This window comes from Saccopteryx bilineata, chromosome X (assembly GCF_036850765.1).
Source record: "Saccopteryx bilineata isolate mSacBil1 chromosome X, mSacBil1_pri_phased_curated, whole genome shotgun sequence".
NCBI lineage: Eukaryota > Metazoa > Chordata > Mammalia > Chiroptera > Emballonuridae > Saccopteryx > Saccopteryx bilineata.
In genome coordinates this window covers 14,965,391-15,109,569 of record NC_089502.1, presented here as the reverse complement: position 1 = coordinate 15,109,569, position 144,179 = coordinate 14,965,391, and the positions used below count along the sequence as shown (strand labels likewise).

Here is a 144,179-nt window from a genome sequence, read left to right as displayed (position 1 = left end):
AAGTTGTGTGTGTGTATGTGTGTGTGATTAAGTGAGAGGAAGGGAGATAGAGAGACAGATTCCTGCTTGCACCCCGACCAGGATCCACCTGGCAACTCCCATCTGGGGCTGATGCTGGAATCAGCCTAACTATCCTCAGTAACTGAGGCTGATGTTCAGAACAACTGAGCCACCAGCTGCTGGAGAGGAAAAGAGAAAGAAGGGGAAGAGGGAAGGGAAGAGAAGCAGATGGTTGCTTCTCATGTGTGTCCTAAGTGGAGATTGAATCTGGGACTTCCGCATGCTGGGCCAATGCTTTATCCACTGAGCCAAAGTCCAGGGCCTGAACATATATTTTTTTAATTCTCTTGGGTATCTACCTAGAGATAAAATTACTAAATCACATATCATATCTGTATTTGACTTTGAGAGGTGCAGCCAAAATGTTTTCCACGTTGACTGCACCATTTTACATTCTTACCAACATTGTGTAAGGGTGTGACAATTGTTTTTTAGATTGACACTGTGGTAGGCAGTTAGAAAGACATGAGAAGAGCAAGGACTATAGGCTAGGCACAGAAAGTCATCCGGGGCAGAAGCCCCCAGGTGCCTAGCAACAGGCAAAACTGGGAAAACAAGGGCCTTGCCCCCAGAGTAACCTTTCCCCTTTCCTCCTTTAGCTAGTAGTCATGTGGTTTAGACCCCCCTGATTTTATATCACTGGTCATGGGATTCAGACCTTCCCCCCATAAATCACAATTCATGTGGTCTTAGACTCCCTTAGAAGAACAAACAAGAGAGCTGGAAAATAGAGCTTAAGCATTAACCCTTACAGATAACATCTAGGCCTCAGTTGTGTTTCAGCTCCAGGCTTAGAAAAGCAACAAAACCCAACAAAGGAAAACCACTGCTGACCTCAGGACCAGCTGTATTGACTAATGACCCCTGCCTTGACAATGACCAATCAGTGGAGAACAGGTCCTCAAAAGAACACATCTGGAGAACTAATGAATATTCTGTTAAAATCCTCCCTTGGTACCTCCCTTAAAATCCTCTCCTCTAACATCCCTTAGGACAGAGGATCCAGTGAGCTCTCTGTTCCAGGAGTACACCCGAATCTTTCCCTTTCCCCTCCTCTTTTTCCTCTTCTTCCCCCCCCATCCCCACGCATTTGCCTTGCTTGTCTCTTTCTCCTATGTTCAAGGGACTCCAGGAAACTTGCAACTAGGGGAGCAGCGGACAGTGGCAGCTCGTCCCGGGCTAACCCCGAACTAGTCTCCAAAGATCCCTTTTCTCTAACTTTCTTCATATATGGCCAATAAATTCTTCCATACTTGCTGCATTTTGTCTCTTGATTGAAGTCTTTCTTTCAAGAAGATAAGAATTGAGATCTTGTCAGTGCCCCTGTAAGAACACCAAAGGCACACACAACCAAAAAATAAATAAATTGGATTTATGGAAAGTAAAACTTTTGGGCCTCTAAATTCATTATCAAGAATGTGAATAGACAAGTTACATTTGTCTATTTATTACATAATTATTTACAAGAATTATGTAAATAATTCTTACAACTCAACATCAGAAAGTCGAATAGCCCAATTAAAAATTGGCAAAGGACTTAAAGAAACATTTCTCCAATGAAGTCACACAAAATGCCAACAAACACATGAAAAGTTGTCCTTAAGGAAATGCTAATCAAACCCACAATATGGTAACATTTCATGCACACTAGGGTGGATATAATTTAAAAAATAGAATATAAAATCTTGGTGAAGATATTTAGATATAAGAATCTTTGTACATTCCTGGTAGGAGTGTACAATGTTTCAGATACTGTGGAAAACAGTTTGGCAGATCCTAAAATAGGTAGGCATAGAATTCACCTATCATGCAGCAATTCCAGTCTAAGGTATATATCCAAGAGAAATGAAAACTTGTACACACAAAAACTTGTATATGGATGTTTGTAGCAGCAATATTCATAACAGTCAAAAGGTGGAATCAAACCCAAATGTCCCAATGGATGAAATAATACACAAAATATTTAATCATAAAATAGAGCATTACTCAGTCCTAAAAAGGAATGAAGTACTTACGCATGAGACAGACAGAAGCCAGCCACAAAAGGTCACATACTGTATGTTTTTAATTTAAAAAAAAAAATTTGAAATTTAGAAATTAAATTTAGTGGAGTGGCATTGGTCTGTAAGAACATATAAGTTTTAGGTAAACATTTCTATAGCATTTGAACTGTTGATTGCATTGTGTGCCCATCACCCAAAGTCAAATCATTTTCAATCACTGTATATTTGTCTTTATTTACTTCCCTCCCTCCACCCTTTGGTAACCATTTCACTTTTATCTATGTCCATGAGTTTTATTTTATATCCTGCTTATGTGTGAAATTATATAGTTCTTAGCTTTTCCTGATTTATTTATTTCACTTAGCATAATATTTTTAAGGTCTATCCACATTGTTGTAAATGGCAAAATTCATAATTTGTTATGGCTGAATGATATTCCATTGTATATATGTACCACGTCTTCTTTATCCAGTCTTCTATTGAGGGACACTTCAGTTGTTTCCGTGTCTTTCTCATCATGCATAATGCTGCAATGAACATGAGGATGCATGTGTCTTTGTGTACCAAAGTTTTTGAGCTTTTTAGGTAGATATCCAGTAGAGGGTTTGCTGGGTCATATGGTAGCTCTAGTCTTAATTTTTTGAGGAACTGCCATACTGTCCTTCATGATGGCTGTTTTTTTTTAAATAAGAAATATACAGAATAATCAAATGCATAGAAAGATGGCAGATTAGTGGTTCCCAGAGCATGGGCAGAAAGGAAAATGGGGAATAATTACTTATTGGGTACAATGTTCTGGGATGATGAAAGGATTTGAAATTTGGAAGGAGGTAGTATTTACATAGCATTGTGAATATACTAGTGCCAATGAGTTGAAAACTTTAAAGTGCTTAATTTTATGTGATGTGAATTTTACTTGAATAAAAGTATACAAGAATTATAACAAGGTTTAGAGAAATCTTTATATCTACCAATGTTTAGAAAGTAAACGTAATTAAATTTTCTACCAGGGAATCTCAGAGGTCGGTCATTCTTGCTGAACAACAGGGAAGAATAACAGAGTGAACTATTGGTAAATGCCCAAACCTGTTAGGATAAAGTAGAAGTTTGCAATTTTAGATTTTAATTCAATGATGATTGGCATACTATGAACTGAAAAGTTTTATTATTAGTATACTTAATTTTCATATTACATTGTTCTCTCTAGTTTCAAGTGGACAGAATTATCGCAGGAAATCCACTGGTGGGAATAATAAAAGGTCATGAAAATAATAAAAATAATACATATAAAGATTACATTATAGCATAAAACTTTTTTTCTGTCATAATGTCAAATGGCTCATAGATTTCATTTCAACTCCCATTTTTTGAGTGTTTATTTTGATGTTGCATGTTGTAGAAAGATGCCTGGCAGCCTCAACCCTCTAATGAAGAAAAGAATATATAAAATAAAACATAGACCATAAGAGATAAGAATAATTCCACCAGTCAGTCCTCCACAGGAGCCACCATGACTGAAGATTTGGGCAAATAGCTATTTTTTCCAGTGGTTGTTATCTGAAGGGTGAAAAGTTGGTTCTCTATTAATTTTTTAAAAAGAATATTTTTCTCTTTCTTTTTTTTGTGTGAGAGAGACAGAAAGAAAAAGAGAGAGGAAGGGAGAGAGACGAGGAACATCAATTTTTAGTGGTGGCACTTTAGTTATCCATTGATTGCTTTTCACACATGCCTTGATGGGAGGGTGCTCCAGCTGAGCCAGTGACCCCTTGCTCAAGCCAGTGACTTCTGCGCTCAAGCTGTTGACCATAGGATTGTGTCTATAATCCCATGCTCAAGCTAGCAAACTCACACTCAAACTGATGAGCCCGTGCTCAACCTGGGGACCTTGGGGTTTCAAACCTGGGACTTCAGTATCCCAGGTCAGCACTCTATCCCTTGTAACACCACCAGTCATGCTCTCTTCTTTTCTTTTCTTTTCTTTTCTTTTTTTAAAAGATTTTATTTATTGCTTTCAGAGAGAGAGAAAGGTGGTGGGGCAGGGAGGAACAGGAACCATTAACTTACAGTAGTTGCTTCTCTTATTTGCCTTGACTGGGCAAGCCCAGGGTTTGGAACTGGCAACCTCAGCATTCTAGGTCCACACTTTATCTACTGTGCCACCACAGGTCAAGTGGCTCCCTATTACTCTTGAAAACAGACATAAATCCCTCAGATCAGATAACATGCTTTCTTTTTCCTAGGATTTCACTCTAGCTCTACTACTGAGGTGATCTTAGCACTGGTATGGGGTCTTAAAAGTTCTTTAATTGCGGCCCTGGCCGGTTGGCTCAGTGGTAGAGCATCGGCCTGGCGTGCAGAGATCCGGGCTTCGATTCCCGGCCAGGGCACACAGGAGAAGCGCCCATCTGCTTCTCCACCCTTCCCCTTCTCCTTCCTCTCTCTCTCTTCCCCTCCCGCAGCCGAGGCTCCATTGGAGCAAAGATGGCCTGGGAGCTGGGGATGGCTCCTTGGCCTCTGCCCCAGGCGCTAGAGTGGCTCTGGTTGCGGCAGAGCGACGCCCCGGAGGGGCAGAGCATCGCCCCCTGGTGGGCAAAGCATCGCCCCTGGTGGGCGTGCCGGGTGGATCGCGATGGGGCGCATGCGGGAGTCTGTCTGACTGTCTCTCCCTGTTTCTAGCTTCAGAAAAATTAAAAAAAAAAAAAGGTCTTTAATTGCTTACAAGTTAACTGCCTATATGATTCTTGGGTCTGCTAAAAAAAGTGACCATTGGGCCTGTATCAGTCAGAAACACTAGATTACAAGCAATAGAAAACTAAAATCTCAGCCCTGGCCGGTTGGCTCAGCGGTAGAGCGTCGGCCTGGCGTGCGGGGGACCCAGGTTCGATTCCCGGCCAAGTGGCTCTGGTCGCGGCGGAGCGACACCTGGGAGGGGCAGAGTGTCGCCCCTGGTGGGCGTGCCGGGTGGATCCCAGTAGGGTGCATGCGGGAGTCTGTCTGGCTGTCTCTCCCCGTTTCCAGCTTCAGAAAAATACAGAAAAAAAAAAAAGAAAACTAAAATCTCATTGCCCTAATAAATTAAATTAGAACTGGACTCAGAAGCTGTTGGATTCAGAGGCTCAAAAATGGCAACAAAGTCAGATTTCTTTTTTGAGCCAGCAACCTTGGGCTCAAGCTGGTGAGCCTTGCTCAACCCAGATGAGATCATGCTCAAGCTGGTGACTTCGGAGTCTCGAACCTGAGTTCTCCGCATCCCAGTCTGACGCTCTATCCACTGTGCCACTGCCTGGTCAGGCTGCCTATACTTTCTTGACATGTGCTTTATTTTAACTTGGCTCTTCCTTAGGACTTATATATGGCTTCCCGCAGTTTCAGGGGCTTCTTGGTTCTTTGAACACATGCAGAGAAGAGGGTTGCCTCAGAAACTCTTTCAGAATATTAAAGAAAAACTTTTCCCAAATTCTCCAGGAAATTGTTATTCTCATTGGCACCGATTGTTTCATGATCATAGCCAACCAATGGCAGGTAACGGAAGTATGCGATTAATTTAGATTTGAGTTATGCTAATTTGCTGAGATTGTAAGTAATGACATATCCCCAGAGGAAGTCAGGACAGGGATATGACATTAAAGAACAGGAGGTGGCCACCAAGATAAAGAGGAGTAGCTACTGGGTAAGTTACTACAGGCTGTCTCACACAAGTTTAGATTTAACTGTTGGAAACAGCATCAAAGTCTCCACCCCACTAGATACAATCACCTTACCTGCTGAACAAGTCCTTTTGTAAGGAAGTACATGTGTAATATATTTTCCACTGTATCTATCTCCCCGTTTCCATCCAACTCAGAGTACCAACCTTGCCATGTTGTTACCCTCAGGTGCTGGCTGTTTCCTTGAACCTTTTACTCTGGATGTATCTTCTTTCTCTGCAGCGTCTCTACCGCCTGGACCCTACCAAACTTTGCTGCATTCACTGACACAAACGGTGACAGGCTGTCACTGGAGAAATCCTTGCTTTCATCCCTGAATTAAACAGAATGAGTTATCTTTTCTTTCTTCTCCTTTTGAAACTTTTTCTTCAACCCAACTTCAGAACCTGTGTCAGATAGTGGCTATATGACAGAAGCTGTCTGGTTCTCCTTTGAATATGAACAGGATGGCCCTTGATCCATTTCCAAGAAATGGTCCCCTTGCGCAGTTCTGTGGTCAACAAAGAGGATAGAATGGGAGGACGTGATTGTACACGTGGGGGGTTGAGGGAGTGTAGTGTTTGGAAGCCAGAAGCCCACACTGTTTTGTGGGGTTTGAAGGAAGTTTTGCCTTTCATTCTGCATTAGGCTCCACACAGAATTTTACAAATGGAAACTTATTTCAAGAATTGGCCGGTGTGGCCTGGCCTTCCTTTCCTCATGCACGCATCATCAGGGCCGATTGCGACGCAGCCTCCCAGGGCCTAAGTCGCCAGCTCGGGACCGCAGCCAACAGGGGCATGGGCAGCGGAGACATTTGCTTCACGGCTGCATCTCCTAACTCTGCATCTGGCTGGAGGAAGAGCGAGAACAGGAGGGAGATGGCTCCGCGGTGTCGTTCGCCCTGAGCTCTCCAAGGGTCCTGAATTTCTCTCCTGCTTGCCCGGCTGTTCTGTCTCCCTCATTGGGTATTTTTTTTCCTCCCAAGGCGCAGTAGCTCCTCCAGGTTCCCACCGCGTTTCCGCTCCCCACCCACGCCTGCGGGTCTCTACTTCCTCTGCGCAGGGGGCACCAGGGAGCTGAGGACTAAGGGAGTGAACTAGGGGCTTTTCGAGCATAGAGGGTGCCAGAGCAGGACCTGGGACAAAGGCTCGTGCTAAGACACCGAAGCAGGAAAAAATGTCCCTCCAAGAGATCCATTTGGTCTATTACGGGTGCAGGCCACCTCGTCCTGAGAGGAAGAGCGGCCAGGCCTGAGAGCGCCTCTTCGGGTCGGAGCCTGAGGATGTGCGGGGCAAAACGAACCGAGGCGCCCACTCATCCAAAGGAGACTTCAGTCCCAGTGACTGGATGCAGCCATGGGGCGGCTAGAAATTTCGGGCCTGAACGGGGAAGAGGGGCGCTCCTGGCCGGGTCCCCAATTCCCTCGCTCCTCCGTAGGGCGCTAAAACCGGAGTTCTATATACATTGGGGAGTGGGGGGGAGCAAGCCCCAGTTCTCCCGCCCGCGGGCGGCGCTCGGGCCTTGGGCACGTGGAAGAGCCTTAGGCCCGATACTTGGCTTTAGCGCAGAGCGAGCTCCAGGGTCATGACAAGTTCGAGGTTGTTAGGCTGCAAGCAGGGTAGCAAAAGCCGAGAAGGCCAAGCTGGGGAGGAGGATGCCAGGCGAGAAGGAGATCAGTTGTCAGTGGTTCCGTGTTCTTTTTAACAACGCGCCTTAGACCTGCAGGGGGAGCTTCCGAGCCCCGGACCCCGCTGGGGATATTACGCAGCCGCTGAGCTTTGACGCTGCCGGAGGCGCGTTCCCTACAACCTGACAATTCTATCCTTGCGAAAAATGGAGTCACTTCACATCTTTTCCGGCTGCCTTCGCCCCAGCTCAGCTGGCCAGATGCCGACTTGACACCCACCTCCTGGGGCCTGGGCTCTCCCGCCTTAGGACCATCCACTTTGGGAAACAGTAGGGGACACTGGAAGTCAGCGGGATCCTCCTAACCTTCCTCCTTTTCCCAACGCCCTGCCCCATCTCCCCCACTTCCCACTTTCGCTTCAGTGCTTTCCCACTTAGGCCCTCTCCTCAACCTTTAGGATCTGCTAAAAGTGGCTGGCCACAGATGAACCCGGGCAGCAGCACATGGCCGCTACAGGGACCACAGGGAGCGGAGCAACTACCTGGACCTCAGTGCCCGATGAGAACTTTCTGTGGCATTTTGGAATTCTGCCGAGGTTTACAAAAGGGAGGGAAAAATAAAAAAAGAAGGAAAGAAAGGAAAAGAAAAAGAAAAAAAAAAGGAGAATAAGGTGAAGTGAAGATTAGGTAGCATGACCTATATTTGCTTTAGCAGTAGTTCTGAGGCTGGAATCCAGTTCCCTGAAGTGGAATTTGAATTTTGACGTAATGTCTAGACTGGCAGATGTAAAACCTGAATGCCAGAGGGGTCATTGACTGAACAAATTAAAAAGAGAACAATGTGATCATGTGTCACTCTCTGACCTTGATGTTTATTAAGACTTCAGGGTTTGGGGGCCTTATGTGAAAAATAAACATTAATTTTCCTTCATAATCCCTTTCTATTCCCCTCCCCAAGACAGATTAATATAGTTTAAGGTGTCAGTTACAAGAAAGACAGTAAAGGGCTAAGATTTCCAGCTGTTTGAAATGGCCAATTTTATTTTAAGACTTTCCCGCCAAAAAATTTTTTTTGACCTGGGAAATGATTTAATGATGTAAAATATCAACTGAAACCAAAGGGCTACTGACCTTATTTTAGTTGGTTGAATGTTTTTGTTAACGGCTGGGTAGGAAGCAGGACCAATACCGGCCCTATAATGAATCTTTACTGTATGTGAAGTGTCTTTGGACATGATTTTGACTGCACATGTGTAAATATAAAGTAAATATAATGAGATTCACTTCATTCCATAAGTGAAGATCATAAGCAAAATTTTAGTTTAAAGTTTTTAAATTATTTTTTATTTTTCAATTACAGTTGACATACAGCGTTACATTAGTTTCAGATGTACAACCTAGTGATTAGACATTATATAACTTACTAAGTGATCATCCCTGTAAGTCGCGTACCCATCCGACACCATACAAAGTTATTAGAATATTACTATATTCCTTATGCTGTACTACTTACTTTACATCCCGATGACTATTCTGCAACAGCCAATTTGTACTGTTCAATCCCATCACACCCCTCACTCATTCCCCCAACTCCCTCCCATCTGGCAACCACCAAAATGCTCTCTGTATCCACAGAGTCTGTCTCTGTTCTGCTTGTTTATTTTGGTTTTTTTAGATTCAATTTTTGTGAGATATCTATTTATTGTCATTTTATTGTTCATATTTTTAATATTTGTTCTTTTATTGTGACAGAGACAGAGAGAGGGATAAATAGGGACAGACAGACAGAAAGGTAGAGAGATAAGGAACATCAATTCTCCGTTGTGGCACCTTAGTTGTTCATTGATTGCTTTCTCATATGTGCCTTGGGCTACAGCAGACCAAGTGACCCCTTGCTCAAGGCAGCGACCGTGGGCTTAAGCTGGTGAGCCTTGCTCAACCCAGATGAGCCCGCACTCAAGCTGGTGACCTCGAGGTTTCGAACCTGGGTCCTCTGCTTCCCAGTCCGAAGCTCTATCCACTGCGCCACCGCTTGGTCAGGCTAATCTTTGTTCTTAAAGAAGGCCCTTTAACATTTCATGTCATACTGGTTTGGGGGTGATGAACTCCTTCAGCTTTTTTCTTGTCTGGGAAGCTCTTTATCTGTCTTTCCATTCTATCAATAAATGATAGCTTTGTTGAGTAGAGGAATTTTGGTTGTTGGTCCTTGTTTTTGATGACTTTGAATATTTCTTGCCACTCCTTTCTGGCCAGAAAAGTTCCTGTTGAGAAATCAGCTGACAGTCTTATGGGAGCTCTCTTGTAGGTAACTAAACTTTTCTCTTGCTGCATTTAAAATTCTCTTGTTGTCTTTTGCATCTTAATTATAATGTGTCTTGGTGTGGGCCTTTTTGAATTCATCTCGTTTGGGACTCTGTGCTTTCTGGACTTGTATGTCTATTTTCTTCTTCAGGCAAGGATGTTTTCTGTCATTGTGTTTTCAAAGAGATTTTCTATTTCTTCCTTTCTCTCTTCTCCTTCTGGCACCCCCGTGATGTGAATGTTGGTATGCTTGAAGTTGTCTGAGAGACTCCTTACACTCTACTTTATTCTTTTGGATTTTTTAAAATTATTTATTTATTTATTTATTCATTTGAAAAGGAGAGAGAGAAAGAGAAGGGGGTCAATTCCCATATATGATATATGCCTTGACCAGGCAAGCCCAAGGTTTCAAACAGGTGACTTCAGCATTCCAGGTCGATGCTTTATCCACTGTGCTACCACAGGTCAGGCAGATTTTTTTTCCTTTTTGCTGTTCTGATTGGGTGTTTTTGCTTCCTTATATTCCAAAATGCTTATTTGATTCTCAGCTTTGTCTACTTTACTGTTGATTCTCTGTAAATTATTTATTTCAGTTAGTGTATACTTCATTTCTGACTGGTTCTTTTTTACGGTTTCTACCTCCTCACAAAGTTCTCTGAGTACCCTTATAACCATTGTTTTGAACTATATATCTGATAGTTCGCTTGTCTCCATTTTGGTTTAGTTCTTTTTTCTGGAGATTTCTCCTGTTCTTTCACTTGGGACATGTTTCTTTTTCTCCACATTTTAGCAGCTTTCCTATATTTTGTTCTACATATTAGGTAGACCTTCTGCATCTCCCAGACTTAGTTGAGTCGCCTTTATAGTAGATGTTCTGTGTATCCCAGTGGCACAGGTTTCCCAGTCACCCAAGCTGGCTGCTGCAGGTGTGCCCCTGTGTGAGCGGGGTGCACGGTCCTGTTGTAGTTGAGCCTTGATTGCTGTTGGCATCACTGGCAAGTATTGACCCTTAAGCTGATTGGTTGCGAGGATTGGCTGCAACTACAACCAAGGAGCTGCTGTGTAGGAGACTACCCTATGGAGCAGGACTTGCTTCAGTGGGACTTTGGTGCTTACTGAGGCTGCCTATTGAGTGTGTCAGTTGTGGAGTTGGTAGGGTTGTAATCTGGTGTGGTCTGAAGCTGTCGACCGAGTGCACTGCCTTTGGGGCCTCCCGGGAGTTGCAAGGTCAGCCACTGCCTGTGCAGTGCCAGAGTCACATGGCATGATTGTAAACCAAGGCTGGCTGCTGTTAGTGCCAGGCTTAGGGCCACTTAGCAAGAGGAACAGGGTATGAAAGGCCAAATGTTTTTTCTTTTCTTTTTTTTTTAATTTAATTAATTGTGTTAACATAGATCCTAGTGTTGCTCCGAATGCATCCCCCCTCCCCCGTATTCCCCTCAACATCTCCCTTGTCCCCCTCCCTACAGTGCTCTCCCCCCTTCCCTTCAGGTTTATCCCATCCTATCATCCCCTTTCCCTCTGTCCTCTTTTCCTCTGGCCCCTTTCATCTCTCCTCTGTCTCAATTCCATTCCTCAGTTCTCATTGTTCCTTGGATTCCTCAAATGAGTGAGGTCAGATGCTGCTTTTTAAAGAGGTTTTTTTACACCTGACCTGTGGTGCCGAAGTGGATGAAGCATCGACCTGGAACACTGAGGTCGCCAGTTTGAAACCCTGCATTTGTCTGGTCAAGGCACATAAGGGAGTTGAAGTTGATGCTTCCTGCTCCTCCCCCCTTTCTCTCTCTCACTCTCACTTTCTCTCTCTCTTTTCTAAAATTAATAGATAAATAAATTTTAAAAGCGAGATTTTTAGGAGATTTTTAAGAAATTCTGAAGCATGAAGCAGGAAAGGTCATTTGTATGAAAAAACCCACTGGGAACAGCTTGGGTGGGCTTGCAAGTTGGGTGTGGCAGGATCTCAAGGAATCACCAGAGCAAGAAGAACAGTGTGAGTCAGGTTGATGGAGGCTCAGATATGATGCCTGTCTGCCAGCTCTGTGTGTGGAGAGGAGGCGGGGGGCTGGGAGATTCTCAGGAAAGGAGCAATGGCCTCTCTCAGCACTTTTATCTGGCAGAAAGATTTCCCCCACCTCTTTCCCTGATGCCAGACAATCCAGTTCCTCCAAATATCTCCCCGGTGCCTTTTCAGCTGCTGCCCCAGTGCTGAAGCGTAGAGGGACTGAGTCCAAGGAAGTCCGTGCACGGGCCCTTTAAGAGAAGCTGCGTGGGACTCCTGCAGCTCTTTGTCTCCCTCAGTCACAATCCTGATTGGTTTTTACAGCCAGAAGTTATGGGTGCTTCTCTTGCTGGCTCTGGAACTCTGGGCTTGGGGGGCTTGTTGTGGGGTTGGGACCCCTCACTCCTAGCGGGAGCTGAGCTATTTCTCCCAGTTTTTTTTTTTTTTTTTGTATTTTTCTGAAGCTGGAAACGGGGAGAGACAGTCAGACAGACTCCCGCATGCGCCCGACCAGGATCCACCCGGCACGCCCACCAGGGGCTACGCTCTGCCCACCAGGGGGCGATGCTCTGCCCACCAGGGGGCGTCGCTCTGCCCCGACCAGAGCCACTCTAGCGCCTGGGGCAGAGGCCAAGGAGCCATCCCTAGCTCCTGGGCCATCTTTGCTCCAATGGAACCTCGGCTGCGGGAGGGGAAGAGAGAGACAGAGAGGAAGGAGGGGGGGCGTGGAGAAGCAAATGGGCACTTCTCCTATGTGCCCTGGCCGGGAATCGAACCCGGGTCCCCCACACGCCAGGCCGACGCTCTACCGCTGAGCCAACCGGCCAGGGCCTATTTCTCCCAGTTTTGAACTGCCCACACATGAGTGTAGGACCAGCTTGTTTTGAGCTCATACTACCAGTCTTCATGTGGCTTTTTTTTTTAAGTGAGAAGAAGGGAGATAGTGAGACAGACTCTCACATGCATCCTGATCGGGATCTACCTGGAAACCCCCATTTGGGGCCAAGGGTCAAATCAGCTGAGCTATTTTTAGCACTTGAGGCCTATGCTCAGACCAACTGAGATATCCTTAGTACCCAGGCTGATGCTTGAACCCAAGGAGCCACTGGCTGTGGGAGAGGAAGACCGAGAGAAGAGGGAGGGTGGGAAGAAGCAGATCATTGCTTCTCTTGAGTCCGCTGAGGGGGAATCCAACCTGGGACGTCCAAACACTGGGTTGATACTCCATCCACTGAGCCATGGGCCAGGGCCTTGATGTGGCTTCCTTAAATCCCTAGTCACAGGACGTCCATTCTGCTAGGTTTCGGGTGGTTCTGAATGATGGTTGTTTTGTAGTTTAGTTATAATATTGATGTGGTTATGGGAGGATTTAAGTATTGTGTTTACCTATGCTGCCATCTTGATTGGAATTCTTAAAATTTACATTTTAAATTAATAATATTAGAATCTCTCACGCAGTGGTTTCCAAAACAGTATCACACAACGATTTCCCTTATATTTGTGCAATATTATTTAAAATGTTAATGAAATAAATGATACAAATTAATGGAAATTTAAAGTTAAATTAGATTCTTATTCCTAAAGTAGTGCTGTCTTTTAGTTTACTTTCTGTATACTTATGACTAATCTATTCATTATTAAACATTTTTTTCACTTATGTACTTTGTTTTCCTGACTTTTAAAACTAATAATTTTTTCCTTAAAAGTTAAAAATGAAACTTCCTAATGACCCAGTGATTCCATTTTTAGAGATTTATCTGAAGAAGCCCAAAACACTAATTCAAAAGAATACATGTACTTCTATGTTCATTGCAGTGTTATTTATAATACTCAGTTACAGTAGCAATACAAGTGCCCATGAGTAGACAAGTGGATAAAAAAATAGTGGTACATATATAAAATGGAACATTACTCGGCCTTAAAAAAGAACGAATTCTTACCATTTGTGACAGTGTGGATGGATGTAGAGGGCATTATGCTCAGTGAAATAAGGCAGTCAGAGAAAGACAAATACCATAGGATTTCACTTATATGTGCAATCTAAAGAACAAAATAAATAAAGAAAACAAAAACAGACAGACACAGAGAGCAGACTGATGGTTGTCAGAGGGGAGGAAGCTTGGAGGACTGGGAGAAAGAGGTGATAAGATTAAGAAGTGCAGTTTGGTAGTCACAAAATAAATAGTCACAGGGATGTAAAGTACAGCATAGGGAATATTGTCAATAATATTTGTCAATAATATTCTAATAATTATGTATGATGCCAGTTGGGCACTAGAAATATCTGGGGGAACACTATATAAAGTAAATGATTTTCTAAACCACTATGATGTGTACATCAATACAAAATATACTACTCACAAAAATTAGGGAATATTTCAAAATGAATATGAAGCAATAGAAAAAGAAGCATTTGATATTTTTTTATTAAAGAAGAACATCAGAAAAGCAAACAAGTCAAAGAAAGTTGTTCAATTATGCAAATGAGTTGCAAACTCAATTATCGTGATTGAGTAGCAAGTGACATATTGGTGGGGTGAACAGAAGCATGTCAAACTGGACGGGAGGGCCACACATTGCCTGTTCAGTAGGGTGTATGGTCACCCAAGCCCACCAAAAACACTGACAGTGATGGGGCAGGACAGGATCAGACTGTCCAGCAGTTCTTGTGGGATCCTCCGCCACTCTTGCTCCAGGGCAGCCTTCAGCTCAAGAAGTGTTGTGGGAGGCATTGGATGGTTTGCCAGACATCTTCCCAGTGCATCCCAAGCATGTTCAATGGGATTCAGATCTGGAGAACGTGAAGGCCAGTCCACGCATTCGAATCCTGCCTCCTGAAGTATGTTGTTGATGAGTTACGCACGATGGGGCCTTGCATTATTGTCCATGAAAAGAAAGTTGTTTCCAACTGTTCCAGCATAAGGTACTATTCAGGGCATCATTCCGATATCTGACAGCAGTCAGTGATCCGTTTCTGATGATGTGGAGGTCGGTACGACCACCAAAGCTGATGCCAGTCTACACCATGATTCCACTACCATGAAGGAGTCCCTCACATAAAATGTGGGTTCTCCCGTGTTCCTCGTTTATGCCAGATCAGGACACAATGACTGTCAGGCTGCAGACTGAACCATGACTCATCAGAGGACAATTGACCACTCATCATGAGTCCAATGACGATGCTCATCAGCCCACCTTCTACAGGTTCTACAGTGTTCAGCAGATAACAGAATATATACCATTGGTCACCGGGCATGCAGTCCAACAGGATGGAGCTGATTTCATATGTCTAAGTGCATATTCGTCATCTAGTGGCAGTAAGAAACTGTCCCCGCAGCTCTGTTGCATTGTAGCACCTGTTTCTTATTGCCAATAATGTCAAGTAGCGGTCACCTCTTGCTGTTGTGGCAGATGGATGACTCTGCCCTCATCTTCTTCATACTGTGCTAGTCTGTTGAAAGCGGTTCCACAGTCTGTTAATCACACTTTGGAATGTTCTATTTGCTATTGCCACTGTCTGTGTTTGACCAGCTTCAAAATGTCCTATGGCCTGACCAGGTGGTGGCACAGCGAATAGAGTGTTGGACTGGGATGCAGATGACCCAGGTTTGAAACCTTGAGGTCGCCAGCTTGAGTGCAGACTCATCTGGTTTGAGCAAGGCTCACCAGCTTGAATCCAAGGTTGCTGGCTTGAGCAAGGGGTCACTAGGTCCGCTGTATCCCCCCAATCAAGGCACATATGAGAAAGCAATCAATGAAATAAGGTGCCACAACGAAGAATTGATGCTTCTCATCTCTCTCCCCTCCTGTCTGTCTGTCCCTCTCTCTATCTCTCTCTGTCTCTGTCACAAAAAAAAAGATGTCCTATGGCTCTCCAGGATTCATATTCAGGCAAATTGTGTTGTAGGGACATTGCAAGGGCTGGGAAATTGCAGGGTATGCACTTTCAAGATCAGGTAACATACAGATTCTCCAGTCTTTTGTATAGTGCATTTTCACCAATGAAATAAAAGTTGGTTTTGCATCTCATTTGCATAATTAAACAACTTTCTTTGACTTGTTTCCTGATGTTCTTGTTTAATAAAAAAATCAAATGCTCCTTTTTTTATTGCTTCATATTCATTTTGAAATATCCCCTAATTTTGTGAGCAGTGTAATATTCAAGTAAAAAACGTAGGCCTTGGATGGTTGGCTCAGTGGTAGAGCATTGGCCACATGTGTGGATGTCCCAGGTGTGATTCCTAGCTAGAGCACACAGGAGAAACAACCATCTGCTTCTCCACCTCTTCCCCTCCCTTCTCTTTCTCTCTCTCTCTCTCTCTCTCTCTCTCTCTCTCTCTCTCTTTCTCTCCTCCCATAGCCATGGCTGAATTGGTTTGAGTGTATTGACCCCAGATGCTGAGTATTGCTCCCTGGAGCCTCCATCTCAGGTACTAAAAATAGCTCGGTTGTGAGCATGGCCCCAGATGAGCAGAGCATTGGCCTCAGATGGGGGTTGCTGGGTGGATCCCGGTCAGGGTGCATGCAGGAGTCTGTCTCTCTATCTTCCTTCCTCTCATTTGGAAAAGAAGAAAATCAAATTAAAACAAAACAAGACAAAATAACAACAACAACAACAACTATATATATAACAAGTAGCATAGATCTGGTTTGGCAAGGATATGGTAATGTAAATAAGTTGATCTCATACACTAGGAAGCTAAGAGTTTTGACTTCTAAATGAACTAAAATTCGAACAAGTAAAAAAAAAAATCCTCATAAAATTTTATAAACATTCCAGAAGCAAGGTCCATTTTATCACATAAGAAGGGTGTAAGAATTATGTAAAGAAAGCTTTATAAGCCTGACCGGGTGGTGGTGCAGTGGATAGAACGTCGGACTGGGATGAGGAAGACCCAGGTTCGAGACCCCGAGGTCGCCAGCTTGAGCGAGGGCTCATCTGGTTTGAGCAAAAGCTCACCATCTTGAGCCCAAGGTCGCTGGTTCCAGCAAGGGGTTACTCAGTCTGCTGAAGGCCCGCGGTCAAGGCACGTATGAGAAGGCAATCAATGAACAATTAAGGTGTTGCAATGCGCAACGAAAAACTCATGATTGATGCTTCTCATCTCTCTTCGTTCCTGTCTGTCTGTTCCTGTCTATCCCTCTCTCTCTGACTCTCTCTCTCTGTCTCTGAAAAAAAAGAAAGCTTTATGAGAAGCAATCAATAAAAATCTTAAGTGAAGTATATATGAATTGATGCTTTTCATCTCTTTCCTCCACCCCTTCCTTCCTGCCTTTCTCTCTGAAAAAAAGTTTTATAAAATGTTTAGTTCAATATCTGGAATTTATTAAGCATTTCATAAGCATTCATTTATCTTTTTAATTCTGTTCACATGAAGTTAATTACAAATTTATTTTGATATAAAACCATTCTAAAAAGCCTTGCAAGGCTTGGGTGTTCCTTAGAGAGGCAGCTGTTTTGAATTCCTAGAGTTTGTCTCGAAGAAGATGATAAACCTGTTATTTAAAAATTTTATTTTATTTATTCATTTTAGAGAGGAGAGAGAGAGAGACAGAGAGAGATACAGGGGGGAGGAGCTGGAAGCATCAACTCCCATACGTGCCTTGACCAGGCAAGCCCAGGGCTTCGAATCGGCGACCTCAGCAGTTCCAGGTCGATGCTCTATCCACTGCACCACCACAGGTCAGGCTAAATCTGTTATTTTAATTGTGCAACAAGATGTTCTGTGAATCAGAAAAATTAAAGTCAGGTTATAAATTTGGGGTCGTTGGAGAAGATCACTATTTGAAAAAAAAAACTTTGGTTTTGGAAATTATTGGAAAAAAACTGGGGTAACTAACCCAGATTCTTAGAAGAGAGGATGCTTCAGCTCCTCAAATCTTTTAAAAGGAATGGGGAGATACTTATTAAACAGGTTAGTTATGAGACCTAAGTGAACTTATGTACGTTAAGAGCTTGTCATGATTGTGAGGTCAGTGGGCAATGGGGGAAGGTCACATGAAGAACCAGACCCGGGAACTTTGGCTAGAACTGCCCACACCCATGTGTGCCAAAAGAAACTTCCCGGGAGTCCTTTGGAAAAGAGCGACTGTCTGCCTTGCCAATGAAATTTTGCCAGGTCATATTAACTCGACCATCCTAAACGACCCTTTAAATTTCCCCCTCAAGGATTCCCCTATGCGACTTCTCTGGTCCCTGTCCCCCGGACCAGAGAACATTGTCCAAGTGATACATATTTATGATATATATCCAGCGCTGTCCAATAAAATAAATCTTTTAATGTGCCTATTATGTTATGATGTGCTATTTTTTTTCAGAGAGAAGAATATTTTCTTGGCTACCTAATTATTTAGAGATTATGCACTAACATACCAGTTGTCTTGAACAAAATATCTTCTCTGTATTAGTGATCCCACTATATCTCATTGGGTCTACTTTCCTGATTCCTTGCTGTGTGAATATTGTTCTTAATTTCCCACTGTCCTGTCTCTCTCCCTTAGATTACTTTTCCTCAGAATTATTCTTTCCAATTTGGAGTTTTGTACTCTTCTCTTGGATGCCTGTACTCTTGTTCTTGGGCTGTTCACATAGAAATCCTCCTCACCTACTGCCAACTTCTTCATTTATGAAACATTTATTGAGATTCCAGTATATTCTAGTCACTGGAACACACTCGGTGAAACAAAAATGATAATCTTACAGCAGAAAGAGCTCTGGGTCTTATGGGGAAGACATTATTGTACTATCCAATGATAAGTGCTATAATGTGGCAGCCCTTGGAACAATGGAAGCACAGAAATAGAAGCAACACTTGCTTATGAAACCTTCCAGGCAGATCCTATACCAAATGCAATGATAATCGGTTGTGTAATATAAGAAGCAGAGGATTTATGCCTGGAGACATCTCCCATTAAGGCAAGTGATTTTAGTTAGGTGAGTTACTCCCTCTGAGTGTCAGATTTCTCCCATGTAAAGCAAAAGTTTTGTACACATTATGGTTTCCAAAATGTGTTGCATAGAATATTACTAATGTGTAAATAAAGAACTGCATGGTCAAAGTCAAATGCGTTGGTATATTATTGTGTGAAACAAAATTAAACAGGCTTGTTTATTGTTGGATTTCTCAGTTTTAATTGGTTATTGTACATTTTAAAAGCTTAAGAAAGGAATATAATACAGTAATCCTTAACATATTTTACAACACAGAATCCCTCTGTATCAGTTAGGAATTGAATTTAACTGTTACATGACAATTTTAAGTAATATTTTAACATTTACCTTAAGGCTTGTGATTAATTGTAGGTTTATTTTTATGTAAGATGAAATAAGAGCCAAACTTGATTTTTTTGAATAAGTTTATACAATTTTAGCAGCATAATTTGTTGAAAATATATATTATCCTTGTTACTCTGTCAAAAATCAGTGGACCACGTATATATATATGAGTCAACTTCTGGGCCTTCAGGTCTATTCCATTGATCTGTGTGTTTGTCCTTCTGTACTGCCTTGATTACTATGTTTATCTTTACAATAAATTATCAAATCAGGTTGTATAAGTCCTTTAATTTTGTCAACATTTTTCAAAAATATTTTTGTGTATTTTAGGTTCTATGAATATCAGCTATGAATTTTAAAATCAGCACGTCAATTTTTACAAGAAAGCCTCCTAGAATTTTGGTTGATGTCGTGTTGAATCTGTTCATCAATTTGAAGAGAATTGACATCGTATTGACATTGAGTTTTCCAATTTAATATATCTTTCTAAGTCTTCTTTAGTTTTTCTTAGCAATCTTTTGTAGTTTTCAATGTACAGGTCTTGAACTTTTTCATCCAATTTATATCTAAGCATTTTATATTTCTGATACTATTTTAAATGTTTTAAAATTTTTCATGTCCAGTTATTTATTGCTAACATTTAACAATACAATTGATTCTTATATGTTAACATTATATCCTGAAATCTTGCTAAACTCATTTATCAGTTGTTATAAATCTTTTGTATGTTCTGGAAGATATTTTTGTTTGGACAACTTATCATCTATGCATAATGAGAATTTAATGCTTTCCTTTCCAGTTTAGAAGTATTTTTTCTTCCTTTATTGCATTGACTCTATTTTCAGTATAATATTGAATAGAACTTGTGAAGTGGATAGCTTTGCCTTGCTCCTGATGTTAGGGGGAAAGCACTTAGTCTCTCATCATCAAATGTGATGTGGGCTGGAGGTCTTTCATAATTACCATTCTCCAGATTGAGGAAGATTTCTTCTATTCTTGGTTTGCTGAGAGATTTTTATCTGACATTTTATGCTAAGATGTTGCATTTTGTCAAATGTTTCTCTGTGTCTAAAGAGGTGATTACTTTTTTCTTTATTCTTTTGCTAATGTGAATTACAGTGATTGATTTTTTTATTGTTAAACTTACTTTGTATTCCTAGAATACATATTGTTAGACTTGATTTGCTAAGAAATTTGCATCTAAGTTTTTGAGGTATATTGTTCTTTGTTTTCTTTCTTATGTTGTCTTTGATTTTGGTATCAGAGTAATGCCGGTCTCATAGATTGAGTTGGGACATCTTTTATTGTCATCTGTTTTTCTGGAAGAGTTATATAGAACTGTAATTATTTCTCACATAAATGGTAGGGAGAATCCTCTGGTGAAGACATCTTGGCCCAAAATTTACTTTGTGTGAAAGATTTTAAACTAAAAAAATAATTTTTGTAACAACTATTGGACTATTCAGATTATTATTTTTAATTCTTTTTAATTGAATTTATTGGAGTGACATTGGTTAATAAAATTATATAAGGTTCAGATGTACAATTCTATAATAATACATCGTCTGTATATTGCATTGTGTGCTCACCACTCCAAGTCAAAACTCATTCCATTACCATTTATCCCGCCATATCCTCTTCTTCATTCTCCACCCCCTTTCCCTCTGGTAATCTCCATACTGTTGCCTGTGTCTACGAGTTTTTTTTCTTAACCCTTTTTTCCTTTTTACCCAGCCCTATAACACCCCTCTCATCTGACAACTGTAATTTTCTTCTCTAACTATGAGTCTGTTTCAATCTTGTTTGTTAGTTTATTTTGTTCATTAGATTCTACATATTACTGCAATCATGTAGTACATGTCATTCTCTGAGTGGCTTATTTTGCTCAGCATAATGCTTTCCAGGTCCATCATTGCTGTCGCAAAAAGTAAAATTTCTTTTTTTGTGTGTGTATGGCTGAGTAGTATTCAATTCTGTAAATGTACCACTGCCTTTTTATCCACTCATCTACTAATGGATGCCTGGGCTGTTTCCAAATCTTGGCTTTTGTAAATAACACTGCAATAAACATAGGGGTGTATATATTCTTTCCAATTAGTGTTACAGGCTCTTTCAGATACACTCATTGTGGCTTTAATGTGCATTTCTATGATGATTAGTGACATTGAGCATTTTTTAAAATGTTTATTGAGGCCCTGGGTGGTTGACTCAGTGGTAGAATGTCGGCTCAGTGTGTGGATGTCCCGGGTTCTATTCCTGACCAGGGCACATAAGAGAAGCATCCATCTGCTTCTCCATCCTTCTCCCTCTCCTTTCTTTCTATCTCGATCTTCCCCTCCCACAGCCAAGGCTCCATTGGAGCAAAGTTGGGCGGGCGCTGAGGATAGCTCCATGACCTCTGCCTTAGGCACTAGAATGTCTCCAGTTGCCCCAGATGGGCAGAGCATCACCCCCTAGTGGGCTTGCTGGGTGGATCCCTGTTGGGCATATGAGGTGGTCTGTCTCTCTGCGTCCCCACTTCTCACTTCAGAAAATTAAGTTAAATTAAGTTAAATTAAATTAAATTAAATTAAATGTCTATTGGCCACATGCATGTCCTCTTTGGAGAACTGTGTATTCAGGTCTTTTGCCCGTTTTTTTTTTAACTGAAGTGCTTATTTCCCTTTCTCCTCCTCCTCCTCCTCCTCCTCTTCTTCCTCCTCCTCCTCCTCCTCCTCCTCCTCCTTCTTATTTTGGCATTGAGTTTTATAAGTTCTTTATAAATTTTGGCTATTAATCCTTTATCAGATATATTATTGACAAATATGTTCTCCCATTCAGTGGGTTTATTTTTTCATTTTGTTGATGGTTTCCTTTGCTGTGCAAAGAATTTTAGCTTGATGTAGTCACATTAGTTTATTTTTTCTTTTGTTTCTCTTGCTCAAGGAGAAATAACAAAGAAAATGTTACTGTGAGAAATTTCTGAGATTTTACTGCCTATGCCTTCTTGTAGGATTTTTCTGGTTTCTAGTCTAACATTTAAGTCTTATAGTCATTTTGAATTAATTCTGTGTATGGTGTATGAAGGTAGTCTAGTTTCATTTTTTGTATGTATCTGTTCAATTTTCCCAACAGCATTTATTGAAAAGATTGTCTTTACACTATTGAATGTTTTTGTCTTCTTTGTCAAATAATCGTAGGGTATAAAGGTATGGGTATATTTCTGGGTTCTGTATTCTGTTCCATTGAACAATACCTCTTTTGTAATGCCAGTACCATGTTGTTTTGATTACTATGGCCTTGTAGTATATTTTGATATCAAGTATCGTGATTCCTCCAAATTTATTCTTCTTTCTTAAGATCACTGTTAATTTTCAGGGTCTTTTGTGGTTCCATATAAATTTTTGAAATATTTGCTCTAGTTCTGTGGAATACACTATAAAAATCTTGATATGAATTGTTTTAAATCTATAGATTGCTTTGGGTAGCATGGATATATATATATTTTTTGTATTTTTTTCTAAAGTTGGAAATGGGGAGGCAGTCAGACAGATTCCCGCATGCGCCCAACCAGGATCTACCTGACATGCCCACCAGGGGGCGATACTCTGCCCATCTGGGGCGTTGCTCTGTTGCAACCAGAGCCATTCTAGCGCCTGAGGCAGAGGCCACAGAGCCATCCTCAGCGCCTGGGCGAACTTTGCTCCAATGGAGCCTTGGCTTCAGGAGGGGAAGAGAGAGACAAAGAGGAAGGAGAGGGTGAGGGGTGGAGAAGCAGATGGGCGCCTCTCCTGTGTGCCCTGGCTGGGAATCAAACCCAGGACTCCTGCACGCCAGGCCGATGCTCTACCACTGAGCCAACTGGCCAGGGCTAGCATGGATATTTTAATGATGTTAATTGCTCCTATCCCTGAACACGGGATATGCTTCCACTTTTTTGTATCTTCTTCATTTTCTTTCTTCAGTCTATAACATCCTTGCTTACATTTATTTTTAGTTTTTCTTTTTCTTTTGGAAGCAGTTGTAAATAGGATAGCTTTCTTAGTTTCCCTAACAGTTGATTATTGCTGTATTGATTTCTGAATATTTAGTATCCTGGCAATTTACTGAATTCATTTCTCAGGTCTAGTAGCTTTTTGGTAGAATCTTTTGGGTACTGTACATACTATATCATGTCATCTGCAATTAATTACAGCTTTACTTCTTTCTTTTCAATTTGGATGCCTTTATATTTTTTCTTGTCTGATTTCTGTGGCTAGGATTTCCAGTACTATATCGAACAAGAGTGGTGAAAGTAGATATCTCTGCCTTATTCCCAATCTTATGAGAAATGCTTGTAGTTTTTTCCCCATTGAGTATAATATTGGCTGTGGATTTCTCATATGTGGCCTTTATTAGGTCGACATATGTTCCTTCTATTCCTACTTTGCTGAGAATTTTTAACATAAGTGGGTGCTGCATTTTCTGCACTTATTGTTATGATCATGTAGCTTTTCTTCTTTTTTTTTTTTTGATGTGATATACCACATTTACTGTTTTGCAGATATTTAAGTCTTATAGTCATTTTGAATTAACCAACCTTGCATTCCTGGAATAAATCCAACTTTATCATAATGTATTATCTTGTTAATGTATTGCTAGATCCAGGTTGCTAAATTTTTGTTGAGGACTTTAGCTTTGATGCTTATCAGGGATATTGACCTATAATTTTCTTTGTAGTGTCTTGATCTGGTTTTGGAATTAAGATAATATTGGTCTCATAAAATGAGCTTGGGAGTTTTCCTTCATCTTGAATTTTTAGGAACAGTTTGAGAAGGATAGGAGATAGTTTTTGCCTGAAAAACTTTCTCTTTAAATTCTAAATGATAGTCTTTCTGGGTAATGTAGTCTTGGTTGAAGGTCCTTGGTTTTTATCACTTTGAAATTTTCATGCCAACCCCGTCTGGCCCGAAATGTTTTTGTTGAGATATTAGCTGACAGTCTTATGGGAACTTCCTTGTAGGTACTGTCTTTCTCTTGCACTTTTAAGATTCCCTTTTTCTTTAATCTTTGCCATTTCAATTATGATGTGTCTTGGTGTGGGCCTCTTTGGGTCCATCGTGTTTGGGTTTGGGACTCTGTGTGCTTCTTGGACTTGTCTTCTTTCTTCACCAAGTTACAAAACTTTTTGGTCATTATTTCTTCAAATAGTTTCTCAATCCCTTGTACTCTATCTCCTTCTGATATCACTATGATGAATATGTTTTTACACTTCCTGTTGTCATAAAGATCCCTTAAACTACTTTCATTTCTTTAAATTCTTTTTTCTTTTTTTATACCTTGTCTTTAAATCATTGATTTTATTCTCTGTTTCAACCAATCTACTGTTTATTATTTCCAGTGTATTCTTCATTTCAGATAGTGTATTTTTTATTTCAAATTGATAAATTTTTAAATTTTTATGGTTTCTATGTCCTTTTTCATGCTGTTGAGCATCCTTATAACCATTACTTTGAACTTTATATGTGGTAAATTGCTTACTTCCATTTTCTTTTAACTCTTTTTCTGGTTATTTCTCCTGTTATTTCATTGGGGCCTGTTTCTTTGTCTCCCCATTTTGTCTGCCTCTTTGTGTTTGTTTCTATGGATTAGATTGATCTGCTATAATTTCTAGTATCATGGGGTGGCTTTATGTAGTAGGTGTCCTGTGGGGTCCAGTGGTGCAGTATCCTTGATCAGCTCAGCTGTGTGCTCCAGAACTGTTGCTTGTGTGGGTTATTTTGGTTGTCCTATTGTGACTGAGACTTGATTGCTACTGATATGTTCATACATGGGATTAATCTTCAGGCTGACTGACAGTGAGGCTCAACCCTGACTGTAACATGTGAAGAATTTACCTCAGTGGGGTTTGGTGCCAGCTGAGATCTTCCTTTGGCTATGGCACTTGTGAAGCTCATGAGATCCTGCTTTGATGTTGCTTGAAGCTGGTCACTGGGTGTTTTGGTTCTGGGCTTTTTGGGAGGGTCTCTGGTGCAGGCCAATTTCGGATTGTATCTGTGACTGGCCCTGGACAACCTGTTTGGAACTACAAGTAACCCACAATTTGTGGTTGCCTCTGATGGGCCTGGGTGCACATACAAAAGACCAAACTGCACACCAAGGCTGGCTTTTACCAGCTCTGGGCCTAGGGGCTTCTCAGGAAAAGTCCTGAGATACTCCAAAATCCACTTCTGCCTGCCTCTGCCTACTGGCTACCTGTTAACCTCCGTCACTGAAACAGCCTCTGTCAGTATTATAGTTGCATGAGGTAGGTTCACAGTGAGTCACCAGGTAGGGGCAAGTGGTGTTAACCAGACTGATACAAGTTGAAACTTTGGATGGTGGGTCTTCTGGAAGCTTGGTGGGTGGTTCTAGTGTACCTCCTGTGAGGGGAAAGCACCAGTGAGTTTCATGAAAAAGTAGGGGAACACCTTCATTCCAAAACCACACAAGTTAATCACTGACACACACTGAATCTGCCTAAACCTCTACACATTGGCTAAGACAACTGACTTCTCATCAAGGTATTAGCTTTGCACTGTAGGGTGAGAGGTATTTCAGAGGCTGGGGTTATTGCTTTCCCCCAAGCTAATACCACATGAAAAGTAGTGCTCTATCAAATAAAGATGGTATCTTCAGCCTGACCAGGTGGTGCCAAAGTGGATAGAGCATCGGCCTGGGATGCTGAGGACCCAGGTTTGAAACACTGAGCTCACTGGCTTGAGTGTGGGCTCATCCAGACTGAGGGCAGACTCACCAGCTTAAGCATGGGGTTGGCAACTTGAGCGTGGATCGTAGACATGGCCTATGGTTGCTGGCTTGAGCCCAAAGGTTGCTGGCTTGAGCAAGGGGTCATTGGCTTGGCTGGAGCCCCTTGGTCAAGGCACATATGAGAAAACAATCAGTGAACAACTAAAGTGCCACAACTATGAGTTGATGCTTCTGATCTCTCTCCCTTCCTCTCTGTCTTTCCCTGTCTGTCTGTCTCTCTCTTTCACTAAGAAAAAAAAAAGATGGCATCTGCAGTATGGGAGCATGACTCAGCAAAGTGATCCTGGTTGCTCTTCCTTCAATTCTCTCCCCAGAGTCACAGATCTGAGACTTTCATCACACAACTCTAGTCAGCTCTGTTTTCCTTCTGCCAGTGCCCAGGATGAGTGGCTATGACAAAATTTTGTGCATTGGTCCTTTAAGAAGGTACCTATATTTTAATATATTTATTTGTTGTTTGTGTTTCTTCATGAGAGAAATGTCTGTTCAGGTCCTCTCCCCATTTTTTAATTGGATTGCTTGCTTATTTGTTGTTGAGCTTTGTGAGTTTTTTATATATTTTATACATTAACCCCTTGTCAGAGCTTTTGTTTGTGAATGTCAACTCCCATTTGGTTGGCTATCTTTTCGTTGTTGTTGGTCGTCATTTCTTTTGCTATGCAGAAGCTTTTTAATTTAATATAGTTTCACTCATTTATTTTTACTTTTACTTCTCTTGCCTATGGTGTCAAATTCATAAAATGTTCTTTACAGCTAAGGTCCATAAGTTTAGTACCTGTACTTTCTTCTATGTAATTTATTGTTTCAGCTGTTATATTGATGTCTTTGATCTATTTTGAATTAATTTTTGTGCATGAGGACAAACTGTAGTAAATAATCATTTTTTTTGCAATCCATGATGGCATTATAGTAGGTAGGTGGACATTCCATTTGCCTACTCCAGGACCAAACTGTAGTTCTAACTAAATTTAAGAACAATCATCCTGAAAAGCCAAATCAGGACTAAATAAAGAGGACTCTATAACCAAGGATTCACAGAAAAAAGCCACATCGAGATTGGTAGGAAGGGTAGAGATGCAAAAAGGGCTGGCCCCATTCCAGGGAGTGAGAGGCAGCTAAGGGTCCCAAAAGAAGTCTCAACTGTGGGGGAAATTGGTGCTGAAAGTGTGGGTCTTAAGTCCCAGGCTGGGTGCCCCAGTCTAGAGCACCAGAGCCTAGAAGAGTTGCCCACATCACATCATCTGGGGATGAAAAAATGTGAGGTTTCTGTCTGTGAGAGAGGGATGGGAGCTCTCAGAGATGCAGGCACCCTTCTAAAGGGCCAATGCAAAAAATCTCATTCAGAGCCACTTAAACTGCACTTCAGCAGAGGGAAGGCTGAGAGCATTAGAGTCACATGAGGAGAGTATAAAATTGGCAGCACTGTGAGACATGGTAGGGGACAACCTCTGGAACCCCTGTGCTGAAACATTTTCTAATACCACAGTCTCCATTTCTCTTGTGTTAAGCAATCGCCTCTGGGTAGTATCAGCCTGGGGGAAAGAAACTCCCCCTTCTCGGGAATCTCTGTTGTCATACTCTATGGACATTTGGCCCTGCTGACAAGTAAGCAGCCTTGGCCAGGAAGCAGGGGGTATGAGAGTGACTCAATTGTCTGGTGTTGAAGTCGGAGTGTTTCCCCACACTCTCCCAAGAATATGATTAGTACTTCCAACACATGGGAGATTCAGTAGAAACTGTCTGGACTATAGGCAGACCAAATCTCTAGGTTTCAGAGGCCATATCCATGAGACTTCTAGTAACCACTCCTTACTGAGGTCTGTGAAAAATTTCAGGGAAGACTGACACCTGGGGTCATGGGGTGGGAGCTACCCTCACCATCTTTCTTAATCCCTAAATGTCCCCAGGCTCTAGACTCTACCAGAGGTTTTTTCAGGGGCCAAGTCTAACAGCCAGCAGACAGGCAGCCAGAGGCAGCTCTGAAGGAGTTTTGGTCCTTCTGTTAATCTGCCCCCAGGCCTGAGGCTGGAAAAAGTGAGCCTAGGTGTGCAGCTTGGTCCTTCCATGTGCATCTAAGCCCAGCAAAGGCAGCCGTAAAAATCTCATTTGTTGCTCTGGCCAAATGGCTCAGTGGATAGAGCTTTGGCCCAGCATATGGACATTCTGGATTCGATTCCCAGTCAGAGTACACAAGAAAAGCAACCATCTGTTTCTCTCCCTTTTCCACTCCCCCTTCTCTCCCTCTTTGCTTTTGCAGCCAGTGACTTGAGTTTGAGTATTGGTCCCAGGCACTGAGAATAGCTTGGTTGGTCCAAACATGAGCCTCAAGTACTAAAAAGAGCTTGATTGATTTGAGAACCGGCCCCAGACAGGTGGGTGCTGGGAGGATCACTATAGGGGCATATGCAGAAAAGTCTGTCTCACTATCTCCCCTCCTCTCACTTAAAAAAAAATCTTATTTGTCTATAGCTTCAAAAAGGTTGCTGAGAGCAGTCACGGGCAGTATCTTACACTGGTCAGCACCAGGTTCCCTCCTAAGAGGCCCAGAACCAACACATCCAATGACCAGCTACAGACTACACGGCAGGATCAATAGGCCTTTCTAGTAGCATATCCAAGGGGAGAGCATGTCAGGCACCAAACCCAGCTGAGGCAAATGCCGCTTTCTCTGGTCAGCATCTGCACAGCAGCTTGCACGCATTGGAGGAGGTAGAGCTTCACAGTCATCTGGCCCAAGTCTCAGATATCCTGCCACACTGGGCTAAGTTCCACAGGGGGAACAGAGAGAGGCTTCAAGCACAGACATTCCAAGTGTGAGTTCCTTGGGGCCTATTGTTGGGGACCAGCTGAGGGGCTTAGCCACATTCTGTGGGGGCAAAATCAGCCCCAGTGGAAGACTCTTTCAATCTTCCTCTCTGACCAGGGGTTCCCTACCTGAAAGAACTGCTGCAGAGGGGATTGTTGGCCCCACCCAATCTGACCCTGCTGCTCACCTTGCTGGGGAGAAATAGAATTGGAATATCCTACAGTGGCTGAGGGATTAGGCTCCGGAGTAGGGGCCACTTTCCCCGTACTGAGCTCCTGACCAAGAGGCCCCTGAGGAAGGAGGTTCTACTAACATTATCCTCCCAACTTCAGCTGCTCTAACCCACTAAGCTTGCAATCTGTGGGATGGGTTGGTGGGCTGAGGCCAGTCTGCACCCACTCTACAGTCTTTCTACAGGAGACTCTGTGGGAAGACCAGGCAGCTGGAAGAGGAGGTAGAGCAGCAGAAAAGTGGAGGCAAATCTTAAGGAACTTGGTAACTTTTACAGAGCTGCTGTCAGCTCCGAGCAGGAAGAAGCTGATCCTTACACACAATAAACTGAGGAACAAAATAGAAACAGAGGCAGGGTTAAGGGAACAGATAGACAAGTGTCAGAGGGAAGTGGAAAAAGGAACAGGTACAAAGAAAGTGAAGTGATTAGCCAAATCATGTATACATAACACAGATACAGACAACAGGGCAGCAGTAGCCAGAGGGAAAGGGAGAATGGGGTTAGGGGGTGGGGGGGGGCAAAGGAGAAAAAATCAGTGTGGAAGGCGACTCTGCATGGGGTCTGAGGGGACATGATGTGGTGTGTAGATGATGTTATATATTGAGTGTGACACTTGAAACCATGTCAACACAATGAATTAAAAATAAAAATTAAAAAATAGAAAAATATTCTGATCAGAAAAATAGCTACAATAACTGATATGTTTTTAAAGGCTATGATAAAATGGTGCAGCTGTTGTGGAAAACACTTTGATATTTCCTTAAAATGTTACGTATGGAATTGCCATAAGATATAGCAATTCCACTCCTAGGTGTATACTGAAAGAATTAAAGCAAAGACTCAGATAGGTTCTCGTACACAATTGTTCATAGTAGCATTATTCACAATAGCAAAAAGGTGGAAAAAACCCAAATGTCTATCACCACCTGAATGGATAAACAAAAATAGTATAGACACACAATGGAATAATTATTATAAAAAGGAAGGAAATTCTGATCCAAGGCACAACATGGATGAATGTTGAAAAAATTATGTTAAATGAAATAAACCAGACACAAAAAGACAAATATTGTATGATTTTACTTATATGAGGTATCTGGACTAGTCAAATTTATTGAGACAGAAAGAATAGTGGTTATCAGGGGATGGAGGGAGATAAAGGGTGAGTGATTGTTTAATGGGTTTCGGTTTGGGATGGTGAAAAGTTCTGGATATAGATGTGACTTTTTTCCCTCTTGTTTTTAATGTTTTTCTCTCTGGTTCCTGGGTTTTCTTTTCCAACATAGATGACTTTATTTAATTTAAGTGAACTTTATTTATTTTTTATTTTTTAAAATTTATTCATTTTAAAGAGGAGAGAGAGAGAGAGAGAGAGAGAGAGAGAGAGAGGAGGAGCAGGGAGCATCAACTGCCTTATGTGCCTTGACCAGATAAGTGCAGGGTTTTGAACCGGTGACCTCAGTGTTCCCAGGTCAATGCTTTATCCACTGCGCCACCACAGGTCAGGCCAGTTTTGGATATAGATAGTGGTGATTGTTGTACAACACTGTGAATGTACTTGAATTGTACACTTGTAAATTTTTTATGTTATGCATATTTTATCACAATAAACAATAACAGCAACAAAAGGAGTAAAATTAGCACTTATCTTATAGACTGCTGGGCCTAAATGAGATAATTCATGTGAAGTGCTGAGCAGGATATTTTTGGGAATTATAGAGAATCCTCAATAAAGGAAGGACAAATGCTTTTTCTTATAATTATAACCATTTAAAGATGGAATGGCATGGCCTGACCTGTGGTGGCGCAGTAGATAAAGCGTCGACCTGGAAATGCTGAGGTCGCCGGTTCGAAACCCTGGGCTTGCCTGGTCAAGGCACATATAGGAATTGATGCTTCCAGCTCCTTCCATCTTCTCTCTCTCTGTCTCTCTCTCCTCTCTCTCCCCTCTCTAAAAATGAATAAATAAAATAAAAATAAAGATAGAATGGCCTGACCAGGCAATGGTGCAGTGAACAGAGTGTCGGACTGGGACGCAGAGGACCCAGGTTTGAAACCCTGAGGTTGCTGGCTTGAGCACGGGCTCATCTGGTTTTAGCAAGGCTCACCAGCTTGAGTCCAAGGTTGCTGGCTTGAGCAAGGTGTCACTTGATCTGCTGTAGCCCCATGGTCAAGGCACATATGAGAAAGCAGTCAATGAACATCTAAGGTGCCACAACAAAGAATTGATGCTTGTCATGACTCTCCCTTCCTGTCTGCCTATCCCTAATTGTTCCTCTCTCTGTCTCTATCACACACACACACACACACACACACACACACACACACACACACACACACACGGAATAGGCTTCCTTGGGGATAAGATGGTGAGTTCCTTGTTACTGGAAGTGTTTAATAGGAGGCAAATCAGATTTCTTAAGTTACAAGTTACATATGCAAATTTATCACCTAGGGATAGTGTTAAAAAGGCAGATTTCAATTTTAATAGGTCTTGTGTGAAGCCTGAAGTCTACATTTCAAACAAGCCCTATGATGCTGATGCTGCCAATTGACCACATTTGGTTAAGAGGGGGCTAGATGATTCTTGGGGAGGAGAGGTAAGGCATTGGAAGGTGTGTGATAAGCCATAAGGTGGCGTCATGAGTTAGATCTCTGCTGTCCAGTACAGCAGCCAACGTGCTACATGTGGCTGTTGAGCACCTGAAATGTGGCCCATATGAATTAAGGTGGGCTGTGAGTGTAATATACACAAAAATTTAGGATAAAAATACAATGCAAACATGTCTGTTGGGAAAACAGCTGTGTTACGCTTGCTAGCTTGCACTTTGTATGATTAGTGTGTGAGCACGTGGCAAAGCCACGTGTGTATGGTCTATATAAGGCTATGGGGCTTGTCCTCAGGGCAGATTTCAGATTGCCTGCCTGACTGTCACTGTGAGGGGCCGTTTTGCTGTTCATTTGCCTGCTGCAGTGAGAAGTTTTTCCCTGCCTGTTCGCTTGTCTGCCATTGTGAGACTTCATTAATCTGGCTGGAATGGCCCAATGCTTCCCAGTTCCACAGTTCCTCTACCGTCTGCCTGAATCCAATGTGGACCTGCCTGGCCTCGGCCACCGGCATTACAATGTCATAAAAAAATTTATATTGATTACATTTTGAAATTATATTATTTTGAGTCTATTGGGTTAACTAAAATACCGGTAAACTTTTTCAAATGGCTATGAATAGAAGGTAATCAGGTACTAGAGGGTGACAGAGGGTTAGAAGAGGATCTTCTTGTTTTGGTAAACTGGAAAGAACATGAAGCTAATAGGAAAGATAAATTAAGAGAGGGTCACTCTCCAGGATCATCCAGGGGAAGTGAGTGAGGGAGAGTGGTTTGCAAGGAGGCAGGAGATAGGCAAGGGTTAGTCAGCATTTAGTTCTATAAAACCATAGATACTGGAAGGACACAACATAGAAATATTAACAGTAGTACTGCCTAATGAGGATGATGTTTACATTTTTTTTTTCATTTTTCTGAAGCTGGAAACAGGGAGAGACAGTCAGACAGACTCCCGCATGCGCCCGACCGGGATCCACCCAGCACGCCCACCATGGGGCGACGCTCTGCCCACCAGGGGGCGATGCTCTGCCCATCCTGGGCGTCGCCATGTTGCAACCAGAGCTACTCTAGCGCCTGAGGCAGAGGCCACAGAGCCATCCCCAGCGCCCGGGCCATCTTTGCTCCAATGGAGCCTTGGCTGCGGGAGGGGAAGAGAGAGACAGAGAGGAAAGCGCGGTGGAGGGGTGGAGAAGCAAATGGGCGCTTCTCCTGTGTGCCCTGGCCGGGAATCGAACCCGGGTCCTCCGCACGATGTTTACATTTTTTACTTCTTTTGTATTTGTATCTTCTTGTGTCTGATTCCTTTATTTCTGTTTTTCATTCATAAGGATACATAACTTTTAAAATTGGGGAAATTTAGGAGGCCTGTAAGTTAGAGGTACTGAGGACACTGACTTCAGCACTTAAGGCCACCCTGCAGGAACATATGACTGGAACACAGCACATCACAACAATGATAGTGTAAGTATGTGTGTATGCATCAAAGAGGACTAGAAGGAGGCCCTCAACACTGTGAAGAGTAGTACTCCTTAAATGTTTGGATTTGAGGTAATTTTTACTTCTTTCCACTTTTGTGTATAGTAGTTCAAATGTTATAATGACTTTATTGCCTGACCTGTGGTGGCGCAGTGGATAAAGCGTCAACCTGGAAATACTGAGATTGCCGATTCAAAACCCTGGGCTTGCCTAGTCAAGGCACATATGGGAGTTGATGCTTCCTGCTCCTCCCCCCCCTTCTCTATAATAAATAAATAAAATCTTAAAAAAAATAATAATGACTTTATTTTTATAATTAGAAAAAAGCTATTTGTAATTTTGAAAAATATTAATAGATATAGTCTTAGCACAGAAAATAGTAGTCCCACATATTCTGCTGCTAGCCTGGAAGACAGAAGTGGCTATATTGTGAACTACCTATGGAGAAGGCCATATCGAAGGACACTGGGGACAGCCTCTGGCTAACAGCTAGCAGGAATCTGAAGGCTACAGCTGCAAGGAAGTGCATTCTGCAACAACCTGAGTGAGCTTGGAAGTGAATTCTTCCCTATTCAAGCTTCAAGATAAAGACACAGTCTGGCTGACACCTTGATGGTAGCCTTCTGAGACCCAGAGCCCAGGACCTATTAAGTCATGCCTGGACTCCTGAACTGCAGAAACTGGAAGGCAGTAAATGCGGGGTGTTCTGAGCTGCTAAATTAGTGGCAATGTTTTTTACATAGTAATAGAAAACAAACATGGCCTCCTACTAGCTGTGTATGAGAGTTTGAGATGATTTCTACCAAACGCCTTGTACTGTCAATCCTTTTAACTTTGGCCATGCTGGAGGGTATGTATTGTGGTTTTAAGTTGAATTTTCTAAATGATTAATACTGTGCACTTTTTCATATGCTTATCCATCATTTAGATAAACTCTTTTATGAAGCACCTTTCAACTATTTTTCCCATTTAAAAAATGGAGTTGCATGGACCTGGGTTTTAAAGAGCATTTTATGAATTTGACTCCAATGGCAAGAGAAGTGAAGGCAAAAATTAATGAATGGGACTACATCAGACTAAGAAGTTTTTGCTCAGCAAGGGAAACTGATAACAAAATAAACAGAAAGCCAACTAAATGGGAAATGATATTTTCAAACAACAGCTCAGATAAGGGCCTAATATCCAAAATATACAAAGAACTCATAAAACTCAACAACAAACAAACAAACAATCCAATAAAAAAATGGGAAGAGGATATGAATAGACACTTCTCCCAGGAAGAAATACAAATGGCCAACAGATATATGAAAAGATGCTCATCTTCTTTAGCTATTAGAGAAATGGAAATCAAAACGGCAATGAGATACCACCTCACACCTGTTCGATTAGCTGTTATTAGCAAGTCAGGTAATAGCAAATGTTGGAGAGGCTGTGGAGAAAAAGGAACCCTCATACACTGTTGGTGGGAATGTAAAGTAGTACAACCATTATGGAAGAAAGTATGGTGGTTCCTCAAAAAACTGAAAATAGAACTACCTTATGACCCAGCAATCCCTCTACTGGGCATATATCCCCAAAACTCAGAAACATTGATACGTAAAGACACATGCAGCCCCATGTTTATTACAGCATTGTTCACAGTGGCCAGGACATGGAAACAACCAAAAAGCCCATCAATAGATGACTGGATAAAGAAGATGTGGCACATATACACTATGGAATACTACTCAGCCATAAGAAATGATGACATCGGAACATTTACAGCAAAATGGTGGGATCTTGATAACATGATACGAAGCGAAATAAGTAAATCAGAAAAAAACAGGAACTGTATTATTCCATACGTAGGTGGGACATAATAGTGAAACTAAGAGACATTGATAAGAGTGTGGTGGTTACGGGGGGGAGGGGGGAATGGGAGGGGATAGGGGGTGGGAGGGGCACAAAGGAAACAAGATAGAAGGTGACAGAGGACAATCTGACTTTGGGTGGTGGGTATGCAACATAATTGAACGACAAGATAACCTGGACTTGTTATCTTTGAATATATGTATCCTGATTTATTGATGTCACCCCATTAAAAAAATAAAATTATAAAAAAAAAAAAAAAAGAATTCTGTGTATAAAGATTCAAAAAAAAAAATGGAGTTGCCTGTATTTTTTTTTCTTTTTTAAAAAAATTACTTTTAAAGGAGTGACATCAATAAATCAGGGTACATATGTTCAGAGAAAACATCTCTAGGTTATTTTGACATTTGATTATGCTGCATTCCCATCACCCAAAGGCCAATTGTCTTCTGTCACCTTCTAACTGGTTTTCTTTGTACCCTTCCCCTTCCTCAACCCCCTTCCTCTCTTCCCCCCACCCCGTAACCCCCACACTCTTGTCCATGTCTCTGAGTCTCATTTTTATGTCCCACCTATGTATAGAATCATATAGTTCTTAGTTTTTTCTGATTTACTTATTTCGCTCAGTATAATGTTATCAAGGTCCATCCATGTTGTTGTAAAGGATCTGATGTCATCATTTCTTATGGCTGAGTAGTATTCCATAGTATATATGTACCGAAGCTTTTTAATCCACTCGTCCTCTGACGGACACTTGGGTTGTTTCCAGATCTTCGCTATTGTGAACAATGCTGCCATAAACATGGGGGTGCATTTCTTCTTTTCAAACAGTGCTATGGTGTTCTTGGGGTATATTCCTAAAAGTGGGATAGCTGGGTCAAAAGGCAGTCCTATTTTTAATTTCTTGAGGAATCTCCATACTGTTTTCCACAGTAGCTGCACCAGTCTGCATTCCCACCAGCAGTGCAGGAGGGTTCCCTTTTCATCACATTCTCGCCAGCATTTATTCTGTGTTGTTTTGTTGATGAGCGCCATTCTGACTGATGTGAGGTGATATCTCATTGTGGTTTTAATCTGCATTTCTCTAATGATTAGTGATGTTGAGCATTTTTTCATATACCTATTGGCGATCTGTATGTCCTCTTTGGAGAAGTGTCTATTCATTTCTTTTTCCCATTTTTGGATTGGATTGTTTGTCTTCCTGGAATTGAATTTTACAATTTCTTTATAAATTTTGGTTATTAACCCCTTATCAGACGTATTGTCAAATATATTCTCCCATTGTGTAGTTTGTCTTTTTATTGTTTTTATTGTCTTTAGCTGTGCAGAAGCTTTTTAGTTTGATATAGTCCCATTTGTTTATCCTTTTATTTCACTTGCCTGTGGAGATAAATCAGTAAATATATCGCTGTGAGAGATGTCAGAGAGCTTACTTCCTATGTTTTCTTCTAAGATACTTATGGTTTCACAGCTTACATTTAAGTCTTTTATCCATTTTGAGTTTATTTTTGTGAATGGTGTAAGTTGGTGGTCTAGTTTCATTTTTTTGCAGGTAGCTGTCCAATTTTCCCAACACCATTTGTTGAAGAGGCTGTCTTTACTCCATTGTATGCTCTTACCTCCTTTGTCAAATATCAGTTGTCCATAAAAGTGTGGGTTTATTTCTGGGTTCTCAGTTCTGTTCCATTGATCTATATGCCTGTTCTTATGCCAGTACCAGGCTGTTTTGAGTACAATGGAGTTGCCTGTATTTTTATTGCTGAATTTAGGAGTTATTTATTTATACTGGATATCTGATTTTATAGTATATATACATGGATTAAAAATCTCTTCTCTCTTTATGGATGTTGCCTTTTTATTTATTTATTTTTAACCCTTAATAGTGTCTTTTATTTATTATTTAGTTTTTAAAAGATTTTATTTATTCATTTTAGAGAGGAGAGAGAGAAAGAGAGGAGGGGAAGGAGCAGGAACCATATGTGCCTTGACCAGGCAAGCCCGAGGCTTCGAACTGGCAACTTCAGCATTCCAGGTCGACGCCATTTTTTTTTGTGACAGAGACAGAGAAGGACAGATAGGGATAGACAGACAGGAAGAGAGAGAGATGAGAAGCATCAATTCTTCGTTGCAGCACCTTAGTTGTTCATTGATTGCTTTTTCATATGTGCTTTGACTGGGGGCCTACAACAGAGTGAGTAACCCCTTGCTCAAGCCAGCAACCTTGGACTCAAGCTGGTGAGCCTAGCTCAAACCAGATGAGCTCCTGCTCAAGCTGGCGACCTCAGGGTTTTGAACCTGGGTCTTCTACATCCCAGTTCGATGCACTATGCACTGCTCCACCACCTGATCAGGCTCCAGGTCGAAGCTTTATCTACTTTGCCACCACAGGCCAGGCCTTAAGAGTGTCTTTTAAGGAAAATTAAAATGGCCCTGGCTGGTTGGCTCAGCTGAGCATCAGCCCAGTGTGTGGAAGTCCTGGGTTCAATTCCCAGTCAGCAACCACCTGCTTCTCCACTCCTCCCCCTCCCCGTTCTCTTTCTTTCTCTTCTCCCCTCCTGAAGCCATGGCTCAAATGGTTCCAGAAATGTGGCCCCGAGTGCTGAAGATGGCTCTATGGCCTCACCTCAGGTGCTGAAATAGCTCAGTTGCCAAGCAATGGAGCAGCAGCCTCAGATGGGCAGAACATCCTCCTGTAGGGGGCTTGTCAGGTGGATCCTGGTTGGGGTGCATATGGGAGTTTATCTCTCTGCCTCCCAGCCTCCTGGCCTCTCATTTAATAATAATAATAATAATAATAATAATAATAATAGACAAAAATGTTCTCAATTTTATATTTTTTTATTTTTTTAATTTTATTTATTATTATTATTTTTTTTACAGAGACAGAGAGAGAGTCAGAGAGAGGGATAGACAGGGACAGACAGATAGGAAAGGAGAGAGATGAGAAGCATCAATCATCAGTTTTTCGTTGCACGTTGTGACACCTTAGTTGTTCATTGATTGCTTTCTCATATGTGCCTTGACCGTGGGCCTTCAGGAGAGCGAGTAACCCTTTGCTGGAGCCAGTGACCTTGGGTCCAAGCTGGTGAGCTTTTGCTCAAACCAGATGAGCCCGTGCTCAAGCTGGTAACCTCGGGGTCTCGAACCTGGGTCCTTCCTCATCCCAGTCCGACACTCTATCTACTGCGCCACCGCCTGATCAGGCAATTTTATATTCTTTTTTGTTTGTCGTCCCACCCCAGGTTTATTGAGATATAATTGACATGTGATAATGTGTTAATGGTGTGAACTTCACTTCACTTAATAAAGAAGATCTTCTGGCTCAAAATACAATACTCCTTTCATATTTTAATTCCAGGTGTTTCTCTAGGGAGAGTAGAAAAAGGAAAGCACATTTTGGCCCAACATAACTGAGGACTTTCCAAGAGAGTTATCCGTAAGTGAAATGAGCTGACTTGTGATGCATACTTACACTGGAAGAATTCTAGCAGAAACTATACAACTGTCTATAATAAATATTATATGGCCTTGGCCGGTTGGCTCAGTGATAGAGCATCAGCCTGGCATGTGGAAGACCCGGGTTCAATTCCCAGCCAGGGCACACAGGATAAACACTCATCTACTTCTCCACCCTTCCCCTCTCCTTTCTCTCTGTCTCTCTCTTCCCCTCCTCCAGCCAAGGATTCATTGAAGCAAAGTTGGACTGGGTGCTGAGGAAGGCTCCATGAGCTCCACCTCAGGTGCTAGAATGGCTCTGGTCACAACAAAGCAATGGCCCAGATGGGAAGAGCATCACCCCCTGGTGGGCATGCCGGGAGGATCCCTGGTGGGCATGCCGGGTGGATCCCTGGTGGGCATGAGGGACTCTGTTCCCCACTTCTCACTTCTGAAAAATAAAAAAAATAGAAAAGCAAAGCAAATGACAAGTCAAAGAAGGTTGTTCAATTATTCAAATGAGATTCAAAAGCAACTTTAATTTCATAAGTGAAAATGCACTATACAAAAGACTGAATGTACTATAGTATCTGCATGTTCCCTGATTCTCTAATTTTTATGAGCAGTGTATCTTTCCAACTTGAAGAGTCCAGGAATCTATCCTCTTGAATAGCTTATCTCTTGGAGAGATTAAAGTTCAAGTATAAAATGACAAAGTATAATCAAATACTGATCTATGCAGTAAAGACTACAATTGAAGATGATTAAAAAATGAACGGCTGAGTGACATCAGAGAAATGGCGCGGTGAGGAGCGCAACCAACAAATATCCCCAAATATTCAACAAGTTCATCAACCAGAGACAGAAAAATCTATCCTTGGAGCATCCGGGAGTTCCACACACTGAAGGTGAAGGTAGGATCTAGGGAAAAATTGGCTAAATATATAATAAACCCTGAAGGAAATAAGTCAGACAAAGGAACACTCTGCCTACCTCACTAACCTGAGCAAAGGCTGCTTTCACTGGGAACTGAGAGTCAGGGGGGCTAAGGGTGTGGAGGAAGCTAGGCTGTGGCACGGACATTATTTCAAGCCGAGGAGAGTGTGCCTGTGGTGAATCAGCCCACACGAGCAAATGCCCATGCGCTGCGAGCAAATGCCTGCACGGGCCTCGAGCAACAGCTACCAGCAGCGCACGGGGAGTGCGCCAAAGTGAACTTCCCTACGAAGGAGCTTCTGTAGGTGGGCGGGGCACCTCACCCAGCCATTCAAGCTAACAATCAAGAATCGGGGGAGGGTCGCGCAGGCAGCTTATAGTCCTTTCTGTAGCAGATCAGAGGCTCCAATTGCTGAAATTAGCTTAACCCACAGTCAGCTCACCTCCCAACTGACCTACGCGGCTCTAATTGACAAGATCTCTCTCAGTTCATCGATCTAAGACAAGAGGCGTGATGTATTTTAGTGCCTCTTGCTAAAGGGGTGGGGGCAACTTCTGATTGGCAGGGCTTTCATACTCAGGGACATACGCTAAAAAGAGGGACTTGGCAGATGTTAAGACCTCCTGTACTGCAGGCAGTGACTAGGGCATCTTCTTCCCAGCCAAAACAGGCTACAAAGTGCGGAAAGCCTGGGGAGAGTGGTCCCACAGAGGGCTAGGCATGCTGAAAAGGCCTGTAAGCTCATAGAAAGTCACCTTGAGAGCAATTGGCTCCCAGCCCCGCCTGATTACACTGGAAGCTCTGACTGCCAGAGCCTTACCCAGAGCCCTGCAGTGAGTGGGGATAGAGTGGGGATTTGCCAGCTCTTTGAGCCTCTTACTCCCCAAGCAGAGGCAGCGGCAGCCTCATAGCTGGATCATCAGGCTGCTAATTCAGGAAGGAGAGACTAGGAGAGAGGCTCCGGGAAAACGGACTCTCTCATTGTTGGAGCCTGCAACGCTAACAAGCCTTGACTACCAACGAGACTGAAGCCTAATATATGACATTGCTGTAGAGTCTCATCAACTGCAAATCTCTAACTAAGCATGCCACAGGGGCAGAGCCTGGGGTACAGAGTCACCGACCAGGAAGAGGGAGAGGAAAGAAAAAGGAAGAAGTTAAACTCTCAAAATCAAGAAAAATCCACAGACTTTATAACTTGTTCCACTATTTTTTTGTTTCTTTCATCTTCTTGCCTTTATTATTATTATTTCTATTTCCTCCACTTGGTCCTTTTATTCTCTGCCCATCTTATTCTGTCCTCTTCTTGAACTACACTACCCATGAGTGTTACATTTTATTTCTTTTCTTCTTCCTTACTCTCCATGAGGGTTACACTCCAAAAACATTACCTCTCTCTCTCCCTCTTTTTGTTTTTCTTTCTTCTTTTCCTTTCCTTTTTTTTTCTTATTTCTCCCTCTCTATTAGTTTCTTCTTTACTACTTTTACTTTTCCTCTCATTCAATCCTCAATCACGAACAAATTATTTAATTTGGGACTCAAGTTTTTTGGGTTTTTTTGTGGCATTTTGGGTGCCTTTTACTTTGCTTTTTAACTCATTAGCATTCATCCCAACCCAGGATCTCCATTCTATTTAGTTTCTGCTCCACTTAATACAATAGGTTTTTTTTCCCTTTTCCTGTTTCCCTCTTATCCCTCTCATTATATCTCTTAGTTAATCATCATTTACAAGCAAATCATTTTATACTTGACCCAAATTTTTTCCTTTTTTGCATTTTGTGGGTCCCAACTTCCTTTATGGCCCCTTGAACATTTTCCCCCAACTCTGGCCCTCCATTACAGCCACTTTTTGTTCCATTTAGCATACTATAATTCACAGTTCATCACGATATTTTCCTAAGGAAGAGGGAAGAGGAGGGGAAGAGAAGAAAGAAAAGGAGGGGGGAATAATAAATTAATATTGTTTTTTTCCAAAATTTTTTTCCATTTTTTTTTACTTTTTATTCTTTATTAATTCTCATTAGTGCTATCAACAGGACCACCCTCAGATGCCATTAAGAAAAAGGAAATCGAATATCATGCATACAAAACATAGAGAAGTAACACATATAGATGTAGAAAAATCTATGGAGAAAAAATTTAATATATTGGAAACCTTGGAGCTAAATGACAGAGAATTTAAAATAGAAATCCTAAAAATACTCAGAGATATACAAGAAAACACAGAAAGGCAATTTAGGGAGCTCAGAAAACAACTCAACGAACACAAAGATTATATTACCAAGGAAATTGAAACTATAAAAACAAATCAAACAGAGATGAAAAACTCAAATCATGAACTGAAAAATGAGGTAAAAAGCTTAGCTAATAGAACAGGCCAGACAGAAGGTAGGATTAGTGAAATAGAACACAAGCAACTTCAGGCACAACAGAGAGAAGAAGAGAGAGACTCAAAAATTTAAAAAAAATGAGAAAGCCCTACAGGAATTGTCTGACTCCATCAAAAAGAATAACATAAGAATAATAGGTATATCAGAGGGACAAGAGAGAGAAAATGGAATGGAGAATATATTCAAACAAATAATAGACAAGAATTTCCCAAGCATGTCAAAGAACTAAAACCTCAAATTCAAGAAGCAAACATAACACCAAGTTTTCTTAACCACAACAAACCTACTCCAAGGCATATCATAATGAAAATGGCACAAACCAACGACAAAGAAAAAATTCTCAAGGCAGCCAGGGAAAAGAAGAATACAACATATAAAGGAAGGCCTATTAGATTATCATCAGATATCTCAGCAGAAACTCTACAAGCCAGAAGAGAGTGGACCCCAATATTTAAAGCCCTGAAAGAGAGGAACTTTCAGCCAAGAATACTATACCCATCAAAGCTATCCTTCAAATACAAAGGAGAAATAAAAACGCTCACAAATACAGAAAAGATGAGGGAATTTATCATGAGAAAACCCCCACTCCAGGGAATACTAAACGGGGTTTTCCAACCAGATTCAAAGAACAAAACAAAACAAAACCACAAATAAAAGCTCCACCAAGAACACAATAAAACCAAATATAAACTGTGACAACAAAAGCAAAAAAAAGGGGAGAGGATGGAGATTAACGGTAGCAAAGGATGATGAAGTGCAAAAACACTCATAAGATAGGGTACTACAATAAATATGGTAGGTTCTCTTTTCATTACTTAATGGTAACCACCCTTGAAAAAACCACCACAGAAGCAAATGACTTAAAAAAGGTAGCAACAGCCTGACCAGGCAGTGGCGCAGTGGATAGAGCGTCAGACTGGGATGCGGAAGGACCCAGGTTCGAGACCCCGAGGTCTCTGGCTTGAGCGCAGGCTCATCTGGTTTGAGCAAAAATTCACCAGCTTGGACCCAAGGTCGCTGGCTCAAGCAAGGGGTTACTCAGTCTGCTGAAGGCCCATGGTCAAGGCACATATGAGCGAGCAATCAATGAACAAGTAAGGTGTCGCAATGCGAAATAAAAAACTAATGATTGATGCTTCTCATCTCTCCGTTCCTGTATGTTTGTCCCTGTCTATCCCTCACTCTGACTCTCTCTCTGTCTCTGTAAAAAAAATAAAATAAATAAAATAAATAAAAAAAAGGTAGCAACAGAGGAAAGAAGTATGGAATACAAACAATCAAACACAAATGATAAAAAAAAAAGAGAAGAATCAAACAAGATACAAAACTAACAGAAAGCAATTTATAAAATGGCAATAGGGAACCCACAAGTGTCAATAATTACACTTAATGTAAATGGATTAAACTCACCAATAAAAAGACACAGAGTAGCAGAATGGATTAAAAAAGAAAATCCAACTGTATGCTGCCTACAAGAAACACATCTAAGCAACAAGGATAAAAACAAATTCAAAGTGAAAGGCTGGAAAACAATACTCCAAGCAAATAATATCCAAAAAAAATCAGGTGTAGCAATACTCATATCTAATAATAGTGACTACAAGACAGAAAAAGTACTCAGAGACAAAAATGGTCATTTCATAATGATTAAGGGGACACTGAATCAAGAAGACGTAACAATCCTTAATATATATGCACCAAACCAAGGAGCACCAAAATATATAAGACAGCTACTTATTGACCTAAAAACAAAAACTGACAAAAATACAATCTTACTTGGAGACCTCAATACACTGCTGACGGCTCTAGATCCGTCATGCAAACAGAGAATCAATAAAGATACATTGGCCTTAAACAAAACACTAGAGCACCTGGATATGATAGACATCTATAGGACACTTCTTCCCAAAGTGACAGAGTATACATTTTTCTCTAGTGTACATGGAACATTCTCAAGAATTGACCATATGTTGGGCCACAAAAATAACATCAGCAAATTCAGAAAAATTGAAATTGTACCAAGAATATTTTCTGATCATAAAGCCTTGAAACTAGAATTCATCTACAAAAAAGAGGGAAAAAACCCACAAAAATGTGGAAACTTAACAACATACTTTTAAAAAATGAATGGGCCAAAGAAGAAATAAACACAGAGATCAAAAGATATATACAGACAAATGAAAATGACAATACAACATATCAGAATCTCTGGGATGCAGCAAAAGCAGTAATATGAGGGAAATTCGTATCATTTCAGGCCTATATGAACAAACAAGAGAGAGCCCAAGTGAACCACTTAACTTCACACCTTAAGGAGCTAGAAAAAGAAGAAAAAAGACAACCCAAAACCAGCCAAAGAAAGGAAATAATAAAAATCAGAGCAGAAATAAATGAAATAGGAACAGAAAAACTATAGAAAAAATTAATAAAACAAGGAGCTGGTTCTTTGAAAAGATCAACAAAATTGACAAACCCTTGGCAAGACTGACCAAGGAAAAAAGAGAAAGGACTCATATAAACAAATCCAAAATGAAAGAGGAGAAATCACCACAGACATCATAGATATACAAAGAATTATTGTAGAATACTACATAAAACTATATGCCACCAAATTCAACAACCTAGAAGAAATGGATAAATTCCTAGAACAATACAACCTTCCTAGACTGAGTCATGAAGAACCAGAAAGCTTAAACAGACCAATTAGCAGGGAGGAAATAGAAAAAACTATTAAAAACCTCCCCCAAAAGAAAAGTCCAGGCCCAGACGGTTATACTAGTGAATTCTATCAAACATTCAAAGAAGACTTGGTTCCTATTCTACTCAAAGTCTTCCAAAAAATTGAAGAAGAAGCAATACTTCCAAACACATTTTAGGAGTCCAACATAATCCTCATACTGAAATCTGGCAAGGACGGCACAGAAAAAGAAAACTACAGACCAATATCCCTAATGAATACAGATGCTAAAATACTAAACCAAATACTGGCACATCGAATACAAGAACATATTAAAAAAATAATACATCATGATCAAGTGGGATACATCCCAGAATCTCAAGGATAGTTCAACATATGTAAAACGGTTAACGTAATACACCATATCAACAAAATAAAGAACAAAAACCACATGATCTTATCAATGGATGCAAAAAAGGCATTCAATAAAATACAACACAACTTTATGTTTAAAACACTCAACAAAATGGGTATAGAAGGAAAATATCTCAACATGATAAAGGCCATATATGATAAACCATCAGCCAGCATCATATTAAATGGCATAAAACTGAGGACTTTCTACCTTAAATCAGGAACAAGACAGGGTTGTCCACTCTCTCCACTCTTATTTAACGTGGTGCTAGAAGTTCTGGCCAGAGCAATCAGACAAGACAAAGAAATAAAAGGCATCCATATCAGAAAAGAAGAAGTAAAGGTATCACTTTTTTCAGATGATATGATCCTATACATCGAAAACCCCATAGACTCCACAAAAAGATTACTAGAAACAATGAACCAATACAGTAAGGTCGCAGGATACAAAATTAACATACAGAAGTCCATAGCCTTTCTATATGCTAACAATGAAATATTAGAAAATGAACTCAAAAAAATAATCCCCTTCACGATTGCAACAAAAAAAATAAAATACCTAGGAATAAACATAATAAAGAATGTAAAGGACCTATATAATGAAAACTACAAAGCATTGTTAAAGGAAATGAAAAAAGATACAATGAGATTGAAAAATATTCTTTGTTTGTGGATAGGAAGAGTAAATATAATTCAATCAAAATGGCCATATTACCCAAAGCAATTTATAAATTTAATGCAATTCCCATCAAAATTCCTATGACATTTTTTAAAGAAATGGAACAAAAAAAAATCATCAGATTTATATGGAACTATAAAAACCCTCGAATTGTCAAAGCAATCCTAAGGAAAAAGAATGAAGCTGGGGGCATTACAATATCTGACTTCAAACTATATTATAGGGCCACGACAATCAAAACAGCATGGTATTGGCAGAAAAATAGACACTCAGACCAATGAACAGAATAGAAAGTCCAGAAATTAAACCACATATATATGGTCAAATAATTTTCGATACGGGGGCCAACAACACACAATGGAGAAAAGATAGCCTCTTCAACAAATGGTGCTGGGAGAACTGGAAAACCACATGAAAAAGAATGAACCTTGACTACAGTTTTTCCCCTTGTACTAAAATTAATTCAAAATGGATCAAAGACCTAAATATAAGACCTGAAACAATAAAGTACATAGAAGGAGACATAGGTACTAAACTCATGGACCTGGGTTTTAAAGAGCATTTTATGAATTTGACTCCAAAGACAAGAGAAGTGAAGGCAAAGATAAATGAATGGGACTACATCAGACTAAAAAGTGTTTGCTCAGCAAGAGAAACTGAGAACAAAATAAACAGAAAGCCAACTAAATGGGAAATGATATTTTCATACAACAGCTCAGATAAGGGCCTAATATCCAAAATATACAAAGAACTCATAAAACTCAACAACAAACAAACAAACAATCCAATAAAACAATGCAAAGGGGACATGAACAGACACTTCTCCCAGGAAGAAATACAAATGGCCAACAGATATATGAAAAGATGGTCATCTTCATTACTTATTAGAGAAATGCAAATCAAAACTACAATGAGATACCACCTCACACCTGTTAGATTAGCTATTATCAACAAAACAGGTAATAGCAAATGCTGGAGAGGCTGTGGAGAAATAGGAACCCTCATTCACTGTTGGTGGGAATGTAAAGTAGTACAACCATTATGGAAGAAAGTATGGTGGTTCCTCAAAAAACTGAAAATAGAACTACCTAAAGACCCAGCATTCCCTCTACTGGGTATATACCCCCAAAACTCAGAAACATTGATACGTAAAGACACATGCAGCCCCATGTTTATCGCAGCATTGTTCACAGTGGCCAGGACATGGAAACAACCAAAAAGTCCGTCAATAGACGACTGGATAAAGAAGATGTGGCACATATACACTATGGAATACTACTCAGTCATAAGAAATGATGACATCGGATCATTTACAGCAAAATGGTGGGATCTTGATAACATTATACGAAGTGAAATAAGTAAATCAGAAAAAACCAAGAACTGCATTATTCCATATGTAGGTGGGACATAAAAGTGAGACTAAGACACATTGATAAGAGTGTGGTGGTTATGAGGGGGAGGGAGAGGAAAAGGGGGAGGGGCACGAAGAAAACTAGATAGAAGGTGACGGAGGACAATCTGACTTTGGGTGATGGGTATGCAACATAATTGAATGACAAGATAACCTGGACATGTTTTCTTTGAATATATGTACCCTGATTTATTGATGTCACCCCATTAACATTAATAAAAATTTATTTATATAAAAAAAGAGTGAGTTTTTGACGAATGTAACAGAAGGAATTTGGTCATTTTAAAAAAATAAAACATTTTTCAGACTTAAATTTAAAAAAAAAATGAACGGCCAACTTTGATAATGAGTACTAGAGTTTTTAATGTTGTAGTTATAGGAAAATGTTGAGACAAAAGGTAAGCAATCTGCAAATGTGTTAATTAAAAGTATGTATGTGTTTATAATGCCTCTACAAATACTGTTTTAAAATTCATCTATTCTAGATCTTTAAAATAAGTAATTTGAAAACAAAGTTTCTTTTAAAAAATTTATTTCGGTGATCAGTGGGATTAGCTTGTGGTGGCAGTGGCTGAAAAGGCAAAAGTACAATTTTGTAGAAAAGCTGGTACTGATTTGCTCACAGAGAGTGCTATAATTCTAAAGGGTTCAGAGACGTGTATGTGATGGACAGCTCAAGCCACATATGGACATATAATTTGTGTGACTGGAAAGAGTATAGTCCTTCTAAATAAAGACTCTAGCTACAAGCTTCTTTGGCCGTTGGGAGTGCTTTGTTGAGATGTAAATAGGAGGGAACTCATATTTTAAAATACATGCACATGTTTCTTATATTTTCTCTTTTTAAAATTTATTTATTGATTTTAGAGAGAGAGGAAGAGAAAGAGATTGAGAGAGAGAGAGAAACATCAATCTTTTTCTGTATGTTCTCTAACAAGGAACAGACTCTGTAACCTTGATATATGAGGATGATGCTCTACCCCTGGTTGGCAAACTGCAGCTCGCAAGCCACCTGCGGCTCTGTGGCCCCTTGAATGTGTCTCTTCCACAAAATACCACACGCCGGCGCTACCTCTATAAGGAATGCACCTACCTATATAGTCTAAGTTTAAAAATTTGGCTCCCAAAGGAAATTTCAATTGTTGTACTGGTGATATTTGGCTCTGTTGGCTAAGGAGTTTGCCGATCACTGCCAACCGAGCAATCCAGCCAGGGCTATTATCTCTTTTTAATAAGTAAGTTTCTGACGGTAACAAAGGAATTAAAACTTAAAGCAGTATTGCATAGTGGTTAAGACCCTACCAGGTATCCCCAAACTACGGCCCGCGGGCTGCAATGCGGCCCCCTTAGGCCATTTATCCAGCCCCCACTGCACTTCTGGAAGGGGCACCTCTTTCATTGGTGGTTAGTGAGAGGACCACTGTATTTGGCAGCCCTCCAATGGTCTGAGGGACAGTGAACTGGCCCCCTGTGTAAAAAGTTTGGAGATCCCTGCTAGGCTCTGAATTAGGATTGGAATTTGTATCCCACCTCTGCCATTTACCAAAGTTAGTTTCTTAATTTCTTAGAAACATCAGTTTTCTTATCTTTCAAAAAAGGAAAATAATAGTGTCCCAGTAGAGCCCAAGCTCCATGTAGATCAGGTGTCCCTGATACAACTTCCCCGTGCAGTGGGACACTTCTGCTTATCAGCAGGCCTGGCAGCCTCTTCGAGACTGCTCTTGAGGTGGATAAGAGGATGCTACTGATAAGTGCCAACACTAAATGCCACCGGAGGAAAGACACGACCGACACACAAATTAGTTGCAAGAATCACACAGGCAGTTTATTACTCACAAATCCTTTTGGCGTGCCTGGGTACAGCTTAAGGGGGCCCCATCGTTGTGCTCCTCTCCGCTGTCTTTAGTCAGAGCTCAGAGCAGATCGAGACAGTCCACATCAAAAAAGTCTGGGCAACTACTGCAGCAGGGGGGCCCTCAGCTTTAGTACCTTTTCTGGCCAACGTCTTCTAATAGGTGTCAAGCTATAGGATTATCACCTCAAACCACCTTTTTGGGAGTGCCTCACATGGAATCCCCTCTATGCAATCTACTGAAATGTTTACATCAAACCACTTTTTAAGATGTTCTCATTTACATTAACTTACAAAGTTAATGTAAATAATACCAAGCCACTTCTTATCTAGGTATAACTTCACACACAGACACTAACTGGGCTCTGCTCGAAAGTCAGAGTCTATATCACATTTACACTCACTATATTAATTCCTATCCAAATGGCATAACTTTATTTAATTTTAATAATTATTTTAATTCCTTTTATATATCTTCTATATTTTTGTTTTCTACATTTCTATATATTTAATTACTATAACATTATATTACTACAAAAAATAGTTCCTGTCTCATAGTGTAGCAGTCCCCACATGAATCTCTTGGTATCATCCTCAGCAAGTGTTCCCTAAGGTCAACTACCATGTGTGTTAAGAAAAATTTTAATGGAGGAACAAAGGTATTCTGAACATGTATTCATTCAACAAATAACCATTGAGGGCCAGGTGCCTTGCTCTGACTAAACTGCTGTACTGAACACATAAACCCTATTATTGCATAATCCCACGTGATTACAGAATCTTTGTGAGATAGGTTTAACATTCAGTTAAGCCTATTGGGTAAACCGAATCATTATCATTCAGGGTGCTTTTCTTCTGCTCCACCCCATAGGGGCTGGCGCCAGAAGCCTGTCACCAGGCTCTCTCATCATTTTCTGGCTGATTGTGAGTTGCGAATTCACATTCCCCCATTTGTATTTCTACTGTTTAGATTTTTAAACTTTTTTTGGTCCCTTCTTCTGTTTCCAACTTGCTCTCTCTCAACCGCGTGCTTTTAGTACAAGGCCTGAGTCAAATTCTTAGGTCCCTAACGCCTGGGCCAAACTGAGATTTGTTTCCTTGACAGAGGCGGATCTAAGGGCGGAAGCACCAGGCTCGCCCTGGGCTGGGACTTCTGAAGGGCCCCGCAAAACCCCAACTTGACACTTTTTTTCTAATAACACCAAGTTTGGCTTCATATGTGCAATTTTAACATGAATAGTACATGATATTTTTTATTTATTTAAAAATATGGTTAACATGTATTTTTATTTTCCCTCTCTTTTTTATGAGGTGCCCAAGATTTTCTTCTGCGCCGGGGCTTCAATCAACCTTAATCCCCCTCTGTTCCTTGATCTTTGTTTCTGAGCTACGAAACACAGGTCATCCCTTTTCTCTGCTTTTCCCACTTTTGTTTTAAGCCCTCTGCCCCGCCCCCTCACGTTCCCTCCTATTTCTTTTTCTGCGCAGGCGCCCCGCCCTTTCACATCTCTTCCCCGCCCTCCCCTGCCAGGGCCTAGTTGGCGCGAGATGGGCGCGGCTGCGACTCTGAACGAGAGTTCTGCTCTCACTCAGAGCCGTGTTAGCTGCGGAAGCTGCCGAATTTTCCTGCCCTGGCTTCCTCTCCGGACACCGCCCGAAAGTCAGGTTGCCCCATGGAGCTTTTAGGCCTGCATCCTGCCCCCCTACCCCGTTAGGACCCCTGTTTCGCGTCTTATTTCGCGCCTTCTTCTTAAGGTTTGTAGGAGGTGCAGTTGGAATGCCTGAGCCACGGTTGCCAGGGCGACAGCTTGGTTACTTCCGTTGGTTCCAGTGCTTCCGGGTTGGCGTTGCGGTGGCGTTTCCGACTGTGGGAGCCCCAGCTTCCCAGTCGTCTGATGAGCCCGAGCAGGTGAGGGGGAGCTCCTGGATTTCCAGGCTGGGGAGCGGGGCTGGGCTGCGCCAGGCCGCGCGGGACCGGGCTGGCCTGGTTCCCGGACTGGGAGGGGCTTAACGGTCCTTTGGTCTCTCTCTCCCCTCAGCCGAGTCCTTTCCTTCTATTTCACTCTTCTGGCATCGTTGGTTTTACTTCTTCGATTGAACCCTGCTTCCTCGACCCCCCTGGGAGGCCGCCTCCTTCAGGCGCCTCCCTTCTCTCCACGAACTCGCTCTGACAGCTGAGGAACTGGCAAGATCCTGCTACCCAGAGGGTGAATGGGTATCTTTCCCGGAATAATCCTAATTTTTCTAAGGGTGAAGTTTGCAACGGCGGCCGTGATTGTAAGCGGAGTAAGCAAACACCTCCATTGTGTTAGTGTGAGAGGTGCTGTTGAAATACGCTCCCCTTCAGTTTCTACCCCCTCCCCTCCTTGAGGTCAAGGCATTGAAGGCATCTATTAAAATGCAGTTCAGATAACTAATTGTGATGACAGCCTTTATCAACACGAATTCGTTTCTCAGGCAGGTAACAGCAGGGACGTGTGTAGTTCTCCGTCAGCGTCTCCTTGTTGTTTTTCAGGCTAGGGATGCTTCGAGTCACCATAAACTCCTCCCTCTCCTTCGTTCCCTGCATCATCAAGTTCCTTTGTGTCTCCATTTTAGGTGTTTGCCTCAAACCTCACTGCTAACAAACAGCTTGTCTGCTTACACCATCTTAAGCTAGTTTTCCTGCCTCCCGTTTGTAATCACTGCTTGCTGCAGCTCTGGTAGCCTAAATAAAATGTGCATTTCCTCAAATCACTTCCCGGCTCAAAATCTTACAGTATCCCTTACACCCCACCCCACCACACCCCACACCACACACACACACACATACACACACACACACGATATGTTCCTTATACTATATTGCTTCAATGAGATAAGGGAATTTTTTGTCCCGTACTGACGCCTGCCTCCAGATGCTCTGCTTTTCCCCACATTTGGGCCACTGTTCATCCTGCTCCCCCCAACCCCGCCTGCCTCCTTACCCACACATATCCAGATTTGTACCGGCCTTGTGTCGAGGCCCATTTTAGATTCTCACATCCACAAGCCTTGCCTTTCCAATCATTCAGACCCTTGCTGATTGTCTCCTTTGTCATACTTGTCTTTCTCTTATTGTTTGTATTATATGTTTTAGCACTTATGGTATTTTTTCTTTAATGAACTACTCTGATTTCTATCGGATTATTAGTTTTTGAAAGGTAGGCCCCATATTTTATAGAACTTTTATCCCCACCTCAGTGTCCTTGATTACAGAAAATATAGGTTGAATGTGAAATATTGTCATGCTGTTAGAACATTTATTCAGTTTTTATTTGATTTTCTTTTATTTTAACATGACATTTAGATCATAGCACATTGCAGGTTTGGGCATTTAATATCCTCTCAATAAAGATTTGCTTGGCTCTCCATTATTACCTCCCGAATCTGAAAATCTCTAGTGCCTACTCTTTCTTAAAGGAGAAAGCAAGAAAGGCACCCAGATTTTTTCTGATCAGATCTTTAGAGTATTGCAGGGTTATGTAACTTGCACTTTAAGATATTTCCCTCACTCCTTAGGCTATCAAATTTTTCTCAGTCAGACTTCAGAATGGATGTCTGCATTTTGAAGACATTTTTCATTGGTTTCTTTATATAATAAAAATATTTAAGGTATTTTATTTCTGTTTTAACTAAGATATGACTTCTCTCCTTTTATGCATATCTGGGGATAGCCACCACAATCAAAGTCATTGTTAGGTGCTTGGAGTATTTTACACAAGTAATCGTCTGCAACAAAAGCAAGAGAAGAGAATTAATAGGCAAAGAATCTCTGGGAATGAGCAAAGTGTAATGTACTGAGTGTGTAGTATTGGTTAGGTCCATCAACTTTCATGATTTCTCCTATAATATACATATAGGCTGCATACACAGACAAAGGCCATCACTAGAACCAACCATGTCCTTAGTGGACATGTACCTAACCCTGTGCAAGCTATTGCAGGAGTTATACAAAAGTGCTGTGAGATATGGTTTCAGCCTTTAGGGATCGTAACTAGTTAAGAGAGAGAATAACATAGGCAACGAGAAGATAAACCTCACCCTAATCATTATTTGTCTGCCTGAGGTTAAAATATAGAAGAGATAAGTGAAGTTTCAGAAAATATTACAGAACTGCAGAATAGGTGTAACATAGCATGCATGCTTGTGAATAGCTTTAAGTAAAAGATTTGGAGGTTTTAGCTGGCATTTTAATGATTCAGTAGTGTGATGTGGCCCCCATAAAAGTGACTGCAATTTTCAGCTGTAATAGTTGAAGTATAATACTGATGAAAATTTGTGTAGTTATGTAGCTTGAGAGAGATAAGGTGTAGGAGAACATGATATCTATCTTTAAATATTCAAAGAAATTTCCCAGGGAAAAAGTAAATTTGTTCAATATTACCTCTAAAAAACAGGTGAAAACTATAGGAAGGCAGACTTTTGGCTCAGGAGGAGGAAGGAATGTTTAAAATAAGACCTAATTAAAGATAATACAGGACTATTCATAGTGAGATACTTTTCTAAACTTGGAGGGAAAAGGATTTTACTATCAAATGGGAGTGGGAAGGTAGCAGTGGTAGCAATGTTAACCTAGCCAGTGGTTCCCAGACTTTTGGATTTCATGGACCAATAAAATTTAAATGAAAATGTATGAGAGGAGGCACCAATTAGGGTTGCCAGTCTTACTTTCTTAAGACACTAAGCAAAATCAACTACCAACTGTTGTTATCATTTCATACAAGAAAGGTGGTTTTAAAGAATGTTCCAGTGGTTGGAAGGCTATGATTTTCTAATAATCCTTTAAATTAAATATATTTGGCTGCAAAAAAGGCATTAGATATTCTTATTTTGTTCATTTCACCTCAGAATTGTAAAAGCTTCGTTAAGGCACCACTGGACAACTGACCTAGGATTCAGTGACTGGTCTTTCTGCTCCCTGCTATGGCTCTGCCCCTGCCTCTGATTCCTTATTGTTCCCTGAACCCTGATCTTACCTTCCTTATTAAAAGGCTGGATAGAAGGTAGTCAAATGCTGATAGAGGCTTTCTCTTGTAATGAAAAGAGTTAAAGAGGTAAAGAGAAAGCTTTGGGAATAACCGTAGCAGTCATTTGAAATCTCTGACTGTTTTAGGGTATCTATAAATTGGTCAATGGAGAGGGCATTCCGCCTCCAATCTCAGAGAGGGGATCTGTCGTGGCCCTTGCTCTTCTGTGCCTGCCCTCTCACATGTCACGTTTTGCTATCAGTTGTACTATTAAAGTGTGAGTATAGCTGAAAATGTTGATAAGATAACGTTTAGTACTCAAGACTCATTTTAAGCTGCAGCTGTGTGCAGTACCTAATTCCTACTTTGCTTTTTAGAATTCTTTTCAACAACTTTCCTCCCAAAGAGTTATCTACTTGAGACTGTATTTTAGATAAACTGGCTGATCATACTGTTTTGAAAGGAAATTTCCATAATTATTTTTGTGACCTCTGACTACAGTCTACAGTTTACTATCCTTTATGGAAAACTGTTCTTCTCTGCTTAGTTACAGAGAGTTCCTTATCTTAAAACAAAGCAAAACCTTGGCTCCCCTAAAAAGAGACTGTGACTCAGTGGTGCTAACCCCAAATTGAGCAGTGGCGGAAGTGGACGGCAAGTAATATCTGTGAAAATATATATTGGAGTATTTAACTCTTCAAAGCGTAATAATGATAATAGCTACTAGTTGTTGAACTAGCTGCCAAGTACTTTTCTAGGTGTTTTACATTTTATTTAATTTTCACAACAATCCTATAATTTTTTGTTTGTTTGTTTTTTTGTATTTTTCTGAAGCTGGAAACTGGGAGAGACAGTCAGACAGACTCCCGCATTCGCCCGACCGGGATCCACCCGGCACACCCACCAGGGGCGGTGCTCTGCCCACCAGGGGGCGATGCTCTGCCCCTTCGGGGCGTCGCTCTGCCGTGACCAGAGCCACTCTAGCGCCTGGGGCAGAGGCCAAGAAGCCATCCTCAGCGCCTGGGCCATCCCTGCTCCAATGGAGCCCTGGCTGCGGGAGGGGAAGAGAGAGACAGAGAGGAAGGAGGGGGGTGGGGTGGAGAAGCAAATGGGCGCTTCTCCTATGTGCCCTGGCCGGGAATCGAACCCGGGTCCCCCGCACGCCAGGCCGACGCTCTACCGCTCAGCCAACCGGCCAGGGCCACAATCCTATAATTTAGTATTTATTATTATGCCCGTTTTATAATCCAGAAAACCCAGGCATAGAGCAGTTAAGTAATTTGCCCAAGATCACAGAACTAGTAAGTGATAGTGCCAAGTTCCGAACCTAGGAAGTCTGACTTCAGAGTCTTCATTCCTTACCACAGAGTCCTGGATGTTGCTTTTGAAATTTAATAATATACATTCTGTGAAGCTCTGAAAAAAAGGAATATTTAAAAGGTATCTGAGATTCCATCTGCATTACTTGGAAACTTGCAAATTCTCAGCCCAGACTCAGACCACCAATCAGAAACCCTGGGAGAAAAGGCCCAACAATTTGTCTTTTAATCCATTTTTAGATGATTCAGGTGTACATTAACATTTCAAAACCACTGATCCTAACGGCAGAAATGTGGGGGGGGGGGGAATCAAGAGAGATAGCTGAGAGTGGCGGGATAGCTGAGAGTGGCGGGGATAAAAGATGAAAATATTGAAGATGTCAGCTCTGTTGGGGGCGAGATGAGAAAGGAGAAAATGGAGATGAAGAGTAGAATGCATTGTTAAAGAACGTGAACTTCAGCCTGACCAGGCAGTGGCGCAGTGGATAGAGCATTGGACTGGGACGCACAGGACCCATTTCAAAACCCTGAGGTCACTGGCTTGAGGGTGGGCTCATCTTGTTTGAGTAAGGCTCACCAGTTTGAGTCCAAAGTCACTGGCTTGAGCAAGGGGTCTCTTGGTCTGCTAGAGCCCCCGGTCAAAGCAATCACTGAACAACTAAGGTGCTGCAACAGAGAATTGATGCTTCTCATCTGTCTCCCTTCCTGTCTGTCGGTCCCTCTCTCTGTCTCTCTTTGTCATAAAAAAAAATCAAAAAACAAAACAAAAACCCTGAACTTCAAAGAAAGACGATATTTGTATACATGTGCTTTAAAAGGCCAGGGAAAAGGAGATTCTCTGGATGTGTGGATGTTAAATGGCACAAGAAGAGGGATAGCATGTTGATGTCACTCCCCTGGGAACAAGGAAAGTGAAAAGGTGCTTAATTCTGGCCTAGTGGGGGGAAGTTGTGGATTGCTAGATCTAGATGAACTGAAACTCTGAAGTTTAGTGTCAAAATGAGAGGGCAGTGGTATCAGCCTGTGTTCTGCACCTGAGTCAGTGTGACTGAGTACCTCGAACTGCTTTTAGGAGATGCCTCAGCCTGTTATTTGAGCTCCAGGTTCCTTCACCACTCATTGTTTAGTTGATGTCCAACTTGGGTGTGCTGGATGGCCTGAAATGTCTTTGTTGGGTGGGAATGGGGCTAATAAAGAACTAAAGTGATTGATACTTGAGTGAGTTGCACACCTGCCCCTACAGCATGGCATTAAAGAACCCATTCATGATCATCTATAGCATAAAGCAGGATCCCCCATTTTCTGTCATTCCACTTGGTAGGGTTTTTCTTCTATGTGTGTTTTATTTGCCAATTTTGTTGATTCAAGTTATGTGACCAGACACTAACAAATGCTTCTCACTCTTGTGCCTTGTTCTGCTTTGTGTTTATTTTTAGCACCAGAAGAGTGCCACTGTAAGCCATGAGATGTCTGGTCTGAATTGGAAACCCTTTGTATATGGCGGCCTCGCCTCTATTGTTGCTGAGTTTGGTAAGAATGGGAACACTGCCAAATCCGCTTCGTACGGTACAGATGGCAGCTTGTGGTGGACGCTAGAGAAAAAGTAAAAAGAAAGGCCCTATTTGTTTTAAAAACTATTCTCTCAAAGCTATCAAGTAACCTTTTCTGAGAAAGTACTACTAATGGTATGGAAAGTGAGGTTAAGAAAAGTCAAACTTAGGAAACTTTTTTAGTAATTTAATGATTTGTTAATTTGCTAGGTTTAAATAATATGCGTGAAAATACAGAGGTAGTTAGATAGGATGGGGTTTTCCGCTTTTTCCTGTACTAATGGTCTTTCCTTTATGACAAATTGTTTTGTAACTTTCTTAGTATAAGTATCCAAAATTGTTTTCAAACCTCTGTCCCATTTTAGAAGAAAATTGATTAATAAGATCAAAACAGAGTCTTCTCTATTTGATTTTAATTGTAACAATTTTTAGATTGTGTTTTTTCGTCTTCCAAAGTTCTCTTCCTAACTAAGTAGGTCACTCCAATCCAGTAATTGTTGTTGACTTTCTTGGCATATGATTTGTTGTTATGATATGAAAGTCATCGGTGACCAGAGATATATAACCACCTTGTTAGTTTCAGATCTGGAAATATTCCTTGAAACATATTTTGTTAATGTAATGACCACTTCTGTGTGTTAATAAGAGAAAGAAGTTTTGTTGAAGAAAAATTCTCCCCAAACACTGTGCTGGTATTAGTCCTGAATTAACCTAAGAAACTAGGATGAGTAGACTAAATAAGACTGCCATTACCATTCATAATACTAGGAAACTGTCCATTTCTTGTAAACAGATAAAGGAAGAAAATGCACAGCCTTGTCATAATATATGAGAGTGTCTGGATCAGCAATCTCATGTTTTCCTTCCTTCTTTGTGAAAATTCAGGGAGATTTTAAGAGAGAGAAGTGGGGAGACTTGAGCTGGGCAGAAAGAAGAGATGGAGATAAATGCCAGGTGTATGTTACAGATGAAATTAAAACAACATTTAAGGCCCGGGCCAGTTGCTCAGTGGATAGAACATCAGCCCAATGTATGGACTTCCCAGGTTCTATTCCCGGTCAGGACACACAGGAGAAGCAACCATCTGCTTTTCTCCCCCTTCTTTCCCTATTCTCCTCCTGCAGCCAGTGGCTTGATTGGTTTGAGTGTGGCCCTGGGTGCTGAGGATAGCTAGGTTGTTCTGAGTGCATCAACCTTAGGCACTAAAAATAGCTTAGTAATGGAGCATCGGCCCCAAATGGGGTTGTTGGGTGGCTCCCAGTTAGGGTGTGTGTGGGATTCTGCCTCACTGTCACCTCTCCTCTCACCTAAAAAAAACATTTATAGTATATAAAGACCATCTTAAAGTACTTTATGATATCACAGTTTCAATAATACTCTGGGTCAAATCCTGCTGTCCAGCTAGGATACAGCAATTTGGCTTTAACACATAAAATCTTGTCTTCTGACAGTGGTATTCTAGTGTTCTTCCATGTTATAAAAAGGACGGTTTTTTTTTTTTTTTTTTTGTATTTTTCCAAAGCTAGAAACGGGGAGAGACAGACTCCCGCATGCGCCTGACCGGGATCCACCCGGCACGCCCACCAGGGGGCGACACTCTGCCCCTCTGGGGCGTCACTCTGCTGCGACCAGAGCCACTCTAGCGCCTGGGGCAGAGGCCAAGGAGCCATCCCCAGCACCTGGACCATCTTTGCTCCAATGGAGCCTCGGCTGCGGGGAGCGGAAGAGAGAGACAAAGAGGAAGGAGAGGGGGAGGGGTGGAGAAGCAGATGGGCGCTTCTCCTGTGTGCCCTGGCTGGGAATCGAACCTGGGACTTCTGCACACCAGGCCGACGCTCTACCACTGAGCCAACCGGCCAGGGCCAAAAAGGACGTTGTTTAATGTTTTAAAAATTGTCATTGGCATACTTCAGTCAACATTTAACTAGGACTCATTGAAAAAACTTATAAATGAGTGTGTTCCTTCATAGGAACTTTTCCTGTGGATCTAACCAAAACACGACTGCAAGTGCAAGGCCAGAGCATTGATGCCCGCTTCAAAGAGATAAAATACCGAGGGATGTTCCATGCCCTGTTCCGAATCTGTAGAGAAGAAGGTGTACTGGCTCTGTATTCAGGGTAATACTTCATTCTTTCTTCATATTGTGAGTAGAAATCCTTTTTAAGGAAACCACTCCTGTGTTTCAGCTGTCTCATAGTTTATGCCATTCATATTTACTGTTTCAACTTGTTTTATTTTTATTTATTTATTCATTTTAGAAGAGAGAGAGAGAGAGAGAGAGAGAGAGAGAGAGAGAAGGGGGGAGGAACAGGAAGCTTCAACTCCCATATGTGACTTGACCGGGCAAGCCCAGGGTTTTGAACCAGCAACCTCAGTATTCCAGGTCGAGGCTTTATCCACTGCGCCACCACAGGTCACTGTTTCAACTTGTAATTGGATATTGATGTGCTCATTTATACAGGCGCTCCCTGGGTTAGGAATGAGAGAGGTTCTGTAGGTTTGTTTTTCAGTTGAATTTGTATGTACGTTGGGACAGGTCCATTTACCTATTAAATGCAACTTAGATGTTTCTCTTAACATACTATTTATTTTTACCTTTCTGTGCATATAAATGCTTAAACATTTTCAAACCTACAGAACCTATCTTGTTCATAACCTGGGGACTGCCGGTATTTCACTTGCTTAAAGCCTTGAGTTTTGGGTTTGTGGGCAGGTGTTAGTGACGGTAAAATGGATGTTCCATTGCGGCACTGGCTTTTTCCTGTTTTTACAAGAATCATGGATAGACACTGTGAGCAGCAGCACCAGTTAACTGTATATTGATTTTTCTGTGATATTCTTCCTGAGTTGCCAAATGCTGACTTCTTTTAACATTTTTCCTCCTTAAACACTATTCTTGCAGTTTAAACAGAAAATGCAGCATGGAAGAAGGATGGAGACACATCTTTTTGGTCCTCTTCTGTTTAGCCATAAATTTGTGGTTTATTGGCTATTTTGTTATATATTTGTTAGTTTCCTAGGCCACTCCTGCTTCTAGGATACCAGTTTATAGCTCAGACAATGGACACCAATTTTATTATTAATCTATGTTAGGCTGAATTTCAAAGACAATTTTCTTGGGGAAAAATCAAGTGATACATCCGTGTTCTTTCATCATCATGGATAATCACAGGATTATTTTTCTCTGGTAGCAAGCAATAAAGTCAGAAATATGCATAGTCATCATTCTTTTATCCTAACTGGCTGAGCTTCTGCTGTCTTTCTCTTTATAACTACTAAACTATAGTTCTGGAATTTGGAAGAATCCTGAAGGATGTTTGAGTGAGAATGCCTACAGTTTATAAGCAAAACTTAAATAGAATGAAATTTTGGCTGTGATACCTTGTCTTAAAAGGATAGAAGATGTATCTGCAACTGCTAGGAAGTAAGGTTGATTTTTACAAAATAAATCTGTGAGGTGGGTCATTAATGGATGTGTACTTTTTCTACATTGCTGGATTCAATTTCCTAATATTTTGTTAAGGATTTTTCCAGGTAAGTTCATGAGAGAGATTGGCCTATACTTTTTTTTCTTGTACTGTTTTGAACTGGTTTTGGGATCAGGGTCATACTAACCTCATAAAATGAGTTGGGAAGTATTCCCTCTTCTATTTTCTGGAAGCGATTATGTGAGGTTGGTGGTAGTTCTTTCTTTACAAATTTTGTAGAATTCTCCAGTGAAATTATTTGGATCTGAAGATTTTCTTTTTGGAAACTTTTAAATTATGAATTAAAATGTTTAATGGTTATGAGACTATTCATATTTTCTATTTCTTCTCGATTGAGTTTTGGTAGTTTGTGTGTTTTAAAGAAGCAGTTCGTTTCTTCTAAGTTGTTGAATTTAAGAGCATTAAGTACTTGCAGTGTTTTTCAACCATCAGTCTGTAGACCAGTCCACCAGAAATTTCTGCAGGTCTGTGAAAGAGTCAACCACTTTGGTGTATGAAGATTATAGGCTCAGTGAACTTAGTTGAATTCTCTTATGCTCAGGGTCATTTTCTGCCTTAGTGGTCCCCAAAATAATTCTACTATTTTCACTGGTCTCATGTGTAAAAAGGTTGAAAACTCATAGTATTTTTTTGTTATCCTTCTAATGGCTGCAGAATTTGTAGTGATTTATTCCCTTTCTCATTCCTGATAGTGGTTGGTGACTTACATTTTCTCTTTTGCTAGAGGTTAATCAAGTTCAGTGATTTCCAAAACGAGCTGACTTTCTGTTTCATTGATTTTTTTTCTCTATTTTCCTGTTTCAATTTTATTAATTTGAGCTCTTTATTTTTTTTCTTCTTTTTGCTTGGGTATATTTTTCTATTTTTCTGGTTTCTTTAGGTAGGAACCAGACACTCCCTCTTTTTGAAGCATTTTATCTTTTAAATTTCTCTCTCAGCACTGCTTTGGCTGCACTCCACACATTTTAATAGGTTAAAATTTTCATTTCCATTCAGTTCTATGTATTTTAAAATTTTCCTTTGGGAATTTCTATGATACATGGATTTTTAAAAGTGTGTTAATTTCTATATGTTTAAGGATTTTCCTTCTTGATTTCTAGTTTAATTTCATTATGGTCAGAGAACATACTCTATACGGTTTCAATTGTGAAAAATTTGTTGAGGTTTATTTTATGACCCAAATATGCTCTCTTGGTGAATGTTCCCTGGGACTTGAAAAAAAAAATGTGTATTTTGCTGTTGTTGGTTGGATTGAGTTAGGTAATGGAAATGAGTAGGCTATCTAGATATATATAATGTGCAAGAGCACATATGTATAATTGACTTTATTCTTTTTTTTTTTGTTGGCAGAATTGCTCCTGCTTTACTAAGACAGGCATCATATGGCACCATTAAAATCGGTATTTACCAAAGCCTGAAGAGATTATTTGTAGAACGTTTAGAAGGTCAGTATAGATTCCTTATTCTCTTTTGGGGTAATACTCAGAGGGATTTTTGAGAGCGTGCTTAGTGAGAAGTGTTCTCTATGGCATATGTGAGAATGGGTGACAGTCATTGCACGGACAAAGTGAGCTTGTACTGACTGGGGATTAATTCTTGCAGAGGTGATAATGTGTTAGGGGGATCTACTCTTCAACTTTGTCCCTTTCCTATCCAAAAAAAAAAAGGGGGGGGATTCTGGTCATCACAGAGGGAACATGAAATAAGCTTGTCCAGAAAGAGCATTGTCCTCATTAACAAGAGGACTTAACAACAAGGACTTCTCTAGCTGCAGATGTTGACAAGCTTTTGTTAGGTGGACTAATTTTAGGCTATTATATTCTAGATTCTGATGTACCTAGGGCCCCTTTAGTACTGTCATGTCTTTTATTTGCTGCTGCAACATTGCAGGCTGATGCTGTGCGAAAGGGTGTTTTTATCACAGACCTGGGGCTGGTGCATGCTTGGGGATAGCTGGAGAGCTTTCTGGTTAACAGTGTCTTTTGAATCATTTTACTACATCAACTATTTCTGGAGCTTCTTTGAAGGGTTCTCTTCCTAAAGTAATTTCCTTACACTGATTCTTCACTACGGTTCCCCTAGTTTCTATTTGTGGGCTTCTCGTTGTGAAGAGGCATGGTGAAGACTGAATTTTAACTTTTGAACAGTATGCTCTGGGGGTTGGTTGTTTTGGTTCGTTTTCGGTAGCTGAAGGATTTAGTTGCAAATGACTAGTTTTTCACATTTGACTACAGAGACCTTCTGTAAATAGAGGCTAGTAGATATTAAGGACAGTCAAAATTAATATTCAGATAATTTTTTCTATTAGACAAAGATTTTATCTTTTAACATTCACTCCTGAGCCTTTAAGAGTGATGATTCTCCAGAAAAAGTCTTAAAAAATAATTCTCTTTAGATGTATAAAATGATTGATGGGTAAAATAACCACATTTGAATTTTTGTGTGGTACTATCACTTACATGTAAGAATAGGAGATGTTCCAGTGTCATTTAGAAATAGTTTTTTTAAAATAATGTTTTATGTATTATTTTTTTGTATTATAATTTTTATATGTTTCAGTACTGATTTGGGATATAGAAGTATTTATTTTCATAAGCTTTGTGGTTTACTTTTACAGTCAGTTCTCTGACTAGCCTTCCCTTCCTCTGATAGCTCAGTACGCTGTTATCAGACACTGGTACCTAATACAAGCAGACTCTTTCTTTCTTCCTCCCTCCCTCCCTTCGTTTCTTCCTTTCTTTTTCTGTTTTTTTCTTCTTTTTACAGATGAAACTCTTCTGATTAACATGATCTGTGGGGTAGTGTCAGGAGTGATATCTTCCACTATAGCCAACCCCACCGATGTGCTGAAGGTAAGAGGTCTGGTGGCACTGGGTGTGCGCAGTGTGATGTGAAAAGAGCGTGAGTTGTGAGTCAGATTTGGGTTTCGATTTCTCACTCTGTCACTTGACAGGTGTAAAATTTTGGGCAGATCACTTAATTGCTTTGAATATCAGTTTCCTCATTTGTAAAATGAAGATAATTCAGTACTTAATCACAATAGGTTGTTAAGGATTATAGATAATATATGTAAATTGCCAATCATGGTACTTGGTAGGTAGCAGATACTCAATAAATAGTAGTCAATTGATAAGATATGCATTATACTATTAGTCTTCAACTCAAATATGCAAATCTCTATTTAAGGAAATCAATTTTAAGATCTCCTACTTTCATTTGTACTCTTTTCCAAAAGTGATCCGAGAGTGAACTTGTATATTTCATAGTCCTTTCCCCACTTTACGAAAGAAAGCCCCCCCCCCACCAGAGCTCAGTGTGGTGTAGTGACCTGTGATGTAGCTGGGATGCCAAATAGGGGGGAGACCAAAGTGCAGAGTTTTCAGAGGCTCTTCTAATAGTAATTAATCGAGGTACCTTAAGTTTATAATGTTCTGTCTTATACTGTCTTGCCCATATTTCTAATAAGAATGAGATTTGGCTTTAAAATAGCATGTATATTTTACCTTGCATTGGGATCTTCTGAGTTCAGAACCAGGCCTGACCAGGTGGTAGTGCAGTGGATAGAGCATCAGAATGGGATGCTGAGGACCCAGGTTCAAAGCCCAGAGGTCACTGGCTTGAGGGCAGGCTCATCTGGTTTGAGCATGGGCTCACCAGCTTGAGCACAGGGTTGCCGGCTTGAGCAAGGTGTCACTTCCTCTTTGGGAGCCCCTGGTCAAGACACATATGAGAAAGGAATCAATGAGCAACTAAGATTCCACAATGAAGAATTGATGTTTCTCATCTCTCTCCCTGTCTGTCCCTATCCTATCTCTCACTAAAAAACCCCAAAAAACAACAACAAAAAAAAACCCAGAATATAGGTTAGTGGTGCTGAGTTTTAAAAATATAATTGGATTTCTTTCAGATTTTATCAAAACACAGAATGAAACATTTATTTTAATATCAATCTTCATTGTCTTTTACCTCATTAAATGGCAAATGTTTCCTATGAACTTATTTAAACATGATTAATTATATTATGATTAATTAAAAGCACTAAATATATGATAAAATGTGTGAGAGGATCCCAAACCACAATCTTGGACTGTGACAATACCAATATATGATTTATAATCACAGTTGGGCTGTTCCATCCTTTTACTTACCCTTGGACGACTCTTTTTCTGATTTACTATATACATATTGCTTCCTCGCTTTTGTACCTGTATTTCTCTTTCTGTCCCAATGCCTTTCCTTTCTTCCCTTTCCTCATAAATTTATCCTTCAAAACTGCTCAGGAACAGGGTCAGGACTAAGATGAGGGAAGTGAGGTATTGTCCTTTGATGCAAAATGTGAGGAAGCATCAAAAAGTCGGTGAAACACCTGACCTGTGGCGGCACAGTGGATAGAATGTTGCCCTAGGATGCTGAGGTTGCTGGTTTGAAACCCTGAGCTTGCCTGGTCAGGGCGCAGCAAGCAACACATGAGTGATGAGCAACTTAAAACAACTAGGAGCTCTCCCCCTGTATACTTTTCGCTCTCCCCCTGTATAAAATAAACAAATAAAATCTTTTTAAAAACCCAGTAATTAAGAGAAATAAGATTTCTATGCAAGATTTGAAAAAAAAATAAGATGAATGCCAAAAATTAATGATGAACAAAGTATCAGTATTTTGTATAATTCAGCTTACTTGCCTCATTCTAATCTACTGTGCTGGATCCTGTCTTCAGTTATAGTTTTGATATTTGGTTATTTGGTTCATCTCGTATTTTTATGCATTAATTTTGATTTTTAGAACTATTTCATTAAGATATCTATTTGGGTCACTGAGGTGTGTGTGTGTGTGTGTGTGTGTGTGTGTGTTGCTCTCCTCCTTTTTGTGTCTGAGGGAAGTGTCACACTTGCTGCTCAGTGACACTTAGTACTGGCCGTGCTCAGGAACCACCTTAAAGTTTGTCTTTGTGATAATAATTTCTATTATTTAATTTGGCTTAGGCTTTTATTTCAACTCTTAGTAGTAGCAGTTGGCTTTCTGTGTAAAAGCATGTTGCTATTATGTGACGTTTATTACAGTCTAGAATTTTGCTTCATGAAAATCAGGGCTACACTTGGGCCACCAGCGTTTAGTGATTGCCTGCTTGCTATGATTCTGTATGTTGGTGGGAGGTTGTACCAAATTTTTCACATTCTTCAATATCAAATATTATTCTACAATGAAATTTTATGGTTGCTTAGTATTCCATTACAAGGATGCATCATAAATTTATGCAGCCAATCCTTTGTGGTTTTTGGACAGGTAGGCTGTTTTAATTTTTCACTAAACTAATCATGTTTTAGATGAATTGTTTTCTACCTCCACTGAGTACTTGTTCTTTCTTTGCCCAAGTTTTTTTTCAACTCCCGAAATGATGGGCTTAGGTAAGAAGAATGTGAGGCTGATAAAAAACATCTCTATAAGACATACTTTGGCACAAATGATATTCTACTATATATAGTTTGTCATTAACTTCATAATAATACCAGGCTGGTTTTTCTTTAATTTCCAAATGTTGTTTTCTTAATTTTAAATAAGTGAAACAACTGATTTCGGTTCTCTAAGAACAAAATGTTCACCTCATCTTATTTTAGATTCGAATGCAGGCTCAGGGAAGCTTGTTCCAGGGCAGCATGATTGGCAGCTTCATCGACATATACCAACAAGAAGGTACCAAAGGTCTGTGGAGGGTGAGTACTCTTCCTAATACTGTTCTATGCTCAGTCCCTAGAATTTGCAAAGAATATTTTCTCTATCAAGTCATAAAATTGTGAGTTGTCATCTTATACTGTGTAAGATTCTTAGTAACCCCCAAAAGTAAGGTAAGAAGCTCCTCATCACCTCTAAAATGACCAGAACCTATTAGTCATCTTTATTTCTGCTTAAAGTTTGGGGGTGTCGATGTTACATTATTTGAGATAGCCATTTTAGTGTGTTTAAATTTTCAGTGAATTAGTTCTTCAGTATACATTTTTGCCAATTTTGTATATACACAGCAATATCTGTTTATGGTAGTCTCTGTAGTGCATAAAGTTGTTACCTAAAATAAGTTTTTAAAACCTTTTTAAAGATTAAAGATGCATTATAAAATACTGAGAAAGCCTGACCAGGTGGTGGCGCAGTGGATAGAGTGTCAGACTGGGATGCAGAAGGACCCAGGTTCGAGACCCCGAGGTCACCAGCTTGAGTGCGGGCTCATCTGGCTTGAGCAAAAAAGCTCACCAGCTTGGACCCAAGGTCTCTGGCTCCAGCAAGGGGTTACTCGGTCTGCTGAAGGCCCACGGTCAAGGCACATATGAGAAAGCAATCAATGAACAACTAAGAAGTCACAACGCACAACGAGAAACTAATGATTGATGCTTCTCATCTCTCTCTCCGTTCCTGTCTGTCTGTCCCTGTCTATCTCTGCCTCTGTAAAAAAAAAAAAAAAAAAAAAAAAAAATACTGAGAAATATGTACATGAGAAAAAATTCATTAAGTCCCTCTAGCTAGAGATAATCACTGTTAACATTTTGTAGTATTATCTTTCAGTTTTCAAGCTACACTTTGTTGTTGTTCCTATAATGCTTTATTCAATTTTAATAACTTAAGATTATAATGTTAGTTAAGACCAGTAATAGAATATGCAGAGAGAGTACAATAGGAAATCTATTAATGGACTCTAAAAAAAGAGCTTTGCTTTTTTCTTCCTTTATAATTTTCACTATTTTTTTTGAGACAGAGAGATGAGAACCATCAACTCATAGTTGTAGCACTTTAGTTGTTCATTGATTGCTTCTCATGTGTGCCTTGACCAGGAGCTTTCAGCTGAACCAGTGACTCCTTGCTCAAGCCAGTGACCTTGGGCTTCAAGCCAGTGACCATGGGATCATGTCTATGATTCCATGCTCAAGCTGAGAACCCTGCACTCAAGCTGATGACCCCACACTCAAGTTGGTGAGACTCTGCTCAAGCCAGATGAGCCCAAGCTCAAGCCAGCAACCTCGGGGTTTTGAACCTGGGACCTTAGTGTCCCAGGTCGATGCTCTATCCACTGCACCACCACTGGTCAGGCTCAGCAATATTCTTATAAAAATATAAAACATACATAAAAGTTGAAAGAATAGAATAATGAACACCTACATACCTGGATTAAATGACTATTAAACTTTGGCCATATTTGCTTTATTTATGTGTGAATACACACACACATTCTTTGTTTGTTTTTGCTAAACTATTTGAAAGGAGCCTGACCTGTGGTGATGCAGTGGATCAAGCCTAGACCTGGAATGGCTGAGGTCACTGGTTCGAAACCGCAGGCTTGCCCAGTCAAGGCACATATGAGAAGCAACTACTACCAGTTGATGCTTCCCACTCCTCCCTGCCACTTCCTTTCTCTAAAATCAGTAAATAAAATCTTTTATAAAAATCTTAAAAAAAAACTATTTGAAAGGAAGTAGGAGACATCGTGGTATTCCTAGAAATGCCTCCTTATGTACCTCCTGAGAATAAGGACATTCTCTTACATAACTCCGGTACCCTTTCTCACACCTACGGAAATTCACAGGAGGTCCCCAACACCTCACATCGAGCTTACTTCAAATTTCCTTTATTGCTGAGACCAGACCAGCTTTCTTCTAGAATGTGTCCTCATATTTGCCCTGTATTTTCCTGTAAACGGGAAATTAGGCCCATTGGATTGATTAGATTCATATTAAACGCTTTTGGTAAGAGCATTTCATAGATTACACTGTGTATTTCATATTGCATCACACCAACAGGCAGCTAATTATTAGGTTATCCCACAGTTAGTGATGCCGAGTGTGATTAGTTGGTTAGATGATGTTTACTAGATCTCACCATCATAAAAGATAAGTTGTTTCCCCCTTTGCAATTAGCAGGTCATCTGTAGGGGTATATTTTATTTATTTATTTATTTATTTATTTATTTATTTATATTGATTTTAATTGTGTTTACATAGAGTCTTGTGTTGCCCTGAATGCATCCCCCCTCCCCCGTATTCCCCTCAACATCCCCTTTACCCCCCTCCCAATAGCACCCTCCCCCCTTCCCTTCAGGTTTATTTCATCCTATCATCCCCTTTCCCTCTGTCCCTTTGATCTCTCCTCTGTCTCAATTCCATTCCTCAGTTCACATTGTTCATTGCATTCCTCAAATGAGTGAGGTCACATGATATTTTTTCTGTCTCTGCCTGGCTTATTTCACTTAACATAATAGTCTCCAGGTCCATCCATGTTGCAAAAGGTAAGATTTCCTTCTTTTTTATGGCCCCATAATATTTCATTGTAGGGTTATATTTTAGCATCATACATGTATTGTGTTATCAGTAACCTTTCATCTAATGATCTTGGCATCCATTAATGATCCTTAAGTTTTTTTTTATAAATAATAGTAGGATGCAGTTTCTTGATTAGTTTACTCTAAGGCCAGAAAATGGCGCTAGCTAGAATTTTTTCACAAGCTAAGGCTAAAGGAAAGACAGCAATAAATAGAATTGGAGATTTTGTCAGGGAACCATGGCAACTTTATTGTTAGTTAAAAATTTTAGTTGTGGTAAAATACACGTGACATAAAATTTAACATCTTAACCATTTCAAGTTCAGTTGTGTTAAGCACATTTACATTGTTGTATAACCAGCCTCCAGAATTCTTTTCATCTACAAAACTGGCACTCCGTGCCTATTCAGCAACTCCCTATCCCCCCCGGCCTTATACTTTCTGTCTATGAATTTGTACTGGGTGTCTCATATGAGTAGAATCATACTTTTGTCATTTTGTGACTGGATTATTTTACTTAGCATGATTCCCTTCAGGTTCATTCATGTTGTCACATATGTCAGAATTTCTTTACTTTTTAAGGTTGAATAATATTCTGTTGTATGTATATACCACATTTTATTTATCGGTTCATCTGTTAACAGACATTTAAGTTGTTTCTATATCTTGGCTCTTGTGACTAATGCTCCTATGAACATGGGTGTGTGAAAACTCTGATTTCAATTATTATTTTTTTGACAGAGACAGAGAGAGAGACAGAGAGAGGGACAGATAGGGACAGACAGACAGAAAGGGAGAGAGATGAGAAGCATCAATTTTTTGTTGCAGTACCTTAGTTGTTCATTGATTGCTTTCTCATATGTGCCATGACTGTGGGGCTACAGCAGACTGAGTGACCCCTTGCTCAAGCCAGCAACTTTGTGCTCAAGCTGGTGAGCCTTGCTCAAACCAGATGAGCCCGCTCTCAAGCTGGCGACCTCGGGGTTTCAAACCTGGGTCCTCTGCATCCCAGTCCTATGCATTATCCACTGCGCCACCACCTGGTCAGGCCAGTTCTTTTATGTATATACCCAAAAGTGGGATTGCTGGATTGTATAGTAATTCCATGTTTAATTTTTTGAGAAACTGAACATAGCAACTTTTATGATCTACGCTACTTACATCATCCAGGCATGTAAGGTAAAAAAGTGAAGTATATTGTGTTATGTATTCTTTTGACACAGAAGTGTTATTTGTATATTAAAATACAGAATTATTTTTTCATTTCAACAAGGAAATATGTTTGAATTTTTCTTCAAACATATAGTCCTCTTTGTTTATGTTTTATTTTTCTGCTTTGATTATTAAATGGGAATTGGAAATATTTTGCTTTCTTTCTAACTCCATTGGGAGAAATAACAGCATGAGGACAATGATGAAGTGTAATTGGCACTAAGGTCAGACTTGGAGAGATAAGAGAGTGGTGGGGACTTTGGCAACTGGAGAGCACCTGTCCTGCTCATTGTTGCCATGTGTGATACAAGTTCAGTATGGCCAAATATTCTGGGCTGTCAAGAGAACCTGGAATCTGCATTTCTATGTGAAGTATTCTGGTTTTTTATATGTTGACAGCTTATTCAGCCTTCTGGAATCACTGTTTGGTCAAACAAAACATGTCTGCGATCTGAATTCAGCCTGTGGGATCCAGTTTGGGCCGTTCTGTTCACCAAAGTAGTCTTCCGTAAAGGTCATCGTCTAAGAGTTGAACAGATGGAAGGGTCAGAGAGGAAGGCACTGTTGGGCCAGCCAGCCTGATCAACAGAATAAAACATCTGGTGACAGCACAGCTGCACTGCCTCAACTATATATTTGAGTTCGAGATTTTTAGATAGATTGAATACTTTAATATAACAGGTCTCACAGAAAGCAGTTGTCTCTACAGCATGTTATGATTTTAAACAACATTTAAACACAATTTATTTGTAAAACTAAAACATTTATTGTGATTTAAAAAAAATATTAAACGACATACAAATAAAAATTAGCTGGTCTGTTATCCTAATCCCAGATGAAGAAAAATATTCTGGTGTATCTCCCTCTAATCCTTTACAAAAATTTTGCATATGTATGTACCTTTTCCCTAAGTTAGAATAATAATATGTAATTTTTTGTCTTGCCTTCTTTTTTATTGTGTGTGTATGACAGAGAGAGGGACAGATAGGGACAGATAACTAGGAAGGGAGAGAGATGAGAAGCATCAGTTCTTCGTTGCAACACTTTAGTTGTTCATTGATTGGTTTCTCATATGAGCCTTGACTGGGGGCTACAGCAGAGTGACTGACCCCTTGCTCAAACCAGCAACCTTGGGCTTCAAGCCAGTGACCTTTGGGCTCAAGCCAGCAACCATGGGGTCATGTCTGTGATATCACGTTCAAGCCAACGACCCCGCAGTCAAGCTGGGGAGCCCATGCTCAAGCTGGTGACTTCAGTGTTTGAAACCTGGGTCGTGAGTGTCCCAGTCTGATGCTCTAGCCACCGTACCACCACCTGGTCAGGCTGTCTTGCCTTCTTTAAGGCTATATCATAGGTGTCTTCTTTTATCAATATTCTTTAAGAAATGACTTTTTATGCTCTAGCAATCCTGCATTAAAATGTGAGCTGTGATAGGAGTATTATGCTAGTGAGTAAAATGCTGGTAGAGTTACCCCAGGAAGACTTGTAAGGAAGTACCCCTTTTGCCCGAGCCTTCTCCCTAGCAGCATCATAGCTGTTGCCCTAGTATATTCTCTCTGGGTACCCTAAAATTCTGTGAAATAAACTTTGAAGCTCTTCTCTCCCCACTGACTCTTGTATCATAGTTTATTTTTTATAACATCTTTGAGACCATTCACATACTATTAAATTCACCATTTTAAAGTGTACAGTATAATGGATTTTAGTAATTCACAGACTTGTTCCAGTATTAGGCAGTGATTTAGTGATTTGACAGAGTGACCTTTGGACTTCAGACTTGGAATTTTCTGTCACTTTTTAACTTACAACTGATTTTGTTCACTTTTAGATATATGTCACACTCCCTGTGTATTTTCTTGATTTCTAACATCACTTATGTTTTGTAGGGTGTCGTTCCAACTGCTCAGAGAGCTGCTATTGTTGTGGGAGTAGAGCTACCTGTCTATGATATTACGAAGAAACACTTAATATTGTCAGGGGTGATGGGAGACACAATTTTAACTCACTTTGTGTAAGTATGATAGATTGTGTTCGTGCCGTATTTCCAGTATTTTGAACATGCAAAAGCATCTTTCATTGAAATTCTCATGTAGAATTGATAGCTTTATTCTACATCCCTGATGTGATGAGCCCTTTGGTACTTGGGGGAAGTATCAGATATAGCAGCCTCTCAGATATCTTTAGGGCTTGCATTTGTTCGTACACAGCCTCGATATCTAATAAGCTCATCTGTTATTTACTTTAGTTTATTTTGGATCAGAAAGCAAACTTTTCTCAATGAGAATCATAAAACAGTAAAATTTTATAGGGCCTATCAACTGAAGCCATAGTTTTAGGCTGAAAACTGTGGCTAGTCTCATCCAACATTTTCTTCATCTTGAAACTTTCATATTTTACTACTCCAATGCATTTGGCATATGATCCTGTGTTTCAAAAATTTTACATAATAATACATGATGTGCAACAATTTCTGCTTAGGGGTCTTGCTAGACTTATAAATCGTTCCCCTTTAAGAATAAAAAAGTTGTCTAAGTTTCACATTGAAAAGTGACGGGGACAACTTTTAAATGATGTCTCTTTAGAAAATATTTTCTTTCTCTTTGAATAATGAAAGGGCAAATGCCAGTTTTTATCTGATGAGTCTGACTCATTGTATATTTAAGTTTGGCCTAAGTTCTGTTTGGTGGGCAGAGACAGAACTGGGGCAGTCTTATCTTCTTTCATTTTTAGTTCTAGCTTTACGTGCGGCTTGGCTGGGGCTCTGGCTTCTAATCCAGTTGATGTGGTTCGAACTCGCATGATGAACCAAAGGGCAATCGTGGGCCACGTGGACCTCTACAAGGGTACTTTGGATGGCATCTTAAAGGTACGCACACTGTGGGCTTGGATTCCATTTGTAATTGTTTTTGATATCTCAGACCTTCTTTCAAGACTTATTCTTAGTTGTTACATATAATTCTGAAGATGGAAGAATCATTATGTATATTTTTATAGCTCCCAGAGTAATTTCCATGTAGAAAAGCCGTGTCCTTGGCAATCTGCTAACGCACAGTGGGCCTTAATATTATTATTCTGATTTAAATGCTGTGACCACAGGAGACTTTTATCAGTGGCACCGTATAGAATTGAGATGAAGAACTTTCATATCCCTCATTTGTCTACTTCGAACAAGACAGTGACCATGTGATAGAAAATGTGGGATACACTTTTATTCAGCATTGTGCTGTTGCTGACACTTTTGCTTTGAAAGTTTTTGCTTTTTTATGCTTGTAGAAAAGCCAAGTATCATAAATGAGTTAAATATTACATAATTACTGGTGATAGTGCTTCTACAAAAAACAAGTTTGAGGTTAAAATACGGTATTGCCATATGGTTTCTCTGTACGTCAGTTTAGTTGAACAACTATTAAGATATCAGGCACATTTTAGTAGGCACAGAGAAATTATAGCGTACTTCAGGTATACAAAAAGATAATCAACACAGCTTGGTAAGTGATACACTCAGGAATCTATGGGAGGAAATTTCAGTCCATTTGGAAGTTTGGGAAAGGCTCCCTATAGATGGTGGCATCGTGAATAATAACTCATATATGTTGAGTGCTTTACTATGTATCAGGAACTGTCATAACGAGATCTTACATATTATTTTAGAGGTGACCATGTGGTGACATTCAGTGACAGAGGCATCATGGGAATAGGAACAGATTTTGTGAGAGACATTACAATTTTGGACACTCAGTTTGAAGTTCATGAAGAACACACAGTGGATATATTTGGATGTCTTAGTCTTCACTCAGAGGAGAGTCCAGGAGTGTAGCTAAGAGCGAAGAGCCTTGGGAATCAGTAGCATACAGGTGTTACATAGCTGTGGAGGAGGAGACCAGAGAGAGCAGGTAGAGTAGTTCACAACTGTTTTGCCTTTCTAGCACACTGCAGTGTTATAAAATTCTTTCAAGTGATAGTGGTTCCCAGAGGCAGTGATTCTCGGACTTGGGGGAGTAGAGTTTGGAAAAGGCCCCCTTGCTATTTCTCACATGCTCATCCTTCTGCTTGACAGTCACTGATGTAAAGAGAAAAGAACTCTGAGGAAATACCAATTGTTAAGGGTTTGGCAAATGAGGAACCCAGGAAAGAAGCCAAAAGATAACAGTTCCAAAGATAGAAGACAATACTGTAAGGGAAGCTAAGACATAATGAATTTCAAAAAGGTATGAGTAACTATTTAATGTCAGATAGAATAGCTAGACCCAGTATAAGGACTGCAAAGTGTCTGTTGGATTTAATATTTTCTAGAAGAGGTTTGTTGGATTGGTGTTTGCAAAAGCCAGGTTGCAGTATTTTGAGGAGTGTGTTTAATCATTCAGTCATTCAGTACAAAAATATTTTAAGTGTCTGATGTGCCAGGTACTGTTCTAGGTTGGTAAACAAAAAAGTCCCGTCTTTCAAGACACTGTAATTCTAACAGGAAGAGTATTCTAATTGGAAGAGTCAGATAAACACATGGGAAATGAGGATAAGTAGACAAGTGTAAAATACTCTTTCAGGAAGGTTTGCTAGAGGAGAGAGAATATACCGTATTTCCCCATGTATAAGATGCACTTTTTTTTCGAAAAACTTGGGGTCTAAAAACTGGGAGCGTCTTATACAGTGGTTGTAGATATTTTTACTTGCATTTCCCGCTTTTTCGCGCTTGTTTTTGCACTCATTGTTGAAGACAGTGATTTGTCATCAGACATAGATGAAGACAAGCTAATGGATGGGAATTTTAACAGTGATGAGGAGTTGTATGAATTCTATGATGAATAAAACTTGAGTTCAATAAATTTATGTAATACATTTTTTTTCACATTTTGGGCCCCAAAATGAAGGTGCTTGTTATACATGGGGAAATATGGTAGTAATAGCTAGCATTTATTGAATGCTGCTTATTAAGTGCCACCCATTACATCATTGAACTCACAGCAACCCTATGGAGTACTATATGTTATCTTTCCCATATGTTATAAATGAGGAATTTCAGGTTCAGAGTAGCTAAGTATCCAAGTTTACACACCTATGAAGTCAGCTCTGAGATTTCAACCAGGGTCTGTTAGATGCCAATTTGTACTTGTAACCACTTTTCTGTGTTGTATTGGCAGAAACTTATTTTCATGTTGGCAGTAACTTTTAAGTACTTATATTTACTTACTTATTCACTTATTTGCAATTAAAGTTTTGGGGTTTATTTTGTTAAGTAAGAGGAGGGGAGATAGACAGATTCCCACATGAGCCCTGACTGGCATCCACCTTCTAACCCCCATCTGGGGCCAAGGCTCAGACCAACTGAGCTCTCCCTCAGTGCCCGGGGCCAACATTCAAACCAATGGAGCCACTGGCTGCAAGAGGGGAAGAGAGAGGGGAGTGGGAGAGAAGAGAAGCAGATGGTCACTTCTTATGTGTGCCTTTACCAGGGATTGAACCTGGGGCATCGTACGCCAGGCCAACACTCTTATCTGTTGACCCAACTGGCCAGGACCTTAAAGTTCTTTTAAATGATTTCACTCTATATTGTCATATATAACAGCATCTTACTTTATTATTTTATCTCAGAGTCCCAGAACACTTTGGTGAGTGGAATTATGCATTCATCTCTGACATAGAAATGAGCAACTGCATCCTGTCACCTCCGGCTTAAAACCATTGAATGGATTCTCATGGACTCAGTGCTCTGTGTGAATTGACCCCTTTTTCCTTTCACAGCCTTGTCTTTGCTCCCTTTATTCTGCATGCATATGTACTGAACAGTTTCTGGCGCTACACTTCCTTTCGTTCCCAAGTTTCCCCATGCCATGTGCTGTGTTGATGCCCTGGCTCCGCCTCAGATCCTTTCACTGGGCGACTCCTACTCATTCTTTATATCTTGTTAGTTTCTCATAAAGGCCTTTTCTGGCTGTTAAACTAGGTTATGTGTACACAGTTTTGTGTGCTTGCTCTATCATAGTATTTATTGTATTTAAAATATCTTTATTGAGAACTAATTCAAATGTCATAAAATTAACCTATTCAAAGTGGCTTTTGGTATATTCACAGATATGTGCAACCGTCATCACTACGACGGTCAATGTAATAACATTTTCATTACATCAGAAAGAAACGCCATGCCCTTCAGCTACCTCACCTGTGTATCCCCAGCCCCAAGAAAGCACTAATCTACTTTCTATCACTGCATACTTGCCTATTCTGGATATCTCATATAAATGGAATCATAGAATACGGGACCTTTTCGACCTACTGGTTCCTTTCATTTACCATAATGTTTCAAGGTTCTTCCATGTTGTAGCATGTATCAGCACTTTGCCCTTTTTATGACTGGATAATATTCCATTGTGTGGCTCTATCATATTTATTCACATTTGTTTCATTTTCTTGAATTATTTTTAATGTCTGTCTGCTTACCCCAGTAGACTATAAGTTCCTTGAAGACAGGAGAATGTGCATCTTGTTTATCACTTTATCCACAAAAATTATTTGTTGAATGAATGCATAACTTCATGAAGTAGCCTGTTGTCTCTGTTTATCATCAGAAGTTCTTGTTTATTTTCATATAACTGCCTCAAGCCAGAAAGTGTGCCTCCTAGTTCTAACATTCTCAAGAAGTTATTCAATGATTTGGAGATTTATAAGGATTCAGATGGCTCATGGGAGTGTTACAGACCCTCACTGTGTTTGTGTGTTCATTTACTCAAAAAATATAAATATTTATTTAGATACTTATTGGAAATTTTACTGTGCCAGACAGTGTTAGGTGGTGGGGATGTAATGGTGAATGAGACAAACAGTCTCTTCTTTCCTGAACATTATATTCTAACTGAAGGAGACATGATAAACAAACACTCTGGTAATAAGCAGTATAATTTCAGGGAGAAGTAAAGGCTATGAAGAAACTAACAGCATAATGAGATGGTGACTCAGTGATGGTGGTGGAAAACTACTTCAGGTAGCGTAGCCGGGAAAAGGCTGTGAGTAGGGGCAGTTAAGCAGAGGTCTGAATGATGAGAAGAAGGTGGTCACATGAAGATCTGAGAGACAAGTATTTCATAAAGAAGGAACAAGTACAAAGGCCCTGCTTTGGGAATGAGACAGACATTTTCAGGGGTTAAAAAGAAGGCTGATGTTGCTGAATGTAGTAAATGAAGGAGAAAGTAGTAGGAAATGAAATGGGAGAGAGAGACAGGGACTAGATCACGTAGGGTCCTATAGGTCATTACAGAAAACTCAGAGTTAGAATGACTTCCACTGGGAAGTTATTGGAAGGCTTTAAACAGGAGAGTGACACTGCTTAATTTACAAATTGAAAAGGTTGTTCTGGATTGTAGGTGGAGTTTGTAGACCAGTTAGAAGGCTCATTGTTGTAATCCAGGGGAGAGGTGATAGGTTAGATTGGATTTCTAAGGTCCTTGTAATTTTAGTGATTATTGATTCTAGGTTATCTGTATCTGGCCTTTATTTTTTATAATGTTCACAATTGTTCAATATCAGTTTTGGTCTAAGACCTTTGGCAATAGCTGATGATCCATTGAGGAAAACATATTACCACTATGTTTTCATAAATAATGTGCTTAATGTCTTACTGTTTGCTCCAAAAATGGTTAGTAAGGATAATTATCTTGAGTGTTTATATTTTTTAATTCACATATAGTTGGTATACAATATTAGTTTCCAGTATACAAAATAGTGATTTGACATTTATATACCATACAATATGATCACCACTATACAACACAGCATTTCTGCTTTTGAGTATCCAAAGAAATTGAGTGTTCTTAATGTACAGGATGGGATAAATCTGGAATTTCATATTGTCTAATGCAGAAATATGCCTTTTTTTGAATTTTTTAAAATCAATTTTTATTTATTGTGTTGACATAGATTCAAGTGTTTCACCGAATACAACACTGTCCCCCCATTCCCCATGTCCCTATCCGTACCCCCTTTGCCCCCCGCCCTCTGGGACCTGCTGTCCTGCTATCTGTATCTCTGTGTTATGTATATATAATTTCACTAATTCCTTCACCTTCTCTGATCCCATCCCCTCATCCCCTTTCCCTCTGACTGCTGTCCCTCTGCTCCCTGTGACTCCGCCTCTCCCTCTATTCTGTTTCTCAGTTCACTGTGTTCATTAGATTCCACATATAGAAAAAGAGGAAGCCACAATAAACCTGGATTGTTGTGACCTTACTGAAGTTTGGGCTGCAAGTATACATTACAGAAAAGTATTCTTTAGAACTTTTAAATAGAATACACCTGAAAAGCAAAAAAAAAAAAAAAAAAAAAAGATTCCACATATAAGTGAGATCATATGATATTTGTCTTTATTTGCTTGGCTTATTTCACTTAGCATAATAGTCTCCAGGTCCATCCATGCCATCACAAAAGGTAAGATTTCCATTTTTTCACAGCTGCGTAGTATTCCATTGTGTATATGTACCACAGCTTTTTAATCCACTCATTCACTGACGGACACTTGGGCCATTTCCAGGTCTTGACTATTGTAAACAATGCTGCAATAAACATGAGGGTGCATTTCTTCTTTTGAATCAGTGATTTGGTATTCTTAGGATATATTCCTAAAAGTGGGATAGCTGGGGAAAAGGCAGTTCCATTTTTAATTTTTTGAGGAATCTCCATACAGTTCTCCACAGTGGCTGCACCAGTCTGCATTCCCACCAGCAGTGCAGTAGGGTTCCCTTTTCTCCACATCCTCTCACACTGATTTGTTAATGAGCGCCATTCTGACAGGTGTGAGGTAGTATCTCATTGTGTTTTAATTTGCATTTCTCTAATGATTAGTGATGTTGAACATTTTCTCATTTGCCTCTTGGCCATCTGTATGTCCTCTTCGGATAAGTGTCTGTTCAGTTCTTTTGCCCATTTTTTAATTGGATTGTTTACCTTTTTGCTGTTGAGTCTTAAAAGTTCTTTATAAATTTTGGTTATTAACGCCTTAACAGACGTATTGGCGAATATATTCTTCCATTGTGTGGGTTGTCTTTTTGTTTTTTTAATGGTGTCTTTTGCTGTGCAAAAGCTTTTTAGTTTGATGTAGTCCCATTTGTTCATCCTGTCCTTTATTTCACTTGCCTGTGGAGATAAATCAGCAAAAATATTGCTACGAGAGATGTCAGAGAGTTTACTGCCTATGTTTTCTTCCAAGATATATATGGTTTTTTTACTTATATTTAAATCTTTTATCCATTTTGAGTTTATCTTTGTGAATGGTGTAAGTTGGTGGTCTAGTTTCATCTTTTTGCATGTACTTGTCCAATTTTCCCAACACCATTTGCTTTTGTTGTTCTTTTTTTTATTTTTTTACAGAGACAGAGAGTCAGAGAGACTCTCTGACAGACGGGAACAGAGAGAGATGAGAAGCATCAATCATTAGTTTTTTTCATTGCAACACCTTAGTTGTTCATTGATTGCTTTCTCATATGTGCCTTGACCGGAGTGGGGGTGGGGGGCTACAGCCGACCAAGTGACCTCTTGCTCGAGCCAGCGACCTTGGGTCCAAGCTGATGAGCTTTGCTTAAACCAGATGAGCCTGCATTCAAGCTGGTGACCTTGGGGTCTTGAACCTGGGTCCTCCACATCCCAATCCGACAATCTGTCCACTGCGCCACTGCCTGGTCAGGCCCAACACCATTTGTTAAAGAGACTGTCTTTACTCCACTCTATGCTCTCTCCTCCTTTGTCAAATACCAATTGACCATGAAGGCATGGATTTATTTCTGGGTTCTCTGTTCTGTTCTATTGATCTGCATGCCTGTTCTTAAGCCAGTACCAAGCTGTTTTGAGTACAGTGACCTTGTAGTATAACTTGATATCAGGAAGTGTGATACCTCCCACTTTATTCTTCTTTTTCAAGATTACTGAAGTTATTCATGTTCTTTTTTGGTTCCATATAAATTTTTGGAATATTTGTTCTATATGTTTGAAGTATGTCATTGGTATTTTAATAGGAATTGCATTGAATTTATAGATTGCTTTGGGTAATATAGACATTTTAATGATGTTTATTCTTTCTATCCATGAATATGGTTTATGCTTCCACTTGTTTGTATCCTCCTTGATTTCTTTTATCAATGCTTTATAATTCTCGAAGTAAAGGTTTTTTTTACCTCTTTGGTTAAATTTACTCCTAGGTACTTTATTTTTTTTGTTGCAGTAGTGAAGGGGATTGTTTCCTTAATTTCTTTTTCAGACAGTTTATTGTCAGTGTATAAAAATGCCATTGATTTCTGAATATTAATTTTACATCCTGCCACCTTGCCAAATTCATTTATCAGGTCTAATAGTTTCTTGACTAAGACTTTAGGGTTTTCTATGTACAGTATCATGTCATCGGCAAATAATGATAGTTTTACTTCTTCTTTTCCAATTTGGATGCCTTTTATTTCTTCTTCTTGTCTGATTGCTATGGTTAGGACTTCCAGAACTATATTGAATAAGAGTGGTGAAAGGGGGCACCCCTGCCTTGTTCCTGATCTTAAGGGGATTGCTTTTATTTTTGCCTATTGAGTATGACGTTGAACATGGGTTTATCATAGACAGCCTTTATCATGTTGAGGTATGTTCCATGTATTCCTACTTTGCTGAGAGTTTTGATCATAAATGGATGCTGAATTTTATCAAATGCTTTTTTGCATCTATTGATATTATCATGTGATTTTTATTTTTTCTTTTGTTTATATGATGCATCACGTTGACCGATTTGCAAATATTATGCCAGCTTGGCATCCCCTGAATAAATCCCACTTGATCATGATGTATAAATTTTTTCATGTCTTGCTTGATCCAGTTTTCTAATATTTGTTGAGAATTTTAGCATCTAAGTTCATCAGGGATATTGGCCTATAGTTTTCTATCTTTGTAGTGTCTTTATCTGGTTTTGGAATCAGTATTATGCTTGCCTCATAAAAGGAGCTTTTAGGTCTTCCCTCTTCTTGAATTTTTTAAAATAGCTTGAGAAGGTAGGTGTTAGTTCTTCTTTGAATATTTGGTATAATTTGTATAATTTGCTATGAAGCCATCCAGTTCAGGATTTTTTTTTTGTTGAGAGTTTTGAATAACTATTTCTGTTTCATTTGTTGTAATTGGTCTGTTTAAGTTTTCTGATTCTTCCAGATTAAGTCTTGGAATATTGTTATATTTCTAGGAATTTATCCATTTCTTCTAGGTTGTCCAATTTTTTGGCATATAGATCTTCATAGTATTTAATTACCGACCTTTGTATTTCTGTGGTGTTGGTTGTTTCTTCTCTTTTTTTATTTCAAATTTTATTTATTTGTGTCCTCTCTTTTTTTTTCTTGATCAGTCTGGTTAAAGATTTGTCAGTCTTGTTTACTTTTTTAGTGAAGTAGCTCTTGGTTTCATTGATCATTTGTTTTTTTTTTAGCCTCTGTGTCATTGATTTTCACTCTGATGATTATTATTTCTTCCCCTCTACTTCCTCTAGCCTGTACTTGTTCGTTTTCTATTTCTTTTAGCTGCAGGGTTAAGTTGTCTATTTGAGCTTTTTATTGCTTCATAAGGCATGCCTGTAATGCTATAAACTTCCCTCTCAGTACTGTTTTTGCTGTGTTCCATAGATTTTGAGTTGTTGTATGTTTATTTACATTTGTTTCAAGGAAATTTTTGGTTTCTTCATTGGTTTCGTTGTTAACCCATTCGTTATTGAACAACATGCTATTTAGCCTCCAAGTCTTTGAATGTTTTTCAGTTTTTCTCTTGTAGTTGATGTCTAGTTTCATGCTATTGTGATCAGGGAAGATGCTTGATATGATTTCAATCCTCTTAAATTTATTGAAACTTGTTTTGTGTCGTAACATGTGATTTATCCTAGAAAATGTACCATGAGGACTTGAAAAAAATCTGTATTCTGCTACTTTGTTGTGAAAGATTCTGAAGATATCAGTGAAATCTAATGTGTCATCAAAGGCCGCTGTTTCTTTGTTAATTTTCTCTCTGGAGGATCTATCCATTGATGTTAGTGTGGTATTAAGATCCCCTACTATTACAGTATTTTTGTCGATCTTGCTGTTTTATGTGCATCAAAATCTACTTTATATATTTAGGTGCTCCAATATTAGGTGCATAAATATTTACAGTGGTTATATCCTCCTGTTGTATTGTTCCCTTTATCATTATGTAGTGAACTTCTTTATCACTTACTGTATGTAGCCTTTGCTATAGAGTCTGTTTTGTCAGAAATAAATATTGCTAGCCCAGCTTCTTTTTCATTTCTATTAGTGTGAAATACTTTTTTGCATCCCTTCACTGTCAGTCTGTGTGTATCTTTTGTTCTGAGGTGAGTCTCTTGTAAACAGTGTATGTATAGGTCCTATTTTCTAATCCATGCATCTAGTCTATGTCTTTTGATTTGAGCATTTAATCCATTTACATTTAAGGTTATTGAAATGTACTTATTTATTGCCATTTTTTTCTTTAAATCTATAATTCTCTTTTTTTAGATTTTAGTTGCCTTTGCTCTTTTTACAACAGGCCCCTTAACATTTCTCATATTAATAGTACTGGTTTGGTTGAAATGAAATCCTTGAGTTACTTGGGTTTTTTTTGTTTTTGTTTTTGTCTGGGAAGCTTTTTATTTCTTCTCCATTTTAATTGTTAGCCTTGCTGGATAAAGAAGTCTTGGTTGTAGGTTCTTGTTTTACATCACTTTGAATATTTCTTGCCAGTCCCTTCAGGCCTCAAGTGTTTCTATTGAGAAGTGGGATGTCATTTTTATGAGGGCTCTTCTGTAGGTTATTAACTGCTTTTCTCTTGCAGCTTTTAGTATTCTTTCTTTGTCTCTTAACTTTGGCATTTTAATTATAATGTGTCTTGGCTTATGCCTCCTTAGGTTCCTCTTTAATGAGACGCTCTGTGCTTCTTGAGCTTGTGTGACTTTTTCCTTTATCAATTTAGGGAAGTTCTCAGCTATGAGTTTTTTCAAGCAGGTTCTCTATCCCTTGTTCATTCTCTTCTCCTTCAGGAACCCCTATGATGCTGATGTTGTTTCTCTTCATGTTGTCACAGAGCTGTCTTAGAATTTCCTCCATCTTTTTGCACCTTGTTTTGCTGTTTTCCTTCCATGCTTTTGTCTATCTTGTCCTCTAAATTTCTTATTCAATTCTGCTTCATCCAGCCTGCTATTGATTTCTTCTAGTGCACTCTTCATTTCTGATATTGTATTTGTCATTTCTGATTGGTTATTTTTAATGATTTCAATGTCCTTTTTGATTTTTGCTATCTCTATATTTAGGTGTTCATTATGTTGATGCATTGTTGGTCTAAGATTCTTGAGCATGCTAAAAACCATTAATTTCAGTTTTGCATCTGGTAGTTTGGTTACTTCCATCTCATTCAGTTCTTTTTCTGAGAATTTCTCTTGTTGATTCATCTGGGTCACATTTCTCTGTCTGTCCACTTTGTCTGTGAATTAGGTAGTGCTGTATAACTGAAATTTTTGTGCTGTCTTTTTGAAGAAGATGGTCTCGGTGTAACTGACCTCCAGGCGACCTGTTTTCCTTGTTCTAGGAGTGCTTCTTGAATGTACTGTTTTCTCTCTTGTATGTGAGTATTAAATGCAGTTTGTCTTTTAATGGGTACAGTTTTTCCTTCAGGCTGGCTGGGTCTAAGGGTCAACCTTGATCATGTGTATTACACACTGTGTAATGTGTGTCCTGTTGGGCATATTTATTCTCCACAGTGTCTGATGTCTGCTTGACTCCACCTTTAGGTGTGTTGCCTGTGTAGGTAGCTGCATCTAAGGTTGATGCTGTCTGCCACCCACTACCAGTTGTGTTGGCTCTAGATCTTCTTGGGTTGGCATCACCTGTTGTGTGTAGCCTGCTGTTGGCTATCAGTCTGCAGCTACTGCAATTTTTGCTGTTTTTGTCTGTATTTCCTGTGCCTGGATAGTGTGGGAGGGGCCAACCTGTGTATAAGGATTTCCTTCCTCCTGCTTAGAGATGACAGCAACTCCGTAAATGCCCCAAACTCTATAAGATTTGTCTCCCACTTTTCAACTGGTCCTCCTCCTCTTGCGGCTACCTGGTCTTCCCACAGTTTTCTGTAGTAAGACTGTAGTGTGGGCTCAGATTAGCCTCACCCAACCAATCCCTCTACAGGTTGCATGCTTGGTGGTTTTGGGCAGCTGAGGTTGTGAATAAAACGTTAGTGAAATGTTTTATTCACCTAAGTCAGGGTTCTCTTGGTCAGGAGCTTAGTATGGGGAATATGTGGCCCCTACTCCAGACCTTAATCTCTCAGCCACTGCTAGATACTCAAATTTTATTTCTCCCCAACCAGATGGGCAACAGATTCAAACTGAGTGAGGCCAACAGTCCCCTCTGCAGAAGTTCTTTCAGCTGGTGAGATGGTGGTCTCAGGGAGGAAGACTGAGAGAGTCCCTGGGGCTGACTGTGCCCTTCCCAAAGGTGGCTAAGTCCTTTGACCAGATGCATCAATAGACTCACAGGAAACCACACGTTAAATGTCCATGCTTCAAAGCTTTCTGCCTTCCCCCTGTGGAATCTAGCCCTGCAGGGCAGGATATCCAGCACGCAGGCCAGCTGACTTTGAAACTCCACCCTATCCAATGCACATGAGCCTTTGTGCTGGTTCTGATCACAGAGAATGGAACTCGCCTCTCTGGGCCAGGTGTGAGGAGCTGTTCCTTAGGATACCACACTAGCAAGGGTTGTTAGGTCCTGAACCAATGCTTTCCACAGCTGGCCCCTGGATGTGCCAGCCCTGGGCATCCCTGGCAGGAACCCAGTGCAGATTAGTGGGAAACACTGTCTGTGACTGGCCCTCAGCAACCTTTTTGGAGCTACAAGCAATCCAGAGTTTCTACCTGCCTCTGTTTGGCCTGGTGTGCATGTAAATACCAAGCTTGGGAGAAGATCTGCTTAATAGGCTAAGTTTCCTTGAGTCCTACCTCCTGCAGCCTCTGTCTGTTGGCTGCTTTTTGGGCTCAGCTGCTGAAAAAACCTCTGTTAGAGTCTAGTACCTGCAGCAATTCAGGGATTAGGAAGGGTGGTGGGTGTGGCTCTGCCCCTTGGCCTCTGATGTCAGTGCAAAGCTTTTTCACAGACCTCAGTAGGGCATGGCCCCAGAAGCCTGGTGGGTGTGGCCTCTGAGACCCAGAGATGTGACCTGTCCGCTCTCTGGACAGTTTCTACTGAGTCTCCCGTGAGGTGGAAGCACCAGTCTTCTAGTCGGTAGTTGTGGGGGAACGCTCTGGTCTCAACACCAGAAAACTGAGTCACTGACATGCCCCCTGCTTTCTGGCCTCTCAGAACGACCCATTGCCATGACTGTGGTAGGAGAGACTCCCGAGTGCGGAGCCGTTGCTTTTTCCCAGGCTGATGCCACACAAAGAGGATGCTGTGCCCAAGATAGATGGCTACTGCTGTATTGGAAAATGACTCAGCACAGGGTTTCTGGTGGCTGTCCGCCTCAGAGTCTTTCCCTAGGCCTCCAAATTTACACTTTCCTCACACAACTTCAGTCCTCTCAGCTGTCCCTCCACCAGAGCCCTGGGTAAGTGACTATGAACGAGAATTTTTGCATGGACACTTTAAGACATGGTCTGCCTCTCTGAAAGCTCAGTCTCTTTTTTGAGACAGAAATCCTGCTATTTCCACCACCAAATGCTGTCTGGATGCCTCTTCTAGGCTTTGGGGCTCTAGTCTGGGACTCTGGGCCTGGGGCTGAGCATCCACACCTGTCAGTGTGACCTTCCCCACAGTGAGAGTCACATCAGACCCTCAGTTGCCCCTCACTCCTGAGAGTGGGGCAGCCCTTTCCACGTCTCCACCCTTCCTACCAGTCTTGGTGTGGCTTCTTCTGTGATCCTTGGTTATAGAATTCTCTTCCTTTAGTCCATAGTTTGTTTTTCAAGATGATTGTTCTTAAGTTGTAATCCAATCTGGTCCTGGGAGGTGGCAGTTGGAACAACTGCCTACTCAATTGCCAACTTGGAATCTCATGAAGATTGTTTTGTTTTGTTTTTGTCATTTTTGACAATTATATTTTGATGTGCCTTGGAATAGGTCTCTTTGGGTTGATGTAACTTGGTGTTCTGATTGCTTCTTGGATTGGAGGGTTTCTTTCCATATGCATGGGAAGTTCTCATCAATTATTTGTTTGAACAGGTTCTCCATTCTCTCTTTCCTCTCTTCTTCTCATATACCCATTTTTCTTATATTGCTCTTTCAATGGAGTAAGACAATTCTTGTAGAGCACTGTCATTTTTTTTTTTTCATTTATGAGTCTTTATTTGTAGCATTTCTAGTTGCCTGTCTTCGATGTCACTGATTCTTTCCTCTATCTGGCTTGTTCTATTAGTTAAACTTGCTCTTTCAGTTTTCAATTGTGTATTGAATTCTTTATCTTTGTTTTTAAAATTTCAGTCTCCTTGGTGAAGTATTCATTTTAACTCCAGGATTTTCATGTGATGGAGAATTTTTTTTTTTTTTGAAAATGTTTCATTTTCTTTCTGACTACGTCTCTGTCTTTTGTAGCCATGGTATTTGATTTCTTCTTCCTTGGTGGCATATGAGAGTGGTATTGTTAAGAACTCTAACAAAAAATAACTAAGAAAATGAAAAATAAATGTTGAAAAATACAATAAAAATATAAAATTTAAAAAATAATGGCAAGTACAAAAGAAAAACCACAGAAAATAAAGATTGAAACCCCCAAAAATCAATAACAAAACTCCCACAAAAAAAGAATAAAAAATATAAAAATTATAGAAAATGTAGTTCATAAGAGAAAAAGAGAAGAAAAGGAAAAAAAAGAAAAAAAAGGAAAAATAAATTTCAATTTTCAGCGGTTACTATTTTCTTCCAGTAGATGTTGCTGTATTACAAGTTTTAGCTCTGTGAAATTCCTGGTCTGTACTCCACTTAGATGTTGCTGTGGCAATGATGTAGGAGGGACTACAGTTGTGTTCGTGGGAGGGGCATGATGTGAGGGGTTTACAGCTTTAGCAGTGGTGATCTCAGGCCTCCGTTTGCTCCCCTCCATGTCTTTTTTTTTTTTTGTACTTTTCTGAAACTGGAAACAGGGAGAGACAGTCAGACTCCCGCATGCACCCGACCGGGATCCACCCAGCACGCCCACCAGGGGCGATGCTCTGCCCCTCCAGGGTGTCGCTCTGCCATGACCAGAGCCACTCTAGCACCTGGGGCAGAGGCCAAGGATCCATCCCCAGTGCCCGGGCCATCTTTGCTCCAATGGAGCCTTGGCTGTGGGAGGGGAAGAGAGAGACAGAGAGGAAAGAGGAGGTGGGGGTGGAGAAGCAAATGGGCACTTCTCCTATGTGCCCTGGCCGGGAATCGAACTCGGGTCCCCCGCACGCCAGGCTGATGCTCTACCGCTGAGCCAACCAGCCAGGGCCATACCCTCCATGTCTTAACAAACCAGGGGCCAGATGTGGAGCACCTCTGTTCTTCAAAGGAGAGTGTGGCTCTGGAAAGTTAGCTGTGGGGTCTGTCTCTGCCACTCTCCATACCCACGTGGTGAGGGAGATGGGATCTGGGAGGCTGGGGTTCGCCCTTTGGTTGTCTCTATCTCTGCACCTGGTGTGGTGTGCAGGCAGACCGCGGGAACACTGGCTGTGAAACTTCATTCTGCCACTGCTTTGGTTTAGTATCTCTCCCTCTGCCCCTTAATTTCTTCGCTCCTCCCTGCAAAAGTAGGCCAAGGCACTCTGGGCTTCCCTCTCCGTATCCCAGCAGACCAAACCCAGATAGCCTGAGCTTCCCTCCTCTCTGGAGCCTACCACAAGTGCATTGTATCTTCCATTCCCCTTTTCAATCCTCCCCACCTTTAGTCCATTCAGTGCGCAGATCTTTCAGGCATGCCTATTAGCCCAGTTGGGGTTCCTTCTATGCATTATAGGTGTTCAATTTGTTAAAATTTCAAGGGGATAGATCAGGAGTAACTCTCATGCTGTCATTACTCTTACATTATTCTCTACTAGTATTGCTGTTATTTCAGCATCAAGAATATTGCCTGAATGGTTGGCTCAGTGGCTAGAGTGTCAGCTTGGTGTGAAGATGTACTGGCTTTGATTTTTAGTCAGGATACACATGAGAAGTGACCATCTGCTTCTTTTCCCCTCCCTCTCACTTTTTTCCTCTCAGCCATTGGCACAATTGATTTGAGCATCAGCCCCGGGCACTGAGGATAGCTCAGTTGGTCTGAGCCTTGGCCCCAGATAGGGGTTTCTAGGTGGATCCTGGTTGGGGTGCATGCAGGAGTCTGTCTATGTACCCTCTTCTCAAATAAAAAAAGAATACCTTGCATATAGTAGGTACTTAGTAAATATTTGTTGAATGAATGAATTTAGACTACATATGAATTCAAATGTATTTCTTTAGGAAAAAAGTTCCATTATGGAGCCATGAGTTATTGAAAAAGGGGTTGGAAAGTGAGTGCTAAAATACAAGTAATTGTCAGTTGTAAAGAGTAAGGGGAATTCACTATATACCATATTTTTTGCTCCATAAAATGCACTTTCCCCCCCAAAAGTGGAGAGGAAAATGCCCGTGCATCTTATGTGGTGAAAAATATGGTATTTTATTAAATATTTTAACACACCATTTGGTTCAGATTATTTTTTTTCTTATTTTCCTCCTTAAAATCTTAGGTGTGTCTTATGGTCAGGAGCGTCTTATGGAGCGAAAAATACAGTATATATTTTTATTATCTTTCAGATGTGGAAACATGAGGGCTTTTTTGCACTCTATAAAGGATTTTGGCCCAACTGGCTTCGACTTGGACCCTGGAACATCATTGTATCCTTTTAGAACATGAGAATGAAAGCAAATGCTTCAAGTGTGCAGGTAATTCTAGACTATGGGAAGGAAAATTTGATTCTTGAAGCTTTTAGGCAAGTGAGAAACTCAGGCATTCTAATGATGACCATTGAGGATGGAATTAAGAAATAACTTTCAGTTGAAGTCTAATACAAACTGAAAGGACTAGAAAAGAAATTCAAGGTTTCCTTTTAAAAACAAACAAAACACACAACATAAAGCACTAAAGCACTAACAATAACAGCCAAATCTGGAAGGGGGTTATGAAGTTTCTGAAAACCCTGCTGGGAGCTGCCCACAGAAAAGTCCATGTGGAGTCAGTCTATGTTTCCCGTCACCTAACTGTAGGACCAAAAGAGCAGGGGAAATAATAAGACAGAAAACACTGAAGGCGTGAAGAAATCAAGAGCCAAGTAGGGCTATTTCCTCAGCAGTAAGTTTCCTTCCTTTAGCTGTGTCTGAATGTCTGTTACATGCAGAGCCATGAGTTGGGTCCTGTATGGGGGTGTGTGTATATAGTGGTGAGCCTGTGGGGTTGAAAAGTAATTTCCTGCTCTTGTGGAATCTATAGGTTGAGGGAGGTAGTATCTTTCTCCCTCTTTGGGATTGCTCTGGTCACCTAATATTTGTAACAATTATTGTAGCACTGAATTATATGTTGTCATTGATGTTCTTGGGTTATATTTGTGTGGGTGTATGTGTATGTATGTGTGTGTGTGAGAGACAAGAGAGAGAGAGAGAGAGAGAGAGAGAGAGAGAAAGAGAGTTGTTTGCCCCTGAAGTTTGTAAGTATGTTGAGTTTTAATCTGCTTATATTGCTAAATGCCAGTGTTGGTAATGGGCACATGTTGGGCACTCAGTGAATGCTTGATTTACCAGGCATTGTTTTTAAAAATACTTTTAAGCAAGTACAACGTAGAATAGCATAAGCTAAGTACCTTAATTTAAGAATGCAGTGCATGATTTTAGAATTTGGTGTGGCTTTCATTGTTAACTAAGTGATCTTCCATGACTTACTCTTCAGTTTTTTATCACATACGAGCAGCTTAAGCGGCTTCAGATCTAAGGACTCAACTATATGTGAGCCAAGTCCTGCCAACCTTTCTACTCCTTTCTTCTTTTCTTTGTGTAAATGTACTTTGAAAAACTTGTGTTTACTGAACCATTGGTCTCCCAAGAGCCTCCTGATGGAAGAACAATAGTATGGTTCAAAATTGTTCATTTGTTTATGTTACTATGTTAACGTCCCTGTGAGGAAGTGTTAACATTGAGATCCTGGCCCCAGATTGGTATCTTCTATGAAGATGGATACTGATGGGTGACATTCAAAATGGCCTTCTTTTCAAATGTGGGTTAAATATAGTTGGTTTGCCCCAGACTTGGTCTAGAGCAGAAGGCATAGGCCAGGGCAGTTACTGCTATGTATGTTACAGACCTCGGTTCTCATTAAAGTATTTATTGCAAGAGTCACTTTGGCTTTGTGTTCATTTACTATTTTCTCCTTTGTCAACTCTTTATAAGTTACATTCTCCAGAAAGTGATATAAAGAAGGAGACTATGAAATTGAGTCTGGACTCTTTCAGTACATTTATGGGAACAGATTAGGTGCATTGTGCTTTCCCACTGTCATTCATTGTCATAATGCCACTTATTGTAAACATCAGACAAGTGGTCCTTTTCGAAGCTTGAAAGAAAAACAACCAAGAAAAGTAGCTCATTTGGAAATTTCTGCAGCTAAAATGCTATGAGGCTAAAGATAGAACCCAGTTGTCTTACAAGGAACAAGTTCTGCCCACTTTCTTGTACTAGAACAGTGCCTAGCACATTGCAGTCACTCAAATACTTGTGGAATGAATACCTTAGTTCTTAACCATTATCTATTCATTATTTGTTCAAAAAACATTATGTGTCTATTATGTCCTAGATGCTGAGAATATAAAAATAAGTTAAGGTGATCTTGTTTATAAGCCCACATTAGAGTAGCAGAAACAATGAAACAGGTAATTATACAGTCTGTCCATAAAGTCATGATGCATTTTGACCGGTCACAGGAAAGCAACGAAAGAGGATAGAAATGTGAAATCTGCACCAAATAAAAAGATAACCCTCCCAGTTTCTGTAGGATGATGTGGCAGCATGTGCGCATGCGCAGATGATGACCTAACACCCTGTATACAGTGGAGCAGCCCACGGCCATGCCAGTTGAGATGTGGACAGTACAGAGGAAAGTTCAGTGTGTTCTGTGGCTCGCTAAATTCAAATCCGTGACCAAAGTACAACGTGACTATCAGTGCGTTTATAACGAAGCGCCACCACATAGGAATAACATTACTCGGTGGGATAAGCAGTTGAAGGAAACTGGCAGTTTGGTGGAGAAACCCCGTTCTGGTAGGCCATCAGTCAGTGACGAGTCTGTAGAGGCTATACAGGATAGGTATGAAACTGGGAGAGTTTTTTCCTTTTATTTGCTAAGGACTCTGAGAAAGGTGAGCAAGGTGCCACAGAAACACAGAGGAGGGGACAACCAATTATTTAGGGGATAGCCAAAGACTTCATAGTGAAGTTGACATTTGTGCTAAAAAAGCAGATGCTACCATGTGAATGAGGCAGCAAAGGACATTACAGACAGGGTAATGGGGAAAATGCAGTGTGGCTGAGATGTAGGGCAGAAGTTTTCAAATACTACATGAAGTAGAGTCACCTGGCAATCTTGTGGAAATGTTTGGTCCTGTATTCCATCATCTGGGAGCCTGCCACTACTGGGGAAAAGTCATTTTGTTTTTGTCACAGTCACTCAATGCAGATGGTTCTTAGATTATACTTTGAGGATCGCTTATAAAAAATATGGGCTAGAAAAAAGAAAATAACAGTGTGGCCAAAGGGTCAAATTATGGAGGGTTTCTATATGCCCGAAGAAAGAGTTTGACTTTTGTCCTGGAGTGATGGGGCAGATACAGGAAGTATTTTTTTTGTGTATGTGACAGAGACAGAGAGAAGGACAGATAGAGGTAGACAGACAGGAAGGGAGAGAGATGAGAAGCATCAACTCTTTGTTGTAGCACCTTAGTTGTTCATTGATTACTTTCTCATATGCGCCTTGACCGGGGGCTATAGCAGAGCAAGTGACTCCTTGCTCAAGTCAGCGACCTTGGGCTCAAGCTGGTAAGCTTTGCTCAAACCAGATGAGCCCGCGCTCAAGCCAGTGACCTCAGGGTTTCGAACCTGGGTCCTCCGGGTCCCAGTCCGACACTCTATCCCAGGTGTGGCCAACAGTTTTTGTCCCCGGGCAAGATTAGAAAGAAAACTATTTTCACAGGCCGGATGAAATATTAAAATTAAAAATTGTTAAATACAAAAATGATTTGTTTTAAGTAAACAAAATTTTATTATGTAATTTGTTTATGAATAAATGTGAGTGAAAAAATTTAATATACAATATTATTTTAATAAAAATATTTTTAATAAAAATATAATTACATACCATATAAATATCCAAACTGTATTGCAATCAATCAAAACAATAATTAGCCCTGGCCAGTTGGCTCAGTGGTAGAGAGTTGGCCTGGCGTGCGGGGGACCCAGGTTTGATTCCCGGCCAGGGCACATAGGAGAAGCGCCCATTTGCTTCTCCACCCCCCCTCCTTCCTCTCTGTCTCTCTCTTCCCCTCCCACAGCCAAGGCTCCATTGGAGCAAAGATGGCCCGGGCACTGGGGATGGCTCCTTGGCCTCTGCCCCAGGCGCTAGAGTGGCTCTGGTTCCGGAGGGGCAGAGCATCGCCCCCTGGTGGGCAGAGCGTCGCCCCTGGTGGGCGTGCCGGGTGGATCCCCGTCGGGCGCATGCGGGAGTCTGTCTGACTGTCTCTCCCTGTTTCCAGTTTCAGAAAAATACAAAACAACAACAACAACAACAAAACAATAATTAATAGAATGAGCTTGAAGAGGTTATATCACAAATAAAACAATTATTTCATTTTACAAACAGCCTGGACACGTTTTTAATTATCAATTGCAGCTATTGTCTATACTATAGTGCCACTTGATCCAGCAGATTTGACCACAAAAATAACAAATTGTTTGACCTTGGGTCAAACTCCACCTAAAAGAATGTGGGTTTCACATTCTCACTAAACGTCAAAGTCAACCTTTTTATACCTACAGCCCACTTTTGTATCTCTGTTAGTAGTAAAACTTTCTAACTGCCTACCGGTTCCACAGCAATGGTGATTTATAAAGTAGGGAAGTAACTTTACTTTATAAAATTTATAAAGCAGAGTTACAGCAAGTTAAAGCATATAATAATAATTACTTACCAAGTACTTTATGTCGGATTTTCACAATCTTTATAAAACAACGTACTATAGTTAAATCTCTTTTTATTTATACTTTGGTTGCTCCACTACTGCCCACCATGAAAGCTGGAACGCCCACTAGTGGGCGGTAGGGACCAGGTTGACCACTACTGTGTCAAACAGTTCATATCGAGTACAGACAAGTACAAAAGTTGTAAATCTTTATAATGGAATTTTTTCTTCTTTTTTTTCTTTTTCTTTTTTTTTTTTCTGAAGCTGGAAACGGGGAGAGACAGTCAGACAGACTCCCGCATGCGCCCCACCGGGATCCACCCGGCATGCCCACCAGGGGCGATGCTCTGCCCACCAGGGGGTGATGCTCTGCCCCTCCGGGGCGTCACTCTGTCACGACCAGAGCCACTCTAGCGCCTGGGGCAGAGGCCAAGGAGCCATCCCCAGCGCCCGGGCCATTCTTGCTCCAATGGAGCCCCGGCTGCGGGAGGGGAAGAGAGAGACAGAGAGGAAGGAGGGGGGTGGGGTAGAGAAGCAAATGGGCGCTTCTCCTATGTGCCCTGGCCAGGAATCGAGCCCGGGTCCCCCGCACGCCAGGCCGACGCTCCACTGCTGAGCCAACCGGCCAGGGCTGGAATTTTTAAAAAAAAATAAAGAAGTTTCGCACGAATCCATTCAACCAATTATTGGAAGTTAACCCTACATTAGTCACAGGTGGAATTCTTTTCCGCATATCACTACTTCTTAAATATCTCAATTTCTAATAATTAAAGATGCTTCCGCTTCTGTGTAGCTGAGATTTTAAAGTAGGGGAGAATATTAAAAATTTAATCGCGGGCCACATAAACTCATTACACGGGCTGGATCTGGCCCACGGGCTGTATGTTGGCCATGCCTGCTCAGGCGACATAGGATGTTTAAAATAGGGAAATAATAAGCCCTGACCAGGTAGCTCAGTTGGTTAGAGCATTGTTCTGATATGCAAAGGTTGTGGTACAATCCTTGGTCAATCCCCAGGGCACATACAAGAACAGATCAATGTTTCTGTCTCTATCTCTCTATCATTTTCTCTTTCTCTCAAATCAATTTAAAAATTTAAAAATAGGGAAATAATATAACCAGCCTTTTTTTTTTTTTTTTTTTTTTTTAAGGAAGATAACACTAGTGTGGAGGGTAGCCTGGAGGGGAACAACCCTAAACAGTTTAAGACACATTGAAATCTACTTCCCTTTATGTACAGGTAGACAAAAGAGGGTCCAAATAAACTAAGAAAATGTATCCTAAGTCACATAGCCATGTTGTGGCAAGTGTGAGACCAGCACATAGTTACTGGATTTCTTTCATTCTACCACCCCACAGTGCCTTCAGAACTGTCTAAAGTAGTACCTTTTGAAAATTAATTTTAGTTGACTTTATTTTTTTAGAGATGTTTTAGGTTCACAACAAAATTTTTGGAAGGTAAAGAGATTTCTCATATACTCTCTATGCCCACATGTACACAGCCCCCTGTTCCACACACACAGCAGAATTCTTCACCAGAGTGATTAGCTTGTTATAATCAATAAATACTGTATTTCCCCATGTATAAAATGCACCCCTTTCTGAAAAATTTGGGGTATAAAATCTGGGTGTGTCTTATACAGCCGTTTCATGTTTTTCACTTGTATTTCCCACTTCTTTAGTGCTTGTTTGTGTACTCATTGTTGTAGATTTTTTTACTTGCATTTCCTGCTTTTTCACACTTGACTTTGCGCTCATTGTTTTGCACTTGTTACCGGTATATTACAGTAGGTTACCTTTTGCCATGTTCTGCCCAGAAATGGCTCAGAAAAGATTTTTGTACAGTGCTGAATTCAAGTTAAAAGTGATCCAGTTTGCAAAAGTGAATGGAAATCGTGCTCCTGAACATAAGTTTGGTCCTCCTCTAACTGAGAAATCAATTCAAGACTGGTTATGGGAGGAAGAAACCCTAATGAAAACACCACTGCAGAAGAAGGCTATGAGAGGCAAGTCAGCAAAACAGCCTGACTTAGAGAGGGAACTAAAGATATGGACTGAAGAGCAAAGGGCAATTGGAATTCCTGTGTCCACAAAGCTGGTTCAGCATAGGGCAAGAAGAATTGCTGATGAAAAAGAAGTTACTGATTTCAAAGGAGGACACAATTGGTGCTTCAGGTTCATGAAACAGAATGGACTAAGCATGCATAGATGCACCAGACTTGCCCAAAAGATGCCTGAAAGCTATGAGCAGAAGGTCCTTGAATTTCATCATTCTGTCATTCAATATCGAAAGACACATCAGTTTGAGTTGGAACAGATTACTAGTATGAATGAAGTCCCCCTTCAATTTGGTGTCCCAAGTAACAGAACTGTTGATAAGAAGGGGGTGAAAACTGTAACTGTGAAGACAAGTGGACATGAAAAGAGCTATTATACAGTTGTTCTAGCTTGTTGTGCTGATGAAACCAAGCTGCCTCCTATGCTGATTTTCAAATGTGAAACAATGCCAAAAGAAGACATTTCTTGAGGAGTGATTGTCCAAGGTCATGACAAAGTTTGGATGGATTAGGATGAGATGAAGATCTGGTTTGAGAAACTTTGGAGAAAGAGACTACATGGGCCTTTACACAAACCTGCCCTATTGGTGCTTGATCAGTTCAGGGCACACATAACAAAAAACACAAAAGAAGATTGCCGCAGAGCAAAAAACAAAAATTGTTGTCATACCTGGAGACTTGACATCCCAGCTGCAACCACTTGATTTCAGTAGTAACAAACCCTTCAAAGCTGCCATGAGAGACAAATGGTACCAATGGATGAAGTCTTCTGGGGACAGTTTGACACCAGTAGGAAAAGTGAAGAAACTAACTGTAGGAGAACTTTGTACCTGGGTGAAAAGATCCTGGATAATATCAAGATTGAGATTGTTCTCAAGTCATTTAAGAAGTGTGGCATTTCAAATGCCATAGATGGCCTGACCAGGTGGTGGTACAGTGAATAGAGCATTGGACTGGGAAGCAGAGGACCCAGGTTCAAAACCCCAAGGTCACAAGCTTGATTGTGGGTTCATCTGGTTTGAGCAAAGCTCACCAGCTTGAGCCCAAAGTCATTGGCTTGAGCAAGGGGTAACTTGGTCTGCTGTAGCCCTCTAGTCAAGGCACATATAAGAAAGCAATCAATGAGCAACCAAGTGCCACAATGAAGAATTGATGCTTCTCATCTCTCTCCCTTCCTGTCTGTCTGTCCCTATCTATCCCTCTCTCCCTCTCTGTCCAAAAAAAAAAAAAAAAAAAAAAGAAAGAAAAGAAAGAAAGAAGAAAGAAATAGAGGGAGGGAGGGAGGGAGGGAGGGAGGGAGGGAGGGAGGGAGGGAGGGAGGAAGGAAGGAAGGAAGGAAGGAAGGAAGGAAGGAAGGAAGGAAGGAAGGAAAATGCCATACATGGAACTGAGAATGAGGCTATATATGAAGACAGTGATTAATTCTCAGACATAGATGAGGACAAACTAATGGATGAGGGTTTTGACAGTGATGAGGAGTTATATAATTTTAAAAAATATTTTATTTATTGTGTTTACATGGATTCAAGTGTCCCAGTGAATATAACTTCCTAAACCCCAACTCCTGTGTCTCCATTTACACCCCCCCCTTTTCCCTGTCCTCTCAACAGCCTTCCCCCATTCCCTCTAGGATTTGTTGTCCTGCTATCTATATCTCTGTGTTATGTATATATAATTTCACAAATTACTTTACCTTCTCTGATTCCATCCCCTCATCCCCTTTCCCTCTGACATCTGTCCCTCTGCTCCCTGTGACCCTGCCTCTGCTTCTATTCCATTTCTCAGTTCACTTTGTTCATTAGATTCCACATATAAATGAGATCATACAATATTTGTCTTTCTCTGCCTCACTTATTTCACTTAGCATAATAGTCTCCAGGTCCATCCATCCATGCTGTTGCAGAAGGTAAAATTTTCATCTTTTTCACGGCCGCATAGTATTTCATTGTGTATATGTACCATGTAATTTTAATCTCCTAATCCACTGATGGACACTTAGGCTATTTGCAGATCTTGGCTATTGTAAACAATGCTGCAATAAACATGGAGATGCATATCTTCTTTTGAACCAGTGATTTAGATGTTAATATAAATTTCGGTGTTAAATATTTAGGTGGTGTTAGGATATATTTCTAAAAGTGGGATAGCTGTGTCAAAAGGCAGTTCCATTTTTAATTTTGGGGGGAAACCCCATACACTTCTCTACAGTGGCTGCACCAGACTGCATTCCCACTAGCAGTGCAAGAGGGTTCCCTTTTCTCCACACTTTTGCCAGCACTTATTGTGTGTTGATTTGTTAATGAGCGCCATTCTGACAGGTGTGAGGTGGTATCTCATTGTGGTTTTAATTTGTATTTCTCTAATTAATGATGTTGAACATTTTTTCATATGCCTATTGTCCATCTGTATGCTGCCTCTTTGGAGAAGTGTTTATTCGCATTTTTAAATTGGATTGTTTACCTTCCTGATGTTGAGTTTTTCAAGTTCTTTATAAATTTTTGTTATTAACCCCTTATCAGACCTATTGGCAAATATGTTCTCCCATTGTGTGGGCTGTCTTTTTATTTTGTTCATATTGTCCTTTGCTGTGCAAAAGCTTTTTAGCATGATATAGTCCCATTTGTTCATCCTGTCCTTTATTTCACTTGCCTGTGGAGATAAATCAGCAAAGATATTGCTAGGAGAGAAGTTGGGAAGTTTACTTCATATGTTTCCTTCCAAGGTGTTTATGGTTTCATGACTTACATTTTCTTTTATCCATTTTGAGTTTATTTTTGTGTACAGTGTAAGTTGGTGGTCTAGTTTTATTTATTTTTTGTATGTACTTGTCCAATTTTTCCAACACCATTTGTTAAACAGACTTTACTCCATTGTATGCTCTTACCTCCTTTGTCAAATATCAATAGGCTATAAAGGTGTGGTTTTATTTCTCTGTTTTCTGTTCTGTTCCATTGATCTGTATGCCTGTTCTTATGCCAGTACCAAGCTGTTTTGAGTATGGTGGCCTTGTAGTATAACTTGATATACGGAAGTGTGATACCTCCCATTATTCTTCTTTTTCAGGATTGCTGAAGCTATTCATGGTTTTTTTTGTTTTTTTTTGGTTCCATATAAATTTTTGGAATATTTGTTCTATATGTTTGAAATATGTCATTGGTATTTTAATAGGAATTGTATTGAATTTATAGATTGCTTTGGGTAATATAGACATTTTAATGATGTTTATTCTTTCTATCCATGAACACGGTATATGCTTCCACTTGTTTGTATCTTCTTTGATTTCTTTTATCAATGTTTTATAATTATCTGAGTAGAAGTTTTTACCTCCTTGGTTATATTTGCTCCTAGGTTCTTTATTTTCTTTGTTGCAATTATGAAGTGGATTGTTTCCTTAATTTCTTTTTCAGACAGTTTATTGTCAGTGTATAAAAATGCCACTGATTTCTTTTTTTTTCCTTTTTTTAAGATTTTATTTATTCAATTTAGAGAGGAAAGAGAGAGAGAGAGAAAGGAGAGAGAAGGGGAAGGAGCAGGAAACATTAACTCCTATATATGCCTTGACCAGGCAAGACTAGGGTTTCAAACTAGTGACCTCAGTTTTATCCAATTCCATATTTAATTTTTTGAGGTCACTTCATGCTGCTGTATCAGTGGCTGATACAGTAGCTGTATCAATCTTCATTCCAACCAACAGTGCACAAGGGTTCCCTTTTCTCCCTATTCTTACCAACACTTGTTTGTGAATTCACTGATGATAACTATTCTGATAGATGTGAGGTAATAACTCATTGTGGGATTTATTTACTTATTTATTTTAATTTATTGTGTTTCAATAGATTCTGGTTTCATCCTGAATGCATCCCCCATCCCCTGTATTTCCCTCAACATCTCCCTTGCCCCCTCCCAATTGCACCCTCCCCCCTTCTCTTCAGAATTATCCCATCCTATCATCCCCATTCCCTCTGTCCTCTTTTCCTCTGGTCCCTTTGATACTTCCTGTGTCGCAATTCTGTTCCTCAGCTCACATTGTTCATTGGATTTCTCCAATGAGTGAGGTCATATGATATTTTTCTCTTTATGCCTGGCTTATTTCATTTAGCATAATAGTTTCCAGATCCATCCATTGTTGTTGCAAAAGATAATATTTCCTTCCTTTTCATGGCCATGTAGTATTCCATTGTATATATACACATTTTAATCCACTCGTCTACTGATGGACACATGGGCTGTTTCCAGGTCTTGGCTATTGTGAACAGTGCTGCCATAAACATGGGGGTGAATTTCTTCTTTTGAATCAGTGATACAGTATTCTTGCGATATATTCCTAAAAGTGGGATGGCTGGGTCAAAAGGCAGTTCTACTTCAACAATCTGCATTCCTACCAGGAATGCAGAAGGGTTTTCTTTTCTCCACATCCTCGCCAGCACTTATTATGTGTTGTTTTGTTAATGAGCGCCATTCTGACTGGTGAGAAGTGTTATCTCATTGTGGTTTTAATTTGCATTTCTCTAATGATTAGTGATGTTCAAAATTTTTTTTTTCCTTCCTATTGGCCATCTTTATGTCCTCATTGGAGAAGTGTCTATTCATTTCTTTTGCCCATTTTTTGATTGGATTGTATCTTCCTGGTGTTGAGTTTTACAAGTTCTTTATGAATTTGGTTATTAACCCCTTAACAGACGTATTGTCGAATATGTTCTCCCATTGTGTGGATTGTCTTTTTATTTTGTTCATATTGTCTTTAGCAGTGCAAAACCTTTTTAGTTTGATAGAGTCCCATTTGTTTATCCTGTCTTTTATTTCACTTGCCCATGGAGATATATCAGTAAATATATTGCTGCAAGAGATGTTGGAGAGCTTACTGACTATGTTTTCATCCAAAATGTTCATGGTTTTATGACTTACATTCAAGTCTTTTATCCATTTTTAGTTTATTTTTGTGAATGGTTTCAGTTGGTGGTCTAGTTTCATTTTTATGCAGGTAGCTGTTCAATTTTTTGAACACCATTTGTTAAAGAGGCTGTCTTTACTCCATTGTATGCTCTTACCTCCTTTGTCAAATATCAATTGTCCATAAGGGTGTGGGTTTATTTCTGGGTTCTCTGTTCTGTTCCATTGATCTATATGCCTGTTCTTATGCCAGTATCAAGCTATTTGAGTACAATGGCCTTGTAGTATAACTTGATATCAGGAAGTGTAATACCACCCACTTTATTCTGTTCTGTTTGGTTCCATATGAATTTTTGGAATATGTGTTCTATATCTTTGAAGTATGTTATTGGTATTTTAATAGGAATTGCATTGAATTTATAGATTGCTTTTGGTAATATAGACATTTTAATGATACCATGAACACGGTATATGCTTCCATTTGTTCGTATGTTTCTTGATTTCTTTTATCAATGTTTTATAATTTTCTGAGTACAAGTCTGTAACCTCCTTGGTTATATTTACTACTAGGTACTTTATTTTTTGCTGTTGTTGCAATAGTAAAGGGGATTGTTTCCTTAATTTCTTTTTCAGACAGTTTACTGTTGGTGTATAAAAATGCCTCTGATTTCTGAGTATTAATTTTATATCCTGCCACCTTGCTGAATTTATTTATCAGGTCCAGTAGTTTTTTGACTGAGACTTTAGGGTTTTCTATGTACAGTATCATATCATCTGCAAATAATGATAGTGTTACTTCTTCTTTTTCAATTTGGATGCTTTTTATTTCTTCTTCTTGTCTGATTGCTGTGGCTAGGATTTCCAGGACTATGTTGAATAAGAGTGGTGAAAAGGGGGTCCCCTGCCTTGTCCCTGATCTTAATGGGATTGCTTTTAATTTTCGCTCATTGAGTATGATGTTGGCTGTGGGTCTGTCATGGATGGCCTTTATTATGTTGAGGTATATTCCTTGCATTCCCACTTTGCTGAGAGTTTTGATCATAAATGGGTGCTGGATTTTATCAAATGCTTTTTCTGCATCTATTGGTATTTTTATGTGGTTTTTCTCTTCCTTTTGGTTATGTGATGAGTTACATTGATTGATTTGTGAATATTGTACCAGTTTTGCCTCCCCAGAATAAAGCCCACTTGATTATGATGTATCATTTTTTTCATGTATTGCTCGATCTGTTTTTTTAATATTTTGTTGAGGATTTTAACATCTAAATTCATCCCGGATATTGGCTTATAGTTTTCTTTCTTTGTAGTGTCTTTACCTGGTTTTGGAATGAGGGTTATGATTGCCTCATTGCCTCCATAAAAGGAGCTTGGAGGTCTTCCCTCTTCTTGAATTTTTTGTAATAGCTTGAGAAATATAGGAGTTAGTTCTTTTAATATTTGATAGAATTCGCCTGTGAAGCCATTTGGCCTAGGGCTTTTGTTTGTTTGGAGTTTTTTGATAACTGTTTCAATTACATTTGTTATCAGCCTGTTTAAGTTTTCTGATTCTTCCAGATTGATTTTTGAAAGATTATATGTTTCAAGGAATTGATCCATTTCACTTGGTAGGTTGTCCAGTTTTTTGGCATACAGGTCTTCCTAGTATTTTCTTACTATCCTTTGTTTTTATGCTGTGTCAGTTGTTACTTCTCCACTTTCATTTTTAATTATATTTATTTGAGTCCTCTCTCTCTCTTTTTCTTGGTGCGTCTGGTTAAAGGTTCATCAATCTTGTTTACCTATTCAAAGAACCAGCTCTTGGTTTCATTGATCTTCTGTATTGTTTCTTTAGCTTCTATGTCATCTATTTTCCATCTGATCTTTATTATTTTTTTCCTTCTACTTCCTCTGGGCGTTATTTGTTGTTCTTTTTCTAGTTCATTTAAATGCAGTGTTAAGTTGTTTATTTGAGCTTTTTCTTGCTTTTTGTGGTATGCCTGTAATGCTCTTAATTTCCCTCTCAGAACTGCTTTTGCTGTGTCCCATAGGTTTTGAGTTTTATGTTTATTTTTATTTGTTTCAAGGAAATTTTTTATTTCTTCCTTAATCTCATTGTTAACCCATTTGTTATTTAATAACATTCCATTTAGTTTCCAAGTTTTTGAATGTTTTTCAGTTTATTGTAGTTGATTTCTAGTTTCATGCCATTGTGATCAGAGAAGATGCTTGATATGACTTCAATCTTCTTAAATTTATTCATACTTATTTTGTGTCCTAACATGTGGTCTATCCTAGAGAAAGTACCATGAGCACTTGCAAAGAATGTATATTCTGCTGCTTTGGGGTGAAATGTTCTTAAGATGTCTATTAAATCAAGTTGATCTAGTCTATCCTTTAAGTCTGCTGTTTCTTTGTTAATTTTCTTTCTTGAGGATCTTTCTAGTGATGTTAGTGGTTATTGAAATCCCCTAATATTATAGTATTGCTGTTGATCTCGCCCTTTATGTCCATCACAATCTACTTTATATATTTAGGTGCTCTTATAATAGTGGATAGATATTTACAATGGTTATATCTTCTTGTTGGATTGCTCCCTTATCATTATGTAGTGACCTTCTTTATCCCTTACTTTTGCCTTTGTTTTAAAATCTGTTTTTTCAGATATAAGTATTGCTACCCCAGCTTTTTTTTTCATTTCCATTTGCGTGAAATATTTTTTTCCATCCCTTCACTTTCAGTTTATATGTATCTTTTGTTTTGAGGTGGGTCTCTCATATACAGCATGTGTACGGGTCTTGTTTTCTTATCCATGCAGCTACCACATGTCTTTTGATTGGAGCATTTAATCCATTTACATTTAAGGTTATTATTGATATGTAGTTGTTTATTGCTATTTTATTCTTTAAATCTATATTACTGTTTTCTAGATTTTTTTTTTTTGCTCTATTTACAACAGGCCCCTTAATATTTCTTGCTGTATTGGTTTGATTGTAATGAATTCCTTGAGTTTTTTGTTTTTGTTTTTGTTTTTGTCTGGGTAGCTTTTTATTTCTCCTTCAATTTTAAACAATAGTCTTGCTGGATAAAGAAGTCTTGGTTGTAGGTTTTTGTTTTGCATTTCTCTGAATATTTCTTGCCAATCTCTTCTGGCCTCAAGTGTTTCTGTTGAGAAGTTGGGTGCCATTCTTATAGGGGCTTCTCTGTAGGTAATTAACTGCTTTTCTCTTGCAGTTTTTAGTATTCTTTCTTTTTATCTTAAGTTTGGTATTTTAAATTTTTTCAAATTTTTATTTTATTTATTTATTTATTTTACAGAGACAGAGAGTCAGAGAGAGGGATAGATAGGGACAGACAGACAGGAACAGAGGGAGATGAGAAGCATCAATCATCAGTTTTTTGTTGCGACACCTTAGTTGCTCATTGATTGCTTTCTCATATGTGCCCCAACCACAGGCCTTCAGCAGACTGAGTAACCCCCTGCTTGAGCCAGCGACCTTGGGCTCAAGCTGGTTAGCTTTTTGCTCAAGCCAGATGAGCCCGCGCTCAAGCTGGTGACCTCGGGGTCTCGAACCTGGGTCCTCCTCATCCCAGTCTGACGCTCCATCCACTGCGCCACCGCCTGGTCAGGCAAGTTTGGTATTTTAATTATGATGTGTCTTTGTGTAGGCCTCCTTGGGTTCTTTTTAATGGTACTCTCTGTGCTTCTTGAATTTGTGTGACTTTTTACTTCTTTAGTTTAGGGAAGTTTTCAGCTAGATTTCTTTTTTTGTTTTGTTTTTTGTTTTGTTTTGTTTTGTTTTTCATTTTTCTGAAGCTGGAAACAGGGAGAGACAGTCAAACAGACTCCCGCATGCGCCCGACCAGGATCCACCTGGCACGCCCACCAGGGGCGATGCTCTGCCCACCAGGGGGCAATGCTCTGCCCATCTTGGGCGTCGCCATGTTGCGACCGGAGCCACTCTAGCGCCTGAGGCAGAGGCCACAGAGCCATCCCCAGCACCCGGGCCATCTTTGCTCCAATGGAGCCTTGGCTGTGGGAGGGGAAGAGAGAGACAGAGAGGAAAGTGTGGCAGAGGGGTGGAGAAGCAAATGGGCGCTTCTCCTGTGTGCCCTGGCCGGGAATTGAACCCGGGTCCTCCGCACGCTAGGCCGACGCTCTACTGCTGAGCCAACCGGCCAGGGCCCCTAGATTTCTTCAAACAGATTCTCTATCTTTTGTTTTTTTTCTTCTCTTTCATGAACCCCTATGATGTGGATGTTGTTTCTCATGTTGTCACAGAGCTCTCTTAGAGTTTCCTCACACTTTTTCAGCATCTTTTGTTTTTGCTGCTCTGCTTCTGTGCTTTCATTTATCTTATCCTTGAAATCACTGATTCTGTCCTCTGCTTAATCCATTCTGCTGTTAATTCCTTCTAGTTCAGTCTTCATTTCTGATACTGTGTTTGTCATTTCTTGTTGGTTCTATTTTATTTCAATGTTCTTTTTGATGCTTGCTATCTCTTTATTTAGGTGTTTGTTATGTCTATCCCTTGTTGGTTTAAGATCCTTGAGCACCCTAAAAAATCGTTTTAAACTCTACATCTGGTAGTTTTTTACTTCCATGTCATTCAGTTCTTTTTCTTAGGATTTCTCTTGTTCATTCATCTTGGTCACATTTTTTGTCTACACACTTTGTCTGTGTATAAACTCTTCCTTTGGGCATTTTGTTTGTGTAGCTAGCTGAGTGTAGGGTTGGTGTTGTCTGCCTCCAGCTTCCACTTGTGTTGTTTCTAGATCTTCTCGGGTTGGCATCAGTTATTGTTTGTAATTCACTGTGGGCTAGTTGTCTGCAGGTACTGTTCTTTTTTTTGTTTGTGTCCACGTCTTCTGTGCCTTAAGTGGGTCAGGTATGGGGAGCCCTTTCTTAAGATACCACTCTAACAAGGGTTGTTAAGTACTGAAGTGATGCTCTCCGCACCTGGCCTCTGGATTTCCCAGTCCTGGACCTTCCTGGCAGGAACCTGGTGCAGACCTGTTGGGGTCACTATGTATGACGGGCCCTTAGCAACCTTTTTGGAGCCACAAGTGATCAAGAATTTGTTTCTTCCACTTCTGGGCCTAGGTGCCATTGTAAATATCAGCTGCACTCCTAGACTGGCTTTTATCTACTATTGGCCCCTGGAAAGTTTGCTTAAAAGTTCTAGTTCCTCTGAGCTTTGCTTTTTGCCGCCTCTTACTGTTAGCTGCTTGTTGGACTCAGCATGGTAATTCAGGGATTAGGAAGGGTAGTGAGTGTGGCTTTCCCCTTAGCCTCAGGTGTCACTTTATAGACAGTTTTTTTCAGACCTCAGTAGAGTGTAGCCATAAGAGTCCAGTGGGTGTGGCCTCTGAGATCCAGAGGGGTCATCTGCCTGCCTACTGCCTACTTCCGCTGGGCGTGCCACCACCCCACCACTGCCAGGCACTCTGCCACCCCTGGCCTGCCTCCACAGGCCACCACCGCCTCCAGCCCACCCGCCATCGGGCAAGTACTCAGCAGTGTGGGGAGGCAGTGTAGCTCAGACCTCAGCACCCAAAACCTGTGTTACTGATGCGCCCCCTGGTTCTGAGCAGCCCTTTGCCCTGACTGCAGTAGGGGAGACTCTGGTGGGTGGGATAATTGCCCCCCTTTGCTGATGTCACCAAAAGGTGTTGCTTCTCCCAGGAAAAATGGCCACTTTAGTATTGGGGAATGACTTAACATGGGAGTTGCCTTCCTCCACAGTGTCTCTCCCTGGGCCTCTGAGTTTGCATTCTCCTCTTGCATCTCCAGTCCTCTAGCTCTCCCCACCACTGGAGCCCCAGGTAAGTGATTGTGAAGGAGGTGTTCTGCGTGGGCCCTTTAAGATGGAGCCTGGGTTTGAGTTCTGTCTCTTTCTCACAAACAGTAACCCAGCTCTTTTCACAGCTAAATACTGTCTGGGCACCTCTTTTAGGCTCTGGGGCTCTAAGCTGGGGCTTTGGGCCTGGGGCTGAGGATGCACACCTCTCAGTGCCATTCTCCCCACAATGAAGGTCCTTGTGGACTCTCCACCACTGCTTGCTTCTGGGATCATGGCAGCCCTTTTCACATCCTCGCCCTTCTTACCAGTTTTGTTGTGGCTTCTTCTGTGATTCTTGGTTATAAACTTCTCTTCGTTTAGTCCTAAATTGGTTTTTCAAGATGATTGTTCTTAAATTAGGTTGTAATCCAATTTGGTCCTGGTACATTGCAGTTGGAACGTCCGCCTACTCCATCACCATCTTCTGGTCTCCAAGGAGTTATATCAATTTTATGATGAATAAAATGAGTTTAATAACTTTATGTAACACATTTCTTTTTTCAAATTTGAGCCCCAAAATTAAGGTGCGTCTTATACATAGAAGTTTCTTTTTTTTTTGTATTTTTCTGAAGCTGGAAACGGGGAGAGACAGTCAGACAAACTCCTGCATGCGCCTGACCGGGATCCACCTGGCACGCCCACCAGGGGCGACGCTCTGCCCACAGGGGGCGATGCTCTGCCCCTCCGGGGCGTCGCTCTGCTGCAACCAGAGCCACTCTAGCACCTGGGGCAGAGGCCAAGGAGCCACCCCCAGCGCCCAGGCCATCTTTGCTCCAATGGAGCCTCGGCTGCGGGAGGGGGAGAGAGAGACAGAGAGGAAGGGGGGGTGGAGAAGCAAATGGGCGCTTCTCCTATGTGCCCTGGCCGAGAATCGAACCCAGGTCCCCCGTGCGCCAGGCCGACGCTCTACCACTGAGCCAACCGGCCAGGGCCAGAAGTTTCTTATACATGGGGAAATACGGTACATTTTCAGATCATTTTACCCCAAGTTCATCATTTACCTTAGGTTTCCCTCTTGGTGTTATACATTCTATGGGTTTTGATATGTATATAATGACATGTATCTGCCATTAAAGTATCATACAGAGTAAGTAGTTTCATTGTTCAGAAAAGTCCACTGTGCTTTGTCTATTCTTCCCTGTCCTCTAATCACTGGAATCTATTGATCCTTTTACTGTCTTTATGGTTTTGCCTTTTCCAGAGTGTCATATAACTGGAATCACACAGTATGAAGTCTTTTCAGATTGGTTTCTTTCACTTAGTAATATGCATTTAAGATTTCTTCATTGGTTCTCATGGCTTTATAGCTGATTTTCTTCTTTTTTTTCTTTTGGATATATCAGAGGATAGTAATTCACCTGCTGAAGGATGTCTTGGTTGCTTCCAAGTTTTGGCAGTTATGAATAAAGATGCTGTAAACATTTATGTGCAGGTGTGTGTGTGTGTGTGTGTGTGTGTGTGTGTGTGAAAACGTTTTTAGCTCATTTGAGTAAATACCAAGGAGTGCAGTTGCTGGATAGTATGGTAAGAGTAGGTCATTTAGTTTTTATAAGAAACTTCCAAAATATCTTCCAAAGTGGCTGTACCATTTTGCATTCCCACCAGCAGTGGTAGTTTATGTTTCTGCACATCAATGGTAGTTTTTTGTATTGTCAGTGTTTTGGATTTTGTCCATTATCATAGATATGTAGTGTTATCTTATTGTTTATATGTATTTGAAGATTACTATGTCAGTAAAATAATATTGAATGTAAGCTGTAATAAAAAGAACAAACAAACCATCACTACACCAGTTAGATACCTGACTCATTCCCAAATAGATGAGCAAAAAGGAAGTCATGTTTTTAATTTTTTAAAAAAATTATTGAGTTTTAGAGAGAGGAAGGGAGAGAGAGAGAGAGAGAAACATTGATCTGTTCCTGTATGTTCCCTGACCAGGGATAGAACCCAGAACCTTTGAGCATCAGAATGATGATCTAGTCAATCCAACTATCTGGCCAGGGTTAGAAAGCCTGTTTTTGCAATGGTATAGGCTGAGAGATAGTTTCTTAAAAGGCTTCTGTGTATTGAAAATTGGCTTTCATTCACCTAAGGTTAAGTGCTATTTTTTTCAGAGAAATTTTCCATTAATTTTCTCTTTACCAATCTAGATAATTTTTCTCATGATTTTTATACTATGTATTTATAACTACATATTTGATTATTGATTAATATCTTTCTACCATCAGTCTGTAAGCTCCATAATGGACTGTGTCGATTTTGTTTACTTCTGTGTTCTCAGTGCCTACCACAGTTACCTTACTTAGTAAATATTTGTGAAATGAATACATTAATTGATTTGTATCCAAGGATCTGCTAAAATATAGCAAAAGTTCAGCAAATACTGTGGGTTTTAAATGGAATTAAATTATATTTTAAATTACTGATAATGATGGAATAGTAGATAAAGAATAGATTTTTAAGGGAAAATTAAGGTGCTTGGAGAGATGCACCTAATCTCTTAAACTATTTATTCATCAATTATCTCTGTCTCATTGAGCTTACCGTATATAAAAGGGATACATAATAAAAAATCAATGAGTAAATACATACTATTGGAAGGTGATAGATGCTTTTTAGAAAAATAAAACAGGGAAGGGAGATGGGGAATATTGTGTCAAGGTCCTATACAGAGAAAGCCAAATTTTATTGAAGTCTATAGAAAGTGATATAAAAAGCCAATCTAGGTTTAAAGCAAATATAAAGGCCCTGAGGTGAGCAAGAACCTGGAGTCTAATGTGATGGTATAAGCAAGCAGTCATGGTGGCTTGGATGGGGGTAGTAGTAGTGGAGGCTGTGATATGTGGTTGAGATACATAGATTTTGGAGAAGAGCAGATACTGACTTGCTAAGGGATAGGATGTGGGTTAGAAGAGAGAAAAAGCTGAGATCCTCTAGGGCCTGAGCCACTTGAAGAGCAGTGTTGCCATAGAGGTGGAAAGGACTCTGCAGGTGTAGGGCTTTTTTGGGGGGGGGGATCAATAATTGTGTACATGTTAGGTTTGTGATGCCTATTAGACTTCAATAAAGATGTGTAGTAGGCAGTGAGACATATAAATGTGGAACTCAGGGGAGAGGTAGCTGGGGATGTTACATTTGGAAATCATCAGCATATACATGATGCTTGAAGTCATAATACGAATGAGATCACCGAGGGAATAAACATCAGAAAAGAGAAGAAGTCCAAGTACTGAGTGGGGCAGTCCAACATAAAAGAGGTGAGGGAGAAAAACACAGAGGACACTAGTGATGACTAAATACCCAGCCTGAAGTTGTCTTTAAAAGAATAATATGCTGGTGAATGAAAAAAAAGTGAAGGAGGCAGGGAGGTTCAATTATTTTCAATATAAAATTTGAAGAAAAAATTATTTGAAGCTGGTGACATCTTCAGCCAAATTACTAAAGCTTTAAGGACTTCTGTCTTTATAGCAGCCAAAAACATGGGCATATATTTCAAATTAGAGAATTTGACTTGCTATTTTGTTGTAGTATCCTATCCTATTCTTAGTCATGGATTAATACAGTATCCTCCTCAGTAACTGATTGATGGATAGAATAGTTTGAGCACAAAGGGTTAATTCATTTCTCTAATGGAATAAACTACAGTAAGGATGACTCAGGGAGTAAATAAAGGGCTATTTTCATGTATGAAGAATTCAGTTTTTTACAGAGTATTTGCCATAGAGTTCCCTTAAGTAACAGCTCTCCATTGTTGTTATATATTGTAATGTTTGATTGAAAAATAACTTTTTCGGGGCATATCAGATATGAATAGATCCATCAGTGTCTTTTGAAGGCAGACTGAAAAGGGAAATCTTAGAGTCAATGAGTACAGGGAAATAATGTTTAAAGGGACTAAGGACCTTGATTGAAATCATGTTTGTCAAAAAACAAAACAAGACAACTCTATTGTTCATTTTATCTGTAAACTGAAAACTTCTAAAAAATAAAGTTTATTAATTTTTGTAAGTGGTCAGAATGATAGGGTAACACGAAGATGAGCAGGTACTACTGATTTAGAAGATAATTGTTTTCCCAGGTAAAAAGCCCAGAATATAAAAGACAGTAGCAAGAGTTGGTGAAGATGTGAAGAAATTGGAACTCTTGTACATTGCTGGAGAGATTGTAAAATGGAACAGCTCCTTTGGAAGACATTTGGGCAGTTCCTCAAAAGCAAAATACAGAATCGCAATATCACCCTTGCAGTATTATTCTCAATAAAGGCAGAAACAACCCAGATGTCCATGAACTGATGAATAGATTAAAAAATGGTGGTATATCAATACAATGGAGTATTATTCAGCCATAAAGAGATATGAAGTGCTGATAAAGGCTACAACAAGGATTGACTTTGAAAACATAATAAATGCAAGAAGTCAGGCCATATATGATATGATTCCAGTTAAATTAGATATCCAGAATAGGAAAAGCCGTAAAGATAGAAAGTAAATTAGTGGTTGCCGGTGGGTGATGAGGGTGGAGGGAGGGTGGAGAAGGACCACTAATGGGTATCAAGCTTTATTTGGGGTAGAAATGTTCTAAATTAGATTATAGTGATGATTATACAACTCTAAATATACCAGGAAACATTAAATTATGTGCTTTAAATAGGTGATCTTTATGGTATGTAAATTATATCTCAATCAATTCTTTTTTTTTTAATAAATTTTTATTAATGGTAATGGGATGACATTAATAAATCAGGGTACATATATTCAAAGAAAACATGTCTAGGTTATTTTGTCATTAAATTATGTTGCATACCCCTCGCCCAAAGTCAGATTGTCCTCCGCCACCCTCTATCTAGTTCTCTGTGCCCCTCCCCCTCCCCCTAACTCTCTCCCTCCCTCCCTCCCATGTTCTCCCTCCCCCCACCCCTGGTGACCACCACACTCTTGTCCATGTCTCTTAGTCTCGTTTTTATGTTCCACCAATGTATGGAATCATGTAGTTCTTGTTTTTTTCTGATTTACTTATTTCACTCCTTATAATGTTATCAAGATCCCACCATTTTGCTGTAAATGATCTGATGTCATCATTTCTTATGGCTGAGTAGTATTCCATAGTGTATATCTGCCACATCTTCTTTATCCAGTCTTCTATTGAAGGGCTTTTTGGTTGTTTCCATGTCTTGGCCACTGTGAACAGTGCTGCAATGAACATGGGGCTACATGTGTCTTTACGTATCAATGTTTCTGAGGTTTTGGGGTATATACCCAGTAGAGGGATTGCTGGGTCATAAGGTAGTTCTATTTGCAGTTTTTTGAGGAACCACCATACTTTCCTCCATAATGGTTGTACTACTTTACAGTCCCACCAACAGTGGATGAGAGTTCCCTTTTCTCCGCAGCCTCTCCAACATTTGCTATTACCCGTCTTGTTGATAATAGCTAATCTAACAGGAGTGAGGTGGTATCTCATTGTAGTTTTGATTTGCATTTCTCTAATAACTAATGAAGCTGAGCATCTTTTCATATATCTGTTGGCCATTTGTATCTCTTCCTGGGAGAAGTGTCTGTTCATGTCCTCTTCCCATTTTTTTATTGGATTGTTTGTTTGTTTGTTGTTGAGTTTTATGAGTTCTTTGTAAATTTTGGATATTAGGCCCTTATCTGAGCTGTTGTTTGAAAATATCATTTCCCATTTAGTTGGCTCTCTGTTTATTTTGATATCAGTTTCTCTTGCTGAGCAAAAACTTTTTATTCTGATGTAGTCCCATTCATTTATCTTTGCCTTCACTTCTCTTGCCATTGGAGTCAAGTTCATAAAATGTTCTTTAAAACCCAGGTCCATGATTTTAGTACCTATGTCTTCTTCTATGTACTTTATTGTTTCAGGTCTTATATTTAGGTCTTTGATCCATTTTGAATTAATTTTAGTACACGGGGACAGGCTGTAGTCGAGTTTCATTCATTTGCATGTGGCTTTCCAGTTTTCCCAACACCATTTGTTGAAGAGGCTTTCTTTTCTCCATTGTGTGTTGTTGGCCCCTTTATCAAAGATTATTTGACCATATATATGTGGTTTTATTTCTGGGCTTTCTATTCTGTTCCATTGGTCTGAGTGTCTATTTTTCTGTCAATACCATGTTGTTTTGATTGTTGTGGCCCTATAATATAGTTTAAAGTCAGGTATTGTAATGCCCCCAGCTTCATTCTTTTTCCTTAGGATTGCTCTGGCTATTCGGGGTTTTTTATAGTTCCATATAAATCTGATGATTTTTTATTCCATTTCTTTAAAAAATCTCATAGGGATTTTGATGGGAATTGCATTAAATTTGTATATTGCTTTGGGTAATATGGCCATTTTGATTATATTTATTCTTCCTATCCAAGAACAAGGAATATTTTTCCATCTCATTGTGTCTTTTTATATTTCTCTTAATAATGCCTTGTAGTTTTCGTTATATACGTCCTTTACATTCTTTGTTATGTTTATTCCTAGGTATTTTATTTTTTTTGTTGCAATTGTGAAGGGGATTATTTTTTTGAGTTTGTTTTCTAATATTTCATTGTTGGCATATAGAAAGGCTATGGACTTTTGTATGTTAATTTTGTATCCTGCGACCTTACTGTATTGGTTTATTGTGTCTAATAATCTTTTTGTGGAGTCCTTCGGGTTTTCGATGTATAGGATCATATCATCAGCAAAAAGTGATAGCTTTACTTCTTCTTTTCCGATATGGATGCCTTTTATTTCTTTGTCTTGTCTGATTGCGCTGGCCAGAACTTCCCTAGCACCACGTTGAATAAGACTGGAGAGAGTGGACAACCCTGTCTTGTTCCTGATTTAAGGTAGAAAGTCCTCAGTTTTATGCCGTTTAATAGGATGTTGGCTGATGGTTTATCATATATGGCCTTTATCATGTTGAGATATTTTCCTTCTATACCCATTTTGTTGAGAGTCTTAAACATAAAATTGTGTTGTATTTTATCAAAAGCCTTTTCTGCATCTATTGATAAGATCATGTGGTATTTGTTCTTTGTTTTGTTGATATGGTGTATTACGTTAACCGTTTTGCGTATGTTGAACCATCCTTGAGATTCTGGGATGAATCCCACTTGATCATGATGTATTATTTTTTTAATATGTTGTTGTATTCGGTTTGCCAGTATTTTGTTTAGTAATTTAGCATCTGTATTCATTAGAGATATTGGTCTGTAGTTTTCTTTCTTTGTGCCATCCTTGCCAGGTTTTGGTATGAGGGTTATGTTGGCCTCATAAAATGTGTTTGGAAGTATTGCTTTTTCTTCAATTTTTTGGAAGACTTTGAGTAGAATAGGAACCAAGTCTTCTTTGAATGTTTGATAGAATTCACTAGTATAACCGTCTGGGCCTGGACTTTTATTTTTGGGGAGATTTTTAATAGTTTTTTCTATTTCCTCCCTGCTGATTGGTCTGTTTAGGCTTTCTGCTTCTTCATGACTCAGTCTAGGAAGGTTGTATTGTTCTAGGAATTTATCCATTTCTTCTAGATTGTTGTATTTGGTGGCATATAATTTTTCATAGTATTCTACAATAATTCTTTGTATTTCTATGATGTCTGTGGTGATGTCTCCTCTTTCATTTTGGATTTCATTTATTTGAGTCCTGTGTCTTTTTTCCTTGGTGAGTCTTGCCAAGGGTTTGTCAATTTTTTTGATCTTTTCAAAGAACCAGCTCCTTGTTTTATTGATTTTTTCTATAGTTTTTCTGTTCTCTATTTCATTTATTTCTGCTCTGATTTTTATTATCTCCTTTCTTCGGCTGGTTTTGGGTTGTCTTTGTTCTTCTTTTTCTAGTTCCTTAAGGTGTGAAGTTAAGTGGTTCACTTGGGCTCTCTCTTGTTTGTTCATATAGGCCTGAAGTGATATGAACTTTCCTCTTATTACTTCTTTTGCTGCATCCCAGAGATTCTGATATGTCGTATTTTCATTTTCATTTGTCTGTATATATCTTTTGATTTCTGCGCTTATTTCTTCTTTGACCCATTCATTTTTTAGAAGTATGTTGTTTAGTTTCCACATTTTTGTGGGTTTTCCCCCCTCTTTTTTGCAGTTGAATTCTAGTTTCAAGGCTTTATGATCAGAAAATATGCTTGGTACAATTTCAATTTTTCTAAATTTGCTGATATTGTCTTTGTGGCCCAACATATGGTCAATTCTTGAGAATGTTCCATGTACACTAGAGAAAAATGTATACTTTGTCGCTTTGGGATGAAGTGTCCTGTAGATATCTATCATATCCAGGTGTTCTAGTATTTCGTTTAAGGCCACTATATCTTTATTGATTCTCTGTTTGGATGACCGATCTAGAGCCGTCAGCAGTGTATTGAGGTCTCCAAGTATGATTGTATTTTTGTTAGTTTTTGTTTTAAGGTCAATAAGTAGCTGTCTTATATATTTTGGTGCTCCTTGGTTTGGTGCATATATATTAAGGATTGTTATGTCTTCTTGATTCAACTTCCCCTTAATCATTATGAAATGACCATTTTTGTCTCTGAGTACTTTTTCTGTCTTGTAGTCAGCATTATTAGATATGAGTATTGCTACACCTGCTTTTTTTTGGGTGTTGTTTGCTTGGAGTATTGTTTTCCAGCCTTTCACTTTGAATTTGTTTTTATCCTTGTTGCTTAGATGTGTTTCTTGTAGGCAGCATATAGTTGGATTTTCTTTTTTAATCCATTCTGCTACTCTGTGTCTTTTTATTGGTAAGTTTAATCCATTTACATTTAGTGTAATTATTGTCACTTGTGCGTTCCCTACTGCCATTTTATAAATTGCTTTCTGTCAGTTTTGTATCTAGTTTGATTCTTCTCTTTTGTTTTTCTATCATTTGTTTTTGTTTGTTTGTGTTCCATACTTCTTTCCTCTGTTGCTACCTTTTTTAAGTCAAGTGTTTTTGTGGTGGTTTTTTTAAGGGTGGTTACCATTAAGTAATGAAAAGGGTACCTACCATATTCATTGTAGTACCCTATCTTATAAGTATTTCTGCACTTCATCATCCTTTGCTACTGTTAATCTCCATCCTCTCCCCCCTTTTTTTCCTTTGTTGTCACAGTTTAAGTTTGGTTTTATTGTGTTCTTGGTGGAGCTGTTACTTGTGGTGTTGTTTTCTTTTGTTCTTTGAATCTGGTTGGAAAACCCCCCTTAGTATTTCCTGGAGTGGGGGCTTTCTGTTGATAAATTCTCTCATCTTTTCTGTATTTGTGAATGTTTTTATATCTCCTTCATACTTGAAGGATAGCTTTGATGGGTATATTATTCTTGGCTGAAAGTTCCTCTCTTTCAGGGCTTTAAATATTGGGGTCCACTCTCTTCTAGCTTGTAGAGTTTCTGCTGAGAAATCTGATGATAATCTAATAGGCCTTCCTTTATATGTTGTACTTTTCTTTTCCCTGGCTGCCTTGAGAATTTTTTCTTTGTCATTGGTTTGTGTCATCTTTATTATGATGTGCCTTGGAGTGGGTTTGTTGGGGTTAAGAAAACTTGGTGTTCTGTTTGCTTCTTGAATTTGAGGCTTTAGTTCCTTCCACAGGCTTGGGAAGTTCTCGTCTATTATTTGTTTGAGTATATTCTCCATTCCATTTTCTTTCTCTTCTCCCTCTGATATACCTATTATTCTTATGTTATTCTTTCTGATGGAGTCAGACAATTCCTGTAGGGCTTTCTCATTTTTTATTATTTTTGAGTCTCTTTCTTCTTCTCTCTGTTGTGCCTCAAGTTGTTTGTCTTCTATTTCACTAATCCTATCTTCAATCTGAGCTGTTCTGTTAGCTAAGCTTGTTACCTCGTTTTTCATCTCGTGAATTGAGTTTTTCATTTCTGTTTGATTTGTTTTTATAGTTTCAATTTCCTTGGTAATATATTCTTTGTGTTCATTGAGTTGTTTTCTGATCTTCCTAATTTGCCTTTCTGTGTTTTCTTGTATATCTCTGAGTATTTTTAAGATTTCTATTTTAAATTCTCTGTCATTTAGCTCCAAGGCTTCCAATATGTTAAGTCTTTTCTCCATAGATTTTTCCACATCTATTTGTGTTACCTCTCTTTCTTTTGTATCCATAATATTCGATTTCCTCTTTCTTATTGGCTTCTGAGGGTGGTCTTGTTGATAGCACTAATTAGAATTAATAAAGAGTAAAAAGTAAAAAAAAAAAAGGTAAAACACCCCACAAAAAAAAACAGTAATAATTTATTATTTCCCCCTTTTTTCTCTCTTCTCTTTCCCTCCTCTCCCCTCCTCAGGGAAATATCATGATGACCTGTGAATTATATTATTCTAAATGGAACAAAAACTGCCTATAATGGAGGGCCTGATTTGGGGTGAAGAGTTCAAGGGGTAAAAAAAGGGAGTAGGGACCTACTAAATGCAAAAAAAAAAAAAAAGAAAATCTTAGACAAGCATAAGATGATTTGCTTGTAAGTGATGGTCAACTAAGAGATATAATGAGAGGGATAAGAGGGAACCAGAAAAAACAAGAAAAAAAAGAATAATAAAGAAGAAAAAAATAAAAATAATAAGTAAAAATCTGTTGTATTAAGTGGAACGAAGACTAAATACAATGGATACCTTGGCTTGAGAGGAATGCTAGTGAGTTAAAAAGCAACGTAAAAAGTACCCAAAATGCCACAAAAACAAACAAACAAAAAAACAAAAACAAAAGCGAAAAAGAAAAATAAAACCAAAAAAAACCCTTGAGTCCCAAATTAACTAATTTGTTCGTGATTGAGGATTAAATGGGAGGAAAAGTAAAACGAGAAAAGAAAAAATGAATAGAAAGGAAAAAATAAGAAAAAGAGAAAAACGAAGGAAGAAATAAAAAGGAAGAGAAAAAAACAAAATAAAGCAAAACAAAAAAAAAAAAAAAAGAGGAGAGAGTGAGAGTTAAGTGTTTTGGAGTATAACCTTAAAGGAGGGTGAGGATGAAGAAAAGAAATAAAATGTAATACTCATGGGTAGTGTAGTTCAAGAAAAGGGAAGCATAAGATGGGCAGAGAATAAAAGGACCGAGGTGGAGGAAATAGAAATAATAATAATAATGGCAATAAGATAGAAGAAACAAACAACAACAACAAAAAAATTAGTGGAACAAGTTGTAAAGTCTGTGGATTTTTCTTGATTTTGAGAGGTTAATTTCTTCCTTTTTCTTTTCTCTCCCTCTTCCTGGTCGGTGACTCTGTACCCCAGGCTCTGCCCCTGTGTCACACTTAGGTAGGGATTTGCAGTTGATGGGATTCTATGGCAATGTCATATAATTGGCTTTTAGTCTTGCTGGTAGTCAAGGCTTGTTGGCGTTTGCAGGGTCCAACGATGAGAGAGTTTGCTTTCCTGGAGTCTCTCTCCTAGTCCCCCCTTCCTGAATTAGCAGCCTGGTGATCCAGCTATAAGGCTGCTACTGCTTCTGCCTGGGGAGTAAGAGGCTCAAAGAGCTGGGAAATCCCCACTCTATCCCCACTCAGTGCAAGGCTTTGGGTAAGGCTCTGGCAGTCAGAGCCTCCAGTGTAATCAGGCGGGGGTGGGAGTCAATTGTTGTCAAGGTGACTGTTCAGCGCCTAGCATTCTGTTGGACCACTCAACCCAGGCTTTCCACACTTTGTAGCCTGTTTTTGCTGGGAAGAAGAGGCACTAGTCTCTGCTTGTGACTAGTGTAGTATAGATCTTATTATCTGCCAAGCCCTCTTGTTAGTGTTTATCCCTGAATATGGAGGCTCTAGCAATCAGAAGTTGCCCCCGCCCCTTAAGCAAGAGGCACTAAAAAATATCACGCCTCTTGTCTTGGAGCGCTGAACTGAGAGAGATCTTATCAATTAGAGCCCCGTGGGTGAGCAGATTTCATGGGTTAAGCTAATTTCAGTGATTGGGTCCGCAGCTGTGCTCCCGAAGGTATTTCAGGCTGCCTGCGTGCCCCTCCCCCAATGCTTGATTGTTAGCTTGAATGGCTGGGTGAGGTGCCCCGCCCATGGAGAGAATCTCCCAAGTAGGGAAGACTGCCCTGGCGCCTCTCCCGCTCGCCCCGCCGCTGGCGGCTGGGGCGCACCGGGCACAGGATAATGGGGCACCCTGGGTGTGCGGGTCAGTAGGGCGCTCTGGGCACGTGGGATGCCCAGGGCACGCGTGAATGGGGTGCTCAGGGCACCGGTGGCTGGGGACTCTCACTCGCAGTGCACGGGCTGCTGGGAATGTTAGCGGTGCTCGCTCTGCAACCGGACCGGGCATGCGCCGGCGGCTGCTCGCCTCTCCCGAGTGTGGGCCGACTTACCACAGGCGCACTCCCTCCGCGGCTTGAATGAACGTCCCTGTGGTAGTTAGCTTCCTCCACACCCTCATCTCTCAGATTCAAGTGATAACAGTCCTTTCGCTTTCAGTTTGTGTGGAACTCCGGAATGCTCCGAGGATTAATTTTTCTGTTTCTAGTTGATAAATTTGTTGTGATTTTGGGGAGATCTGTCGGACGCGCTGCTCACGGCGACATTTCCGTGACGTCACTCTCAATCAATTCTTTTTTAAGACTTCAGCATGTAGTTTAGCTTGATTGGTATGAAGGATTTTCAATGGAGCTGCTTGGTAACAAAATGCAGATTGATTCATATTAACTCCAGATGATAACATGGGTATTTTCCTTTGGAATAAGCAAATACCTCATGTACCAGCAACCTCAAAATCAAATAACTGACTTTTTTTTAAGTTAGAGGAGGGTAGATAGAGAAACAGACTTAGACTCCTGCATGCACCCAGACCAGGATCCACCCAGCTACCCCCACCTGGGGCTGATGCTTGAAACAACCAAGCTATCCTCAGTGCCTGAGGCCAACACTCAAACCAATTGAGCCACTGGCTGCAGGAGGAGAAGAAGAAGAGAAGTGGGAGAGGGATGAGAAGAGAGAAGAAGATGGTTGCTTCTCCTGTGTGCTCTGACTGGGGATCGAACCTGGGATGTCTGCACACTGGGCCAATGCTCTATCTACTGAGAAAACTGGCCAGGGCCTCACATTTCTGATCAGGAAACCCCAGGTTTAAAGGGATAAAATAATGATCAAAGTCTGTAGTCTGTCTGATGAAAAAGTTTTCAATTTTTTTTTATTTGAGAGGCTAAAATATGAAAGAGCTAACAGTAATAATACTACTGCTGCTATTACTATTACTACTAATAGCAAATACATAGGGCTTTATTATGTGTGAGATACTATTATAAGTATATGGTGTCTGTAAAACTCTGTTTATATTCTTCCAATCACCTTATAAGGTAGATACTATTCATATTTTTCAGATGAGAAACTGAGGTACAGGAAAGTAAAATATATATTTTTTTTCCTAGGAAATGGCAGAACTAGGATTCTAACCCAGGAAGTCAGGCTCATGAGCCCATGCCTATGATCACTATGCTGGAGGTGTACAGACTCTGCCTTGTTTAGGGTACTTAAAGTTTATGGCAGTTGAGCAGTAAAGAATATTGATTTCATTAATTTCCCTATCTTTATAGCACCCTGGGAGGAAGAAGGTCAATAGTTGTGGTTGGTCACTCTTAGACACTTAACTGTAATACTGGAGTTAAATCATTTTCCTGGAGATGTGACAGCAAATATATAAATTTTCTCTTATTCTCCACTTTTTACTGATTTTGCACTCTTTGTTAGTCTTTCTTCTTCACAACCTCCTTCATGACACACAGAGGAACTTATTCTTGTGTGTTATTCTATTTATTGAAGAACTTGGAATTATTGGTACAGATACCAGTAGTTTAAAAGTTAGTAATCTTGACATGGGGCTGAGCCTTCCTGCCCTCTGTCATCCAGTGCCAAGAAGTATGTTGTGAATCTTATAAACAAGTTTATGGGAGGAATGATTGAGCTACTATGAACCGGATTATAAATACTTTTTTTCCTATTTATTAAAGTATATCCCATAAGGGATAATATTTTTGTTAGCCTGGCCAAGTCAGGATTTTACATGAAAGTTAAAGTAATAATACATGTTTTTAGGAACAAATATCTTCATATCTTCTCAGAATGACCACTTCACATTAATCCTAATTCCCAAGGTTTCACTAAAGGATATTGCTTCTCTTTATTCAGTGCCACAGCATCAAAATTCAGATGTATTTTGGGCTGTGCCTAACTCACTATAAACACTTTTCATGCATCCTTGTCCCATTTAGTTAATAAATAAGAAAAACAATTTGCCCTGGCTGGATAGCTCAGTTGAGAGCATCATCCTGAAGTGCAGAGATTACCAGTTTGGTCCCTGGTTAGGGTACATACAGGAGGAGCTTTATGTTCCTGTCTCTCCCTCTCTCCCTTCCTCTCTCTAACATCAATACAATAAACATTTAAAAAAAAGAAAAGCAAAACAATTTAACACATCATTGTGTAAGAATACTAAGGGGCCTGGTAATCTTAAAATAGTAGTTGGAATTTTGGATTATGAATCTGTTTTTCACATTTAAAATAATTAGCCATTCAGCTATAATTTCTTTTTTTTTTTTCAGGGACATAGAGAGAGTCAGAGAGAGAGAGGGATAGACAGGGACAGACAGACAGGAACGCAGAGAGATGAGAAGCATCAATCATCAGTTTTTCGTTGCTACATCTTAGTTGTTCATTGATTGCTTTCTCATATGTGCCTTGACCGTGGGCCTTCAGCAGACCGAGTAACCCCTTGCTTGAGCCAGTGACCTTGGGTCCAAGCTGGTGAGCTTTTGCTCAAGCTCAAGATGAGCCTGTGCTCAAGCTGGTGACCTTGGAGTCTCGAACCTGGGTCCTTCCACATCCCAATCCGATGCTCTAGCCACTGCGCCACTGCCTGGTCAGGCCAGCTATAATTTCTTAATTTAGTTTTCTCACTTTTTAAATCACCTCTGAGATGACATGACACCAGTTTGCTTTTCTGTAGAAGTTCTGAGTGATAAAAGCACAATGAATAGTTAATTTTGTAAGACAGCATGGCATTTTACTGGGCCGGTGACTATTATCTCAGTGTGTTTATCATCTTTTTAGTGCCTAATGTCAACACAATTGAGACAGAACTGGAACTGATGGGGATTTATGATGGTAAATGGGAAATATGATTCAATCACAGGGTTGTTGAGTGACATACACTAAATAAAAACAAACCTAAACCAATAAAAGGGACACCCCCCTCAGGCTGTGGGTCTTTCATGATTTTGGATCTCCTAGTGCTCTGGAGCTAATGGATCCTGCCTGTGTCATTGTATAGACGGTGTTTTGGAAAAACACAAACAAAAAATGGAACTGCCTTGTGCATTGAAACAGACTCTGAGACCCGTAGCAGCTTCACTGGTTGTTTCTAGGACTCCTCATGAGAGGGCTCTTTGAGCCCAGTGGTTGATTATGGTCCCAACAGCTTGTAAACCCAGTGAACATATGGCCGGGTAGTAGTATATTAAGCTTTTATGCACTTTACCCCGCCACAGTTGACCCATTGGGTGGAGCACACCTTTCCTTTTCAGGAGGGATATGAGACTACAGCTTCATGGCTCAACTGAATCAAGACCTCTCCCTGACAGCCCTGACTGGGTGGCTCAATGGGTTATAGCGTGGTCCTGATATACCAAGGCTGTGAGTTAAATCCCCAGTATCAGGCCAAATACAAGAATCAACCAATGAATGCATCAATTATTGGAACAAATTGATGTTTCTGTCTCTCTCCTCTCTCTCTCCTTTCTCTCTTGCTCTATCTAAAAATCAATTAAAAAGAAACACGTACTTTCATGCTCATGTGATCATGTTTTCATATTCCCATGCCTTAGGATTTTAAGGTATTGCAGAAAGCAACTACTTCAGAAAAATTTAAGAGTGAAAAACATTGAAATCAATACCTGGATATCATGTTGATGATCTAGCTAACCTGTAAGGGCTGTTCTTAAAATGCTATTTTCCTATTCCAGATTTCTAAATTTGAAGATTACCTCTAGCAGTAGGACACAGCTATAGGTTTCTTTTTGTTGAAAACAACTGGAGAACCCCCCCTTATTATGGTTTATACTTTCAGGAAGCCATGCACTTTTATTTCTTTGAAATATTTATATCAATATGGTCTGTTCATTTATGGCCAACTTTTGACTTTTCTTAGCGGGTATCCTAGGGAAACATTACACTTCAAATAATGCTAGCAAAATAGTAAATAAATGCCAGCAAAAATATAAATCAGGCCCTGGCCAGTTGGCTCAGTGGTAGAGCGTCGGCCTGGCGTGCAGCAGTCCCGGGTTTGATTCCTGGCCAGGGCATACAGGAGAGGCGCCCTTCTGCTTCTCCACCCCTCCCCCTCTCCTTCCTCTCTGTCTCTCTCTTCCCCTCCCGCAGCCAAGGCTCCACTGGAGCAAAGTTGGCCCGGGCGCTGAGGATGACTCTATAGCCTCTTCCTCAGGCGCTAGAATGGCTCTGGTTGCAACAGAGCGACGCCCTAGATGGGCAGAGCATCTCCCCCTGGTGGGCGTGCCGGGCGTATCCCGGTCGGGCACATGTGGGAGTCTGTCTGACTGCCTCCCTGTTTCTAACTTCAGAAAAATACAAAAAATAAAAACATTAAAAAATATGAATCAGAACTGCTTTAGAGAATTTATCCTAAGGAATTAAACAGACAATCAAATATTGATACACAAGGGTATTTATAGTGGCAGTATAATGGGGAGAAATTGGAAAAACAAATGTACAACTATAGGTAAATGCTTAATTTATACTCATGTTAAATAAACATGTAACCTTTACAAGTCATATTTTTGAAGAAAACCCAATGACAGAAAAATGAACAATATAATGTTAAGTGAAGAAAATAGATGGAGAGTAACAATGATCATCTCTGGATGATACAATTATGAATAGCTTTATGTAGTTTTAAAAATTTCTAAAATGAATAAAAATTGCTTTTATAATAGAAAAGAATCATGAAAATCATATATACATTAATATATATCTCTAACAGAAATTCCAGCAAAGCTGGGCCAATTTTAGCACCTGGTTCTGAATGAATGTTTGTGCAGTAGGTGTACAGATCGACAGATTAATGAATGGATGACAGTTGACACTTGTAAGTACCATCATTGAGTTTATATGACTGTGAAAATAACAAATGAAATTTTTCTTTTAATTAAAAGGAGAAGAATCCAAATCAGTCATCAGATTGAACGGATGACATGGAAGATGCTGAAAGAGTCATGGAGTAGCTGAGTGGCTGACGGCCACAAGGAGTTGTGGCCCGGCCTTAGGGCTGTTGCAGCTCCTGTTGCCCACCTATCACCACCGTTTTTCCTCATATTTATGTCCTTGATGTATCTCTCATGCTTGTTGATTTTACTGGTCTTTATTTAGTTTGGCCAGTGACTGAGAATGAAATTAAAGTCACAAATTAATTTCCCTTTGAATCATGAATATTTCTCTATATAGGGAAGAGATCCCAAGGCTAACTCTGGCTGGCCAACTCTCAGAGTTGGGCTTACTGATCAAGCAGATGAGTGTTGGTGGATTAGGGAAACCTGCTTCTAACACGTGTGAAACCACTGAAAATGCCCCTGTACAGAGAGCTGTGTGTTCTTATGTTCTGGACAGTAGTCCTCAATTGAGGTGTGCCATGTATGGTAGCTTCCCGAGGTATCAGTATAAAACTTATTCATGTCACAACCTTTTCTAACAAATTTACAATAAGCTGTTCATGGTAATTATACATGAGACCGATTGACTTACATTCTGTCCTACAAGGTCTTAATATCTTTTGCCTATTTTGATCAAATTGCTGAACAGGACCTGTTTTGTTTTTGCAAGTCCATTCAGAGAAGACTTTGGATACATGAATAAAATCTAAATGTCTTCTTCTCCAGTGTATTCCCTTATCTGTGAAGGAGGCTGTGTCAGAGAAAGCCATTAGACTTTTGTATAGCATTCTGTATCTCTGCTCTTGGTGGCTTTTTAAACACAGTGTTTTTATTTATTTATTTAGAAATTAAATTTAATGGGTTGACATTGGTAAGTAAGAATACATAGGTTTCAGGTAAACATCTCTATGGCATTTGAAATGCCGTGTTTTTAGTTGCAGTTATTTTTAAGCCCAACTGTATGATAATAGTGCCTTGCTTGTATCTGCTCTGTCTTGATCCTGCTAAGATACTAGATTTACTGTTTATGTTTTTCAAACTGAGTCACCTTTTACAACTCATTTTTAATACTCTTATTCAAGGGTTGAGGAATTCACAATCCAGAACCTAATTATTCTTGTCCTAGAGGTCATAATATCTACAAATATGATGGGCTCTCTTAAATTGACCTGCTGGATATTTTATTCTTCAGGATTTTTAAGGAAGAGGGAGAGAACATTTTCTGAGCAATAACAATGTTCATTTTTTACATTTGTTATTGGAGTTAGTCCTCCCTATAACCATATAAGGTAGGCATTATTATCCCGATTTTACAAATGAGGAAATTGCAGCTTTGCAAATTTAGTGACTCATAATTTGAATGCTAGTCTGTTGGACTTCAAAGCCTGTGATTTTTCCACTAAGGTAGCAGGGTTTCTTAGACTGAACCTAAGAAAACAACAATCACCTAGCTTCTCCTCAGCTCCTGCCTTTCTCCTGTAACTAATTTCCATTATACTGTGCTTGTTACCTTGGCAAGAACAGTCATTTGTATCAAGGCCAGGAAATTAAGCTTTTAACCACCAATAAAGAGGGTATTCATCTGAGCCGGCTTTCAATTTTGTCCAAAAACCAGGTACTGTTTGTGTTTTGCCTTGTTCCCAGTAATTCATAACCAAATCCAAGAATGCACTTAGTTGCTGGCATAACTTGTCCTTGCTGGGTGCTCAACATTTCAAAGCATATTGGCTTCCATCATTCCCTTGAGGGCCAAAAAATTTTCAATTGTAGAAACATGAAGCCTGCTATGGTGAAGGCAAGCATAGTCCTCCTCTGGGCCAGAGTGGTAAGCAAAGCAACTGCAAAAACATCTACCAAAGGAGGATTTATGTTATTAGAATAAACTAGTGAGAAACAGCATTTATGCTGAAGATAAGAATTTGGAGCTAGGAAGAAGGGAATTTTCAAGAGTATGGAGTTGAAAGGGATGCTCATTAACCTCTGAACAACTTAGGGAAAACAAGGTAGGAGTTCATCTAAGACTGAAGGAGAATTAAAACCCAAGTGCAAAGTATCAGGTGTTGTGCCATCCTTTTGAGAGGAGGATGGCCAGATTCTATCCAAGTTCTGAACATCATAGTTTGAGATTTGAATGAAAATTTTCATGGGCCTCAATTACACATTACACATTGACCTCAAATCCATTCTCAGGCCATCACTTTAGAGAAACGGAGAGCTTAACCTTCCAAGGTTATTTTGGCACCAAATCCCAGAAAAATTAATCCATACTGTCGAGGTTTCTTCTTGCCCCCTTTTTTCTATTCAGCTTTCTGGGGAGATAACCTAGTTTAGGGCCTTAAGAGACAAACTTTCTAGGAATCCACTGTGGAGACCAGGAGGTTGAGGAAAGGGTTTACCTGGAAGCTCAGGAAGGCTGAACGTAGCCTCTGGGGTTTTTCTCCACTCTGTTCTTGATTTTTTGCTGCTAGGGTTGCCCAGAGGGAGCCTGCGCACAATTCCCAGAGGCAAGCAGTCATTTTCTGTGCCCACAGAAAGCACACAGAGGCCCCTGCTCCTCAGCGGGTCTCCCAAACCATTTCGGAGACATCCTCTTATGTGATTGAGGTTCCCAGGGAAATGCAAGTTTGGGAGTAAATGGGTAAAGGTCAAGCTCCGAGGAGCCAAGTGGGTCCAGTGTGGAGAGGTTGGTAGTTCCTTTCTTGGTACCTCCCCCTTTCCCCTCCTCCTTCCCTTCCAGTGCCTCCAAATTCGTGGTTTAGCATTGTCATCGGCAAGTAGCTACAAGTGAAGTAAGAGGTTGACTGAGGGGAAGGGCACCACAGAGTTAGAAACACAGTGGATTGGGAGGGTTAATGGAAATAATCGCAAGATAAGCTATTTCCCAAAGAAACTGTCTTGAACACCATGAAGCATGGGAAAAGATACACTTCAGAATCTAATACAGGTCCCTACATTTTTGACCATCACTACTTAAAATGTCTGATTTACATCAGAGGGGCGGGACTCCACTTTATAAAAGCAATCACGATAGATAACAGTTAATAAGAACAGAATCTCATTTCTCTAGTGCTGTGCTGTCCAATAGGTAGCTACTAGCCACAAATGGCTATTGAGCATTTTAAATATGGCTGGTTTGAATTGATATTCTGTAAGTGTAAAATATGCAACAAACTTCAAATGTTTAGCATAAAAATAATGTGGTTTTTTATATTGATAATATTGAAATAATGTTTTGGATATGTTGGGTTAAATGAAATATTAACATTTATTTCACATGTTATTTTTTTTTACCTTTTTAATGTGGCTACTAGAACATTCAAAACTGTATGTGGCTTGCATTATATTTTTATTGGACAGTGCTGCTTTAGTGTATTCAGAAATAGGGTCTGAGTTTTAAGCATCCTGACACTAGTACATTTCTTGCTTTTAGTAAGTATACCTGTATAGGAGAAGAAGACTCATTGCAAGAGAAGGACAGAGGAGCAGAGGTTTGAAAATGGGGAAACTGATTATAGAAGAAAGTCAGCATCCTGCCTCAGTTAGCTCTCAGTCTAGGGAGGGGATGGGGGGGTCAATTGCCTGCAGTAAGTGTTCTCATTCCCCTAGCTTCGTCTGACCTCCTGGTTGGGACCCAGAGAGAGGAGGCAAAAGGTATTTTGAAACTTCTTTGTCCTTACCATCTTAGCCATCAAGCTGTGGGTAGGAGATAGTGGCAATGTGACAGGACCTTTCCCTTAGCTCCTCTCCATCACCATTCCTGGCCAAGAGAAGGAGGAAGAGTGAGGTGAGCCCCTTTTTTACTCCCAGGGCCGTCTGGTAGAGCTGCTGCCGCACCTCCTTCTGCCTATAGGCATAGATGAGTGGGTTGAGTAGGGAGTTGCCCACACCAAGTAGCCACAAGTACCGTTCCAACACTAGGTAGAGGTGGCACTCCTGGCAGGCCACCTGCACAATGCCAGTGATAAGGAATGGGGTCCAGGAGAGAGTGAAGCTTCCAGAGAGAACAGCCACAGTGAGGACAGCCTTGAAGTCGCTGGGAGTCCGTGGGGGCCGGTAAGATCCAGCCGTGGCTCCTGCATGTTCCATCTTTCGGATCTGTTGACTGTGTGTAGAGGCAATCTTGAGCATATCGCAGTAGAAGAAGAGAAAAAGGAGCATGGCTGGGAAGAAGCCAACACAGGAGAGTGTCAGCACAAAGCGTGGGTGAAACACAGCAAAGAAGCTGCAGGGCCCTTGGTAGGTGGTCTGCTGGAATATGGGGACTCCAAGTGGGAGGAATCCAATGATGTAAGACACCAACCACAGCCCAGCAATGCAGACTCCAGCCACAAGCCCGTTCATGATCTGGAAGTAGCGAAGGGGCTGCTTGATCGCAAGGTACCTGTCAAAGGCAATCAGCATGACTGTGAGGACAGAGGCAGCTGCAGAAGAAGTGACAAATGCCATCCGAAGACTGCACAGCGTCTTCTGTGTGGGCCGAGGTGGGCTGGAGAGCTGGTCTGTGACTAGGCCAGAAATGGCCACGCCAAGCAAGGTGTCAGCAACAGCCAGATTCAAGGTGAAGCAGAGACTGACACCGTCATTTTTGTGGATCAAGAACAGCACAGCCATGGCCACTAGCGCATTAGCAGCAATAATGAGGGAGGCCAGGATAGCAAGGATCACTCCAAATGGGAAAGATGACTCCATGTCTGGAAGCGGCAGGATTTCCACTTACCAGGGCATGCTGGCTGTCCAGCTCAAATTTCCATGGTCTGCAGGAAAAGGACATGGATTTAGAGCAGCCGCACAATTCTGGCCGGCACTGGTAGTCCAGCTGGGAAGCTTGCCATCTGTGAAATCCTGCGGGTTGTTAAGAATCACTCATCCTCTCTTTTTCAGTCCTCAGCCTCTTGCCTCTCCAGCTCTCTGAAGGCAGCAATCCCTGTGCAGACCTCCCCTGGGCCCTGAGCTAGTCCCTCCCCCTCCAACAACGAAGTTACTAGACAACTCGCAAGTACCTGGTACACACTGTCTCACCAGGCTCTCCCCTTTCACTGATGCTTCACAGACTTTGGAGGTACTGCAGCATTCAGCAGGTCTCCTCTATGGCAGAAGATATAATTGACTCTAATCACTTTTTCTTCCTCCATAGCTTAATATTAAGCTTCCACTTTTCTTCCTTACTGTCAAATATGAGCTTAACAACTAATCTCAGCTTAATTAAGCATTTGCTTAATAACTAATTCTCAGTTACTCTTATGATTGTTTTTAATCAAACAAGATGATCATAATCAGTTAAAGTGGGAAGTGAGGACAGACAAGCTATTTCAGGGCCCAACATACTTTTTGGGTATTTACCACATATTTAAGCTGTTTCTTATCTTTTGCTTCTTAACACCTCAGATTCTAATTCTTTCAAATAGGGTGTGTTGTTCACTCTTTCTCATCCTTGAGAACCCAACTCGCTGAGGATTTAGAAGGTTGGGGGAGGGGGAAAGTTGAGAATTGTTAATAGCCTTCATTCCATTCATTTTTATTTATTTCTTTACTATTAGTATATTTTTGTCTGTGACAGAGACAGAGAGAGGGACAGATAGGGACAGACAGGAAGGGAGAGATGAAAAGCATCAATTCTTTGTTGTGGCTCCTTAGTTGTTCATTGATTGCTTTCTCATATGTGCCTTGACTGGGGGGCTACAGCACATCCAGTGACTCCTTGCTCAAGCCAGCGACCTTGGGCTCAAGTTGGTGAGCCTTGCTCAAACCAGATGAGCCCACGCTCAAGCTGATGACCTCAGGGTTTCGAACCTGGGTCCTCTGTGTCCCAGGCCGATGCTCTATCCACTTTGCCACTGCCTGGTCAGGTGCCTTCATTCCATTTAGAATAGAGCCCATCTCCGTCAAAGGCCGACTGTTGGATATACTCAATGATAATTTTTCTGTACCATGTCAGGCCATGTTTCCGGTCATGAGTAGTGGCTGCCAGCCTTGCCTTTCTTTATCCTATAGGCTTGCCTTTTTTTAAAAAAATTTTTTTTTATTTATCCATTTTTATTGGAGAGAGAGAGAGAAAGAGAGAGAGAGAGGGGAGGGAAAGAGATAGAGAGAACAAGAGAGAACAGGGGGAGGAGCAGGAAGCATCAACTCCCATATGTGCCTTGACCAGGCAAGCCCAGGGTTCTGAACCGGCAACCTCAGCATTCCAGGTCGACACTTTATCCACTGCGCCACCACAGGACAGGACAGGCTTGCCTTTCTTGATCTTTGTCTTTCTTGATCCTGTAAACCTGAGGTATCTCTGGGACAGAAGAGGAGGTGGACTACATTCTATAAAGTGTCTACTCTAATGTTTGGCTGTGAGATTTTTTATTTCCCAGGGACAGAGTTAGGCCAAGGTATAGTGGTGCTGTTGAGGTAGGTAAGATGGGATCAGGAAGGGCAGCTATGTAGGTCATTCCTATTTTAGGTTGTATATCCATTTGCTTGGGTACATTAGAACTAACCTTTCGCCTGCTACTCTTTTCTTGGATACCAAGAAGAGAGGAGTGGGGAGAAGAGCAGTTAGAAGCTTGTTTACTCAGTTCGGGTGAGAGCACAAATGGGAAAGGTTATTTTAAGTGAGGGAGTGGAGCAAGGTGAAGAGTTGGAGGCAAATATATTCAATTGTTTTGACAGATTGTGGGGGTCTTTGGCAGATGTCTCTACTACAAAGGATCAGAAATGCTATGGTGTGGGGACTTGGTATTCTAGTTGCTAGCCTGAGAACTGTTCTTATTCTTTGTTAGATCCATTAGAAGGCTGATTTCAGTTGCGTGTCACCTGGCCTAATTTTATTCATGGATATAAGATGTGCTTCCTTCCCCCAGCCCTAGAATGCATGCATGGACTCAAGATGGCCCTTTTCAAGACCATGCTCACACCTAATAGTGCGTTAGAGTCCCCTATAGCCTTGGGCCTCATCCTCAGAGTTTCGGGTTCATTAGGTCTGCAGTGGGCATGAGAATCTGCATTTCTTTTTTATTTTAATTTTATATTCATCTGAGAGAGAGAGAGAGAGAGAGAGAGAGAGAGAGAGGAAGAGAGGGAGAGGGAGAGAAAGAGGCATCGACTCACTCCACTTAGCTGTTCCATTTATTTGTGGACTCATTGATTGAATCTCATATATGCCCTGACTCGAGATCAAGCACACAACCTCAGTGAGCTGGGATGATGCTTTATCCACTGAGCCACCTGGCCAGGGTTGAGAGTCTGCATTTCTAACAAGTTCCAAGGTGATGCTGATGCTGCTGGTTTGGGGCACTTTGAGAACCACTGCTCTAGTGAAATGGTTCTCTTTTTTAATGTTTATTTTATTGATTTGAGAAAGAAGAGAGAGAGAGAGAGAGAGAGAGAGAGAGAGAGAGAGAGAGAGGAACATCTATCCACTCCTGTATGTGTCCTGACCGGGGATCAAATTAGCAACCTCTACACTTCAGGACAGTGCTCTAACCAGCCGAGCTATCTGCTCAAGGCGTGAAATGATTATTAACCTTAGCTGTGCAGTGGAATCACTTGGTGATTAAAAAAACAAAACAAAACAAAAACCTGACTTGGGGTCACACACCAAGAGATTCTACTGTCATTCATCTCGGCTGTGACCTATGCATCTGAAATTTTAAAATTTCCTCAGGTGACTCAACTATTTGAGCAGTGGTCAGAACCACTGTCCAGTGCAAAAGTACAGGCTCTGGAGTCAGGACACGTGGGGACTGGCCTGACATGATCCCTGTGATTTTGTTTGGACAAATGATGTCACCTCTCTGACTTAGCTTTTACTTCCTCATATGGATCATGGGGCAATAATACCCACATCACAGGTTTGTGAGGATGATAAAATGAGGTATGATGAATGTGAAAGGGCTTTATAAACTGTAAAGTGTTACACAGATTTTTATTGCCTCTCTTCTAGTCACTTGTTAATCAAAGTGTATATCAGATCAGGTATTAGTATGACACGAGAGCTTGGTAGAAATACAGAATCTCAGGCCATGCCCAAGACCCATTGAAGCAGAGCTTCCATAAAACATGATTTCCACGTGCTCTGTGTGCACATTAGTTTTCCTTTCCTCATTTTCACTCTCAGATCCCTGACTGTATTAGGTTTCTTTCCTGCTGTGACAAACTATCACAAACTTAGTAGCTTAACCAACACAAATTTATTTAAGTTCTTGAGGTCAGAAGACCAAAACGGGTCTTAAAGTTCTCAGATCAAAGTGCTGGCAGGTCTGCATTCCTTTGAAATGATATAGGAGAGGATAACTTACTTTTCTTTTTCAGCTTTTAGAGGCTCCCTCCATTCCTTGGCTCATGGCACATCACTGATTATTTAGTTACATCTTCTTTGCTTATTTAGTTACATCTTCTTCTCTGACTCTGACCCTCCTGCTTCCTTCTTTAAGGACCCTTGTGATTACACCTAGTCTTCCTCGATAATCCCTACCTTCCCCATCTCAATACACTTAATTACATCTGCAAAGTACCTTTTGCCATATAAAGTGAAATAGTCACAGGTTTTGGATTTTAGGACATGCACATCTTTGGTGGGGGGCATTCTTCTGCCTACCACATGGTATTTTCTGCTGCTCAGATCTCTTCCCCCTCCACTCACCAACAGAGGCCTTTTTCAATCTGCTCTTCTTTTGCTCATGCCCTAGACTTTTTTTCTGTTTCTGTCTTGTTCCCTCAGGACTCCACAAGCTGATTCAAACTAACCTAGGCAGCCTTGAAAAATTGTGAGCTTCCTGAAATATGCAAGCCGAGGCTGAATGTGCACACCTGTCTGGAGGGCCTTAGATGGCATTCCTGCAGTGGTACAAAATGTCATTATTCCCATCGAGGTGTCTTTCAGTCCCTTCACGCTCTGTTTTTGATGGGCCCTGGAGTCTTTTCCCTCCCTCAGCTACCTCCTCCTTTCTTAGCAACCTCCGCTTCTGTGTCCACCTTGGTCTTTTCTACCCCCTTTTGACACCAGCACATGGTCTCAGCTGTGCATCCTGGGGTGAGGTCAAGGCCACAGAGAATGTGGTTCTTTCCTGGGAGGTTGGTGGCTGGTACTTACAGTTTTCCCCACTGGAGTGGGTTGAATATTCTCAGAGTCTCTGAAATGGAGTAGTCTGCAAGGCAATCAAGTTAGGGTTGAGAAAGGGAAGGAAAAGGATGAGAGGATTTATTCTCTGGTCCAACTCTCCCATAATGAATGCATTAAAGGCTGGTCATACTGGACTGTCACCAGGATGCAAAAGGGTGCTTCATCCACTCCAAGAGCATGGGGCTGAGACCAAAGTTTCATCTGGAATGGGAATAGAGGAGACACCAGGGTTCAACACAGCCCACCTGCATAGCCAGGCCTCTGGAAAAGGAGCTCTAGGAATGTATCCAAGGGAGTCATACTGATTTCTTGTGATGTCTAGACCAGCAAGCTGTCTATGATGGTTTAGCTGCTTCTAGCCCAAAGGCAAAGGCAGCTGTGACATTTAATATATTTTCCTAAACGACTAGACTGTTAAATCCGTTACTATGAAATATAATGAATCTGTATGAGAAAAAACTAAGATAAAGTTTATATGTCCTGACACAGAGCAGAGAGACCCCCAAACTATATTGTTTGTTAATAAATCAGGTCATACATCAATATGTAGAGTCTGGGCTCACTTATGAAAATAAATCCCCAAACCCTATATATATATATGCATAGAAAGGAGATTGTTGAGATAGTGAATAACTTTGAGGAGAGTGGGATTGGTATGGCCCAGGGGTGAAGAGTCCTTGTCCCAATTTACTTTGACTACTTCTGACTTGTTATATATTTTCACAGTGAGAATGTATTCATGTAACTTAATAGTAATAATAATAATTTTAAAAAAAACCTCAGCCAAACTCCCCCTCCTTATTCCAGCTTAGATACCATTTTGGAAAGGTCTTTTTCAGGCCACACAAAAATGTGGTGTATATTTATGTTTATATGTGTGTGTGTGTGTATGTGTGTGTGTGTATATTACTCACAAACATTAGGGGATATTTTATAGCTTCATATTCATTTTGAAATATCCCCTAATGTTTGTGAGCAGTATATTTAGCACAGTACTCTGACCTTAAGAGCCCCGTAAATGTTGGTTTGTATTATCATTGCTACAAGAAGACTCAGATGCCCTAGAAGGCTAGGTCTGTTTCCTAGAAGTGCCTCCCACTTCAATGAGAGACTAACGCCTCCAATAATGATTTTCCCACCGTATACTGCCCTACCCTTTCTACCAGTCCACATGTACAGGAAAAAACAATATGAGCAAAAGCAAATATATAACTATATGTATACATATATACGTACACATATACATGTATAAATATAGATAACTACACACCAATATTTACATAGACACATATGCATATGTGTATAAATATGCATATACATAAATATTATTTAATAAAGTTTATTGACAGTAAGAAAAATTTGTATATTTTTTTATTCTAAAAATGGACAGACTTTCCGGTAGACCTTATAATATGCATTCTCATTTTATCCTAACATTTCTATAAGGTAGGCACTATTAATACCTCAGCTTTACAGTTGAGGAAACCACAGCACTCAGTGACTTATTTGCCCAAGGCCACACAGCTTGTAAGCTGTTGGTGTTAAAAATTGGCACACAGGCCAGCAGCGTGCATAGGACAGCCAGCAAGAGGTTGTCCTATCTCACATCAACCATAGAGACCACACGTTGTCCCTTTTTCTTGCCAGTTATGAGCTTCTGTGCCTTTGCACATCCTGTTATTTGTGATCTTCAAGTTGACATTTTAATGCTTTGGGGTTTTTTTTTAAGTACTTGAGCTGAGACTAAGTAAAGCCCCTCCTTTTTAATTTATTTTTATTTTTGTTGTTGTTAAATCCCAGTGATTGTGGAAAATGAGGATCATTTTTACCCTAAGTCCAAGGAAATACACAAATCTGGACTCATAAATGTGCCATTTATCTTTCTGTTCCTGCTCTCCATTCTTGCTATTGCCTCTCTTACTACTTCATGATCTTCCATCTGCACTATTGTTATGGTCTTCTAACTGCTCCTTCCATTTTCCCCCATGCTGAAATCCCTCTTCCAGCATGTTATTGAGTGTTTACTTCATGCTAGTTACTGTGCTTGGAAAGAGATTTCCAAACACCCCAGTAACACCTTGTGAGCTGAATGTTGTTACTCACAGTTTGCAAATGAAGAAGATGAGGCTTGGAGAAACAAAGGGACCTGCCTGAGATTACTTAGTGAGGAAGGAGTGGCACAGTTGGGCTTGGAATCCAGTTATTCTTACTCCTGGCCCGATGGTCTTTTGGCTTACTCATTTTGCAGAAGCCTGGGTGTGGTAGGGTGAATATTGACCCCCAAACATGCCCATGTTCTAATCCCTGGAACCTTTGAATATGATACTTTATAGGGCCTTTGCAGTTGTGATTAAGGATCTTGAAATAGGGAGATTATCCTGCATTGTCTGGGTGAGCCCAGTGATCACAAGGGTCCTTATAAGAGGAAGGAGGGAGATGGGAGTGAGCAGTATTAGTGGGTATGACAACAGAAGCAAGAGTACAGAGAGATCAAGGTCTTTTATAACATCACTGAAGTAGTAAATTAACCTTACTCTGAAGGTCTTTTAAGGTTAGCCTTAGTTTCTAATTATGATGGACAGTAAATATCATGTACAGTTTAAGTATTTGAATTAATTGATTCTGTCATTTGAAAATTTCTCTAATATAATTTTATATCATGTAATTAAATATGTATTCTACGTGGCCAAATGAGAAAATACAAATTAGCTAAAAACAGAAATGAAAGTCATCCGTAATCTCAGAGATAATATTTTGGTGTATATCCTTTGAGATATGTGTTTAAAGATATGTGTACATGTATATAAGTAAAATCATGGGGACATTATATTATTATCTTATAAACTATGTTTTTTACCTAACAATATTTTTTTAATTTATTTAATAAATTTTTATTAATGTTAATGGGGTGACATTAATAAATCAGGGTACATATATTCAAAGAAAACATGTCCAGATTATCTTGTCATTCACTTTTGTTGCATACCCATCACCCAAAGTCAGTTTGTCCTCCATCACCTTTTATCTAGTTTTCTTTGTGTCCCTCCCCCTCCCCCTCCCCCTCTCCTCCTTCCCTCCCGCACCCTCCCTCCCCCCACCCCCGGTAACCACCACACTCTGTCCATGTCTCTTAGTGTCGTTTTTATGTCCCACCAATATATGGAATCATGTAGCTCTTGCCTAACAATATTTTAAAAGTATCTTTCCGTGTCAATAAATACATGTTTATGGTAAAAAAAAAAAAAAAAAAAAAAAGGAGGGGGAGAGATGGGGTCACAAGCCAAAGATTGAAGGTGGCCTCTAAAAACTGGAAAAGGCAAGGAACTGATTTTCCCCTCGAGCCTCCAGAAGAAATCAGGTTTGCAGATACTTTAATGTTAGCCAAGTGAAACCGAGTTCAGATTACTGATCTTGAGAACTGTAAACTAATAAATTTGTGTGTTTTAAGCGCTAAATTTGTGGTAATTTTTTACAGCAGTAATAGGAAACTAATAGACTGAACTAAAGGCTTAATATGAGGAGACAGTTAAACACTGGGTCCTGCTTATATTGCTGCTCAGCAGTGCCTACTGCCCAAGAGACATTGGTTGCAATACAATAGTGGTTCCTACTTGGCCAGGAAAAAGCTTGAAAGCCCGAGATACCCAAATGCTAATGACCAGGAAGTCCAGCAGAGGGCAGGCACTGCAGGAGAAAGCAGTCCTTAGAAAAACTTTGCTCCCATCTAGCTATATAAACAGAAAGGGCTTCTGAAAGGAAAATCTTTCTAGGTGCTTCTGGGTTGCTGTGATTGTGTCGCATCTGAGCCATGCCTTCATGCAGGCCAGAGGCGCATGGTTGAGTATGAAATCCTTGTCATTTGCCACTCAGGGCTCAGCCACTGTTTGCTCCTTTTATTTATGTATATTGTTGGGCTAGTACATTAAAATCCTGTCCTCCCATGCAGAGTAGGAGTTGGGTAATGACACATACGCATTTTTGGTTCATTCCTATGGCTTATGGAATGGAGGGGGTAAGAGAAGAAAATATATATTGAATTAATACTTGCTTTTTTATTGAAAATGTTTCTTGAAGACTGTTCTTCAAGAAAGACTGCACTGAAGGGGTCATTCCAGCCTGAATTGCATATTGAAGCCCTCCGTCTCTTAGACAGCCATTTCCAACATTTCCATGAGGAGACCTTGGGGTAAGATTTGGGGGTTGCAACAATTTTGTACTTGTAATAATGGCTGGGGATATTTGGAACCTGAGAAGAATATTACCAACATTAGTAATACCTACCTCTTATTGGAGAAACTTGACCTGCATGATATCGTTTAATTCTCATAATATTCACGTGAGGTTATATTATCAGCAATGCACAAAGAAATTAATTGAAGCCAACTAAATTGTCCAAGGTTTTAAAGCGAGCAAATGGTAGTACTGGATTTGAACCCAAGTCTGTCTAGCCTCAGAGTCTATATTCTTCTGAACTGCTATCTGGTTTCTCCAGAAGGTTAAATTGTTGAACAGAGATAGAATGAAAATGTGTGGCATCATCCTACAGCTTTGAATACCTGTGTTCAGCCCCTTGTGGGATGGCAGCCCTTACCATGCACAAGAAAACTGCTGTCAGCCTATATGTGATGTCACTGTGACTTGAGCCAAGACAAGGCAGCTCTGTTCTTCATCTCTGAGAGCTATGCCTGTCCCTCAGCCTCTCTCCCTGACCACCCATCTGCTCTTGTCTTCACAGTAATATGTCTCAGTTATCTGGCTTCTCTGCCCCATGGCCCATCCACTCCTTTCCTTAATCTGCATACTGTCTCCCATTCCCTAGATCCGTGTTTTCCCTGCTCTCCTGATAACTGGCTTCTTTATCTTGGTCTCAATATGGCATCCTATGAGCTGTCTCAGCAAAAGAACACCCTAGAAAACAGTCTGATTCAGAACAGTGAAAACAAATGAGAGGAGGTAAAAGCTGATTATGTAAGAAATCTTTTTGAGAATGGGGGGAAGGGCACTAGTCATTGGTATATACAGTGCTTACTCTGTATTTACCTGTTAGATGCAATTGTGATGACCATTTTAGAACTACAGTTTGTTCTAGGCAGACTCCTGTCATCCCTCAAAAACCCTGTTCCATTTAGCTCCAGTTAGATCAGCCCTGCGCCTACTCTTCATCACACCTGATCTGTTTGTTCCATTCAGTTCAGTTCAGCATACGTGCTCCTCAGGCCTGCATGCCCATGGGGACTTCACATGATGAATTTAAGGTAAATGTGACTTGTGATTACAGGTAGGCTTCACTTGGACCAGAGCTATATACTCCCTGAACAATTTCTTCTCTACTCTGTCCCTTTCTTTCTCGGAACTAGAGTCTGCTTGATTTTTTTTTTATGATGTTATTTATTGATTCAGGAGAGAGGAGAGAGAGAGAGAGAAAGGTGTGTGTGGGGGTGGAGCAGGAAGCACCAACTCATGGTTGCTTCTCACATGTGCCTTGACTGGACAAGCTCAGGGTTTTGAACCAGGGACCTCAGTACTCCAGGTCAGCGCCTCACCTACTGCACCACCACAGATCAGGCTAGATTCTGCTTTTTAAGTCAACTCCTCAATAATTTTGGCAGCTTCTGAAACTTGTACTGCTCTTGCTATGGCCAACTGCTGCTTCGGCCTGGGCAGTGGAGGAAGGGTGGAGAATAACAGCAGGGTAGTATGAGGACATCTGTTCTGTATCTTCTAGAAGGCGTATTACCCCCTGGAAGCAACTTGGCCTCCTTCTCCTCAAGAGCTTGGCATTCTTTATCCAGTTCCTCAAGATTCTACCAAAATGTCGGATTGCTGGGAGCAAGCAGCTGTGCCAGGCCCTGGGGGGACCCCGGGCTGTAGTTGTGTTTCCAGTTCAGCAGTGTCTGACCCATGTAACTCAGGCAGGTTTTCCTGCAACAGCTGCCTGCTCCATTTTGCAAACTGCTTTGAATTATTTGTGGACGATTGGTATTCACAGATAATCTTTAGGTGCTCTAAGGCAGTTGTCCTTAGCTGTTGTTTATGAACCATGAAATCTTTTCTGAATCTGATGTCAGCCATGGAGCTTCTAAAAAATGCACATGTTCATGTGCATATACATGAATTTAGGGTAATATCCCTGAAAGTGATCATCTGTGAACATAATACATCACTTCCTATGCCCTTTACTTCTCTAGCCAACCTACAATTAAGGAACAGATCTTTAAACATATATATAGTTAAAATATATAATAAAATGTACCACAATAATATTTCAACAATGTAAACTCAACAGCAGTATTAACAATCATTAGCACTGTTATTAACAAATGAGAAGAGATTTTAGTGTTCAAATACTCTTCTACTTGTCCGGGAACCCCAGGAACTCATCATCGCTAGTGTCATAAGCAAATATATTTAAACAGTTTTCTTCAACTGAAGAGCAGTGTGGCCCACACCCACACTTTTAGGCTTCTATTTTGCTTCCATCAGCTAGCGTCACCCCGAAGTCTTCAGTATGGCACACTGGTTAGATTTATGCGTCCTCTCAAGTCCACTATTCTGATGGTGACATTGTTTGTGGATCGATTGAAATAACTAGAGAAAGCCGCTGAAAAATGAAAGGTGCTTCCATCAAGAACACTTCTACACTGTTTGACAATTCGGTTACCTCTTGCTCTTTTCTTGCATTCTATTTTCTCCTGCTGCTTCCTCCTCATCTTGCATCCTTCTCCTCGGCATCCTTTGTTGGCTCCTCAGGCCCTTTTGACTCAATAATTTGCCAACTGAATTCATCAGTTTTCTCCCACAATGCTGTTCCTCCCTGCCATCTTACTTTGACAAAGAGTGTCACTACCAAACTAGTCTCTTAAACCAGAAAGCTAAGCATCATACTCAGATGTTGCCTCACTACCCACCTCTGCTTCAGTCAACATGTTGTGACTTTGAAATCTAGTGACTTTTTTTCCTGCTCATCACAATCAACTGGTCTTCCAACATCAAGATTTGTGTGCCTTCAATCCATCCTTTACATTGGTTCTGAGGTGACCTAAAAGAAGAGGACCACTGTGTTCCCAGGGTCAAGAGAGCCTACTTTGATTGCCTTTTTCACATATATGTTTCCCCTTGAGACTGAGCATGCTCACCGTTGTATTATCTGCACCTAATGCAGGGTCTGCATATAGCAGTTCCTCAGCAAAAGTGGCTGGCTATCTTGTTGGTTGGCTGAATGATTGAGACATATGATCACTTCTCACTGCCTACAGGCTGGAATCTGAACTTCTTGGCTTCATCCATTAGGCCCTTCACAAAATGACCTCAACTCTTTGATCTTTCTGGGATGCTCTACCCCATTCTATCCCCTGGCCACACCATACTCTTTCACACTTTGATGCTCTTGCTTCTGGAGGTTCTTCGTTGGTTCTTCTGCTTGAAATGCTCTCTCTTCATGGTACCCATCCCCTGTCCCATCTCATGGTGACTGCTTTCAAGACCAAATACAACTGTCACCTGCTTCTATAGCTTTCCCTTGACAGTGTGCTTTCTACCCTCAGTTTCCTGTGACCCTCAATACTCAGAATTAAACAATTTCTTATCTGGTTCCAATAGCATTTCACTCATTCCTTCATTATGACACTCATTTCTTTGTATTATATTTATTCATATATGTAACTGTCGGCAACATTGTGAGCTGGTCAAGGGCAGGGACAGGGTCTTCTGATCTTGTTCATTATAGTATTCCCAGTCTCTAGCTCAGCACCTGAGTACTCACAAACACAGTATATACCTTTATGTTTGTGTCAGGTGTGTTCTTATTTATTTAAAAACATGTTTAACTTAAAAAAATACCAGCATGGAACACCACATCTTTTGCCATCATACTGAGGCAGACATCACCTTTTTTTTTTTTTTTTTTTACAGAGAGAGGGATAGATAGGAACAGATGGACAGGAATGAAGAGAAATGAGAAGCATCAATCATCAGTTTTTTGTTGTGACACCTTAGCTGTTCATTGATTGCTTTCTCATATATGCCCTGACCGGGGGACTACAGCAGACCGAGTAACCCCTTGCTCAAGCCAGAAACCTTGGGTCCAAGCTAGTGAGCTTTGCTCAAACCAGATGAGCCCATGTTCAAGCTGGTGACCTCGGGGTCTCGAACCTGGGTCCTCTGCATCCCAGTCCAAGGCTCTATCCACTGCACCACCACCTGGTCAGGCATCAGACATCATCTTTGCAAGAATTACTGCAGAGCTTCTTAACTAGTCCTCCTGTTTCTACCCTAGGTGCCTCCCCATCTGGAGGAGAGGTTCTCCTCACCTCTCCAGTCTGTGGCCAATCCCATCCTGCTAAAATGTAAGTCAGAACAAAATCATTTGGTGTTTTTTCACCTCATATTGAGCAAAAGCCAAAGTTTGTACCTCAACACGGGCCTGCTTTATCCTATGCATAGTGGCTAAAGATGCAGACTTAGCAGCCACACTACCTGGGTTCAAACCCTGGCTCTAACATTTACCAGCTATGTGGTCTGTCTAAGGCAGGGAAATTAACTTCTCTGTGCCTCAGTTTCATCTGCAAACTTGGGACAATGGTATCTACCTCAGAGTTGTCGTGAGAAGTAAATGCATTAATGTGTGTAAAGTACCTAGATCAGTGTCTGGTACATAGTTGCTACTAAATCAGATTTTCTTAAATAAACAAAGATCTCCTGCCATTCTTCCCCTTGGCTGCTCCTCTCCAGGCACTCTAGCTTCTTTGTTGTTTCTCAAACGCACTGCTGGCTCAGGACCTTTGCACTTACTGTTCCCTCTGCCTGGAACACTTACCTCCCAGGTACTCCATGGCTTGCTCCTCATCTTCTTGCAGGTCTCTGCCTCCATGTCACTTTATCAGGGAGGCCTTCTTTGATAAATCACCCTTATAAAAACAGCCACACTCTGTCCCCTTACCCTGCTTTATTTTTCCTTCATAGCACTTATCAACATTGACTATATATTTATATGTTTATTTTCCTTTTTCCTAACAAGAGTATACACTCTGATAAGAGAAGAACTTGGCTTGCTTTGTTTACTGTTATAACCTCAGAACCTCAAACAGTGTATAGTATATATTAGTTGTTCAAAGATATTTGAATGAATGAATGAAAGACAAAAGTAAGAATATAAAGGTCATGATCTCTTTGCCAATATAACATGACAGTAAAAATGTAAGCAATATTTGTATAAAGATAGGAAAATTCTAACACTATAGAAAGGAAACAGGAAAATAAAAGCTTCTCTCCCCCATACTCATTGTTTCCCTAAAGGTAACCATAGTTGTGTGTATCATCAATTTCATTAGCCAATAAGTATATTGGTTGTTTGCTATGTGGGCAGAAAAATGTTTGAGGTCTGAGATGCTGAGGGCTTAAAAATGCAGAGCTCTTACCCTCTAGAATCATACAGTCTTTCGGTTGGGACAACATAAAAGAATTGTGATGCGCTGCATAGGTCAGAAGTGGGAACCATTATTGCAGGCTGGCAAGGCCAGGAAAGGTTTCTTGCCTGAGAGATGCCTTCTTGAGAGTTTGGAACTTGGGCAGGTTTCATTCGGTAAGAGGAGAGTGGCCCTGGGGTATGAGGTGCTCTCAGCAGAAGTGTCTGGGTTGAGTAACAAAAGGGGCCCTTGAGTGAATGAGAAGTGGAGTCTGGATGAAATTGAGGCTTCATGTTGGGGACCAGTGGGAGGCTAGAGAATAGACTGAGGCAGATTAAGGTCGGTTGAGGCCCCGGGTACAGAAAATATGATAACAGTATACAGAGTGAAATAAGTAAATCAGAAAAAAACAAGAACTACATGATTCCATACATTGGTGGGACATAAAAACGAGACTAAGAGACACGGACAAGAGTGTGGTGGTTACCGGGGGTGGGGGGAGGGAGGGCATGGGAGGGATGGAGGGAGAGGGGAAGGGGGAGGGGGAGGGGCATAAAGAAAACTAGATAGAAGGTGACGGAGGACATTCTGACTTTGGGCGATGGGTATGCAACATAATTGAAAGACAAGATAATCTGGACATGTTTTCCTTGAATATATGTACCCTGATTTATTGATGTTACCCCATTAACATTAATGAAAATTTATTAAAAAAAAAGAAAATATTGGGCCCTTTTAAAAAAAAGAGAGAGAAGGATGACGTCAGAGTAATGGCGGGGTAGGAAGTGATACCGATAAATCTCCCCCAAAACTCAACAAGATCTTCAACCAGAAACAGAAAAACCTATACTTGGAGCTTCCAGATGCTTCGCAATACACTCAAAGGTATGGTCGAGTGAAAAATTGGCTAAATATATAACCAAACCCCAAAGGAAATAGGGAGTAAGAAATGCTCTGCCTTTCTCACTAACCTAAACAGGGCGGCTTTCTCTGGTAACTGTGAATATAGAAACTGAGGTGGGCAAAGGGGGTGAATAGATCCAGGCCGCGGCACAAACAGCCGAACCAGGCTGTGGCACGGAGATCCAAGCCGAGGAAAAACCGATCCTGTGGCAACCCGGGCAATACAAGCTAACACTCACGCCAAACCCAAACAAAGAAAGACAAGCGGGGCAGCCATCTTACCCTGGTCGGTGCGCAGTTAGTGGGCGAGAGATTTCTTCCTAAGCCCCAGAAGTGGGTGCCCGTGTTACCCCACAGAGAGGCAGAGTCAGAGGCCTTTCTGTGGGCTGAAAGCAGAATCTCTGGGCAGCCCCAGTGCCCTGAGAAAGCCGCGCACGGGAGAGAGCGAGAACTAATTCCAACGGTGGAAATTTTCCGTGCTGGTGGGGATTTCACTCAGAGGGAAACGCGGCCGGCCTCATATCCTGGTCTGCGCATGCATACAGTGAATGAGAGATTCCTCCGAGTGCCTCGGCAGTGCGCGCCTGTGTTATAGCACAGAGGGGCAGAGTCAGGGGCCTTTGTGTGGGCCAAAGTGGAATCTCGGGCTGCCCAAGCACCTTGAAAAAGCCACGCACGGGGACGGAGCAAGACTCAATTCCAACGCTGCAAATTTTCCATGCGGTTGGGTGTTTCACTCAGAGCGTGAGACTGCTGGCCGGATATCCTGGTCTGCGCACACAGATAGTGAATGAGAGTTTCCTCCAAGCGCCCCGGAAGTGGGCGCCCCGCCTGTGTTACTGGACAGAGTGGCAGAGCCAGAGGTCTTTGAGTGGGCGGAAAGCCCGCCTGATTATGCTAGCAGCTCTGACTGACTGAGCCTTACCCAGAGCCCTGTGCTGAGTGGAAATAGAGTGGGGAGTTGCCAGCCCTTTGAGACTCTTACTATCCAGGCAGAGGCAGCAACAACCCCATAGCTGGATTATCAGGCTACTAATTGAGGAAGGAAAGACTAGGAGAAAGGCTCCAGGAACACGGACTCTCTCACTGTCAGAGCTTATAAATGCTAATGAGCCTCGACTGCCAACGAGACTAAAGCACAATACATGACATTGCCATAGAGACTTATCAACTGCAAACCTCTACCTGAGCGTGCCAAAGGGGCAGAACCCGGGGCACAGAGTCACCAACCAGGAAGAGGGAGAGAAAAGAAAAAGCAAGAAGATAATCTCTCAAAATCAAGAATAATCTGCAGACTTTATAACCTATCCCATTTTATTATATTTGTTTGTTTGTTTCTCTCATCTTCATTCTTGATACTTTTTTTCCTCCTCCAATTTGGCCGATTAACTCTCTGCCGGTCTTACTCTCTCCTCTCCTTGAACTACACTATCCATAAGTGTTACATCTCCCATTATTTTTTCTCTCCTCTTCTTTTCTATCTATGAGGGTTGCACTCCAAAACCCTTAACTATCTCTCTCTCCTTTCTTTTTTCTTCTTTTAGTGGTTACCTCTTTTTTTCTCTCTCTCTCTTTCTTTTCTCCCTCTATATTAGTTTCTTCCTTTCTCTTTTACATCTCCTCTCATTCAAACCTCAATAACAAACAAATTATCTTATCTTGGATTCAAACTTATGTTTGTGGCATTTTGGGGGGGGTTTACTTCACCTTTTTAACTCACTAGCAGTGCTCCCATCCCTGGCTCTCCATTTTATCTAGTTCTTGTTCCACTAAATACAATAGTAATTTTTTAATTTGTCCCCCCATTTTTCTGTTTTCCTCTTATTCCTCTCATCATAACTCTTAGACAACCAACACCTAAAAGCAAATCATTTTATTCTTGACCCAAATTTTTTCCTTATTTGCTTTTTGTGGGTCCATAACCTCTTTTTTTTCAAGGCAAATCATAATGAAATTGACACAAACCAACAGCAAAGAAAAAATTCTCAAGGCAGCCAGGGAAAAGAAGAATACAACATATAAAGGAAGGCCCATTAGATTATCATCAGATTTCTCAGCAGAAACTCTACAAGCTAGAAGAGAGTGGACCCCAATATTTAACGTCCTGAAAAAGAGGAACTTTCAGCCACGAATACTATACCCATCAAAGCTATCCTTCAAATATGAAGGAGAAATAAAAACATTCACAGATACAGAAAAGATAAGGGAATTTATCATCAGAAAACCCCCACTCCAGGAATTACTAAAGAAGGTTCTCCAATCAGATACAAAGAACAAAAAAAAAACCGAGCCACAAGTAAAAGCTCCAAGAAGAACACAATAAAACCAAATTTAAACTGTGACATCAACAAAAAGAAAGAGGGGGA

General features: G+C 40.4%; 2 protein-coding genes across 9 annotated transcripts; one reads left to right on the top strand and one right to left on the bottom strand.

Moving 5' to 3' along the window:
* The first annotated feature begins 50,022 nt into the window (after positions 1-50,022).
* On the top strand, positions 50,023-122,625 carry SLC25A14 (solute carrier family 25 member 14). 8 transcript variants are annotated; one of them, XM_066249946.1, is made up of 11 exons: positions 50,023-50,150; positions 50,249-50,394; positions 56,229-56,322; positions 58,313-58,460; positions 61,182-61,276; positions 62,598-62,683; positions 65,444-65,539; positions 71,226-71,350; positions 72,070-72,205; positions 88,107-88,187; positions 89,233-89,678. In XM_066249946.1, the coding sequence occupies exons 2-11, from the start codon at positions 50,263-50,265 to the stop codon at positions 89,272-89,274; spliced, it is 1,035 nt and encodes a 344-aa protein (XP_066106043.1). In that variant the 5' UTR covers positions 50,023-50,150; positions 50,249-50,262; the 3' UTR covers positions 89,275-89,678. The 8 variants fall into 8 exon arrangements, with proteins under 8 accessions (XP_066106043.1, XP_066106044.1, XP_066106045.1 ...); XM_066249945.1 differs by having other exon boundaries at positions 50,035-50,150; positions 50,241-50,394; XM_066249950.1 differs by lacking the exon at positions 50,023-50,150 and adding an exon at positions 50,525-50,762 and having other exon boundaries at positions 50,306-50,394.
* A 3,453-nt stretch (positions 122,626-126,078) lies between these two features.
* GPR119 (G protein-coupled receptor 119) lies at positions 126,079-127,086 on the bottom strand. Its single transcript, XM_066250285.1, has one exon. The coding sequence runs from the start codon at positions 127,084-127,086 to the stop codon at positions 126,079-126,081; it is 1,008 nt and encodes a 335-aa protein (XP_066106382.1).
* Between the last annotated feature and the right edge of the window lie 17,093 nt (positions 127,087-144,179).

Excerpts from the sequence above, each read along its gene's own strand:
- SLC25A14 (XM_066249946.1), top strand. The coding sequence starts at position 50,263 with ATGCCTGAGCCACGGTTGCCAGGGCGACAGCTTGGTTACTTCCGTTGG. Across the intron at positions 58,461-61,181 it reads GTACTGGCTCTGTATTCAGG|AATTGCTCCTGCTTTACTAA; the intron begins GTAATACTTCAT and ends TTTTGTTGGCAG. Across the intron at positions 88,188-89,232 it reads TTGGACCCTGGAACATCATT|TTTTTTATCACATACGAGCA; the intron begins GTATCCTTTTAG and ends CTTACTCTTCAG.
- GPR119 (XM_066250285.1), bottom strand. The coding sequence starts at position 127,086 with ATGGAGTCATCTTTCCCATTTGGAGTGATCCTTGCTATCCTGGCCTCC.